This window comes from Erythrolamprus reginae, chromosome Z, assembly GCF_031021105.1.
Source record: "Erythrolamprus reginae isolate rEryReg1 chromosome Z, rEryReg1.hap1, whole genome shotgun sequence".
Taxonomy (NCBI): Eukaryota; Metazoa; Chordata; class Lepidosauria; order Squamata; family Dipsadidae; genus Erythrolamprus; species Erythrolamprus reginae.
Window position 1 is genome coordinate 140,681,043 of NC_091963.1, and position 142,821 is coordinate 140,823,863.

General features: G+C 40.0%; 4 protein-coding genes across 6 annotated transcripts; 1 reads left to right on the top strand and 3 right to left on the bottom strand.

Annotated features, from left to right (window-relative positions):
* Positions 1–6,198: 6,198 nt before the first annotated feature.
* On the top strand, positions 6,199–87,068 carry ADCY4 (adenylate cyclase 4). 3 transcript variants are annotated; one of them, XM_070727189.1, is made up of 26 exons: positions 6,199–6,316; positions 34,448–34,918; positions 39,346–39,543; positions 40,436–40,597; positions 41,369–41,518; positions 41,810–41,964; positions 42,351–42,462; positions 43,673–43,800; positions 50,363–50,521; positions 52,505–52,634; positions 53,824–54,006; positions 54,792–54,823; positions 56,191–56,277; positions 59,286–59,355; positions 60,040–60,137; positions 61,141–61,225; positions 62,981–63,118; positions 63,991–64,098; positions 64,394–64,419; positions 67,842–67,926; positions 70,348–70,506; positions 73,152–73,301; positions 74,934–75,041; positions 76,026–76,140; positions 79,411–79,535; positions 84,514–87,068. In XM_070727189.1, exons 2-26 carry the CDS (start codon positions 34,751–34,753, stop codon positions 84,664–84,666), a joined length of 3,084 nt encoding a protein of 1,027 aa, XP_070583290.1. In that variant the 5' UTR covers positions 6,199–6,316; positions 34,448–34,750; the 3' UTR covers positions 84,667–87,068. The 3 variants fall into 3 exon arrangements, with proteins under 3 accessions (XP_070583290.1, XP_070583289.1, XP_070583288.1); XM_070727187.1 differs by lacking the exon at positions 6,199–6,316 and adding an exon at positions 31,325–31,517 and having other exon boundaries at positions 64,235–64,419; positions 73,155–73,301; XM_070727188.1 differs by lacking the exons at positions 76,026–76,140; positions 79,411–79,535; positions 84,514–87,068 and adding an exon at positions 75,316–75,693 and having other exon boundaries at positions 64,235–64,419.
* A 1,197-nt stretch (positions 87,069–88,265) lies between these two features.
* LTB4R (leukotriene B4 receptor) lies at positions 88,266–104,373 on the bottom strand. Its single transcript, XM_070727200.1, has 2 exons — positions 104,268–104,373; positions 88,266–93,247 (listed from the first exon to the last, which is right to left on the bottom strand). The coding sequence occupies exon 2, from the start codon at positions 93,212–93,214 to the stop codon at positions 92,135–92,137; it is 1,080 nt and encodes a 359-aa protein (XP_070583301.1). The 5' UTR covers positions 93,215–93,247; positions 104,268–104,373; the 3' UTR covers positions 88,266–92,134.
* Positions 104,374–115,501: 11,128 nt separating this feature from the next.
* Positions 115,502–121,268, bottom strand: LTB4R2 (leukotriene B4 receptor 2). Its single transcript, XM_070727199.1, has 2 exons — positions 121,029–121,268; positions 115,502–118,176 (listed from the first exon to the last, which is right to left on the bottom strand). Coding segments are annotated over exons 1-2 (1,140 nt in total). The 5' UTR covers positions 121,031–121,268; the 3' UTR covers positions 115,502–117,038.
* A 6,780-nt stretch (positions 121,269–128,048) lies between these two features.
* On the bottom strand, positions 128,049–142,358 carry LOC139153374 (uncharacterized). Its single transcript, XM_070727201.1, has 6 exons — positions 142,222–142,358; positions 139,320–139,358; positions 137,417–137,716; positions 131,811–132,092; positions 130,773–130,869; positions 128,049–128,392 (listed from the first exon to the last, which is right to left on the bottom strand). Exons 1-6 carry the CDS (start codon positions 142,250–142,252, stop codon positions 128,359–128,361), a joined length of 783 nt encoding a protein of 260 aa, XP_070583302.1. The 5' UTR covers positions 142,253–142,358; the 3' UTR covers positions 128,049–128,358.
* Between the last annotated feature and the right edge of the window lie 463 nt (positions 142,359–142,821).

A 142,821-nucleotide genomic window follows, 5' to 3' on the forward strand; every position in this document is an offset into this window, starting at 1 on the left:
GAAGAGACAAAAAATTTCCGAACCCCAGGTTCATATCTCGGATTGTTCGTGTGGCGAGGGGTTCGTATCTCGAGGTACCACTGTATATGAAAGCATGAGGGATCATTAATGCTTTTTGAGCTTGGTTGTTTTCTTGTAGATGTTTCATTACCAATCTATGTAATATCATCACTCCAAAGCAAACTGAATTTGTCTCCCTGTGTCTGTGTTACTCAGGTACGCTTTTGAAAGAGTTGTGAGTTTTCACAGATTCTTCATACAGTCCAAAAATATACTGCTGTAGAAAGTTAGCAGCTACCCCTTTCCTAGAAGAATGAAATATTTTGAGAAATATTTAAAAGGCAGAATGTTATATTTCCTTGGAAACATGGTTTTTTTAGAGGCAGGAAGCAGACTCAATGTTAATAGTCCTCACCTTTCTTAATAGCCTTCAACAGATGTCAGCACTTAAGAGAGAAAAATATAGCTACCTCTATTCATAAGCAAATTCCCTGTAGCAAAGTCTGAACAAAGATAGGATTAGCCCTCAGCCACAATAAGAATTGCCCAACAAGCACCTTCATTGCATCAGCCAAACTTCAACCAAACCTAGGAGATGAGACAACCTACAGAACTATGACCCCTATAACCGAAAGTTCAGGTTCAAAGCTCAATAGCGGGTATAAAACCCCCTCACTCTCAACTCCTTGGGGTCAGCTGCCCAGGATCACCTATGTGGTTCTGCTTCAACATTAAACCATCTTTGCAACCAGTCCCCAGCCTCCATTTTGTCTCCCATACCTTTGTCCTGGTTTGCAACTGAACCAAATGAATTTCTTCCCACATAGATATTAAATATTCAACACAATGAGCCCATCTGCACATTATGTCATTAAAGCATCCGATTAAACTTTTGCCATGGAGAATTGTGAAGTTATTTTCTATGGTTAATGACTGCAATAAAATTAGTTGAATTTGAATTCATGCAGTTGTTAAATGAATCCCATTTCTCCCATTGACTTTATCTATTGAAAGCTGGCTGTGAAGATTATGACCACATCAGAAAATTAAAACTAGGGTTTGAGATTTTAGGCAGGAAAAGATCTTTGCCTTTGTGCTAATCCAACTTAGCCTTTGGTTCAACTGTACCTCTTCCAAATTGACACAGATCCTCATTTTATGCACTTGTCAAATTGGGTTTCTCCTTTTTCTAACTTGTATGTTCAGCTTCTCCAAAGACCCCTGTTTGTTCATGTTTCATGAAATACTCTAATCCGAAATGTATATTATTGTTTAATTGGCTATTAAACATTACATAAGTCAGATGGTGACAGCGAGATTCATTGAAATATATTTCAGAATTCCATTTGAAAATGTGTCATAAAATTTACTGAAATATACTTTAGAGTTGGGTTAGAAAGTATGATATAAAAGTTACTGAAATTTACTTCAGAGTTGGGTTTGAAATTGTGACATAAGATTAACTAAAATTTGGAGAAGGGTGTGACCAACGCCGCGGCACCATGGAGCTTTCCCTTGCTCCGTAGGGGAACTCTGATATCCCCATCATCTGGGGACCTGGTTTGTCTGGGGACCCTATAGTGGTGGGGAAAAAGAGGAGCATTGGCCAGTGGGATGGGAGAGGGTAGTAACACTCCCAGGGAACCAGCTCAAACTTGGCTGGTGGCGATGGAACAACTTTAAATGTTGACCTAGTAGTACTGGTCACTTTCGAAAGGATTTGAATTGTTAAATTGGAGTCATCTGGGAAGGAGAATCTAAAGCCAGATGTTGGAGAGGTGAAGAAATTGAGGCGGTTGAGTGATATTGCCAAAATAAAAGATAAGAAAAGCACTTTAACATTTCAAGGGAAACAAAAGGACTGGAAATTAAGGAGTGGCTAATTAGCATTTGGATACAATGGAATAACAAGATTAAAGGGATCTACAACTAAAGCCCAATTACTAAAGATTTGGGATTGTGTTTTACAAGGAGTTAAGAAGATGTAAAAGATTTGGAGGAAGCATAAGAAATTTGTATGATAAAATTTGCAGGAGATAAATTTGGAAATTGGACTTGATTTAAAAATCAATGGAAAGTTAAACAGAAAAGGCAGAGCTGGGAAGTCAGAACAGAAGATACCATCTGGTGGTTGGAAGAATTATTACAATGGTTAAATATTTATATGGATTTGCCCAGCTGCTGACCTTGAAAGATTTGAAAAACAGATTTAAGTTTGTTATTGTTTGAAAGAAAAATGGTTGGACTGTTTTGTATAAGAAGGAATTTGAATAGATATCAACAATAAAAGGAACAGAAGAACTTGGATCTTTAACTAACAAAAAGAAAATTTACAAATTATATAAAGGCTTTGGAATACATCTTTGTTAGCAGTTAGACATATTGTGAAACCTAGTGATTTGTGACTTTTAGGTAGGGTGGCAAGTGACTATTAAAAATTGATTAGATCTCTGAATGAAATTTGAAATTGGACTGATTCTGCCAAAGCTAAAAGCCTTTATTCCTTCTTTCTTCTTGGATCCAAGAGGTGTGATTTTAAAGTCATGGAGGAAATTACTATGAAGCGATTGTTGATTTTTGAAAAATAATTTCTTAATTATCTCAAATGATCTTTAGAATTGAAGTATTTGAGAAAGAAAAGAATGAAGCACATGTAGAAAAAATGGGGAAGACAACAGAAGAAGAAAAGAAGGCTGATGGAAATGACAATGAAAAGGGAAAGAATATTGATAATAAAATACTGATTAATGACTATGTTGATGAATATAATGAAACTTATAATGATTCCACAGGGGTTTACAGTGATAAAAGACAAAACGATAACAAAAATGACCATGTCTAAGCTGTTGATGATGATTTTGAGATGTACGAGTATAAGGTTATAAAAGATATGGAAAAAGTAGATATTTGGTAAATAGAGTCAAGAAGTAGAAACAGAATGTGAGGAAAGATAAATTTACAGAAAGCTGATTTAAGAAAGAGAAAAGGAGTGTGGGGAAAGAGAACATTCTGGTGTAAATGTAAAAGAAAGAAAGGGAAGAAGTTATGGAAATGGGGGTGGAGACAATATTTATATAAAAAGGAAATAGTTGAAAAATTTAAAAAAATGATGAGGGGTACTAGAAATTTTATAGAAATTGTATTTGTATATCCATTTATTAGAAATTGTTAGATTTAACTGTGCTAAGAATATTAATTGTTTAGAATCTGATATACATAATTAATACAATTATTTTATTAAAAGTTAAGAGCTTTATGTTTTGCTTAAATATGTTGATTTTATATATTAGTTGGATGAAATAACAATAGTGACAGATAATTTTTTTGACTTAACATAATCAGAGAGAGTGGAAATAGATTAAATGGAAAAAAGACATATTTTGATTGTTTATTATTCTATATATTTTCTACATATGACAATGGTTAAAATGTATTTGAAAAACCCATTAGGTAAAGATTTGAATAATTAAACAGCTTGGAATAATGTAAATAAAACAATGATGATTGATATGAGAGGTATTATGAGAACTTAAGAAAATTATACAAATGAAGTTGTGATTTTTATGGGGCATTTAGTTACGATAAAATAGGGGATAAGAAAAACATAGGATGAATAAAAAGAAAAAAGTGAGTAAGCAATATGGCTTAAAATTAAAAGGCATGAGAAATAATAATTGTTTTGATAAATTAAATATTTTTTGGAAATTAATTGGTGAGGGTCCCAGAAGACAAAATTAGATTTATTATTTTTTCTCTTTTTTTAGAAGCAGTACTATCTTAATAAAATATACCTAGAATAATGTATTATATATAAAGAATTTATGAATGATTGATTAAATGTACAACTATACACTTTATTATAATATTTCAATATTTTAAGGTATATTGATTTATGTATGGTGATAGAGAAAAAAAATTAAAAAATGGGGAAAAAAAGATTCACCAAAATTTACTTCAGAGATGGGTTTGAAAATATGATATGAGACCCTATTCAATTGTACAGTAAAATATTAAAACTTGGGAGTATTTGCTGAGACCAATGAGCAACAAATGTGCTTGTTAAATCACAGGTGACGATGAGGCATTCAGTAATAGCCGGTGTCCTCAGAACTCTCCAATTAAATAGTATTTTTAACGAATAAAATATAAATGCAAGATGCTGGGGATAAGACTGCCAAAACGTATGACAGTGAATTGATAAGATTTCAGTCATTTTAACAATGGACCAGTGTTACAGATTTCCAGAAGAGTACAACACATCACTGCTGGCCTATTGTGAAAGCGTGTAACTGTAGCAACCCATTTTCCTTAATCAAGAGAAAATTTTCTCTCAGTATGACACACAGCAGGTGGGTGGATAGTGGTCTCAGGCAAACATAGATTCGCAAAATGGAATCTCTACAGAGGGATTTATCAGAGATGAAATTCTACCAGTTCGGCTCAGTTTGGGAGTACAGATAGCAGCAGCAGCTGGTGGTTTGGAGAACTGGTAGTGGCGGCAGTGTGAGACTCCGCCCACCCACCCAGATGTCACCATTTTATTTTTTTAACCCTTTGCGCATGCGCAAAGCTTTCTGTACATGCACAGATGGTGAAAAAGCGTGCATGATGGTGGTGCATGCAAATCACAAGCACATGTGCAAATCATGAGCATGCATATGTATATCTCAAAATATGCATGTACACATAAATCATGCACTTCCAAACCAATAGGGAAGGTGAGTAGATTTCACCACTGGGATTTATGTATTTATTTGTTTAGTTCAGTAGTGGGTTCTAAAACCTATTTCTACTAGTTCTCCCACACTCTGTCTTCTCTGTGCAGAAGTGTCCCGGGCGGATGGGTGGAGCCTCCTGCCACCACTACTACCAATTCACAGAATTGGGCCAAACTGGGAGCAACTTGGTTTAGTCCCCAGTTCCACTTTATAGCCACCTATTTGACTCTGGGCGGTGCCATTGTCGGTTGGAATTGCAACTGAAAACACCCTTGCATTTCTGCAGAAAAATTTCAACTAGGTTAAAAATGCAGCTTGTGCAAACAATAACAACCCAGGAGTTGAATTTGGAAGTGAATATATAGATATTCAGAGTGGATTTGATATTTTTATCCTATGGTATTGAGTTCTTCCCAAGCACCTGGGGTAGTCAGATATGGATGTTTGATGGGGATATGATGGTTCATTGCACAGTCAGGCAGATGTTCAAATCAAATGTGGTATTTTTATCCATCTACCAAGTCCTTTTCAAAGATCTGGGACAGGCAGATGTCGATGTTTGATGCTGTTTGATGAAGTATCCTTGCAGAATGTAAGCTGTTTCAATTAAAGCTTACAATTGACCCGATGGTGAATTTGTCAGTCACTTAATTGCAAAAGGCAGCTTTGTTGGGGAGGAGAGGGCTGAGATTCTGAAAATATTTAGAATGTGCATTTAAATAGAACCAGTTTGATATTCAGGAAGGAAGTGAATCCTCGATAAAACAGATTTTCTTTAAAAACAAAGTTTATTATTTTAAATTAACTGCTAATGTGAAGAATCGCCAAGCAATGTTTTGCAACTGTGCAACGAGACACAAATGCCTACACAACTGAGGGGATGTGTAAAAGAAAGGCTGCTGGGGGCAATCCAGAAATCAGAAGGATTTGAAATCTGCTTTTTAGTGGGTCAGGGAAACAATAGGAAGGAAACCAGTTTGAATTGCCTGCTTGGTTTTTTTATGGGTCTGGCCACTGATAAGAGTCTGTCTGGGAAACGAGAATTATCCTACCTTTCTCTTTTATAGTTAGGGGCTGGTTCGTCTCCTTGTGTTTGGCTGGTAGATGGTGTGGGCCGATGTGTGGCATTAGTGCATAGCAGCACATATGTCATCTTTCCCCTCCAACCAAAGGCCTTACACACCAGATTTTAAGGCCCTGAGGAAGAGGAGGAAGGAACTGGAAAAAGCACTTGACTTCTGGAATGTCTACACCAGCCAAGACCCACAGCTTGGTCCTCCAGACAGGAAACTAGTCATTGTTTCAATGGCTTGACCCAGCTACTGGGGCAGCCAACAGCTTGCGCTGGGCTGGTCCACAGGAAGGAAACGTGGAGCCTTTTGTCTGGACTGTTCCAACAACAACACACCATGTGAAAGGGAGAGTTTTTATCACCTCCCTTCAGCCTTTCTGGTGGCGCACAGAAAAGAACGCTGGCAAATCAGTCATAACACGTGAACTTCCAGCCGAGAAATGAACTGTCTTGTGGGGAACGATTCATCAAGAAAGCTCCCCGTGCAGGAAACATCCACTTGAGGTGAAAGGGGTTTCCTTACAAGGTAATTGCTTTCTTTTATTTCCCTTTCCTCAGTCACGCATAGTCACTCTTTACTCTTCTAGAGACTCTGAAGAGAAATAGGTTTGGTTTAGGAATTTTATTTATTTATTTATTTCTTTATTTATTGGATTTGTATGCCGCCCCTCTCCAGAGACTCGTTCTGCAACCAAGCAGGGACTTGGATCTGTTTCTGATTTGTCCAGGGGGCTTTTTGTGGCTAAAGAGATATCAGTTGTTTGGTAGCTATAGCAAACATTTTTTTTCTATGGTTTTCTATTCTGGCTACAAATCTGACTTTGGAAATGAGAAAAGGAGAAAACCGGGGATGAAATCTACTACTTCCCTAGTGGTTCAGCTGCGCACCACTGTTGTATGCAGTTTTTCACTCACTGTACAGGTGCAGGAGGCTTTGTGCATGCTCAGAGGATTAAAAAAACAAAATGGTGATATGCAGATGGGTGGACAGGACTCCGCACTGCTGGTGCTACCAGTTCTCTGAACCACTAATGGCTGCCAGTACTGGTATTGTTTTGTTTTGTTTTGTTTTGTTTTGTTTTGTTTTGTTTTGTTTTGTTTTGTTTTGTTTTGTTTTGTTTTGTTTTGTTTTGTTTTGTTTTGTTTTGTTTTGTTTTGTTTTGTTTTGTTTTGTTTTGTTTTGTTTTGTTTTGTTTTGTTTTGTTTTGTTTTGTTTTGTTTTGTTTTGTTTTGTTTTGTTTATTTATTTTATTTATTTTATTTATTTTATTTATTTTATTTATTTTATTTATTTTATTTATTTTATTTATTTTATTTATTTTATTTATTTTATTTATTTTATTTATTTTATTTATTTTATTTATTTTATTTATTTTATTTATTTTATTTATTTCATTTCATTATTTCATTTCATTTCATTTCATTTCATTTCTATTTCATTTCTATTTCATTTCTATTTTATTTTATTTTATTTTATTTTATTTTATTTTATTTTATTTTATTTTATTTTATTTTATTTTATTTTATTTCATTTCATTTCATTTCATTTCATTTCATTTCATTTCATTTCATTTCATTTCATTTCATTTTATTTTATTTTATTTTATTTTATTTTTATGCTGCCCTTCTCCTTAGACTCAGGGCGGCTTACAACATGTTAGCAATAATATTGCTAACATGTTGTAAGCCGCCCTGAGTCTAAGGAGAAGGGCGGCATAAAAATTGAATAAATAAAATAAATAAATAAATGGCACTTTTTTAACAGAGCTAGGCTATTGCCCCCACAATCCGGGTCCTCATTTTACCCACCTCGGAAGGATGGAAGGCTGAGTCAACCTTGAGCCGGTGATGAGATTTGAACCGCTGACCTTCAGATCTACAAGTCAGCTTCAGTGGCCTGCAGTACAGCACTCTACCTGCTGCGCCACCCCGGCTGAATCCGGCCGAACTGACAGCATTTCTTCCCTGGAAAAAACTGATAATCATGGTGGGGGCTTTTGGAAAAGAAGGTATAGGCCTGAGAAAGACAAAATCAGGAGTAAGAATCTGAGAAAGACTCTGCTATGATTGAGTTTTTGTGGAAAGTGGGAAGAGAGGAATTTGGAGGCTTTCAAGGTTCAGTTTTTCTGCCCCAGGGCAGGTGAAGGACAATTCTGGAATCTGTGCCCTGCCTGTTTCTCAACCTTGTCTATTTTGAAAAGATGGAAAGTTGTCAACAGTACCACAATGTTCCAAGGGGAAGGTTCTCTTGTGGAAATTACTGGAACTACTGGAATGCAATGCTGTAGAACTAATATACTTGGACTTCAGAAAGGTTTTTGATAAAGTAGATCATAATCGCCTAATACACAAAGTAGAAAAAACTGGGTAGATTATAACAAATGTAGATGGATAAATAGTTGGTTGACCAACTGCACCCAACAAGTTGTCCTCAACAGCTCCAAATCCACATGGAAGGAAGTAGACAGTGAGATACCACAGGGTTCAGTCGTGGGCCTTGTGCTCTTCAATATTTTCATTAATGACCTAGATGAGGGAATGGAGTGGGGACTAATCAAATTGCAGATAACACCAAGCTGGCGGAGGTAGCCAACACCCTAGAGGATAGGCTCAAAATACAGAAAGACCTAGATAGATTATCATTGTGGGCCTATACTAACAAAATGCTGTTCAACATCAAGAAGAGCAAAGTCCTTCACCTGGGTAAAAAAAACCTAGACCCGCATACAAGCTGGGAGGAACCTCACTTAACATTAGTGATTGTGAAAGAGATCTCAGAGTCTTGGTGGATAATCAACTAAATATGAGCCAGCAGTGTGCAGCAGTAGCTAAAAATGCCAACACATTCTTAAGCTGCATCAACAGGGGGATACACTCCAAGACTTGGGAGGTATTAATACCACTCTATAATGCCCTAATCAGATCTTACCTGGAGTATTGCATTCAGTTCTGGTCACCACACTTCAAAAGAGACATAGAAACTCTGGAAAAAGTAGAGAATAGAGCAACCAAAATGATTAGAAACCAAGACATACAAAGAGAGGTTGCAGGAACAAGGCAAGGATAATCTAGTGAAGAGAAAAGCCAGGGGGGACATGATAGTGGTATACAGGTACTTAAGGGGTTGCCACAGAGAGGAGGGTGTCACAATATATTCCAGGGCACCAGTGGGCCAGACGAGGATGGAAGCTGACCAAGGAGAGATTCAACCTGGAAATAAGGAAGAACTTCCTGACCATCAGAGCGATCAACCAATGGAATAGCCTGCCAGCGGAGGTTGTGAACACCCCAACTCTTGACCCATTCAAGAGGAGATTGGACTGCCATCTGGCTGGGGAGGTGTAGGGTTTCCTGCTTGAGCAGGGGGTTGAACTTGATGACCTGCAAGGTCCCTTTCAACTCTAATAAATAAATAAACTTGAACTGGGGATCTATAGCATATGCCACTAGTGATTGACTTACAACTGTCCTGACTGTTTGAAGCACATTGAAAAAAAAAAAGTGCCTTATGACCATTTTTCACATTTAAGACCATTGCAGCATCTCCATGGTCACATGATCAAAATTCAGTTGCTTGACAGCTGGCATGTATTTATGATAGTTGCGGTGTCCTGTGCAGAGGGTGAAATGCTCTTGGTTTGCTCATGCCTATTGTTCATCAGAAAGCTGGTTGCAAAGGGAATGTGGGGCTCCACCACCCACCCGCACACCACCATTTGGGTTCTTTTATCTTCTGTGCATGCACAGAAGGCTTTGCGCATGTGAAAACGGTAAAAGAACACAAATGATAGTGCCCGGACAGGTGGACCGAGCCTCACACTCCCTTCGCAACCAGCTCTCCAACAACCGATAGGCATGAGCGAACCAGGAGCATTTCACCCCTGGTCCCAGGGCTATGTCATCTTCTTTTGCAGGATCTTCCAACAAGCAAAATCAATGGAGAAGTCAGAGTCCCTTAACTAACATGTTAGTAGCTTAACAACTACAGTGATTCAGTTAACAACTATGGCAAAAAAACAACCCCAAAGGGATGAACACTCACTGAATATCTGTCTTGTTTAGTAATGAAAATTCTGGGCTTGTTTGTGGTTGTAAGTCAAGAACTAACTATCTAAAATCCAGCATTTTGTTAGGGGGAAAGGGAACAGCGCAAATCCATTTCTTTCATATCAGTAAAATCACCCAAACTGGGGGTGTTGACACTAGAACAGCACAGACAAAGCCTGATCTCTGTTCCATTCCTTCTTGGCAGCTAGGCCAGCTGCTCAAAGTGTGTGTGTGTTTGTACACAAGCGCACATGTGTGCACATATGTATTTGTGAGATTTATTTTCTCAAGGAAAAGCCAGGAAAGAATGAGAGGAATTTCTGTCCAGGGAACAAGGAGGCTCTGAATTGCATCCAGGGAGGTAGGCGATAGTCAGGCACACAGAATGTGGGTAGCTGAAGCAAGAATAAGACTGAAGGCAACAAGATGCTTGTTATTTGTCCCTTTTTTTACTGAGCTTGCTGGGAGAAAAATGTGTAGCCTACAATTCGCACAGTGTTTCTTCCCTCGAACATGAAAAAAAATGTGGGCTGCCTTGGATTCCACTTACCTTCCCTACCAGTTCATATTGCATCATTACATCGTGCAAATGACCCTCTGCGTGTGCAGAGGGTTCTTTGCCACCCACTTTCGAGGAGTGGTGACCAGAGGATCAGTTTGGGGGCATCGCCAGCTGGCCATCACTGCCGGTTTGGTGAACAGGGACAAGTTCTGCCACTGGTTTGGGCAAACTATTTTGAAAAGGCAGCAGCAACCCACCACTGCTTTGTATTCAATGAGCCATTGGATGAAGGAGAGGTGGAGCTGGATAATTTGAATAGCATTTGGGGAGCAGAGAGCTTTCCATCTTGCTATGAGTACATTGCCTTCATTTATTTAGGGTTCCAAATTCATTCAGGGACCTCTCCAAAATGCAAATGGGGAGGTGAAAATAATGAGATTTGAAATGTGGTCTTTGATTTGAAATGTGGTTTGCAGCAGGGCAACCAGTGATGGCTCCTACAGGTACAGTCAGGTATGCAGAACCAGTAGAAAAAGTTTGGACAGGAGCACCGAACTGGTAGGAAATTTTTTAATTTTTTTTCCTTTCCCCCCCTTCTGGGCTATGGGTATGTTTTTCTTATGGCAGTAAATGAGGGTAGATGTGTATAATTTTAGAAGAGCTGTGCATGTATGCATGTGTGTACATACACATACAGTTTATATAGTAGATAATGTGCCTGTGTGTGATATGTATGTACACATATGGCATATATGCAGGGGTAGACAAAGAAATGGAAACACTTGACTTTTTGGCATCATAATGTTTGAACATGTTCAAATCAATCAAAACTTGACATATTTTAATGTTTTTTTTAAAAAAAGTCTGCTATGTGATTTTTTAAAAAACTACCTTTTTAAAAAGAGAAATTTAAGGAAATTGGTTATAACGTTCTCAAAATGACAGACCTCTCAGACTTTCAAAGAGGCCAAATTGTTGGTGCTCAAATGGCAGGCACTAGTGTAACAGAAAGTGCCTGAACATTTGGCGTTTCAAGAGGTAATGTCTCAAAAATAATGACTGCTTTTGAAAGAGAAGGGAAAACGTCCTCAGCCAAGCACAGGTCTGGTTGAAAGTCGAAGTTGCTTGAGAGAGACCGTCAAACTCTAAAGCTAATTGTTAGAGTGGATCGCAAGACCACAGCTCCTAAAATCACTGCAGAGCTCAATAGACACATACAGAACCCAGTTTCCACAAAAACTGTTTGAAGGGAGCTTCACAAATCTGGATTCCACAGAAGACCTGCAATTAGAAAACTTCTGCTCTCAAAGACAAATGTTTCAAAGCGTTTAGAGTGGTGTAGAAACCACCAGAAATGGTCCCTCGAGCGGTGGCAAAATGTGATTTTCTCTGATGAATCATCATTTACCCTTTTTCCGACCTCCGGCCGTGTTTACGTCTGGAGACAGCCAAAAGAATCATTTCATCCAGACTGCCTTCTCCCAACCATCAAACATGATGAGGGTTCAGTGATGATCTGGGGTGCTATTTCTTGGAAATCCGCTGGGCCAATGATTTCCTTTCATGGAAGAATTAATAGCCATCACTATTTAGGAATTTTGGCCGACCAAATTCATTCTATGGTTCAAGAACTGTTTCCAGAGGGGGATGCCATCAATAGAGTAAAAAGTGTTAAAGAATGGCATGAGGAATATTCTAATGAAGTTCAGCATCTCATCTGGCCACCAAAATCACCAGACCTCAACATTATTGAGCATTTATGGCCGATTTTAAAGATTGAAGTAAGAAGTCGATTTCCACCCCCATCATCTCTAAAAGAAGTGGAGGGTGCTTTCACTGAAGAATGGGCTAAAATTCCTTTGGAAAAATTCACAATTTGTATGAATCAATACCTCGGAGAATTGAGGCTGTATTTGCCACAAAAGGTGGACCAACACCATATTAAAAGATATTTTGATGATTTTTCAAGGTATTTCCATTTTTTTGTCCACCGCCTGTACATAGAATTAAATAGTGTATTTTGGATGTTCAGTAATAGTAAATAGACAGGGAAATTTTATTTCTTTGAGGCGAGGAGAGGCCAGGCACCCTAATTCTAACCCAAACTCTTGATGTGAGTGACGTCAGGTTGGCCACCTTTAAGCCAGTCACATGACCTATAAGCCACTCCCCAGTCACATGATCATCAAGCCACTCCCACAAGGTCACATGGCCGGCAAGCCACACCCACAAAATAAGCCATACTCGCAGTGTGGTAGTAAAAACTTTTGCAGCCCTTTACTGAGGGCAACATAAGTTTTCTGGTTTCTATAGGGGAGGGATTGTGACATTAACTATTCTGTGCAGGACATGATACTTTTACCTGGTTCTGGATTTGATTTAATTTAATTCCAAAGCACAGGTAGTCTTCAACTTATTACTATTCAATAAATTACCATTTGAAGTTACAATGCCATTGAAAAAAAGGAATTTATGACTGTTTTTCACCCTTACAACCACTGCAACATCCTCATGGTCACATGATCCAAATTCAGACACTTGGGAACTGGCATGTATTTATGATCATTGCATCCCAAGAGTCATGTGATCCCTTTTGGTGAACTTCTGAGAAGCAAAGTGAATGGGGAAGCCATATTCATTTACAGGTAGTCCTCAACTTTCAACCACAACTGAGCCTGAAATTTATGTTGCTAAGTGAGAAAATTGTTCAATGAGTTTTCTATCCTTTTTCTTGCCACATTTGTTAAGTGAATTACTGCAGTTGTTAAATTAGTAACATGTCTGTTAAGTGAATCTGGCTTCCCCATTGACTTTGCTTGCCAGAAAGTCACAAAAGGTGATCGCATGACCCTAGGACATTGCAACAATTATAAAAATGAGTCAGTTGTCAGGTGTCTGAAGGTACACTAGATGATCATGGGGGTGCTGCAAAAGTCATAAGTGGGGAAAAAACTCATGTCACTTTTTTTAATGCTGTTGTAACTTTGAACAATCACTAGGTGAACTGTTGTAAGTCGAGGACTACCAGTACTACCTTAGCAACTACAGTAATTTGCCTGTGGCAAAAAAAGCTTATAAAATAAGGCAAAACTCAGTTGACAACTATCTCGCTTAGCAACAAAGATTTAGGGCTCATCGTAAATCGAGGGTTGCTTGTACCTTATCTCAGAAAACAAAGCTTTGAAAGGGAATTGTGACTTAAATGCTTTCAACTCCAGGGAAATTCAGGAGGAGGGAGATCAAATCTAAGAGCAGCTCCCTCCAATCTTGCAGAATTACTTCTGAGTGAAGCACATGAACTTCAGATCAGGCAGTCAACTCTCTTCTTCCTGATCTATTTCCTTTCCTTCCTTTTTCTTTTTTAATTGAACAGACAAAATATCAAAAAAGGGGAGAAAAAAATAAACCACAGTTAAAAACAAAAGGGAAATAGAGATTATTTTTTCTCAGAATTTTGTTAAAGATTATATTACACAATTAAAATGACTACATAATGCAGAAATGTATTTTAAAATACTTTTTAAAATATTTTGTGTTTGCATATGTATGAGTCTAAGAGAGAGGGAAGAAAGAGAGAGGAAGAGATGGACAGATAGAGCCAGAAATGAAAGGGAGATGAAGTGGGAGAGAGAGGGAAGGAAAGAGAGAGAGATTTAAGAATAAATGCAATTATTTTAAACATCCTAATTCAATATTTCTAATCACAACACATGTACAGAACAAGGGGACAAATATTGAATGCTAGATAGCTAATAAGGGGAACCTGACTTCCATACACACACACATACACACACACACACACACACAGAGGTATAGATGTAAACAATATACATATAAATACACACACACGTATGTATATGTATATGTATATGTATATGTATATGTATATGTATATGTATATGTATATGTATATGTATATGTATATGTATATGTATATGTATATGTATATGTATATGTATATGTATATGATGTATATGTATATGTATATGATGTATATGTATATGTATATGTATATGTATATGTATATGTATATGTATATGTATATGTATATGTATATGTATATGTATATGTATATGTATATGTATATGTATATGTATATGTATATGTATATGTATATGTGTGGTCAGGTGGTAGCGAAAGCAAGTAGAATGCTTGGCTGCATAGCTAGAGGTATAACAAGCAGGAAGACGGAGATTGTGATCCCGCTGTATAGAGTGCTGGTGAGACCACATTTGGAGTACTGTGTTCAGTTCTGAAGACCTCACCTACAAAAAGATATTCAAGAAGATAAAAAAGATCAACATAATATTTAATATAATCTTAGTTCAAAAATTGATTAAGCTATGATTTGTTTTACTATGGCTTGTTGAATGAAGTACAACTGGCTGAAGTTTCCCAATGTAGTACTAAATAATGAATTATGATTTGTGAACCACAATGGCTGAAATCATACTGCCTTCTGAACCAAAATCAAATCCATGATGGTTTGGCAAGTTATTTCTGAAAGAAATTACAGAAGAAGGGATTGAGCCTGAAATTATAAAGTATGGTATCCTGTTTCCTCCCTAAATAAGATACCCCCTAATAATAACCTTTTTGAGTGCATGTCAATAAGGCCAAGTGCTTATTTCAGGGTTCACAAAATATAAGACAGGGTGGAACTCCAGCTTGAATATCAGAAGGTGAAACAAAGGGTAGCAATTTCTTTAAAGTTTGTATGCAACAAACAGTCTCCAGTTTCTAGGCATAGATCTTGTGTGCTGAACCCAGATATATCCTGTCTTAAACCTCAGTTCACCTTTACCTTAGTTTTCCTTTTAAGGAGCTCAAGAAGAATGTCAGCCTGTGCTTCCCATGACAGAACCAAGTTCAGACCTGCTCAGCCCCAGCAGAGTATTTGAATCATATGCCTTTTAGATATTGCCCTGGGAAGAAATCTCTTAACCGCATAGCTTGGTGGGTGCGTAGTTGTCATTGTTTCTCACTGAAACAATCTTTTAGCCTTCTGACATCCTGCTTGAAACTAGCCAAACCAGTTCTTCGGAACATCTTTAATTGATAGCCACTTCTTACTGCTGGGGCCAAAACAGGAGTGCAGGTCATGAAAGAGACATTGTGGGTCTTCTTTTTTTTTTTTTTTGCTCCTCTTTTATCTAAATCTGTTTGTACTATCTAGGAAGGATGACTCCAGGGCAAGAATCAAAAGAAGGAATGGAAGGAAAGCACACAGAAGAGATCTATCAATGATGTGACCACTATCTATCAGTGTTGATAATGAAGATGATAATGATCAAGTTTGTGAAATGTCTGCAGAAGAGATCTGCTCTTCTGCTCCTCCTACTGCAGACCTTTCACAAACTAGATAATTATCATCCTCATGAGGAAACAGGCCAAAGCGATATTCAAATGAAGCAAGTTTTAACACAAGGGAGTCAATGACCCATTCAAAAGTCCTTTTCTATTGTTCCAGGCACTTCAAGTTGAAGTGGAATAACATGCCTCACGGCAAAACTCATGGGGAGTTTAATTCCCACAATGGGAATATTGGGAACTTTGGAAACAGTCTAGGCATACAAATCCAATCAATCAATCAATCAATCAATCAATCAATATCCACAAAATTAGTGAAATAAACCATTTGCAACTTCAAGTGCAGAATGGAAATCACATTCTATGAATTAAAGGAAAGAAAACAATTTTTCCATTTCAATTTAAAAAGGCTCCCCATTTAGCTCCTAGACCAGTGGTGAAATTCAGCAAGTTTGGACAAGTTTTATAGAACTGGTGGTGGCAATTCTGCACAGTTTGGAGAACAGGAAAACAGCACCAATGACAGGTCTCACCCCACCCCTCCCATTCACTTTTTCTCTCCTCCTTCTTTGGTTCATACACAAACATGAGAAGGAGGTGAAAAGCAGCCAGGTTGAATGCTAGAAGACTTGGCTAAAATTTTCTATCACCTTTGTGAACGTGGCTTGGTGGGGTAGTGCCGCACCATCTTACTATGAGTGATGTCAAGTTGGCCACAGCCATTAAGTCATATGACCCCACTACCAAGCCATGCCCATCAAGCCACACCTATAGGACCAGTAGGGAAAACATTTGAATGTCTAAAGATTCCCATAAAACATGCAGGAATCTTAGGACAAATGAAGCTGGGAAAATGAAAAAAAAGGAAATGGAAAATTTTAAATTAAAGTACAAATTTCAGCTTTGGTATTTGAGAAAACTCCTGAGAAGGGTCTATGGCAATTCCCCACAGCCAACTCACCATAGCCACCCTGCCATGCCCAATTTGCCATGGACAACTCATCGTAGGATGAGAGTTACAGTAATATCATAGAAATTATAGAAAGGAGTCATTAAAGAAACGATACAAAAGGAGAAACAGAATGAAATGTGAATGACATTTTTTTAAAAAAATAATATTTGTTTTGAATAATTAAATTGAATTGTTAAACTGCCCCACAATCAGTTGTCCTGCAGCAAGTTGGTCATGGTGAGTTGTCCTGCGATGAGTTGGCCGTGGTGAGTCGGTGATAAAAAGTTGACTGTGGTGAATTGTTCTGTTCTGTCAGAGAATACTGTGGGCAGTCGTGTAAACAAACCAATATGTCATTGAAGATATCAATCCAGGGTTCATTCAAGGCTCAAATGACCAGGTTCAAATTCTTCTGCTTTAGATACATGGTGTGAAGATCTATCTCTTTGGAGAGGGCAGTAGTACTAGGAAAGGTGGAAAGAAAAGAAGAATAGGACTACCAGCGATAAGATTATTGGACTCAGTTACCGTTGTGATGAACTCATCATTGAGAGAATTGAAATAACATGCTAAGGATAGATTGTAATAGAGAGAATCTACAGCAGGAATGTCAAACTCGCATTATGGCATTGTCACATCATGTTTTGGTATTTTTCTCCCCGTTGCTAAACTGGACATAGGCGTGGACAGAACATGATACATCCATTTTGTGGCCCATGAGTTTGATAGCCCAGACCTACAATATCTTCATCAGGGGTGTCCAACTTGATTTCATTGATGGCTGCATCATGGTTGTGTTTGACCTCAAAGGTGTGTGTGTGTGTGTGTGTGTGTGTGTTGGCTGGGGGATGGGCATGGCCAGGCTCTTTCTTTCCACAGTTTTTTTTACTGTAACCATTTTCCTATCTCTTCTACCAGATGTTACTGGAAAACATTTATTTCTTATTCTTCATACTCCACTAAATTTATACCCTATTGTTTAATAGTAAATTGCTTTTCCAGGTAGAAAAGCTATTTATACTATTGTATTTTTATTATTCAGATAAATAACATGATAATACAAGATCTAATAGCAGAGGTAAATTTCCAGGATAGTAAATAGAAATAGCTGTCAATTGTAAATTTTTGATTGTACATTAAATTGGCCTACACTATGTAAAATCCACCATTAAACTGTGTATTAATTTAGGATGTTGCTTGTTTTCTATACAGATCAGGCCACATAAGGCCACATAATTGCAATCCAATCAATCCAGTCCTCCTAAAGCACTCTGCAGGCTGAATATAGGCCATACAGGGCATCTGCATGTCCTGTTTTTGGTCAACAGAGTGTGTCAGGAGGCAGGGAAGACTGAAAACAGGCAGCAGGGGGGGGGGGGCGCGTATGGGCCAGTCCTTTGATATTTCCAAGCCAGCCCTGAAGGACATATCTAAGAACCCTATAGGCCAGATGTGGCCCATGGGCCTTGGATTGGGCACCCCGATCTATCTTGAAAACACCAATTCACATAAAGAATTATATCAAATCACCAACATAATTAATGGAGGAGAGATTAAGTGAAGATTGATTTAATTTGGGGAATGGGGAGCATTGCTCTAAAAAGAAAACAGAACGGAGGTAAACATATCAGAGAGGAGGAGGTAGAAGAGTAAACCAAAAAGATCTTCTAGCAACTGGGTCATACTCCTTACAAACAAATTTCTGCTTAACTCTTCTCCCCAAGCAACCTAGAACTAAGGAGAAATTGCCTGACAGCTAGAACAATTAATCCAGATGTTATAAAAGCTCCAACACTGGAAGTATTTAAGAAGATGTTGGATAACCATTTGTCTAAAGTGGTATAGAGTTTCCTGCCCAAGCAGAGATTAGACTAAAAGTCCTCCAAAATCCCTTCCAACTCTGTTATTCTATTCTATTCTATTCTATTCTATTCTATTCTATTCCATTCCATTCCATTCCATTCCATTCCCTCCATCAGTGCTAATAATGAATATGATAATTATCTAGTTTGTGAAATGTCTGCAGAAGAGCTGAGCACCCAGGACTGCTCCTGAGCAGGAATACTTCAACCTTCCAGGTTTATTGGAAAGAGAGCTAGAGAAAATGACACATCCCAATCCAGAATTTCCTGGATGAGGAGATTCCCATCATCCGCTCAGCTTTGACTCCCCCATGGCCCATGTCTCAACAGGCCCAGAATGACTCCATGCTGACAGTGTAATTAGTCTTTTGGTCCTTGGCCAAGCTCTTAATAGAATTTGCTCAATGGTATGTTTATTGACTAGGCTGGACGTATATGTATAGACTTGTAGTGGAGAAAGGCAACATACTGAATGTGAGAAAGGACTTTGGGAATAGAAGAAAAACTTGGGAAATGGAAAGGAAATGAGCAAAATTCAATCTAGAAATATAGGTCCTTCCGTTGCAGTCAAGCAACAAAGCCATTCCACATTTCTGTCTGGGGCCATCTTAACATTTTGCTTTTCTTCAGAGGTGGGCTGCTGGCAGGACAGCATGGAACGTTGTTCCACTGGCAAAAACGGAGTTGCGCTCACATCTCCATCACCACCCACCATGCACGTGCCGTACATGCATCATGCATGCGACATTCGGCTTCTGCGCATGTGCAGAAGCCAAATCTCGCTGCCCCAGCCAGCAGTGGCAGCACCTACCGCTAGGTGGGGCCAGAGAGCAGAGCACTCATTTGGCGGGCGTAGGGCACCTCTGCCGCTGCTGCAGCTGGGGTCATTTGGAGAAGAAACTTGAGCTGCTCGGCACATTTCCTGGCTCAGGGCTGGCTCAGGTAGCAGACGCACCTGCTGCCCCAATGCAACCAGAGTGGGATCGGTGCGGCTCGAGCAGGCACAGCACTGGGTGCATCTCCTAGCTGAGCCAGCGCAAGAAGCAGCTCGGAGAGGTGGCCCCCAGCAGAAAAAATGCTCCAGGATGGGCCTGGAAAAGGAGCGTGGTGGGTGGCGGCCACCTCTCTGCGCTGCTTCTTGTGCTGGCTCAGCTAGGAGATGCGCCCAATGCTCTGCCTGCTCGAGCCCCATGGCTGCCAGCAAAGGCACTCCTTTGAGTCTCATGGCAGAGCTTCCAGAGGGAAGAAATCTGGGACTAAATGGGTGCCTTTGCCTTTGCTTTTTCCATCAGCCACAGTGCTGGGTTCTGGCAGCAGTCCATCCCACCCAGGAGTTGCCAGCGGGAAGAAATCGCCGCCACCACTGCAGCACAGGAACCCAGCCCCGTGGCTGCCGGCAAAGGCAAAGGCGCCCCGTTTAGTCCCAGATTTCTTCCTTCTGGCAGCTCCCCCACAGGACTAAACAGAGTGACTTTGCTGGCAGTCATGGGGCTGGGTTCCTGCACGGCAGTGGTGGCCATGGCAGCAGGGGTGGTCCATCCCTCCTGGGAGTTGCCAGCGGGAAGGAATCTTTTCCTTCCTGCAGGATTTCTTCCTGCTGGTAGATCCCGGGCAGAACAGCTTCATCCAGGACTCTGCGCATGCACAGGAAATTGAAGGGTGGGTGTCATATCTCAAAGGGAAGAGACCCTCACCCATTTTTATGTGTGCTGACTGGGTTATACAAAACTTGGGGGCGGCGGTATCCATCGTAGCTTCAAATGGTCACTAAGCAACCAGTCATTAAGCAAGAAGGTATAGAAAGCAACCCAAAAAGTAATTAAGAAGTAATCCAGCATGACAGATATTTAAGATCAAATACTTTGGCCACCAAATGAGAAGAAAGAAGTCATTGGAAAAGGCCTTGAAGTTAGGAAAGATTGAAGGTAAAAGGAGCAGGGGATCACAGAGGATGAGATGCAGCAGGCATGAATTTGGGCAAAGTCCAGGAGAAAGTGGAGGATAAGGGGCGCTGACATACTATGGTTCATGAGGTTGGGAAGAGTTGGACATGACCTAGTGACCAAACAACAACAAATCCCAGCATGAATTTGGCATCCAGTTACATTTTCAGCATCTGTTGCAGCTTCCCTTCTGTCATTCTGGTGTCTCTTAGATACTTTCAGATTACAACCTCTACAATTGCACATCTGGAGCAGTAGTGGGTTTCACTTAGTACCTTTGCAACTGGTTTGGAACTATGAACACATGTGTGGGCACACTTGCTTTGTTCACCCATGGCACGTCTGCACATGCATAGAACCTTCCATGGTGATGTCCAGGAGGATGCACGGAGCCTCCCACTACTGCTACCGGTTCGCCCAAACTGGGGCAAACTGGTAGCAACACACCAGTGATCAGAAGAGTACCAGGTTAGGGATGGATGACCTAAAGAACATAATTAATTAAATAACAAGATCAGATCTGGCAGAGCAATGGGCTCTAGATATTAATGAGGACAGAACAGAGGATGATTTTGATTGATACAAGATGCAAAGTATAATGTCAATGATGAAAGTTTGACTGTTCAGACTCCTGAACTTCTTGATGAAATGAAAGGATAATTAAATTCTTCTTAAATATAGCAATACTTCTGCAAAGACCTGGGAGTCATTCATACACCTCTTCTTCAGCTCTTTGAATAGGTAAGAAGGACAATTGGAGGTTTCCACTTTTTGATATCCAGCCCAACTATTGTTTTTTCTGATTGTTTCCTAACAAAGCGAAGGCTAAGATCCAGTTCAGACCCATCCCACCAAGGATGCTTTATATAAAACATAGAATCATAGACACACAGAATCATAGGGCTGGAAGCAGTGAAGGGTTACCAAATATTTACTACCACACTGTGGGCATGGCTTATGCAGGACGCCCTGCATTTTCTTTCAACATCTTTCAGTGCAAATTGGGTACTTTGAGGTGGAACTTCATTTTTGCTACCCCACTGCGTACCCCCCGTCCAGGCAAAAGCCCACTCCTGGCTGGAGTGGCTGTCTTCTAGTCCAACCCCCTACTCAAAACAGGAAATCTTATACGACTCTATTTTTGAAAACCTCCAGGAACAGAACAGAATAGAATAGAATAGGAATTGGGTAGTGTAGTGCAGGGGAAGGGAGGAGAGGAGAGAAGAAGAGAAGAAAAGAGAAGAGAATTCTTTATTGTCCAAGTATGGTTAGACACACAAGAAATTTGTCTTTGGTGCATAAGCTTGCAGCGTACATAAAAGATGTATCATAGTCATCGTAAAAAACATTCATCATGAATCATTAGATAAAACCAGAGCTGGACTTCAAAAATTTTAGCAAAAGGTTCTCTGCCTGGTTGTTGGGTGGGCATGGCCATGGTGGCTGTGGCCTAGTCAGCTTCAGTGTATGTGGGGGAGGGGTTGCCCTCCCAAGACTCCCAAGGTTTTTTTAGAGCCTCTGGGACGGTAAAAATGGACTCCCCAGGCTCTGTAGGCTCTCCGAGGCTGGAAACAGCCACGTTTCTGGCCTTCCCGAACTTTGGATAGGCCTGCTTTTTGACCTCCCTGAGCTTCCATTCATGCCCTGTACTTAGGTGCATCCAAAACAGGTTGTTTAGGGACACCTGGAAGGGAGGGGCAGGATGAGCAAGGCCAGCTAGGAGAAGGATTTGGGGATGCACATAATCTTAGCTAGAGGTTCTACCAAACCCCTGGGAACTCTCAGCAGCCCACCACTGGATACAACACTTAATGGTAGTCATATGATACTAAATAAACAATCAAAATCATACTGGGAAACTACACTAAATAAATATATGTACTTATTCAAAATGTTTATACACTCACCTCATTTTATCTATGTGACTCTGGATGGTTTGCAACAACAAAAAGTTAGGCTATGCCTAACTCTCTAAATTCACTTTTAGAACCAAAGGAGAGATTTGTGCAGTATCTCTCTGTGCATCAGCAGAATGTCTCCCCCACCACCACACACACACAATTGCTCAGAAGTTTCAAAGGAGGTTAGGAACAGATAAAGGAAGTTTATGAGCACAGGATAAACATGTGTCCTCTTCCTCTTTCAATTGGTCCTTTGCAGATTGGCAGTTTCAGTCTTAACAACCCAGAAGGATTGTCCAAAGATAACCCGGGTGGAAGAGAGGACTGCTGTTTTCTATAATGATTGAACTGGGAAAGGGAGGGGTAGGAAACACACCACTTCCTTCTTTTTCTCTGGTGGAGTAGGAAATTTGCCTAGCAAATGGTGGGGAGGGATATCTGGGAGGGTTAGTGCCTTTGCCACAACACCACATGAAGTCCCAAGTCTAAACTTAAAAAAAAGTCCCAAGTCTAAACCCTAAGCAAATGTTCAGTTGAACCCATACATTCAACCCTTTATAATGCTATTACTAGTCTAGGACTAGATCAATTTGTTACTGATAATACAGGACTCAACAATTGCCTAGACCTCATCTTCTGCAACAGTTTACACTCAATTTACAGATTACAAATCCTCATACTCTACATAAATGATCTTTGTAATCACATTAGAAGCAATTGTGTTCTCTTTCCTGATGACGTTAAACTATTTAATACCACCGACAACATTGCTATCCTTCAGAAGGATCTTGATCATTTAGCAGAATGGTCTAACAACTGGCAACTTCAAATCTCAACCAACAAATGCTCTGTCTTACACATTAGTAAAAAGAATCAGAATACTAAATACATACTTGGAAGTAATGAACTCGTAGCTGACCCCCACTCAATCAAACACTTTGGAGTACTCATATTCAATGACCTAAGTGCCAGAGCTCACTGTAACAACATTGCCAAAAAAGCACTAAGAGTTACAAACCTAATCTTATGTAACTTCTTCTCCAGAAACACTGAACTGCTATCCAGAAATACAAAACTTTTGTAAGACCAATATTTGAATACAACTCACCTGCATAGAACCCACATTGCATAACTGACATTGACAAAATTGAGGGAGTCCAGAAATACTTCACAAGAAGAGTCTTCACTCCTCTTCTCGAAACAAACTACCTTATTCCTCCAGACTTCAAATACTATGGTTAGACAATCTACAACTACGTCGTCTCCAAACTGATTTAATTGTTGTTCATAAGATCATACATCATAACGTCCTTCCTGTTAGTGACCACCTTCAACAACAACACAAGAGCACATAATAGATACAAACTAAATGTAAATGACTCCAAACATGACTGCAGAATATATGACTTCAGCAACAGAATGCTCAATACCTGGAACTCACTACCTGGACTCTGTTGTTTCTTCCCTTAACCTCAAAATCTTCAACCTTAAATTATCTACTGTTGACCTCTCCCCTTTTCTAAGAAGTCTGTAAGATGCATGCATAAGTGCACTATTGTGCCTACCGTCCCTGTCCTTCTGTCCTATTATCCTTTTTATCACTTCTTTATACCTTGTTATGTTAATGCAAACTATAATTCTATACTTGTTTGACAAATATAATAAATAAAATAAGTAAAGTCCAGATTCAAATCAGGTTGACCAAATGCAAAAAAACAATAGGTGGAGCACACAAATTTGGTTCCTTGTTATGCAAAACATATTTTTTCCCCTTTCAGGCTCAGTCTGAAGGCAGCTATTAGTGTAAAGTTGGACAGGAATGCTAGTAAGATTGATAGGCTATTTCTCTTGATGTTTTGAAAGAGAGTTTCAAGTTTCTTAGCCTCAGGATTGAAAAACAAAATAAGAAGGCAAAGAAATATCTTCCGTTTCTAAATTTAATTTGCACGTAGGTATAGTTGCCTTTTCTAGACAAAGGTCAGGAAACATGACTGTATGGGAGATGGAAATTACAGACCAGGTTGCCTTCGTGCCAGAGGTTTTAATGCCAGATCTCCTTAACCCAAGTCTAACATTCTTCTTGCATGCATATGTATCGGGTTAATGTTTCTTTTTCTTTCTTTCTTTTTTGGCTCTTGGCAACTATCTGGCCAAGTTCCTGCAGTTTTCTGGTCAAGGTTTTTCAGATATGGTTTTGTAGGAAGTTAGCACCCACCCCTCTCCTAGGAAAATGAAACATTCTGGGAAATATTAAAAAAGCAGAATATTATATTTCCCCCAACAAAGAAACATTTTTCTAAAGACAAACTCAGAGTCTTAGCTCCCTGCCCACACCCAGGAGATATTTTGATAACAGCCTATCTACAAGACAAAGACTGGACCAGCTTAGTTACAAAACGAAAGACATGACCTTCAGGATAGCTCTCACTCAAGATCCAAACCAGGACAAAGCCTTAAGACGTAATAGGAATTACCCAAAGCCTCTTAATTACATCATCACCCAGCAAGATTCAACCAGGCCTGGGACTCAAGACAACCTACAACATTATGCCCCCATGGCCCCATGGGAGTTTGACAACCAATCAGAATACATTTCTTTCACGCGAGCAGGAAGCAATTCAAAGCCCAAGAGAGGGTATAAATCTCTCTCCCTCTCTCACCCATGTGCTCATTTTGTCCAGGACTTCAAACTATGTGGTCATGTCTACCATTAAGCCACCTTTCCAAGTAGTCTCCATGTTTCCAGTGTCTTTCTCCCCACTTGGAACTGAACCCAGATGGACATTTATTCCAAACAATTTGCCACTGGCTCCTTTCTAGGGTGGAGAGTGAGTGAGTGACTGGCCCAAAATCACCCAGTTGTTTTTGTGCTTAAAGCACAAAGGATTAGAACTCAGGATCTCCCAGTTTCGAGCCTGGTGCCTTAACTGTTAGACCAAACTGACTCATTCTTCTTAACCTGTGTAATTTTTCTGCAGGATTTGTCTTTCCTTCCCTTTCTCGTAGGCCTCCTGGCTACTGAATGACATGTCTTGGATATGTGGCCATTTATAGTGATTCTTAATGTTGAATTTCTAAATCTTGATTGAATTTCAGGATTAGAACTGGAGACAAAACCCTTTTACAAACCAAATCCATGGAGCTTGGCACAAATCTAGCATCTTCTTGGAAAGTGGAGAAACTGCAAAAATCAGTGTGACATCCAACCGCTGTAAACAAAAGAAACAAAAGAAACCTTGGCAATGACTTTGGCACATTGGAGATCTTCTGTCGTTTGTACTCGGAATTAAATTGGGGGAGAATTTAATTTGCTTCACTTTTCTGTGAAGAAGGGATGACAAGCATGAAATGACTTTAGCCATCCAGCTCATTAGAGGCTCTAAATTTTTCAAGAAGTGGCTGTCTCCTTTTGGTCTCATTAGTTGCTTCTTCTTTAATGACTTCTAGCTGCTGACGCTCATACTATCTTCTCTGGACTGACCCTTTTCTTGCCAATGGATTCTCAGTTGAATTGCAGCCTATAATGATTTAGTAGCTGGTCTACATTTTGATTTTATTGACTGGAAAGAAGGCAGTAAGGTAGGAACTGCTGTCTTTCACATTTCACCTAAAAACAAACCAAGGTCCAAATAGGTCAAGAGGACTAGAATTCTGAGGAGAGGAGTTAGGAAGGGAAATTGCATCCCTCAATGAAATCATGTTTGACACCCTTGATGAAGATACTGTAGGTCAGGGTTATCAAACTTGTGGCCCGCAAGACAGATGTGTCATGTTCTGGTCATGCCTATGTCCAGTTCAGCAAAGGAAGGGAAAGTCCCAATACATGACGTAACAATGCCATAATGCGAGTTTGACACCCCTGCTGTAGGTTCTCTCTATTACAATACATTCTTACCATGTTATTTCAACTCTCTCAGTTATGAGCTCATCACAACTGAGTCTGTCCTATTCTTTTCTTTCCACCTTTCCTAGCACTACAGCCCTCCCCAGAGAGATAGATCTTCACATCATGTATCTGAAGTAGGAGAATTTGAACTTGGTCATTTGTGCCTTGAGTGAGAACTCTGAATTCATTTCTTCAATGACATATTGGTTTGTTTACATGACTGCCCACAGTATTCTCAGGAAGAACAGAACAATTCACCACAGTCAACTTTCTATCGCCAACTCACCATGGCCAACTCATTGCAGGACAACTCACCACGACCAACTTGCTGCAGGACAACTTGACTGTCCTGGTGGGGCAATTTAACAATTGCCCTTGACTGTGGGGCAATTTAATAATTCAATTTAATTATTCAAAATGAATATTTTTTTAAAAAAAAATGCCATTCACATTTAATAATTTTTCTATGATATTACTGTAACTCTCATCCTTCGGTGAGTTGTCCCTGGCAAATTGGGCATCGCAAGTTGTCCATGGCAGGTTGGCTATGGTAAGTTGATTCTGATAAGATTGGAGGAGATATGCCAAGGTCAGCAGAATTTTAATTTAATTTAATTTAATTTATTCGACTTCTATGCTGCCCAAACCCATAGGACTCAGAATAGCAGACTAGTAGAATAAGAGGGTTGGAAAGGACCTTGAAGGTCTTCTAGTCTGACCTCCTGTTCAGACAGGAAGCCCCATACCATTTCAAACCAATGGTTGTCCAATCTATTCTATTGTTGGAGCACCTACAACTTCTGGAGGCAAGTTGTTCCACTGATTAATTGTTCTACTGTCAGGAAATTCATCGTTAGTTCAACGTTGCTTCTTTTCTTGGTTGGTTTCCACCCATTCTTTTCCTGCCCTCAAGTGCTTTATAAAATAGATTGACTTCTTTCTGGCAGTCCCTTAGATTTTGGAACACTACTATCAAGTTGCCCCTAGACTTCTTTTCATTAAACTAGACATACCCATTTCCTGCAACCATTCTCCATATATTTTAGCCTCCAGCTCCCTAATCATCTTTGTTAAAGCAGATTTCACCTATAACATGTTAAAAAATGACACACTCATGAAAACCCTGTGATTGGTATCATCATGGGGCTTGAGGGCTGCCTTCACCACAAGCATGTCATCATTTTGGCATCGCTGCTACTGGTTGCAGATTACTCTGGCAACAATCTTGTTTAGAAAAATAAACACCAAACTCTCTTGATGCCTGTGTGCACCTATCTCATCCTCTACAGCCCTGGGAAAAAAATAAAACAAATAGAATTGATAAAAGTTGTATTGAACAAATAGACTTTAAATCTGAACAATGTCTTCCTAAAAATATCACACTTCCATGTTTAAATTTTTTTACTTATTAAAATTATATCCCGCCATTCTTTCAGCAGCTTAACCAGATGTATGCAGTAGTGTTTCTATTTCTCCCCACAAGAATCCTGTGAAGTAGATTTACTTGAGGGGGGGAAATGAAGCTGGGGAGGGGTAGGAGGGAGGGAGGGGAGAGAGGGATAAAGAGAGAGGAGAGAAAAGAGAGAGGGAGAGAGAGAGAAGAGGGAGAGCAGAGAGAGAGAATCTGTGTGGCTGACAATAAGAACTTAAGAACATAAAAAGAGCCACGCTGAATCAGGCCAAAGCCCATTGAGTCCAGCATTCTGTGTCACACAGTGGCCCACCAATTGTCCATGGGGATCTTGAGCAGAACAAAAAGGCAAAACCCTCCTTTTCCCTTGACCCCCAACAAATGGTACTCAAGGGGATCCTGCCAGCCTCAAGCAATATAGAGGTGGCACATGGACATCTGTTTCAATAACCACCAATACACTTGGCATCCATGAATCTGTCTAACCCTGCCTTGAAGCTATTAAGGCTGACAGCTGTCACGACCTCTTCTGGATGAAAAAATATTTCCCTTTATTTGTCCTCAATTTTCTACCTATGAACTTTAGGGAGTGCCCCCTCGTCCTAGTATTATGTGATAGAGAAAATAATTTTTCTCTATCCACCTTTTCTATCCCATGCATGATTTTATACACTTTGATCAAGTCACTACTTAAACATTGTCTTTCAAGGTTGAAGTTTTGACTGTAGCTTCGCTCTGGCCATTAGTATGAAAGAGGGATGATTGATTGCGTTTTATAGTGGGTTTTATTTATATTCCTAATGTTTTGATTTTATTTATTGTTACCATGTTTATTTCACCCTTGTAAGCCACCCTGAGTCTATGAGGAGAAGGGCGGCCTACAAATCTAATAAAATAAATAACTAAATAAATAAATTAATTAAAATGACATACTCTTGGAAGTACTTCAAAGACGTTTCAAATGCAAGCCTTTGGGAGAAATACATTCATTAGATGTATAAGTTCATTGGATCTCTCTGGATCGCTTCCTTCCATTTTATATGAAAATCCCTAAAGAGGAACTTGGAGAAGAAATATAGCAATTAGCAAAAGATGAATTAAGTCCCAGAACATAAAAGAAATTAGAAAGAAATTCAGAGTGATTCTGCCTCTTCTGTAAGGCTAAATTTTTGTTCCAGTATTACTTATGGAGTAGCCCTTCTTCATAAGGGCTACTTTGCAGGCCTGGTGCTGCCCTGAATCTACCTCACAAGGTTATCGCTCTTGGGGAGAAAATAAGGGGAGAAAGTACTATGGTAAAAGGGGAAAGACACTACTTGAAATCTGGTATGGCCAAGGATAACTTCAGTCTATCTTGTTCCTGAAGAAATGAAAAAACCTGTCAGGACCAGAGGCGAATTCCTCCCGGTTTGGATTGTTTCACCCAAACTAGTAGCAACCCACTGGTGAAGTTACGATGATGTCACGGAACCACTTGAGTCGGTGAAGTCCGTGGATGCCACCATCTTTTTTTAAAAAAATTGATTTTTTTTAAAAAAAAAAATTACTGTTTTTTTTTCTTTTCTTCAGAAGCTGAGTTCCTGGCACCTAAAATGTGTAGACATCTTGGTTTTGGATCTTTTTTTTGGGGGGGGGGCTTTTTTTTCAGTAGTATGCATGTGTGCGCTTTGCATGCGTGTGCCCATGAGACATAGTAATGTGTCATGGGAGGAAGTGAACTGGCAGTGATGTAAGTTAGAATCCACCCCCAGGACATATTTATGGAAAAGGACCTTTATTGGCTTATTTCTTTATATTCCTGTAAAATGCATGCATTTTCTAATGTGTGAAAAACAGCAAAATATTTGTTTGGGCATTTTTTTCCCTTTTTGCCTTCTATTGCTTATGGGGATGCAATGGTTCAGTGGCTAAGATCCTTCACTTGTCAATCAGAAAGGTTGGCAGTTCAGCAGTTCAAATTCCTAGCACCGCATAATGGAGTGAGCTCCCTTGGGGTGGGTTCCTCCCGGTTTGGACTGGTTCGCCCGAACCTGTAGTGACCTGCTGGTGATATCATGATGATGTCACCAAACCAGACCAGTCGCTTCCGGTCCGTGGGTGCTGCCATCATTTTTTTGAATTTTAAATTTTATTTTATATATTTTTTAAAAATCCTTCTGAGTATGTGCAGAAAGTGAGTTCCAGCACTTTGCATGCAGTCATCATCTTTTTTTTGTGGGGGGGGATTGTTTTTTAAGATTTTTGGTTACTGCACATGTGCGCAAGTGTGAAGCACGTGGGTCCATGAGGTGCACCCATGAGGCCTGCCCATGAGGCATGCCCACACAGCATGGGAGGGAGGAAACTGGTAGCAAGGTAAGTTGGACTCCACCCCTGGAGCTCCCATAGCTTGCCCCGTTTTCTGCCAGCCTAGCAGTTCAAAAGCCTGTAAGTAGAAAAATAAGGACTACTTTGATGGGAAGGTAACAGCATTACATGTGCCTTCGACGTTTAGTCATGTTGGCCAGATGATCATGGAGATGTCATCAGACAGCGTTGGCTCTTTGGCTTTGAAATAGAGATGATCACTGCCCCCTAGAGTTGGGAACAGCAAAAACATATTTTTGAGGGGAACCTTTAGCTTTATCTTATTGCTTATTAATAAGTGTTCTTTCTTGTCCATTTTATAAATTATCAAAGACACTTACAAAGTGGAAATCCATGTCTTTTTGGACAGAAAGGGAAGGAAACATTTGGCTTTCCAATCTTAAATATTGTACAGAAAAGACTACATAAAATACACTAGTACAGCCTTTGTACTAGTGTGTTGAAGTAAGAACATGTGAGAAAGAGAACATAATTTAGGTGTTATAGGTCCACCATGGGGGTCTTAGAAATCATATTGTGGACTAGACCAGATGAGACCTTAATTAGAATTTTCAGAAACTTTTCTCTTACTTTGTAGGGTTGTGGGAGGTTACAGCCCGGAAGGAAATTGACTGTGATAAAAAACATAATTTAAAATGTGTGCTTAATTAGCAACACAATTACATTTTCCAATTACAGTACATTTTTTCATTGTACAGCCACATACCTAACTAATAGTATTTCTGGAAATGGTAGATTCCTTCCTTCCTTCCTTCCTTCCTTCCTTCCTTCCTTCCTTCCTTCCTTCCTTCCTTCCTCCCTCCTTTCCTTCCCTCCCTCCCTCCTTCCTTCCTTCCCTCCCTCTCTCCTCCCTTCTCCCCTCTCTCTTAATTTAATGGTGGAGAAATAATGGGTAATAGACCTTGGATATGAATATTTTGCTCAAAATGATATCCTTCCCCCCTCCCTCCCACCACTCCACTCCCCTTCATTCTCCTTCTCTTCCCCCCTGCCTCCCTTTCTGCCCCCTTCCTCATTCCCTCTTAATTTAATTAAGGGGGGAAATGCATAATAGACATTGGATATGAAACTTTTGCTCAAAATGATTTCCTTCCTTCCCTCACTCCTTCCTTCCTTCCTTCCTTCCTTCCTCCCTCCCTCCCTCCCTCCCTCCCTCTAGCTCTCCTTCCCTCCCATGGACAAGAAGAAACTTGTGTTGAAAGATTTGTGCTGGAGCCTCTCCCTTTCTCCCACGCCAGCTGTGGTTGGAGAGGAAAAGGTTAACATTGGCAGGCACTCTTTCATCTCCGATTCAAACACTGGGCTGGGCTTTGGGGAAGGCAGAGTTCCTGTGAGGGCAGAAAGAGCCATGCTGAGTCAAAGAAGGATTCTGGCTGGCAGGCAGATGTGAGCATACCCTGAGATCAGGTGAAATGCTGAGAAATAAGTTTGGGCTTGGAAGATATTCCTTGTGGCAAGGAAGGGAGGAGAAGACTTTGCCTGTTCCATTCTAGTGATGAGTGATCAGGGAAGCTAACGAGGAAAGACGTACATTATATCCAATAAGGCAAGTATAGGCATGGGACTGGTTATGATATCTGTATTTGAGAGAGAGGGAACTTGTGATAAATTTTGTAATTTTGTGATAAATATGTGCTTACCAGAATGATAAATACTTTAATTTGGCTGAGTTTGTCTTGATCTTTAAAGGAATGAGAGGGACAAAAGTGCATTAGGTTTGGTCAGTCCAGCTAAATGTGTGGATATCTGAATTCAGATCAAGATTCAGAAATTAAGGGTCCCAGACAATCTATCATGTAAGAAGTTTTTAAAAGTTGTCTGTGTGTGAACTTCTCAGAGGAAGGTAGAAATAGAACTTCCCGATGACACAATTCTAGAAGTAGGAAAGGAAGAAACACATAAGATTCCTATTTTGGGGTGTGTTTATTTATTTCACCTATGCAACGATTATTTCCTTAGTATTGTTTTGTCCTTTTGTTTCTGGGCTATCTTTCTTCCTTCCTGATTTCCCTGATGATCTTCTCTGGAAATCTCTGGTAGGATTTTCTCCCTTCTTTGGTTGTCTTTCAATGATTTCTGTGTCTGGTTTAAAGTCAGCTTTCTGTCCATTCCAGTCTGAAGCGACTTTCCTACAGTGATCAGACTGGACGATCTCTTTGCCATTTTCATTCATGTAGTTTCAAGATTATATTCACCAAGGAATATTTTACACCCTTAAAGAAGGGTGTAAGAAGTTCTGTTAGAAATATTCAGTGAGGTTTTCTTAATCTTGGGGTGTTGTAATGTAGTTTCTAAAATGGAGAAAGGGGGCTTGATGCCCAAAACCAGAAGTGGAGACTTACTAGAAAGCTGTTAGATCTACCTGTCTGCTAGTTCATTTGGGTTTTATCACTCCTAAAGAGGAGGGCGGCGGGGGGGGGGGACGACAAACATTTCTAAAGCTGTTTTTCTGATGAAGAAAGCTGTAGCCTGCCAAACCTAATGCTTTTAAATAAATATGCTAGTTGGAAAAGGCCTCCCAGACTCCTGATTTTAATCCACTATGGACTAACACAACTATCTCATAATGTTCAAGGTGTCTTGCCACCTCCAAAGATATTCTTAAGAATGAAGGTCAAATCAAATCCCAGGAAAAAAAATCTGGGAGAGAGAGGGGGAGGGAGGGAGGGAGAGAGAGGGAGAGAGAAAGAGAGACAGAAAAGGAGAGACAAATAGAATGAGAGAGGAAGAATGAAAGATATAGAATGAGAGAGACAAAATGAGAGAGAAAAGGAGAGAGAGGGAGAGAATGGCAGAAAAAGAGTGAAAGCGAGAATGACAGAATGAGAGAGATATAGAATGAGAGAGAAACAGAAAGAGAGAGAATGAAAGGAATAAATGAGAGAGACAAAATGAGAGAGAATGAGAGAAATAGAATGAGAGTGAGAATGAGAGACAGAGAGAATAAGAGATAGCGAATGAGAGGGAGAATGAGAGAGAATGACTGAGATAAAATGAGAGCAAGAATGAGAGAGAGAGAGAAGATTGAGAGAGGTAGAGAGAGAGAAAGTTCTTGGATGCTGATACATTTCCCATGAAACATCACTTAGTGATGTTCAAGTGTGTTATGGGGCTGTTGTAGTTTAAATAAACCACAATTAAGCAATATGTAAATCCAGCCTAAACTTCCTCATATCAGCTGTGTGAAGCTTGATCCTGAATTGGCAGAAAGGTTTTTGGATGGTAGTAATGGCAAGCAATAAAGGCAAAAGGACAAGAAAACTTCAAAAGCACAGCTTGTGCTGCATAACAGCAAAAATATGCTAAACACGTACAATGCAAACACTATGGACCACAGTGAATTAACACCTACCATGAGATATAAACTGTAAGATTCATTCAAATTCTAGGAAATAAATCTGAGTGTTTAGATCAACTTTTAGACAAAGGAAGAATTTATTTTTATATATAGCTTTTTATTACGTATTTTTTTAAAAAAATTAAAAAGGAACAAAAGAAAAATAAATTAAATAAATTAAAGAGAAAGGCAAAAATACAAAAAAAGGAAGGGGAAAAAAAGAAAAAACAGAACAAAGGATTTATAAAGAATAGCAATAGCAACAGCATTTACACTTATACACCGCTTCATAGTGCTTTACAGCCCTCTCTAAGTGGTTTACATATTGCAATCTGGATCCTCATTTTACTGACCTTGGAAGGATGGAAGGCTGAGTCAACCTTGAGCCTACTGAGATCTGCCAAACTACTGACAGCCACTGATCAGCAAAAGTAGCTTGCAGTACTGCAAGACCTGATCTTCTTTATAGCAGTCCTCAACTTAGTGACCGTTCAAAGTTATAACAACACTGAAAAAGTGATTTAAGACCATTTTCACACGTACAACCATTGCAGTTTGTGATAAAAATTCAGATGCTTGGCAGTCGACTGACATTTATGATGGTTATAGTAACCTTTTGTGACCTTCTGAGAAGCAGACTCAATGGGGGAACCACTTAACAAGTGTGTTACTAAGTTAACAACTGCAGCAATTCACTTCAGAACTGTGACAAGAAAGGTCGTAAAATGGAGCAAAACCCACTTAATAAATATCTCAGAGAAATTTTGGGTCCAGAAATTTATGGCCATACAGTAAGTCAAGGATTACCTGTATAAATTTACCTCTTAATCTATGAAGGGGTCCCCAAAATTAGCAACTTTAAGACTTGTGGACTTCAATTCCCAGAATTCTGGGAGTTGAAGTCTACAAGTCTAAAAGTTGCTAAGCTTGAAAACTTCTCTTTACGTTTACAACATAACTTTCTTTTTTCTACAATCAATTCAATCTAATCGGCAGAACCGTAAATCATTTTTGTTTTCCTTTCAAGCAAGAGTCTATAAAGGGTTAGGTAAAGTAGAGCGCTTCAAAGGCAGTCTAAATTAATCTTTAAACACAATCTCTCTTTTCTTATCTAGTTCTTTCTGTTTTACATTTTCCAGCACTTGAAGCTACCAACCTGCATGAGATTTTGACTGAAAACTACTACGGAAATTACTGGTGTTTTGATTACCTTCTTATCATCTGGTTGAACTCCTCCTCCCTTTTGCTCAGTTGTGACTTTTCTCCTTCCTTGAAGAGTTCCTGTTTTCCCTGTTAACAGAAGCCATGGCTTGGAATGGATGTAGGAATTGTTCATACATGATGGGTCAAGAAGAGGATCCTTGTTCATCATTGTTAAATTTTGCAGTTGAGGAGTAAGTGAGATCTTCTCCAAAGTGGGTCTTCACCGGAGCCAGTGAACCATGCCCTGCCAGCGTCGACCAAGGGCAACCAGTGATACTCCCCGAGAAGACCTCTTCTATCAAACCTATTATTACTTGAGCCAACAGTACCCTCTGATTCTTCTTCTCTTGGTTATCGTGCTGAGCTTCTGTGTGGCTCTCATTGCTACTACCTTTTCCAGCGGTAGGGTAAGTTTGCAATGAAGAGGGGAGGAGACATGATAGTAGTGTTCCCATATGTAAGGTATTGCCATAAAGAGAGAGTCAAGCTATTCTCCAAAGCAAATGATGGTAGGTCAACAAGCAATGGGTGGAAATTAAGAGAGGAGAGAAGCAACTTAAAACTAGTGTTGGGCAAACCAAACTTGCAAAGTTTGGGTTCGTGCCGAACTTTGCAGTGTTTGGCATGCCGAACCTGAACCCGAACTTTTTTTAAAGTTTGGGTAAAGTTCGGGTTCGGCATTCGGCCGAACACCACGAAACTCCGCTGCCCGGGAGGAGAGTGGGGAATCCCATTGTGGAATTTCCCACCTCCTTTTGCTTGCGTCGCTGCAAGCAAAAGGAGGTGGGAAATCCCACCAGCGGATTCCAGGGGCAGGGCTTTGATGTCACGGAGACTACTTCCTGGCTGGCCAAAACAGGGAGGAAAGGCAGCAGTGTTTTGCGGTGTTCGGTTGAACGCCAAAACTGAACTTTACCTGAACTTTTTAAAAAAGTTTTTAAAAAGCGCAACTGAATTTGAAGCAGTTTACCTTCAGTTTGTATCTATTGTGTACTCTTTATTAGTGCGGTTGAAGCTGAAGTAGTCATTGACAGGAAGGACATTGTAGCAGATAATTTTGTGTACTATGCTTAAGTCAGACCAAAGGCAGTGTAATTCTAAGTTGTCTAGTCCCAAAATGGGTCCTTGGACATGGGTATCATATCTCTACTCAGTCTTCTTTTGTCCACATTGGATATTTCCAGTTCTTTCAGCCTACACTGTTGGAGGTTGTTCTAAAGTCCCTGTAGCATCTTTGTTGCTCTCCCCCAAACCCTTTTTAGAAATTTATTTATTTATTTTATTAAATTATTAATTTTATTAAATTTATATTCTGCCCAACTCCCAAAGGACTCTTGGTGGCTAAAATGTGGCCCTTGCTGGTGCTAAGTAGAGATGAATAATGTTTTCATATATATTTCATACAATACAGTCCAGAGCTACGATACCTTTTCTAGCAGCTCTTGATAAAGGCGGCAATGAGGGAAGTTTGCAAAACTATGATTGGGTAAGAGCCAGGTATCCAGTAGAATGGGAAAAAAACATCAACAGTCTGGTAGCACATTTTCATATTTTGTTAATTAGAAGAGGTGCTACCAGACTCCTTCTGATGTTTTTTAATCATTGTAGAGAAGTGATGGAGAGCTTATTTATTTATTTATTTATTTATTTATTTATTTATTCATTCATTCATTCATTCATTCATTCATTCATTCATTCATTCATTCATTTATTGGATTTGTATGCCGCCCCTCTCCATGGACTCGGGGCGGCTAACAACAGTGATAAAAACAGAATGTAAAAATCCAATACTAAAACAGCTAAAAACCCTTGTTATAAAACCAATCATACATACAAACATACCATGCATAAATTGTAGAAGCCTAGGGGGAAAGAATATCTTAGTTCCCCCATGCCTGACGGCAGAGGTGGGTTTTGAGGAGCTTACGAAAGGCAAGGAGGGTGGGGGCTATTCTAATCTCTGGGGGGAGTTGGTTCCAGAGGGCCGGCTCTTCCCCTGGGCCTCGCCAAATGACATTGTTTAGTTGACGGGACCCGGAGAAGGCCAACTCTGTGGGACTTAACTGGTTGCTGGGACTCGTGTGGCATGCATGTGACAGGTGGCTGTCCTAGCTCAGTTCCAGTCGTGTATGGGATGGCCAGTTGATTTTTGTCTCACTCTCCCCTCCCAGGAATCTCCACACAGCTCATTTTGGATGCCAGGTAACTTGAGGCCTCGCATGGAGTCTCAGGGAGGCCTCCCTGGGTAGTGACAGGGAGGCTGTTTTTGCCCTCCCCAGGCTTTTGCCCAGGCTTTTGCCCTCCCCAGGCTCCAGGAAAGCAAAAAATGGGCTTACCGGACCCACTGGAAGTCAGGAAATGGGCTGTTTCTGGCCTCCAGAGGCTTCAGGGAAGCCTGCTAGCCCCAAAGGAAGGGTAGGGGTCGGGCACACCTGCTTATTGGAGTGCGAGGGTTGCGCATGCATAAACAGAGGCAGGGGGGGTCACACATGCATGTGCAGGGTGGCAGGGTGCATTGAAATATGAGTATGGGCACACATACATGTGCTTTCGGCACTCAAGGGGAAAAAGGGTTGCCATCACTATTGTAGAGTAACACAATTGTTCTGCAATACTTTTAATACACAGGTGCCAAACCTGATTTCATTGAGGGCCACATCAGGATTGTGTTTCACTTCAGGGTGTGAGAGAGAGTGTGGGCAGCTGTGTTGGTCTCCTGCATGCAGCCCCCTGAGGCCCTGTTTTCACTGGCAGTGGGCTGCACTAGGCCATCGTGGCCAAAAATGGAGCTCAGGAAGGCTGCACGTGGGTGTCCCAAGCTCCATTTTTGCCAGCAGAGGCACCATAGGCTGGTCCTTTGTTGTTTCCAGGGTGGCCCCACAGGTCAGATTTAAGCATCCCGTGGGCCACATATGGCTCACAGGCCTTAAGTTTGACATCCTTGCTTTTATACAATGGTGTCATCAATTTAAGGATGATATTTCTTGTGAACTCTCACACTGACTAAAGGAAATATAAAAATGCCACATTTCCCCATCCAAGCCTCCTAATTTATCTACAAGAGTACCTATGTAACTTCATTCCAGTCTTCGGATCAGAATCCAGACTAAGATCGAGATAATGATTTCTTCCAGAATCCTTGGGATGTTCTCCCATCAGATTCTTGATAATTTTCCACCCAAAAAGGAGATCAGAGATCACATTGGAGAAAAGGGAGAGCTTCCTAGAAGAACTGAGTGAAAAGATGATTTCTTTGGGGAGATGTTGCAAAGATTCTTTCAAAGAGTATACCATCACCCCCCTCCCTCAGAGAAACATCCATCACAATTTACACCAGCCCCTCCTGATTAAATGCATTACATTATCTTTTAATTCATTTTAAATTTAATCAAATGAATGTCTTTGTTCTAAAAATATCTAATTTTCGAGACAATCTACACCACCTGGCATTCCTGTTGGAGAGATTTGGCTTTCAAGTAGAGGTGAAATGCTATCAGTTTGGACCAGTTTGCCCAAACTGGTAGTAAAAATGTTACTGGTTCAGGTAAACCAGTATATCTGATGATCAGCTGTGCTGTGTGATCTAGATTAGCTAGAAGACGGGATACCCTGCTTTGCAGCTAATCTAAATCACACAGCACAACTGATCCTCCCCCCACTGTTCTACCTTTGCAAACTCTGATGGCTTCAAAATGTTCATTTTTCATGGTAGTGCCTGTGGTGCGCATTCACATGTAGTGTACATATGTGTGCAAAGCATGCGTGAAGTGAAACAGTAGCAGGCTTTGAAAGATTTCACCCCACCTTCAAGTTTTATAAAAGCTTGCTGGGTTAAGCCCTCTGATGATTGATGGTTCTGATTGAAGTCCTGAAGAAAGGTTGTCAATTATTGGTCGCTGGAATGACATCTGGACATTTCAAGAGCCACAACTTCATTGCTCTGTGAAATATCATTTTGTTAAACCTTATAAAAAAACCCTTTATATTCATTGGACCATTAGTTCATGGATTGTTATAATTCACATGTGCTCTTTGTAGTCCCTGGTGAGGATCATCTCTGCCCATTATTTTAAGCCCTTGACAATTGCAATTGAACCTCAAATTGATGTTGCTAACTGAGAAGTTTGCTAAGTGAGCTTTGCCCCATTTTATGACTTTTCTTGCCATGTTTGTTAAGTGAATTGCTGCAATTGTTAAATTAGAAACATGGTTGTTAAGCCAGTCCTACTTCCCCATTGATTTTGCCTGTCAGAAGGTCACAAAAAGGGATCACATGACCCAAAGATGCTGTCATAGTCATAAGTACAAACCAGTTGCTAAGTATCCAAAAATGGTCATAAGTCACTTTTTTTCCAGTGCCGTTGTAACTTTGAACAATCACTTTTGAACAAACTGTTGTAAGTTGAGGACTGCCTGAAGGTATCAGTTTCTGAACTTCTGTTTAGTTTAGTTTACTTTGTCATTGCACCTCATACAACGAAATTAAATGCCACCTTCAGTGTACATTATACATTAAAAATCAAACAAAAACACATATCCTCCGCATTCTATACAATTGAATTGAAAACCCCTGATATTGCATTACTATTACAATATACAGTAGAATTCAATATAGTTATTGCTCTGGGATAGAAGGTGTTTTTCAACCTATTTGTTCTTGTTTTTATTGTCCTGTCCTGTAAATGGTAATAGTTTAAAAAAAGGTGCCCATGATAAAATGGATCTTTAAGAGTGTTTTGAACATTCAAGTATATGTTTCTTATTGAGCATAGTTCTACTTTCCAGTGGTTTTGCAACCAGGTTAACTGAGGTCCTTTTTTCCTCTCTTCTCTAGGATTTCTCCTCTAACTTGGCTTTCCTGGTTACGTTATTCGTCGCTCTGCTTATCTTCAGCCTCATCTTCATTTTTGTGTGCATGGAAAACATCTTCCAGAGATGCACCCGCCTCTTCTCAGCTGTCATTTGGACTTGTCTGATCACAATGGGCTATATATTTATCTTCGTAGGTGGAGTGGTTTGCGCTTGGGACCAGGTGAGGCACCAAGGTTGGATCATCTGCTGACTGGAAGATTTTTTTAAAAAAGGAGAATGAGGATTTACAGAAGAAAATGTTTTCACAATCTTGTTTAGGATCAAAGCCAATATACTGGACAATCCCAAGCAAAGGGATCTGTGAAATTTGTGCCATTACATAAGATATCTTGACATCATGATATAATATATGTGTTTTTCTATTTGCATCACAGTGAATGCAGGAAGTGATCAATCTAGAATAGAATAGAATAGAATAACAGAGTTGGAAGGGACCTTGGAGGTCTTCTAATCCAACCCCTTGCTAAGGCAGGAAACCCTACACCACTTGAGACAAATGGTTATCCAACATCTTCTTAAAAACTTCCAATGTTGGAGCATTCACAACTTCTGGAGGGAAGTTGTTCCACTGATGAATGGTTTTGTCAAGGAATTTCTCTTTAGTTCTAAGTTGCTTCTCTCCTGGATTAGTTTCTACCCACTGCTTCTTGTCCTGCCCTGAGGTGTTTTGGACAATAGCTTGACTCCTTCTTTGTGGCAGCTCCTGAGATATTGGAACACTGCTAACATGTCATCCCTACTCCTACTTTTCATCAAACTAGACAAACCCAATTCCAGCAATCATTCTGAATATGTTTTAGCAATAGCAATAGAAATAGCTCTTGGAATTAGATGCCGTTTCATAGTTCTTTTACAGCCCTCTCTAGGTGGTTTACAGAGTTACAAATTATTTAGGAAATTAGTGTTGTCCAAGAAGATTCAGTTCAGTTTGCTATTGTGTTCTAAGCTGGAATATTTGAGAAAAGACTTCAATTTGCATTTATTCTACTCATATGTCTAACTATGCTGACTTCCTATGGAAAGTTGACTGGCATGACATGTTTTTCTCCAAGGTTTCCTTCTTCCTCTTCATAATCTTCATTGTCTACACCATGTTACCTGTTGGCATGAAAGATGCAGTAGTTGCCGGTATAGTAGCTTCTCTCTCGCACATCATAGTTCTGAGTATCTATCTTTCAATGGGCCACAGTTCACATTCACAACTGGCTGTGCAGGTAAGTCTACCCATTGGATATAGGGATTATCTATGACATATCTTTTTAGACAGATGTCCCCCAATTTATTCCAGTTTTGTCTGTTTGCTTTATTTGTATTTCTTGGGTTCTGTCCAGGGGCTATCATCTTACTTTAGCTTCATCATTGGCCTCTTTGTCAGGTGTGATTTACCAAGTTTAAATCTCATATTGATCTTTGTGTTTCAATTGCATGGAAACTCAGAGAAATTTAACTGAAAAGAAGCACAGTAGCTCACATGCTTAGGATGCTGGGTTGACAATTTGCAAACCTGTGTTTGAAGGCCAAGTACTCATGTGTGATGGGGTGAGCTTCTGCCATTCGGTCCAGCTGCTGCTGACCTAGCAGTTCAAAATCATGCTAATATGAGTAGATAAATAAGTGCCACAGAAACGCTTCAATGCTTCTGACTTGGGAGTACAGTATCTAAATGAAGTTTGCTCTAACTTTTGGTACAACGATACCACAGTGCAGAAACATTCTAAATTCCCACAACCTTAACCAATTCATTTCCCAAGATTGTAATAATCCAGTCCTGGAGCCCATTTGGGGATGGTTAACCTGGTTCAAGGGTCACTTATTTGGGAAGAATTTTAAATTGTCCCAAGCCATTGTTTCTATTTGACAAATCACTGCTTAATCAATAGGATTTTTATGACATTAAACCAAGTGGGCCTCTCAGCAATTAAAGCCCATCCTACCTGCACTGCCATCTTCTCCTCAATCATAATTCACTTTTTGTCTGCTTCCAGCAACTGGCCAATCTAGTCATCTTTGTCTGTGGTAACTTGGTGGGTGCCTATCACAAGCATTTGATGGAGGTGGCCCTGGGCGAGACCTTCCATGAGACTTTTAACCTCATCCAATCTCGAGTTAAGCTGGAGTCAGAGAAGCGACACCAGGTAAGTGTGGAAGGCAATATGGAGAGAGAGAGACACACACAGAGGGAGACATGTTTACCTAGCTGTAATTACTCTTTTTGATCTTGAAAAAGCTAAGCAAGTTAGATAGAACTTTTTCCCATCTGAAGAAAGTCTCTGTCAAACAATGATTGAGAAATGTTCAAAATCTGAATGAATTGCAGTGTGAAAACAACTCAGCAGTGAGTGGTTTCATGCTCTCCCCACCTGAGATAAGTTCTACATAACTCATTCCATTGATGCTTTTTTCTCTCCCCATCTTCTTACTGCTAGGAACATTTGCTCCTTTCTATCCTTCCTGCTTACATTGCCTTGGAGATGAAGGCTGAGATCATCGAGCGGCTCCGGGATGGAGGCCAGCCCCAATGCCAGCATGAAAGTGCCAACAATTTCCACAACCTTTATGTCAAAAGGCATCAGAATGTCAGGTACTTGATTTGAAGGCATCTGCCATATGGAAGATTGCTTGGTGGGACTTTTGCGGTTGGAGGAAGAGAAAGGTGGCAAATTTGGAGGAGTTGCTGGTCCTTTCTATAGGGCAGGGATGTCAGACTCAATCTTATTGAAGGCTGCATTAGGACTGTGCTTGACCTCAGAAGGATGTGTGGCCATGGCCAACTTGATGCCACTCCCCAAACTGCTGGCATGTTTCCTCCTTGCATTGGGTAGACTTGGCCAAAGTCACTTATATTTTCCTGGCTGGCCCCTTACATTTTCCACATTTTGGGCCAAATATGGCCCATGGGCTTTATGTTTGACATGCCTGCTGTAGACAATGCTTTGAAGAATTTCCTTTGTCTATCTCCTCCCACAGCATCCTCTATGCAGATATTGTTGGCTTCACACTTTTGGCCAGTGAATGTTCTCCCAAAGAGCTGGTGTTGATGCTCAATGAACTCTTTGGCAAGTTTGATCAGATTGCCAAGGTATGTAATAGTTTCCCTCCAAATAATCAGGTAACCCACAAAGATTATGCATGCCTTGGTTATATTCTGTCTTGACTATCTTTGGAAAGTATCTGGAAGTGACAGTTGGTGCAACATAGGTCATTTCATTGGGATATCCTATTGACACCTTTCTTGATATCCTAAATAAGGACCTCATGGAGAGATAGGCGGTAATAAAAAAACTAAGTAAGTAAATAAGTACTTGCATTGCAAATTCTGTGCTGGACACCAGTGGTTTCCACAGAACAATTTCAAATATTGACTTTTTAAGCGGCGCCACGGTGGTGTCATGGTTAGAGTGCAGCATTGCTGGCTACTTCTGCTGATCACCAGCTGCCAGATCTCACCAAGCTCAAGCTTGACTTGGTCTTACATTCTTCTGAAGTCAATAAAATGAGGACTCAGATTATTGGGGGCAATATGCTGACTCTGTAAACTGCTTAGGGAGGGATGTAAAACAAGATGAAGTGGTATATAAGTTTAAGTGCTATTGCTAAGTGGCTTAGGATTATCTCTCATGTAACGAACCTGCCCGATCACTAAAAACTGCAAGAGAGGCTATTCTGTAGTTCTCCTCATTGTCGGAAGCTACAAACTACAGGAACCAGGAGCACTACTGAATTGACCCTGGGGACACTTCCAAGTGCTTCAACAGCCCTCTAAAAGGATGCAAATGACCAGCTATCTGCAAGGAATATAAATCCTTCCATTCCCCAGTATCCTGTCAGAGCTGAAGAAGCTTATTGGATGAGAAGTGAAACATCTTCAAAAGAAAGAACAAGAAAATCCAGTTGGCTCCTAACAATGCACCTTTGGGACCTTCTTCTAAAGCTTTGACAGAAAGGACCTCCATTATATCAAAGATTAGATTCAAAAAGAATGGAATGGAATGGAATAGAATAGAATTTTATTGTCCAAGTGTGATTGGAGACATAAGGAATTTGTTCTGGTGCCTATGCTCTCAGTGTACATAAAATTTGCAAATCTGTAGATGTGTCATTCCTGGCGGTCTTCAGGGCTAGACTATGATTAATTTTAATATGTACGTTATCTTCTTAGAGTCTATTTTCATTCTAAAAAAGTTGTTTGCTACCTTGAGTGGCCAATAAACCAAAAATGAATATTCCTCTTGCTTAAGTGACCAAATTGATGGCTTTAGAATGGAATTATATTTCTGTTCTCCCCCCAGGATAATGAATGCATGAGGATCAAGATTTTAGGGGATTGCTACTATTGTGTATCTGGATTACCTGTATCTTTGCCAAACCATGCTCTGAACTGCGTCAAGATGGGACTTGATATGTGTCGGTCCATCAAGTGAGTATGAGAATATCTCATATTGGTAACACTATTTTTAGGAAGGAGAAAATGTAGCTCTATTGGTCTAAGAGTTGGGGAGATTCAGCTTGAAATCTCCATCCCATAATAAATTAAGTTGGAGATATTGTTATTTTTAATTACCATATTGTGTAGATTATAAAACATAGTATATAAGACGCACCAAGATTTCAAAGAGGTAAGTAAGGGGGAAAAAAGTTTTGTCCTCTGCAAGCCTCCTAAACCCTAAATTCTACATAGTATATTTTCCAAATACACCTATAAGTGATCTCATTTATAACATAATAATAAATCCTAAAGAGTTTTTCATTTAAACTATTTCCATTTTCTCTAATCTTTAGAATCCACCTTTAAACTGGTAACTATAATAGATCGAAAAATTAATCTGTCACCATTATCAAATTTCCTTCTAATATATAATGTCAATCTGCATAAAAGAACAGAAAATTCTTCACTGTTAATTAAATAGTTATATTAAATAGTTATATTAATTATAAATATCAAATTCTAGATAGCAATGTCATCCCTATTCAATCAAGGAGATTAATTCCAAAAAATCTTCTAAAATCATTAAGAAGTTCTCTGAAAAATTCAATAATCTCTTTTTGGTCAATTCCCTCCATGCTTTTAAAATCACAGTCCTCGGTTCAAAAGGAAAGGAACAAAAAAAAGTCTTTTATTTTGGCAGAGTCTGTTGGTTATGACCTATAAAGCCCTTCATGGCACCGGACCAGATTAACTCAGGGACCGCCTTCTGCTGCACGAATCCCAGTGACCAGTTAGGTCCCACAGAGTGGGCCTTCTCCAGGTCCCGTCAAATAAATAATGCCAGTTGGCAGGACCCAGGTAAAGAGCCTTCTCTGTGGTGGCCCCGGCCCTCTGGAACCAACTCCCCCCAGAAATTAGAATTGCCCCCACCCTTCTTGCCTTTCGTAAGCTACTTAAAACCCACCTCTGCCGCCAGGCATGGGGGAATTGAGATACTCTTTCCCCCTAGGCCTTTACAATTTTATGCATGGTATGTCTGTATGCATGTTTGGTTTTTTATATTAATGAGTTTTTAATTGTTTTTATTATTGGATTATTATTGTATGCTGTCTTATTATTGCTGTTAGCCGCCCCGAGTCTCCGGAGAGGGGCAGCATACAAATACAATAAATAAATAAATAAATTACAGTTTTAGCTTTCTTTCAGAGTTGTCACCAGTCTGTTAGTCACTTATCACTAAATTTCCAATACAGCCTTCTGTAATTTATAAACTTCCTTGTTGATAATTAGAAGTCCAGATCATTCTGTTCCTTGTTATTCTTGATATATACAGTATTTAGTACATTCTTTTCTAGTAGAGTCCAGTTGTTTTTTCCAAACTATGACAAATTAGGAATCTGTTTTTAAAAAGCCTACGCTTTCTCGCTTTCTAATCTTTCAAGGACAGCAGCTGGTCAAGTAACCTTAACAATCTTCCACCATAGCAATTATTCCTCCAGCCACCAGATGGTATCCTCTGTTCTGCCCTCCAGCTCTGCCTTTCCTGTTTAATTTCCATATTATTTATTATTAATAATATTATACTAAGTCAAGCCCAATTTCCAAATTCCTTCAAAGGTTCAAAATCTTTAATTAATGGACTTTAGTTGTATAAGCCTTTTACTATTATTTTTATCTTGTATCCACATACCAGGACAGCTGCTCCTTAATTTCCAGTCCTTTTGTTCCCTCACTGTTTCAAAGTCTCTTTTAAACTCACCTTTGGCAAGATCACTCACCCGCCTCCATTTTTCTACATCTCCAGCACAAATCTTTAGTTTTCTATTCCCAGATGACTCCAGCCTCATGATACCAATCCTTGTGATGGTATCATGTGGCTAAGGATGATGAGAGTCATCTCCTGTCACTGCTGGCTGAAGAGCTGCTCCAGCTCCCTGGGGGGGCTTGCCACCCCTCCCAGTTCATAGGCATGTGCTCTCTTTCCCTCACCTCTCCTGGATGGTTCTGACCTAGTTCCGAAAGAACCAGTTCTCCAGACAGTGGGGATATCAGAGTTCCCCTACGGTGCGAGGGGAAACTCCATGGTGCCACGGCATTGGCCATGCCCCTTCAGCAATTACTTTTTCTAACGATGCTCTTAAGATCACTCCAAAGATTACTTGTGGCTGTTTCCTCAGAAGAAGCTGTTCATCCCACCCAGACATAAATGGAAGTCCTAAATTTTTAGGATTACCAGATAATATGTTTTTGAGGTTGAACTGGCATGTGGAAGGAATAGATCAGTGATGGCAAACCTTTTTTGGTTTGTGAGCCAAAAAGGGTATATGGGGAGATGCTATCATGCGTGATATGCCCATACCCCATCCCTCCCCCATTACCCTCCTTCCCTGAAGCGTCCAAATGACGAAAAGGCCAAATTCAGCTGACCAGAGTATGCATGCTGGAGCTGATTAGGGCAATCCCTTGTGTGTCCTCTGATACGTCTCCATGTACCATAGTTTCGCCATCATGGGAATAAATCATGAACTGCCATGCTGGTCCATGCTGGGTTGGTAGACTTGATTGCTGTTAATCTGGGGTATTCATCATGACCTGTTCACTTTGGGAGAATCCTTCGGGACTTCCCACGTTTAAAAAGAAAACCATTCAGGAAATAGACTAAAGCAAGTTGGCTTGGTGACATCAGCAAGTATTGGCAAAAGAAAGCTCAGATCCATATTGGTTGGAAACATGTGGAAGAGGCTCTCATCCCACAGTAGATGGGCAATGCAAGGGTGGGTTCCAGTGATCTTTGCCACCATTTCACATTGCGATGCTGCACTCAGGCAATTCTGTTTTTGCACATGCTTAGTAGCTATAATAAGCCCGAAACACAGCTGAGGAGCTGATCAGCTCCTCAGGGGATGGGGGATGGGCTGGAGGGCTCTTTTACAAGCTGAGCAGAGGAAAACAATAAACATTTCAGGGGGGGGAAATTCCCCTGAAAGATGGCAGTACCCACAGATCCATGACACCATTTTAACATAATCAGCTGATCACTACCAATTCGGGCAATCTTATCCAAACCGGCAGGAACTTACCTCTGAGGCAATGGCTAAAATAGCAATAGTACATAGACTTATATACTGCTTCATGGGGCTTTTACAGCCCTCTCAGAAGGATGGAAGGCACATAGATTAGGGAAGATAATTACACTGGGATTGGCAGTGGAATTTATAGATTAGGGAAGACTATCTAGATTAGGGAAGAATATTAATACACTAGCTTTTCTAATGGAAGATACCTTTTGCAAAAATAATGGAACAATATGATTTATATTGATTTTGATTTGTTAAAGCAGAAATGATATACTGATATAACAAAAGAAATGAATTCAGTACAAAATACATCTTAAAATTTCTAACAACCCTTCCTCCTATGTATAATGTATATTGACATTGTTATAATTAGATTAAGATATGATATGAATAGTGTTTCTTTTAAAGAGAAGTAAATTTGGATATTTCTTTTGTTAAGGGCAGCTACGATAAAATGGCTTTGTTTGTTTTTTAAATAAAAGCAGGAATGAGTTTAGTAAGAAGGCTAGAAATGGACTGAAACACGATGGCATAGTTATGAAAAACAGCAAATAGCCAAGAGAAATCTAGATAGCTATAACACTTTAAATGCAAGTGAAGGTGAAGAACAATACCCTAAATCCGGATGATAGTATATAGAAAGGAGGTAGCACAGAATGAATGATATATACCAGAATAAATTGGATAAATAATTAGAAAAAAAATGATTAATTTGACTAAGAATTTGGCATCTGATATTATATTGTATTTTATTTTAATTTGAGATATGTAAATTGGAATCTCTGTAAGGTGTGAAAAACAATAAAAAATGTATACCACCCCCACCCCCCCCACCAAAAAAGAAGAAGAAGAAGGATGGAAGGCCTTGAGCCTGTTGAGATGCGAACTGACAAATTGCAGTCAGCAGAATAGTCTAGGCCACCATGGCTCTTAAGAAGATAACAATGATAAGATACATATGTTGAGAGCCAGTTTGTTGTAGATGTTATGCCAGTGGCTTAGAAATGAGAAAAGTATATGCTCCGGTCTAATCAGCTGGGTAACCTTGGGTCGTCACTCATTCTCAGCCTTAGGAAGCAAGCAATGGCAAGCCACTTCTGAAATGTTGCCAAGGTGACTGCAGGCAGTTACTAGGAGTCAATGATGACTCACAGACACATATAGTTAAATTTTATTATATCTTACTTAAGACTTTCTGTTTCCAAGAAGGAGTATCGAAAATTGTACGTCATCACTTCCTTGGTTCCCGTTGCTGCTAATACTTGCAGAATACTATATCTCTGTCTCTATCTACTTTCCTGACTACTTATTATATTAGATCAATGTTTTTCTTTCCTTTTTTTTCTTTTTAATTTTATTTTACAAATATGACATACAAGACAAAAGAAAAAAACATACATAAAAACATATATATATATAACATTTGGGAAATGAAAGCTTCCCCACTTTTGTTTGGATATTTGATCAGAGAATTACACTTCTTTTACATATTAATTTTTGAATTTTTTAATTTGATGTGTTGCTTTGCATAAATTTTTATTTATTTATTTATTTTAGCCAATCATAAAATTTTGCCCATGTTTTATAGTAATCTGATTCTTCTTTTCCCTCTAATCTTTTGGATAGCCTGTCCATCTCCGCACAGTCTAGTATTTTTTTAATTATTATGTTTTTTCCCGGTATTTTATCTGTTTTCCACTGTTGGGCATATACTATTCTGGTAGCTGTTAGTATATGTATAACTAGGTATCTTACTTCTTTTTCTATTTTTTTATTAAAAATACCCAATAAATATAATTCTGGTTTTTTTCCGATTTCTTCATTTGCTATTTCTTTTAACCTATTTGTTATTTTATTCCAAAACTTTTTTGCCTGTGTGCATGTCCACCATTGGTGGTAGAATGTGCCTCTTTCTTTTTTACACTTCCAACATATTGGAGAGGTTTTTTGGAACATTTTTGCAAGTCTTTCTGGCGATAGGTGCCACCTGTAGAACATTTTTAATTGGTTTTCCTTGAATGCGGTCGATCAATGTTTTTCATAGCAACTTTATGATATATGGACTTTAGCTCCTGGAATTCCCCATTTGTCATACTGGGAAGTTCACACAGGTTTGGGGGGGGAAAAAAACACACGCACAAGATCTAGATCACAGGTCTCCAAACTTGGCAACTAGGATTTATGGACTTCAACTCCCAGAATTCCCCAGTCAGAAATTATGATGTCACTGCCAATTCCATGTTTTTATATACAGATAATCCAAGACTTCTGGTCACAATTAAACCCAAACTTCATATTCCTAAGCAAGGGATTTGCTAAGTCAGATTTGCCCCATTTTGTGAGGCTTCCTGTCAGAGCTGTTCACAGAGCTGAGAATCATTGCCGTTGCTAAGGTAATAGCATGCTTTTTAAGTGAATGTGGCTTCCCCATAAACTTTGCTGATCGGAAGGTTACAAAAGGTGATTGTGTGACCCCAAGACTCTGCAACTGTCATAAATATAAGTCAGGTACCAATCTAAATTTTGATCACGTGACCATGGGGATGCTGTAGCGATCCTAATTGTGAAAAATGGGTTGTAACATAAGTCACTTTTTTTCAGTGTAGTTTTTATTGTAACTTCAAATAGCCAATAAAATAACTGTTGTAAGACAAGGATTATCTATAACAGTAATAATTAGTAATAATTGTAGTTTGTAATTTATGATTAAGATTATGATCCATGACCTATTACTTGCTGCTTATATGCAAGCTGTGAACTCATGAACTGTTGACAAATTCCTTGTGTGTCCAATCACACCTGGCTAATAATGAATGCTGTTCTGCTCTGTTCCAGTCCAGTCTCCCTGTGTCCAGTATTTTACAAGTCCAATCCAGGCCAGGCCAATCCAGTCCAGTCCATCCCATCCCATCCCAGCCCAGCCCAGCCGATCCAATCCCAGCCCAGCCCAGCCCAGCCCAGCCCAGCCCAGCCCAGTCCAGCCCAGCCCAACCCAGTCTAATCTCTCCTCTCCTCTCCTCTCCTGTCCAGTCTCCCTGTGTCCAGTATTTTATAAATCCAATCCAGGCCAGGCCAATCCAGTTCAGCCCATCCCAGCCCAGCCCAGTCTAATCCTCTTCTCTTCTCTTCTCTTCTCTTCCCTTCTCTTCTCTTCTCTTCTCTTCTCTTCTCTTCTCTTCTCTTCCCTTCCCTTCCCTTCTCTTTTCTCCTCTCCTCTCCTCCTCTCCTTTTCTCTCCTCTCCTCTTCGTACAGAAGTAGTTTGCCATTGTTCTAATCTAAATTTATTTTCTGTGACTGGAGCTTACCCGCCAAAGCTAAATTTCCAAACAAATATTCCAACTCTGCTTAGTTTTTTTGGATATCAGCCTGCATTGGCTATCTAATGAGGCATGGATATATAAAGTTTTTTAGAAACTTGGCTCAGATTGCTTAATGAAATAGAACAACGCTATGTTACATTTCCCATCCCCCTCAGGAAACTGCGTGATGCCACCGGAGTCGACATCAATATGAGAGTTGGAGTCCATTCGGGAAATGTCCTGTGTGGGGTGATTGGTCTCCAAAAGTGGCAATATGATGTCTGGTCTGATGATGTGACATTAGCCAATCACATGGAGGCAGGAGGCGTGCCAGGGTGAGAGGAATCAGAGGGTGAGCTGTGCGCTCCCAAATACCACAGAGAGTGTTTATGTCTTTGGCTTAGCTTTGAGTGTGGACTCAGTCCCAGGTATTTGTGGGGAGGAGGAAAGGGAGAAAGTGACACCACAACACGACAGGTTTACCATGTGAATAACACAAATTGTGCACTGTATCTTACGATACACCGACAATCATTGTTAGTGGTGCTAAAATGAACAACTCTGATTTCACGTATCCATCCATAGTTTCTTAGGTCCTCAGCCCAATCTACCCTGCAGGGTTGTTTTGTTATGTGTGATTGTTTTGGAGAGTTTTCCTATGGAAGAATTCTTTCTCGAACACATGGTTTTTATGGACATTTTTAAAATAACATTCTTGGAAAGTTGACCCCACCTTGGGCTAAAAAGACCAATCCCGGTCTTTTCCTAGATACCAAGAGCTTGTTCATTTATTCATGTCAGAAGCATCATAATAAGGCATATTACATGACATAAAATGTAAAATATAAATACAAGATTAAAATATGTACAAATTAAACAGATCTTGCCCAGAAGCTATCAACATTAATTGTGTTCTGTCGCATTGCCATGATATCCTCTGGTATATACTGATTGGCAAATATATCTATATATTCTTGTCTGCATGTCACTGCAATCACAAATCACATGGGGGACATCAAAGGACCCTCCCCAAAGAATTCCAAGAGCTGGAAACAATCATATCCTACTCTTTCTTTCTTAATGCATTTGAACCCAAATATCTTCATCCAACTGCTTGGATAAATTTTCTCTCAGAGGGATCGTAAAATAACTGGCTTGAAATGGGGAAGTGAGGTGCTTCTTAACCACTGTTTTGTGAGAAAACTGAAGAAGCAGATGTAAAGGCTGTGTTGGGAATAAAATGAAAAGTATCCTGTTGTTTACGGTCTCCAAACTTCCCCCCAAAAAGGTGAGATGGAGCTGTAATGATAATCTCCATTCATCTCCTGGTACCATCTACTACCAGGGGTGGTGGTTATAATAAGGTCCTGATGAAAAAGAGTGAAGATAGATACAGTTGATGAGTGGATGGGACAAGTGGTAGTTTTCACTAACCTTAACTTACCTTCCCTAAATGTTTGCAAATGTGAGCCTACGCATATGTCACCTCTACACATGTGGCCAGCCACGAAAATGTGGTTAAATATGTCCACCCGCAGTCACTACCAGTTCAATTGAACTGGTCCAAACTGGCAGAATACCACCTCTAGATGGGACTCATCTGATTTTGGAGTAAATAACTAAATGGCCAGATTTAGGATTATTATTATTTATCCTCAGAACTCAAAAATATTAGATCATATTAAAAGACTATTGGTTGGTTGACTACTTTACTACCTTTGCTTATTTCACTATAACTGTCCCAATAAAATAAGCTTCTTTGTTTTATTTCAAAGGTATTTGTGCCTTTGCTAAAAGACAGTCTAGCAAAATGACTAAGAACTCTCCTGGTATTCCTCAGAATTCTGCTGAAATATATGGGCAGTTCTGCCCCCAAGAGGCAAAAAGAGAAATTGCACAAGCTAAGATGCAAATGCATAAAATATACTGTACCTGTAATATACAGAATAACAGAGCTGGAAGAGACCTTGGAGTTAATTCCTTCTGACAGGGATTTTATTTGGCAAGCAGATATGAGATTGATCCAACCAGATCTCTAGATTTAATCAGCTTCCCAATGTGGATCATTAGTTTGAAATGAATCTTGAATTAGCCATTACCCCACTGATCAGGTGGTTTGATGTTTATTTTCTTGAGTTCAGAAAAATAATAATATTTATTTTATTCTACTGGATAAATTAATTTTCTGAACTGGATGGACCTAATTCAAAGGTCTAGCCAAAGGTCAATCTATTTTGGTTTTGACCTTTAGTGACAAAATGAATTTTGAATAGTGAACAATAATTCATGATCTCATTACTACAACATTTCTCTTTCAGGAGAGTTCATATCACAGAGGCTACCTTGTCACACCTAGGTGGAATGTACACTGTGGAGGAAGTTTGCTGTGTGCGAGACTCTTACTTGAGGGAGAACCGTATCAAGACTTTCTTAGTTGTTGATCCCAGAGTAAGGAGCTTCCAAACAACTTTATAGCCCAATGGATTAATTATATGTTATGATAATTTATACTGTACTTGACAAGTGCATTGTTCATCCAGGTACTTCTCGAGTTGCAACCATTCCTTCAGTGACTGTTTGAAGTGGCACTGAAAAAAAGAGAGTCAATTTTTCACAATTTCAGTATCCTCCATGGTCACATGATCAAAATTCGAATGCTTAGCAACAGGATTGTATTTATGATTGTTGCACTATCCTGGCATTGGAAGGAATATCCATTTGGGTTCAGTTCCAAGCTGGGAAAAAGACACTGGAAACATGGAGGGTGAATGATAAGAGGGTTTAATGAAGCATAACCACATGAATTCTAAGCAGCTGACCCCATAGGTTGGAGAGTGAAGGGTATTTATACCTTCTCTTGGGCTTTGAAGTTGAGCTTCCTGTTCCTGTGCAAGAACATGTATTCTGTTGGCTGTTATAGGAATCATAGCTGGTTCTGTAGATTGTCCAAGCCAAGCTTGGTTGAAGCTTGGTCTGTTGATGCAATGGAGGGGCTTGTTGGGCAATTCCTATTATGGCTTAATGGCGTTTTCCTGATTTGAATCTAGTCTTAACACTCTGCCTTTGTTTCAAAATATCCTGTATTTAATGGATTTCTGCCCACAGTATCTGTTTGCTCCTCTTTTATGTCCTGGGGGGGGGGGGCAATAATCTCCAAGCCTTATTCCCGAGTAGCCCTTTTCCTCCATAACAGTTCTTGCCTTCTGGTAGTTCTGCACATGGGCACATTTGGTACAGGCTCCTCCTGTCCCTTTGTCTCACTTATGTCAGCCTCTGGAGGCTCTGGAGTCAGCATAGACCTCCCAGATGGCCTGGGCTGGAACTCTGCCTCTGACAAAGAGCCCTCTCCAGACTCCAGGATTGGCCCATGTTCCTCCACAGCCTTCTCGCTGTCCGACTCTTTTGCCAGCTCCACACATATTGAGCTCGGGGGTCAGTCATAAACTTCTTTATTTTGCACCAAAGTCAGATGAAGTTTTGGGGGAACTTTAATACCATCTCAGTGTTACAACCTTCCCTCATTCTGCCTGACTATAGCATGCAGAAATCCATTAAAAACTTGGATATGTTTTCACTAACAGGGTGAGATTTGCAACTCATGAGCCTTCCTTGCATTTCTGGCTTCTTTGATGTTTAGGCTGAAGAAGAAAGCTCTTGTGACATTCTCTCACCTGCACCAGGTGAGAGCTTCATGATGAGGGCTTCTGTCCGGATGACTCGTTACCTGGAATCATGGGGAGCTGCCAAACCCTTTGCCAACCTCAAACCTCTGGACAACTTGCCAGCAGAGCCTACAGGATTTGTTCGGAATAACCATTCGGTAGGTCTAGCAGGAGAAACAGTTCTTTTGGCTAACAAATCTGATCATTGTTCCATTCTCCGTAGCATGAAAGGAATAGCATAAAATGTAGGAGAACTTAATAGCAGTGGCACTTAGACTTATACACTGTTTTACAGTGCTTTACAGCCCACTCTAAATGGTTTACTGGAGCACTCCATCCTCCCATCCGCCACCCAGTACTTATAGAGGGACATCAGCTCAGACCACACCTTGTTCACCCGAGCACAAAGTCAAAAGCAACAGCCTGAAGATGACGAGTGGGACCTCATCAAACCATCGCCAGGATTCTATCAAACTTACATGGGAAAAGACCGAAATATGCCAAGACCTACATATACATGCCATGATATCCTCTGGTGTACACTGATGGGCAAATATAGCTATATGTTCTTGTCTGCATGTCACCACCAGATATATATTATATATATGTAACATGTTTTTGCTGAATTTAAAAATTAAGGGAGAGTAGGATAGATCTATTTCAGCTTTGTTCTGGCCTCATCAGCTATCCATACCCACAATTGGATTTGAACTAGCAGCCTTTGCCTTGTAAGGCAGCGAATTAACCTCTAGGCTATCCAACCCCTTCAGCTTTGTACCAGGGAAGTGTTAGGTGTTTTTCTGTCAAATTACATGGTATACCAAATTATGGGAAGAGCTTAATGCTTCCTTTTGCCTATACCCAATTGTTAACTATGTTCCAACATTATTGTAAGTGAAGAATGTCTATAATTCATTGAGTCTTCTTTTTTGTCTTTTTGCAGGATATCTCTTTGGGATCTTTGACCATGGAACGGTAATACGTAGTCTTGATTTTAAGCCAGACCTCTCCAGCCTGATGCCTTCCAGATAGATTGTATGATCACAAATAAACTTCTCTAGCAAATGCAATACATCTGGAAGACATCAAATTAGGGAAGATTGTTTTGTAGAGTGAAAGTTTTTTAAAAAAGGATGTAACCATTTTTTTCTTAAAAGAAAAAAACCCCATGGTTTTCTTTAAAAAAAGAAATTGAAGAAATCTTATGAAATCACACTCTTTTCATTTGTATTGGGGATCATGATACTAACAATGGGTAGATTCTAGAGATATACAAACTAGCAATCTCAGAGGTATGAATCTAACAGTGACACAATGGATAATGTGTAGGAGTTATAAAGGATTTTGTGGAACTGATAACAGGTATCTTGCAAGGCTCAGAAGTTGATAGGATACTCTATGTTTGCCTAACGCAAAAGTGCACACACATGCGCGCACACACAACACACACATCCATGAATATGGATATGAATGTGAATGTGAGTATGAGTACGAATACGAATATGCATATGCATATATGTATATGTAACATATTTTTGCTAATAATGAAAATGAAATATGTATATATATGAAAGTTCAGTGGCCAACAAGTTTGTTTCAGGGTGCAATCTGAGTTCTTCCTTCTGTGGTGTTTGTGTTTGTTTGTGTGTGTGTGTGTGTGTGTGTGTGTGTGCACATGGTGGGTCACTCCCTGTTCTGCCTGGTTCTGTGAACTGATACTACCTATGGCAGGAGGCTCCGCCCACCTGCCCAGAATGCTTTTGCACATGTGCAGAAGTGGCACATGTATGTGTAAGCACACATACAAACCAGTACCATAGGATTTTAGAACCTGCTACTTAGGGGTGGGTTCTAACTTACCTTGCTGCTGATTTGCTTCCTCCTGTGCCACATGAGCACACATGTGCATTGCGTAGTGCTGAAAACACAACTTCTGTGCATGAGCAGAAGCAAAAAAATTAACTTCAGCACATGCACAGAAGCAAAAAACAAGATGGTGTTGCCTATAGAGCCACCAAGATGATTTGGGGGCATGGCCAGCTACCATTGCTACTGGCTTGGAGAGCAGGGGGAAATTCCTGCTACTGGTTCTATGGAACTGGTCCGAACTGGCAGGAACCCACCTCTGCCAGTACTGGTGTATGTGTATATGCATACATGTATATATGTACTGTATGTGAGACAACTAATTTCTGCCTTGTCAAATGCAATACAGGGATACATATCATATTCCAAAGGATTCACTCTATTTAGAAACTCAATTTGAAGAAATTTACCTCTTGTACCTTGTTTGAATTACATTCGCTTGAGTAGCCTAGTTTCTTTTTCTTCTCCAATTTCAGGTGCCGTGCCCCCAGGAGTCCAGATGAAGACTTGGAAGGTGTGGATGAGAAGTTCTTCCAACTGATTGAACAGCTGAATTCCCAGAAGTGCGTTTTGGAGTCAATGAAAAGACAATCAAGGGGTTGGGTTGGTTGAGTGGAAATGAGATCAGGAGAAAGATCCCCCTTAGAGGTCCTTGGAGATGAAAAATGACTCAACTTCCCAACAGAGGTGTCATCTCCAGAACAAGTAGTACTGGAAGACATTGCGTTCTATGACACAAGCTCTACTCTTTCAACTTTGTGTGAAGAGGTGGAGTTTGCATCATGCACATTTCCTCATTCCCTTATCAGTTGCAATTGCTGATATTTCCCCTCTGTGCTTTAACTTCAAAACATTTTGGAAAGGGAACGCACGTTCTAGCAATGATTGTGCTAAATTTCAGACAGCGAATCTCCAAAACATCAAAACGGGGGATAGAAAATTTTGTGTGCTTGTTTACTTTCTTGGCAAGGCCTGGTTTTAAAGCAATCAAGGATTATCTTTAGTAAATAGGGATGAAAAAACAGGGAAGGACAAATGCTGTGGAGGGCAAGCTTCAAGAAAGCGACAGTTGATCTGTGGGTGTGACATTTAATATACTCGGAATCTGAGTGAGTTGGGACATCAAGAAATGTCCTATTGTTGAAAGCAAATGAAACAATACTCAGCAATAATGTTTCTCAATATCCTCAGCTCTATTTGTAGGCAGAGAAAATGGATGGCCCGTTTCTCTGATCTTTTTTTCAGGGTGGGAGATATCCTCACCCAGGGATGTCACACTCAAGGCCTGCAGGCTGGATATATTATAGAAACATAGAAACATAGAAACATAGAAGACTGACGGCAGAAAAAGACCTCTTGGTCCATCTAGTCTGCCCTTTTACTATTTCCTGTATTTTATCTTAGGATGGATATATGTTTATCCCAGGCATGTTTAAATTCAGTTACTGTGGATTTACCAACCACGTCTGCTGGAAGTTTGTTCCAAGGATCTACTACTCTTTCAGTAAAATAATATTTTCTCATGTTGCCTTTGATCTTTCCCCCAACTAACTTCAGATTGTGTCCCCTTGTTCTTGTGTTCACTTTCCTGTTAAAAACACTTCCCTCCTGAACCCTATTTAACCCTTTAACATATTTAAATGTTTCGATCATGTCCCCCCTTTTCCTTCTGTCTTCCAGACTATACAGATTGAGTTCATTCAGTCTTTCCTGATACGTTTTATACTTAAGACCTTCCACCATTCTTGTAGCCCGTCTTTGGACCCGTTCAGTTTTGTCAATATCTTTTTGTAGGTGAGGTCTCCAGAACTGAACACAGTACTCCAAATGTGGTCTCACCAGCGCTCTATATAAGGGGATCACAATCTCCCTCTTCCTGCTTGTTATACCCCTAGCTATGCAGCCAAGCATCCTACTTGCCTTTCCTACCGCCCGACCACACTGTTCACCCATTTTGAGACTGTCAGAAATCACTACCCCTAAATCCTTCTCTTCTGAAGTTTTTGCTAACACAGAACTGCCAATGAAATACTCAGATTTAGGATTCCTTTTCCCCAAGTGCATTATTATTATTATTATTATTATTATTATTATTATTATTATTATTATTATTATTACATCATCATCATTATTATTATTATTATTATTAATTAGATTTGTATGCCGCCCCTCTCCGAGGACTAAGGGCGGCTCACAACAACATAAACAGAGATTCTGGCCCATGGGACTGGCCCGGAAATAGCAAAGGACTGGTCCATGGTGACTCTGCCAGCCAAAACAAGATGCAGAGTGCTACATGCAGAAGTGGGTTCTATGGAACCAGTAGTAACTTGGCAGTCTGGGTCTCTGGAACAGGCATCTTGTTTTTTGCTTTTGTGCATGCATAGAAGCTGGGGGTTTTATGTCCTATGTCCAAGGACATAGATTTCCAGGAAGCAAAAATGCCCAGAAACTAGACAAAACACGTTAAGTATTGCCAGTTGTTTTGCCACCCAAACACAGGTGGCCTCTCTTATCACCTGTAATATTTCCTCAATTGGTCTCTTCGATGCATAAGTCTGTGACTGCGTGGGTCTAACACTTTTGAATTTTGTGATAAAGGACATTGTTTTGCATTTTCAAATGTGTGTGTGTCTGAAATTTGTACCCATGAATTTTGGGGACGCTTCTACCAGAGAGCCCAGCAGAACAATATTCATTTAGATTATTGTAAATTCTGTATTTCTGGATTGTCCTTCTTTCTTTAATTATTATTGATTATGGTTCTACTGAAATTAATTTAATGTTCACATGTGTTGAATTGTCCCATGGCATATTGGCCATGGTGAGTTAGCTTAGTGAATTGATCAAAGAAAGTTGGGCTAGCCGTGGTGAGTTGGCCATAATGAGTTGGGTGCAGTGAGTTGGCCAGGGTGGACCAAGATACAACAAATTTGACTGGGCAGCTATAGAAATTAAATAAATAAATAGTATCTATTTTGTGGATGTTTTTATTGTTTTACTGTATTTTAAATTATTTTACAGCTAGACCTTAGTTACAACCACAATTGAGCCCAACATTTTCGTTACTAAGTAAGGCAGTTATTGAGTGATTTTGCCCTATTTTATGATCTTTCTTGCCACAGTTGTTAAGTGAATCACTGCAGTTGTTAAATTACTAATGTGAGGGTTAAGGGAATTTGGCTTCCCCGTTGACTTTGCTTGTCAGATGGTCTCAAAAGTGGATCACATGTCCTCAGGATACTGCAAATGTCATAAATATGAATCAGTTGCCCAGTGTTTAAATTTTATCATATGATCATAGGGGATGCTATAACCATTTTAAGTGTGAAAAATTATCAGAAGTCACATTTTTCAGTTCAGTAAATGAAGTGTTGCTTAGACTTGTAAGCTGCCAAGAGTCACTTGGTTGAGTTGGGTGGCTTTAGAAACTGAACGGTTGGTTGGTTGGATGGATGGATGGATGGATGGATGGACAGATGGACGGATGGATGGACAGATGGACGGACGGATGTGGTCATGGCAATTGGTGGAAATCTCATTCTAGATATTTTTATTCTCTTTTGTGTAGGCAATGGAAGAAATCTGAAGATTTCAACTGCATCACATTGTACTTCAAGCAGGAATCTCTGGAGAAGGAGGTAAACTATAGAAGATTAGGATATGATTATATCTTTCTTTTAAAAACACATTTTATTATATTCTTATGCAAGAAGCATAGTACATTATACTATTTTGATACAGTGGTGTTTCTGCTGTATTGGACTGGATATTATTTTAACACTTTGTTTAGATTTATACCATTTAAAAAGTTATTAAATCAGTATTAACGGTGATTTAAAATGTTGATATTGAGAACCAAATGTAAGCAGGAATTAACATGAAATAAATAATCTGGTAGAGAGGAGAGATCCTACTGCAAAGGCATTTCTCACAGTGATCTAGAACCAATGTTTCTATTTACTGATTACAAGTAGTCCTTGACTTACAACGGTACATTTAGTGACCATTTGAATTTACAATGGCACTGACAAATGTGATCATTTTTCACACTTATGCACATTGTGGCATCCCCATGGATACGAATGCTTGACAATTGGTTCATATTTATGATGGTTGCAGTGTCCTGGAGACATTATTTAACAATGGCATTACTCATTTAGAACTGTAATAATTCACTTAATAAATGTGGCAAGTAAAGTCGTAAAATAGGGATCAAACTCAATCAATTTCTCACTTAGCAACATAAATTTTGGGCTCCATTGTGACCATAAGTCGAGGACTACATGTATAATTTTTTTTCAATGTTCCTCTCTTTTTTTCAGTACCGGCTTTCGCCACTACCATCTTTTAATTACTATACGGCCTGCAGTTTCCTGGTCTTTGTTTGCAACTTTCTCATCCAGATCCTTGTTGTTTATAAGTAAGGAGGAATTGAGCGATATGGGAGGGTTAGTTAATCCAAATAGGACCAGCCCAAACTAGGAGTCATTTTACCAGTTGAGATATGAATACCCTCCTTAAAATGTGTGCATGCTAAGCAGCATGCTTGTTTAGGAGTGCAACTCTAAAGCCAAAGCCTTAAAAAGTTCCATAATGTTATTTGGATTACAATTCTCAGAATCCTCTAGCCAGCAAGGTACCGATATAGATTAACAGAGTTGGAAATGACATTGTAGGTCATCTAGTCCAACCCCCTGCCCAAGCAGACCCTACACTATTTCTGATAGATGGCAATCCAGTATCTTCTTGAAAGCTTCTAGCGATGAAGCTCTCACAACTTCTGAAGGCAGTTGTTCCACTGGTTGATTGTTCTCACTGTCAGAAAATTTCTCCTTATTTCCAGATTGAATTTCTCCTTGATCAATCCCATCCATTATTCTTTGTCTGGCCTTCAGGTGCCTTGGAAAATAGCTTGACTCTGATGACCTCTGTGACAGCCCCTCAACTATTGGAACACTGCCATAATGTCTTTCATGATCCTTCACTTCACTAGACTAACCATGCCAAGTTCCTACACACGCTCTTCATATGTTTTAGCCTCCAGCCCCTCAAGGGTATAGAAATACTTTTAACTCCGCTTTTGTAGTGGACACCAACTTGGAGATGTTTGGAGCAGAACATGGGGACTGAAATGAATAGTAGGTTTGTGATAAGTCATGCTGGGAGAAAATAATCAAAGACCGCTTTCCACTTTAAGATCTATCTGGCAACTGATAAATGGGACTGAAAATGAATGGGTTTCTAGCTCTCAAGGATGCTCATGAATCAAATGCTTGATTCTAGCAAGACTTGAACCAGCATAAAATATGAGGAGGTCATTATTTTAGTGTGTGGTTTTTCTTCAAGATCAATATATACAAAAATAAACCTTGAATTACACAAACGCCAGCCAACTTGATTCCTCATTTATTCTTTCCATCCAGAACAAAAGCATTGGGGATCTCCTATGGAATTTCTTTCTTCCTGTTTCTTCTCCTTCTTCTCACCTGCTTTGCTGGCCACTTAGCGGTAAGTCTCTTGAGGGAATACTTCAGAGGAGAAACCTCATGGCATCATCAGGCAACAGGCAGAACCATTGTAGTTTTGTAGTCCATTGCAATTTTATAGTTTTTAGGTCATGGCTTCTGCAGACAAATTTAAAAGATGCCCATATTCTTGGGACTGGCTGGAAGCTGTGCCTAGGGTTGGATTTTGAAGTTGAAATTCCCATGTGGAGCAAGATCATTTTTGAGAAGTATCAAAAGTATTTAAGTTCTCTTAGGTTTTCCCTCTTGGACTCAGCATAGCCAAGAAGTTGTGAGCACATTTTAAAATGAGAGACGTGAGTGAAGAAGGGAGTCATCTCTTCCTTACAATCCATATTAAAAATACAACCAGGATGACATATGGCTTTGGGTACTCAACTCGTACTTAGGAGAAGTAGGTTACAAAATCCCCACCTAGATGTTACAACTTCTTCTTGTGCGAAAACCATCATCACCAGACATTAGTGATCATGTAGGCGATCCTATGTTTATTAACCGCCACACAAAAAAAGTGCAGCTGAGTTTTGTCCAAATTAGTCCCTTAGATTTTGAAGTCATGATGTTCTTCAGCCTGGACCTTGTTTGCTTTCAATCTTTCCCTGGAGGGTTAAGTGAAGCATGGCATATTTTTCCGGGTGTCGCATCACATGTCTGAAATATTCTAAGTTTTGCTTTTTAATGGTTTTGATGATTTGTCTTGGTTTTCCCAAAGGACTTATCAACTATTACATGTTACATAATCATACCTAATTGTCTAAATGCCTACACAAAACTGTTATAAGGACACAGTTTACCAAAGTGGACAAAATGCCCTCACATAATTGGGTCCAAGGGAAGGAATAGATATAGGCAGTCACAATTCTGTATATTAATTTATTGTATTTTTGTCTTTGTGTTGTTGATTTTTATTATATTGATGTGTACCAATAAAGGATAATATTTGTAGTTCAGGGGTCCTTGATGGTCTCTGAGCATGGTTATTTTCTGCTAATCTAGACTAGAACTGGTGATGTTATTTAGTTTGGCTAATGAAATATTTGCAAGAAAACAACCAAGCTGACAGAGTACCAGAGTACTGATGGATTACTTTTAATGTGAACTCTATTTTATTCTATATTCTATATTTTATATTTTGTGTTTTATATTTTATATTTTATAGTTTATATTTTATAGTTTATATTTTATATTTTATATTTTATAGTTTATAGTTTATAGTTTATAGTTTATAGTTTATAGTTTATAGTTTATAGTTTATAGTTTATATTATTTTATATTATTTTATATTATTTTATATTATTTTATATTATTTTATATTATTTTATATTATTTTATATTATTTTATATTATTTTATATATTTTATATATTTTATATTTTATATTTTATATTTTATATTTTATATTTTATATTTTATATTTTATATTTTATATTTTATATTTTATATTTTATATTTTATATTTTATATTTTATATTTTATATTTTATATTTTATATTTATTTATTATAATATATTTTATATTATTTTATTTTTTATTTAAGGTAAAATACAGTTCCCATTCACCAACAAATAAGAACAGTATAAACCAACTTGGCTTTTTTTCTGTTGGGAACTCTTATTGTTATTTTTAAATAGACTTTTCAATGTCAGGAAAAGATTGTTGGGGCAGGAAGAGAAAGGAATGCAATATTTTGGTGCTATGGAGCTTATATCATTTTTGTTTTTGTTTTTTGCTGAACACAGAAATGTTTCCTGAAAGGTCCCAAGATCTTGTATTGGGTTCCATCCATCTTGGCCAAGGTTTGCACTCAACCATGGCTACGTGTCTCCTTGGGCATCATCACCATTCTTGTGGTTCTCACAATGTCAGTGTTGAACTTGGTATGTTGCTAGCGAATGGGAAGGAGAGAGAAATAAAATATATGGGAGAAGAGGAAGAGTATAGGTTCAAGATACCTGAGGGTGAAGGTTTGTTTTCCGATCTTGAGGGTTGGTTTCCAAACATTTCATTACCAGGCTAGGTAATGTCTTCAGTGGAGTTTAGGGGCTGAAGATTTTACCTAGCCTGGTAATGAAACATTCAGAAATCAATCAACAAATCAGAGAACAAACTTCCACCCTGTTCCCAGTATAACCTATATTTCTGGGATCTTCTGTAAGTCTTCTATCTAAGGATCACTCTGTCTAACTTTGTTTCAGCCAATTTTGCTAGATGTGCAATCAATTCAATTTTAATGGGGATAAACGTATTAGCAATAGCACTTAGACTTCTATACTGTTTCACAGGGCTTTTACAGCCCTCTCTATTCAGCCCATTGGCCCCAACAATCTGGGTCCTCATTTCACCCACCTTGGAAAGATGGATCAGGCACCTTAAGACTGGTGAGATTCGAACTGCCAAATTGCAGTCAACTGCAGTCAGCAGAAGTAGCCTGCAGTACTGCATTCTAACCACTATGCCAATGTGGCTCCATGGTTCCTATCTGGCCTTTGTTCCAGTAATCTGAATATAAACATTACTGCAAGGGTTCAGGATGGAGGAATTTGAGTAACCTCCAATGCTCCTTCTCTGGCCATTTATAGAGGCCACTGTGATATATCACTTTTACCAAAGGGATGCTATTCCTGAGAAATATGCAGAGTCACTGCAAATGGCCAAATTGAAATAATGCATTTCTTCTGCTATCTAGTCCAGATCAGGATAATTTCTATCCCCTCTTCCCTTCTAATGTGTTCTTAATTCTGTTTCCTAGTTTTTTATGCCAGAAACCTCATGCTTTGTGAAGCTTGACAATTCTACCTTATTAAGCATGAATACGATACAGGAATCCCCTAGGTTTAACTGCCTCTTCACTGTGCCGGTAATGTTGAGCTCTTGAATTAATTCTCTTTTCCTTTTCTTTTGATTAATGGACTTATCAATCTCACCAATAGCTTCTCTCATTCTCTCTCTCTCTCTTTCTCTCACCCTCTCTCCCTCCCTCCTCCCACCTCCAGTATTATATCTACTGCTGTGTCCTGGGATTCCTTTCCTGTTCTCTTTTTCTCCACATGAACTTCGAGCTCAAGTTGATCATGCTGATACTTTGCCTTGTTGTGTACAATGTGTTGTTCCTTCACACCCATTCCTGGCTCTCTGATAACTATGTCTCTCAGCTCTACCCTAATCAAACTGCATCCAGGTAATTAGCCCTCATGGAATTCTTCCAGAATAAAAGCAGAAGTGAAGACTACTGGTTATCCTTTGTTAGTATCCTTTCCTACTTTCTGGATTGGCTGGGTCCGATTTTAAAATAAAATAGACGTATAGCCTCATGCTATTAAAGATTACAATGGAATAGATAGCACATTATTGATTTATGTTGTTCATAAAATTGCAGAATATACGTGTGCATGTGTATGTGTGTGCGTGCGCACACACATGGTGATGTTGTAAAAAAACTGAACTGAAACAAGCAAGGAAGCCCCCCCTCCCCCCCCCCCAAAAAAAAAGATATGGAAACATATATGAAACCAACACAGCAGAAGTGGCTTGGTAACCTGGCCCTCAGTTATAGAAAATGGAGAAGTAAAATGACTTCTGCAGAATGGACTATGTAAATGAAGGCATTCACAAGAATCACAAATCACAGCAAGATAATTAAGCAAAGATTTATAACTCACAGCCCGTTGAAAACCCAGCTACCAAAACAGCAAGAGAACATATGAAGTTTCATTTGTGTATGCATTGGATTTTGGTTATTTGTACGAAAACATTTCTTCCACCACCATTGAAACCACCAAAGCCTTGGCTGCCCCCACCGGATTAAGAATCAGAAAGGTTGGGAACCCCTGCTCTAGGAAATCCTGTACTGAAGGGGAAATTGACCTAGATTATTTTTATGGTACCTCCCAAGAGTATAATTCTATGATTCTCTGACTACAGGAGAATCAGATGACTATGCAATATTATGTGGTTGGATGGTAATTTTAAATAGTAATAATAATGGAATGGGGCATTGTTGATGAAACCTTTTGGCACTGAATGGCAAAATGGGAGTGCATGGTGCATGCAAGAGAGCACCAGAAACTGGAAGAGCAACTCCTGGTGCACACAGTTGGGAGCACCGGAAGCCAAAAGAGCAGTTCCCTGGCATGCATGTGCATGCCAGGAAGCTGAGTTTCCGGATTCCAGCATGCAGATGCATGTTGGTCACCTAGTCTTCTAGAGTGCATGCGTGCATGAAGACTCGCTTCCATGCATGCAAAGACCAGCTGGCCAGAACACTGGAACTCAGAAGAGGAACAGGCGACGGCTAACGGTGCCCGGAGAGATGGCTCTGCATGCCACTTCTGTGCCAAAGGTTCGCCATTACAGGAATAGGATATAGAAAGAGACAATGCAGACAGGGCCATGTTAATGCTTTTAAAAAGGAAAACTACTACTACTACTATGTTACTACTACTACTACTACTACTACTACTACTACTACTGGAAAGTAGAAAGAGAAGGTGTTTTTTTTTTTTTACTAACATCTTTCATTTGACTTAGGTTTTTCTCATCAAATTCAAAAAACTGAATAGGGAGCAATACCTGATGAAGTGTACAAGGCCATTGGAGCTGTGAGTTCCGCCACCTGTTTACTGGATCCGTGTCCATTCTGGCTGGTCTCGGCCAGCAGGGAGGTGACATGGAGCTGGGTCCAGGAGATTGTCAACACTTCTTTGGGGAGAGGGTCCTTTCCGGCTCCATACAAGGAGGCACTTGTGCGCCCCCTCCTCAAGAAGCCTTCCCTGGACCCAGCCGTACTCAATAACTATCATCCAGTCTCCAACCTTCCCTTTATGGGGAAGGTTGTTGAGAAGGTGGTGGCACTCCAGCAGTCCTTGGAAGAAGCCGATTATCTAGGCCCTCAACAGTCGGGTTTCAGGCCCGGTTACAGCATGGAAACTGCTTTGGTCGCGTTGATGGATGATTTCTGGCGGGCCCGGGACAGGGTTTATCATCTGTCCTGGTGCTTCTTGACCTCTCAGCGGCTTTCGATACCATTGACCATGGTATCCTTCTGCGCTGGCTGGAGGGGTAGGGAGTGGAAAGCACTGTTCTTCAATGGTTCTCCTCCTACCTCTCCGGTCAGTCGCAGTCGGTGTTAGTGGGGGGGGGTCAGAGCTCGACCTCTAGGTCTCTCCCTTGTGGGGTGCCTCAGGAGTCAGTCCTCTCCCCCCTGCTATTTAATATCTACATGAAACCACTGGGTGAGATCATCCAAGGGCATGGGGTGAGGTATCATCAGTATGCCAATGATACCCAGCTGTACATCTCCACCCCATGTCCAGTCAACGAAGCAGTGGAAGTGATGTGCCGGTGTCTGGAGGATGTTGGGGTCTGGATGGGTGTCAACAGACTCAAACTCAACCCTGATAAGACGGAGTGGCTATGGGTTTTGCCTCCCAAGGACAATTCTATCTGTCCGTCCATCACTCTAGGGGGGAATGATTGACCCCCTAAGAGAGGATCCACAACTTGGGTGTCCTCCTCGATCCACAGCTTACATTAGAGAAGCATCTTTCAGTTGTGGCGAGGGGGGCGTTTGCCCAGGTTCTCCTGGTGCACCAGTTGCGGCCCAACTTGGACTGGGAGTCACTGCTCACAGTCACTCATGCCCTCATCACCTCGAGGTTCGACTACTGTAATGCTCTCTACATGGGGCTATCTTTGAAGAGTGTTCCGAAACTTCAGATTGTGCAGAATGCAGCTGCGAGAGCAATCTTGGGCTTCCCTAGGTATGCCCATGTTACACCAAGACTCCGCAGTCTGCATTGGTTGCCGATCAGTTTCCGGTCACAATTCAAAGTTTTGGTTATGACCTATAAAGCCCCTCATGGCCCCGGACCAGAATATCTGCGAGACCACCTTCTGCCGCTCGAATCCCAGCAGCCAGTTAGGTCCCACAGAGTGGGCCTTCTCTGGGTCCTGTCGACTAAACAATGTTGGTTGGTGGGACCCAGGGGAAGAGCCTTCTCTGTGGTGGCCCCGGCCTTCTGGAACCAGCCCCCCCCAGAGATTAGGTTTGCCCCCACCCTCCTTGCCTTTTGTAAACTTCTTAAAACCTACCTCTGCCATGAGGCATGGGGGAAATGAGACATCTCCCCTTGCCTATGTAGTTTTATGTATGGTATGTTTGTGTGTATGCTTTTTAAATAATGGAGTTTTTTTAGGCTTTTAATGTTAAATTGTTATTTTAGACTTTTAATATTAGATTTGTTATTGTATATTGTTTTATCACTGTTGTGAGCCGCCCCGAGTCTGCGGAGAGAGGCGGCATACAAATCTAATAAATGATAATGATAATGATAATGATGATAATAATAATAATGATAATAATAATAATGATAATAATAATAATAATAATAATAATAATAATAATAATAATAATTAACACAGAATTCATTTGAATAAAGACCCAGTCCATTTAGAAATGACTTCCTGTTACTTTTGCAATGGTCAAAAGTAGGAGGCAAGGAGGCAATTGCTTTGGTAATTCCAGCTGAACATATTGTGCTCCAGAAGATCATTTTAGAGGAATAGATAGGAATGATGTTCTCTGTAATTCCATTCTTTCAGACCTGCAGTGCTGAAGGAACCCAAGGTGATGGGAGCATTCTCATTCTTCATTTTCTTCTTCACCCTCTTAGGTCTGGCTAGACAGGTGAGTTCCCTAAAGTTCCCACTTTAATTCAGCTTGTGAAAGCTATGTTTTGGGTTCTTGTCTTTCAGTGCTCTCCATCTCTCATAAGCTTGGGGTTGGTGACAATACCCACCCTGTCCCATTTCTCATCTGTAATAGAGAAAAACTTCTTGGTAGGACCAACGCAAGTATAGGATTGTAACATAAGCTTCAGTTTTGGTGTCAAACCTATAGTTGTGTTGGTCCTACCCAGAGATGGGTTCCTTATGATTCGGATCAGTTCTATAGAACCAGTAGTAACTTGGTGGATTGGTCACTAGAACTGGCGGTGATCCAGGCCTGCCACAAACTTGAGCTGGTTCTGTCAGTGGCATCACCATCTTGTTTTTTGCTTCTGCGGGTGTGCAGAAGCTTTTTTTAAAAAGTATTGTGCATGTATGCAACCAGCACACAATGCCCACGCATCCACACGGCCCTGAGCTAACTGGCACCAATACAAACTGGAAACCACCTCTGTTCTTACCAGGAAGTTCTCCTCTATGACAGATAAGAAATGAGGCAGATACTGTATTGCACTCACAAAATGCACCTTGGGGAAGTTGGTTTTTGGGTGAAATTGAAAGACAAATTTCCCATCACTCTTTCAAAGTCACCTCTTCACATCCTTTCCGCTTTTGTGGTTTGAGGCTTTGAAAATCTTTACTAATGTTTGTCCACAGGCATTCAGAAAGCTGTTTCATGTGGCTGTGTGTTTTACAGGAATCTGGCTTTGTTCCCCTTATTGTGAATGAGAGAGTTTTCACGCAGTCAAGAATTGATTTGATGAAAAATAGAGCATGGTAGAAATTTTTTTTCCAGATATAATCATGCGTAAGAACTAGTTTGTCAAAATACAGGGTTCTTAAGGTGGTTTTTTTTCCAGGAACCTAGTTTGGTTCATTATTGATTCTTTTTCTTTGTAATTGCTTTACTACTTAATAAAAACCACAAATTTACAACATAATACAATACAATACAATACAATACAATATACAGTGATACCTTGTCTTACAAACTTAATTGGTTCCGGGACGAGGTTCTTAAGGTGAAAGGTTTGTAAGACGAAACAATGTTTTCCATAGGAATCAATGGAAAAGCGATTAATGCATGCAAGCCCAAAATTTACCCTTTTTGCCAGCCGAAGCGCCCGTTTTTGTGCTGCTGGGAATCCCCTGAGGCTCCCCTCCATGGGAAACCCCACCTCCGGACTTCCGTTGCCAGCAAAGCGTCTGTTTTTGCGCTGCTTGGATTTCCCTGCTGGGATTCCCCTGCAGCATCACAAAAATACGGAAGTCCAGAGGTGGGGTTTCCCATAGAGGGGAGCCTCAGGAGATTCTCAACAGCGCAAAACGGGTGCTTCGCTGGCAATGGAAGTCCGGAGGCGGGGCATCCTAGTGGCGGCGGTGGGTTTGTAAGGTGAAAATAGTTTGTAAGAAGAGGCAAAAAAATCTTAAACCCCGGGTTTGTATCTCAAAAAGTTTGTATGACGAGGCGTTTGTAAGATGAGGTATCACTGTATAATAAAATAAAATAAAATGCTATGTTCTGCCATGCCATGCCATGCCATACCATACTATACCAATCAGAGTTGGACTCATGGTGGTGGAATTAAATTTTTTAAAATACTGGTTCTATGGACATGGCTTGATGGGCATGGCAGGGGAAGGATACTGTAAAATGTCGATTCCCTTCCCACTCCAGGGAGAGGGTACTGCCAAATCCTCATTTCCTCCTGATCAGCTGGGCCTCAGGAGGCAGAGAATAGATGGGAGTGGAACCACTCAGAGGTGGTATTTACTGGTTCTCCAAAGTATTCAAAATTTCCGCTATGGTTTCCAGAACTGGTCACAACCTGCTACAGCCACCTCTGCCTTGGAGGTCTTGTAATCCAACCCCCCTGATTAGGCAGGAAACCCTACATTACTTCAGACAAATTTAAAATTTCCAGTGTTGGAGCATTCACAACTTCTGAAGGCAAGCTGTTCCACGGATTAATTTTTCTAACAGTCAGGAAATTGTTCCTGTTTTAAGTTGCTTCTCTCCTTATTTAGTTTCCACTTATTGCTTCTTGTTCTACCTTCAGGTGCTTTGGATAATTTCTTGCCTCCTCTTTCTATGTGGAAACCCTTTAGATATTGGAACCTGAAATCATGTCTCCCCTAATCCTTCTTTTCATTAAACTGGTTACTGCAACCATTCCTCATATGTTTTAGCCTTGTATACCACCTTCACAGTACACATCATATTGATATGATCATATCTTATTCTGCATGCTTCTTCTGAGATGTTGTCTATGGTTAAGGCACCAGGTTTAAAATCTGTTAACTCTAAATCTTGAGCTAAAAATATTGCTTTGCAAAAAGGGAAGGTCCTCATTGCAAAACTGAATCTTTTTTTCCCCAGAATGAGTATTACTGCCGTTTAGATTTTCTCTGGAAGAAGAAGTTCAAGAAAGAACGTGAAGAGATTGAAACCATGGAGAATCTCAACCGTGTCCTGTTGGAAAATGTTCTCCCTGCTGATGTAGCTCAGCAGTTCATTCGCCAGATCCGGCGCAATACGGTGAGCCTTGAGGATTTCTATTTCACTGAAGATTCCAGAAAAAGAGGTGAAGCCAAACCATACTAATTTTACTTAGCAACCACATTTTGGGCATGCAGTGTCTAAAAGATTCACCATCACTGATCTAGTTATACTAGCAGGCTTGGAGATGTCTGAGGACAGGTGAACATTATTATTATTAACAACCCCTTTTCTATTATTCTCTTTTCCTATTTTATTTCTGCTTTTATAGGTTTTAATATTTTTAATTTTCAGCTGCCACCTTACACTTTGGTTGTGTGTGTCATTATCTTACAGTGACAATCTACCATAAATTCTAGGGAGGGAGGATGCTTGGAGGAAAATGAAAGTACTGTAGTTCTGTATCTTTCTGAGATGCTGCTTCAAGGTCATCTGACTCAGAGAAGAACGTAGTTGCATACAGTTGCATGCCAACCTACGTTTGAAGTTGCCATTCTGAAAACAACTCCTTACCCGAACCTGATTTGTTGTGATAGAGTCAGGCATGCGAGGCAGTTAAGGTTGAAAAGTTGAACTTAGGGATTTTCAGTTGATTTTCAGTTCTGGCTATATACTACTGCAATGTGATTGATTTCTAATAAAACTATTCAACAAATGGAGCCAAGGATCTGTTCTGATTTAGGCTTCACCCCTTGTCCCCAAAAATCCCTTTTTTAGTTGGCCAATGTGAATTACTAGCATCCACAGCCAGCAAAGTCCCAGTAAACAGTTTCAAGGGTGAATTGCAAACACCGATCTTATCAGTCCTTGCATAGTTGCCAGGCCTGTAGCTTCTTAACACTGAGGTGAAGATTGTCTCAGATAAGCAAATCTTCAAACAAATGAACTAATTGTCTCCTGCAAATGCTACTCCCCTTTCACTCCTATTTATTTCTTATGGGAGGAACCATTCAACATCCCCTTTTGTTTTTACTCCCAAGCTAACCTCTGTTTCTTAATCATTACCTTCTCCTGGTAGTTCTGTGTATAGACACATTGGGAACAGGCTCCAGCTGTTCTTCAGCCCCATTTATTACTGACTCCGAAGGTAGCTGGTAACTGTTGGATGACCCTGGCCCTATCTCTGCCTCCAGTGCAGAACACTCATCAGAGGACTCCAGGATTGGCCCATATTCCTTTCCCACTCCCTCACTGTCCGAGTGTACCACCAGCTCTGCTGGTAGCTGGAGGGCCATAACAACATCATTTTTATTTAGAGGTTAACGTATTGGCAGGTCTGACATTAATAATTATTAGATAATGAATTTAGGTAATATGGTTATTACATTGATTTACTTCTCATATCAAAACAGCTCTGGGCAGCTTAAAGCACTAAAACATTAAAATTTTAATATTTCTAAAATGTTAAAAATGGAAATCCCAATCAAAATAAAAGTATAGTTAAAAGACAGGGAGGAAGGGGACAGGATGAGAAAGGGCAGGAGTTGTTTATAGTGATGGTTGTGATTGTTTTGTAATTGTTTACAAAACATTTGTATTGTTTATTGCTTATTGCTTTATATAATTAATTGTTTTATGGGATTGTTGCTTGCTGCCCGGGGTCACATTCCATGAGGTGGGCAGCTTTATAAATTTGGTAATGAAATAAAATAAAATAATGGAAAACTTGTTGGTGTGCTTCTGCTTGGGATTTTCATTACCTTAACTCACAAAAGCTTCTTGAAATTCTAGGCTGCCATGACAATCATGAGACTTATGGTGCAAAACATCAAACCTTAGCATGTATTAATAGGCATGCCCCCACTTTGATTTGGGAGTAGGAAAACTATATCCAAAGAGCTAGATCTGTTGTAGCTGTGTTGCAATGGTTAAGCTACTCTTTCTGATCTTCCAGAGAGAGGACAAGAATTTGAAGATTTGTCTATTTGTCTGTCCATCCACACATCCATCCACCCATCTGCCCATCCATCCATTCATCCACCCATCCATATCTATCATCTATTTCTCTATCATGTATCTCTCTATCATCCATCCATCCAGTGATGGGCTCATACAGGTACAGTCAGGAATACAGTACCGGTAGCAAAATTTGGAGCTCAACCTCAGAGCACTCAATTTGCAATGAAAGATGTTGAAACAAAATGCATAAGCCACGCCCACAGTGTGGTAGTAAAAATTTTGGTAGCCCATCCCTGCATCCACCCACCCACCCACCCACCAATTCATCCACCAATTCATTGCTACTCACTCTGAATAAGTTTTTTTTAAGCCCTAACCAGGGGATAAAATAATGTACTGAAGCTGACTAGACTGAGGACATTATCCAGATGAACACTGGGTAAGCAGATTTTCCCCTGCCCCTATTTTTGTCCCCCAAAACTAAGGTGCATCTTATAATCTGGTGTGTCTTATACTTTGAAAAATATGACAGATAGATAGATAGATAGATAGATAGATAGATAGATAGATGATAGATAGATAGATAGATAGATAGATAGATAGATAGATAGATAGATAGATAGATAGATAGATATCATCTATTTGCCATGCATCTCATGAAGAAATAACTCTGGGCGAATGCCAATATAATATTTTCCTATCCCTCTGTAGAGTTTGATTATCTTTGGTGTTGAGGTTTAAGGGTTATGATTGCAGAATTTAATGACCCAGTCTTTGTCTGTCAGCAGGATCTTTACCACCAGTCTTATGATTGTGTCTGTGTTCTCTTCGCTTCAATTCCGGATTTCAAAGAATTTTATACTGAATCCAATGTTAATCATGAAGGACTTGAATGCCTCCGACTGCTCAACGAGATCATTGCTGACTTTGATGAGGTATGGGTATATATATGTATAGCAGCTGTAAGTAAATGCATGCACCTACGTATATCTTCTCATTCTTTCATGTCTCTCGTTGTACATAATATGTGTATGTGTGTACATCTACCTTATATGCATTACAAATATTATATATTTGCAGAATTTTTATATTACTTCCCTATTATTCTTACAAGTATTCATACTCTTAAAAATCCAATAAAAAGTTTTTTAAAAACTCAAACTGAAGAAAACAGAATATATAAAATGCATCTTACTTAAGCAGAAATTTCATACAAAATGCAATAAATAACAGAGATAGATAGAGAAGGTGAGATAGATTTATGAACAAGCAAAATAATATGTTTATTCCATTACATCCATCAACAATGATCTCAATTAAATTTTTACTCCAGTTCACATAAAAACTGTTTGAATGGTTTAAGTTTAATAGATTCACTCTTCTTTACACTGGCCTCTTCCTCTCATGACATAGAGAAATCCCCATAATCAGTTACAGTAATTGTGCATAAAGGAAAATCGGATTTATGTGTGATGTAATCTAAGCCAATAGATTTCATGACACTTTTGTTTATTTCCAGGAAGTAGAATGTTTAAATCAATCAATCAATCAATCAATCAATCAATCATACCTAAAGTATAAAACAGCAGCCAATCAAAGCTAGCAGCCAATAATTATTGAAAGTACAAGTACCCCACCTTTCGGTTCATCAAAGATCAAAGATTTGGGAGGGGTTCAGGATGAAAAGCTGGCTGGAACTACATCAATTCCAGGCTGGAATTTGAAGGGAGGGATTATTGGAATGTGGACAGGGATATATTTTCTTTATTGTGATATTTTTTGGCTTGGATTTAAACTATAATTTCTAACTGTTTCCTATTACAAAATGGTAGTAACTATGTTCCAGCAGTGTTGATCAAGGGAAGTTCTAAAGTTCTCAAAAATATGTCTTTTAATTCCAGATTAAAATAATAAAATGTAGGATAGTGATGGGATTTGAGGAATCTATGATCTGGAGAAAATGTTAGCATAATACTAGGTTAGGAAGTAGAAACACCCCATGAGATTATACTATTCCGATTAGCATTAAATAACTAGGATTTATTTAAGGAGGTGGTATTCAGCCAGTTCAGCCCGGTTTAGCCAAACCAATTGTTAACTTTGTGTGTTGTTCAGAGAACTGGCTGATCTCACCAATGGCTGGCCCTGCCTTTGATATTATTTATAGAAAGCTAAAATCACCATGGATGAGATCTAGTTGAATAATCTCTATGCTTGTAAAACTGTAGTTTGTGGGATCTTTAGTGCTCCCTGAAGCTGATGGTTTTCGTGAATATGTTTCATTACCAACAAAGCTTAATAATATTAGAAGGGAGTAGGAGTTTGTTACAATAAATTGCATGACATTTATTATAGATACTTGTAATTTCAGTCTCAGAATTGTAAGAGCCATCCAAGCCTGGAAAGGACATATGCCTGATTGTATCACCGTCATACTTCAGATTCATAGTGCATCTGACTAAACATCTTTCAGAGAAAAATGCTAAACTAGATAAATGATTAATATGCAAAACTTTCTTAGCATCTGAACTATCGGAATAAACAATTTCCTGTCTTTCTTTTCATAGCTGCTTCTGAAACCCAAATTCAGTGGGGTTGAGAAGATCAAAACCATTGGAAGCACTTATATGGCAGCTACTGGCTTAAATGTAGCAGCTGGCCCAGATAACCAACAGGTAATTTCTTCATTCAGGATGAATGTACTCATCCCGAATCTACCACCAGGAATAAGATTTTATGTTGTTTCCACATTAGCATCTTCAAGGCCATAGTTTTGGTGCTTGTTATTTTATATATATATATATTTGTTTTCGTAGATTTTCACGGGTACAGGTATGACGGTCTTGGTATATTCGGGTTTCTTCCCGTGTAGAATTTGGAAATTTCTGGTAACGTTTCAACGAGGTCCCACTCATCATCTTCAGGCTGGTGTTTCTGTCTTTGTTCTAGGGCGAACACAGCAGAACACACATTGCAAAACAATCAAGTAGCCTGCAAGCTCCAACTTCTCAGGATATCACACCTAATCAACAACTATTAACTAATCAGCATACCTCAGCTACATCAACGACCCCAGGTGCTACCCCACTGACTCACCAGGAAGTTTCTACACAGCAGGCAATTGCTGAGCCATCAAACCTCACCCAGCCACCAGTATTTATAGAAGGGAGGCAGCTCAGTTCTCGCTGTGTTCGCCCTAGAACAAGGACAGGATCTTTTAATTTTGGAATGGTTCCCTAATTTTGCCCTTCAGGATCCTGGGAAAGTATATATGCACATGAATGGAATATGTATGATAAAGAACCTGTAGGGGTCGGAGGGAATGACCCTGAGGAAAAGGAGAAAGAAACACTACCAAAGCAAGGATTAAATATTTTAGATCTTGCAATATGGTAGAATTTAGAAACTGGAAGGTCTCTACTTTGATACTGTGTTGTCTAATATTACAAGAGGTGGAAGTATGGGAGGATTTCTCCTAAAGACTACCACCATTTCTACAGTTTTGAGTGTGTTTAGTTCCAGATTTTTCCGGTGACACCACAAGGTTAGTTGTTCAATAGTTGTTCAATATTATTTAACTGTGTGAATCTTTGTCTCTGTGTTGTTGTTGTTGTTACATTTTCTATTTATTGGTTTATGTTCATGGATAATTTGTGCAGGACACTGAGCGGAGCTACACCCACCTGGGAACCATGGTGGAGTTTGCCATGGCTTTGGTAGCCAAGTTGGACATTATCAACAAACATTCATTCAACTCTTTCAAACTCCGTGTGGGTGAGTGTTAATAAACTGAGCATGAACTAAGAAAAAAATTCTTTTTGTATAAACATACTTTGGGTGTGAATTCACAATACTATGAAAACAGGAATTATATTTTTGGACAAAAAGGGGAAGCTGGTGTGAAAATCAAATTATTTTTCTTCTGGAGCTGAGCTATAAGACATGTTGGCGGGTTCAGCTTATGGTCACTCACTCATGTACTTACAGGAAAATGGCCACATTCAAATAGCTTTCAACTGAACACTGAGACATAAACAATGTCTGAAAAGAAAGCAACCAAGCTCAGAGAGTATCAAGGAAGGACCCCATAGTCCTCTCCTCCTCCTCCAAATCTCACTCTCTTATCCCTGATGACATTACCTAGTTGGTTCATGAAACATCTGCAAGGAAACAACCAGTTTTAGAGAGCACCAAGGACTCCACAGTTCTCCTCCTTCTCCTCCCTCCTTCTCCTCCTCCTCCCCTCCCCCCTCCAATCCCACTCCCTTCTAACACTGATGACATTATCTAGTTGGTTCATGAAATGCCTACAAGAAAACAACCAAGCTCAGAGAGTATCAAGGAAGGACCCCATAGTTCTCCTCTTCCTCCTGCTCCAAACCTTACTTCCTTCTAACACTCATGACATTACCTAGTTGGTTCATGAAATGCCTACAATAAAACAACCAAGCTCAGAGAGCAACCAAACTTAGGAAAGACCCCATAGTTCTCCTCCTCCTCCTCCTCCTCTTCCTCCTCCTCTTCCTCCTCCTCCAATCCCATTCCCTTCTAACACTGATGACATTACCTAGTTGGTTCATGAAATACATGGAGATCCAGGGAATTTAAAATAACATCAATTTTTTACCGATTATAAAATATCTTTACTTCCTCTTACACACACCTTTCCATTCACACTTATCTAATGTCCTCAACCGGGCTGCCAGAGCACTAGCCAGAGGGACGGAAGCTGTCCAGTCATCCAAAAATGACTCAAAAAGTTTGTTTCCTAGTACAATTAGATAGCTTGTTAGTAATCTTGACTATTACTAAGTGTGGTATCATTTTATGCTTGATGAATATACCATATTTTTCGGAGTAAAAGGCACACAGTTTTTCTCCCTAAAAGAGACTGATCATTTGGGTGTGTCTTATTCTCTGAATGTAGCTTCTTTTTAAAGCCCTTAGCTCTAACAATCTTCCCAGCTCTTACCTTGCAGGCTCTTTCATTATTTCTCTCTGCGAAGAGAGCCCTAAGTCTCTGCTGGGGTTTTTCATTGCTCTAACCTGCTCTGAATAAGTTTCTTTCCAGTCCTAACCAGGTGCTAACAACTGCCTATACCCCATTATCTTTCTCGGAGACCTTAACCTACCACACATTAACTGGTCCTTAAATGAATGCAGCACAGAACCCATCCATTCTACTATATATAATACCGTCACCTATCTGGGACTCGACCAACTAGTAACTAACAATACTAGACTTGATAACTGTCTGGATCTCATCTTCTGCAACAGCAAAAGTGCAATATATGGCTTACAAATAACAGAATCATTTTCCAATAGTGACCACAGCATGATAAACTTCAGTCTCAACCTAAGCCATACTATGATCCACCAAAATAATACAACACCAAAATTCAATTTCAAAAAAGCGAACTACGAACTCATTGAAGCCCACCTCTCAACATTAAACTGGAAAACTCTATTCTCTGAATGCTACACTACTGATGACCACTACAACACATTCCTACTCGAAATGAAAATTATCATCAGACTTCATGTACGTCTAACATGTACCATAAACAAAAAAAATAACCTCCCCATCTCAATAAGAAAATTACAAACAAGAAAAAAATATCTCTGGAGGAAAAACAAAAAAGGAAAATTTTCCAACTTCAAAAGCCGTTATAAAAGCATTTGCAATCAAATAAAAGCAGAATGCCTGAACTACTACAGCAAACAAGAGGAAAACTCCTACACAACAAATCTAATAGAGCTTTCTCCAACTTTGTCAGCAATAAACTCAAAAACTCTAGACCTATCCCACCTCTCAAAGGACCCAACAACAAAGAATACCACGATGATTCATCCAAAGCCAACCTCCTCAACTCTTTCTTTGGCTCTGTCTTTGTTAACAGCAATGGCTCATCCCCCAATTTCATCAATTGCAACTCAAACTCCCTCAACGACCTAACCCAAGTAGACTTCACTGAAGACCGAGTTGAAAAAGCATTACATGACCTTAAACCTTCTCTATCAGTTGGACCAGACTAGCAAAACAAACTAAAAGCAAAACAAAAAGAGAAATGTTTCCCCTTGTGCATTTTAAGCATGCAAGAAGGAACAGAAAAGGAGAAAAGGAAAGAGGGAAATCAAAGAAAAGAAAGATGGAAAGAGAGCAAGGAAGGAAAAGGGAAGTCCTACCTTGACATTTGGCCACCATAGGTGTCCCAGACACAAGTAACATTGAGCTGGCCATGCCCACCATCACCATGCCCACCCCTGGCCATGCCAATTTTGGCACTCCAAGGTCAAACAGGACCCTGATGTGGCCCTCAATGAAATTGAGTTTGACATTCTGCTGTAGAGGAACTTCTTCCTCAAAGCCTAGAAAAGGCATTGTTAAATATGATATGGATGAAGGCTTCACTAAGGTCTGCATTGAAACAGGAAAAAATACAGGGTTCAAAGTAATTGGTCCAAATGAAAGGCAGGAGAATAGAGCAGCTCAGTGGAAGAGCTGCCTGACAGCTACCTTTAAAAGAGGGTGCTGCCAAACAGCCAATATAGAGATGTAACAAGACTTGAATAAAGAGCTGAAGTCATGAAGCTAGACATTCAACCTAGCATGAAATCTACTTATATTGCTAAACAGTTTGGAAGTACACCACCATTGTATGCACTTTTTCATCCCCTGCACATGGACATATGCAGAGGGTTAAAAAAAAGAAAACGATGTTGTCTGGGTGGGTGGCAGACCCTCGAATGGCTGCTGCTATGGGTTCTCCAAACTACCAGCAGCCGCCACAACTAGTAGGCCCAAACCAGTAGCATTTCACCCAATTTAACCCTAACTTAACAGTTACAAAGGTTAGGTTCTTGAATAAGTATTTGGATTGATGGTGTGCATTCATTTTAGGAAATGTAGTAATGAAGGAGGTAGCAACAGGAATGTGAGAAGGGAGTTGATCATGAAGAACTTGTATGAACTTTTGATCTAACATGACTTATATCCTTGCTTAATTCAATTGACGGCCAGTGAAACTCTGGAAATTTTTGCAGGTATAAACCATGGACCAGTTGTGGCCGGTGTCATTGGAGCTCAGAAACCCCAATATGATATTTGGGGAAATACTGTGAATGTGGCCAGTCGAATGGAGAGCACAGGAGTTCTGGGGAAAATACAGGTAGATACAAAGTCTTTCTGTACGGTCTCCTTTTCTGTGTTTTGGGGAAATACTGTGAATGTGGCCAGTCGAATGGAGAGCACAGGAGTTCTGGGGAAAATACAGGTAGATACAAAGTCTTTCTGTACGGTCTCCTTTTCTGTGTTTTAGAACTCCTGATTCTATTGTTGTGACCGTTCAACAGATTTAAATGAAATATAATTATAGTAAATGTAGCCAGAGTTGGAAGTTACTGAAAGGAACGTCTAGCATGGTTCTTCCTCCTAATAGTAATATGGAAATGTAGCATCCTTTCCTTTGTTCCTGGAATTCATCCTTCAAAAGAAGGGAGATGAAGATCTACATATGTTTATACTCAAAGACATCTGGCTGAACTCTGCTGGAGGCTGGCTGCCAGGCTATTGAAAATGTCTATCTTTTTCAGTGAATTTATGATAGGAAAATTATCTTGTTCTTCTTATCTCTATTGCTTTGTTTAAAAAATGTGATGGTAGTATTTTTTTTAATCATCTTTTTGAGGAATTTATCCATTAATCTATTTTTTATGCTCTCTGAACATACGTGCAAATGTTTCGTTACCCAACTAAGCTAACATCAGTTCTACACTCCAAGAGAATTAAATACAGTACTTCAGAGTTCAAAACTAAATTATTGATATACAGTGTTCCCTCGATTTTCGCGGGTTCGAACTTCGCGGAACATCTATACCACGGTTTTTCAAAAATATTAATTAAAAAATACTTCGCAGTTTTCCCCCCTATACCACGGTTTTTCCCACCCGATGACATCAATATGTCATTGCCAAATTTTTGTCTGCCTTTAAAAAACATTTTTTAAAGTAAACTTTAATAAATAAACAAATGGTGAGTAATAATCTAAATGGTTTTAAAGGAATGGGAAATGGTAATTTAGGGGTTTAAAGTGTTAAGGGAAGGCTTGGGATACTGTTCATAGCCAAAAATAGTGTATTTACTTCCGCATTTCTACTTCGTGGAAATTCGACTTTCGCGGGCGGTCTCGGAACGCATCCCCCACAAAAATCAAGGGAACACTGTACTGTTTTATTATATCTTTTTTATATGTACATTTTTTCTAGTGGCTTCCACAGAACATTATCCTAGATATGCATTTTTGTGCAATCCCCCCCCCCCCCCACACACAATATGTTTGTCTGATATGAGGCTTTCCACTAAAGGGAATATTTTCTGTAGTGTTTTTGCTCTATGGATATTTTTTGTATGACATTTGCTCTTTTTCATTTTATTTATTTATGAATCAAATTTATACGGCTGCGCATTGCACAGAAAACAACTCTGGGTGACGTACAATGCAGTTGTACTTTCAGTTCAAGGTTATGGAGCTGAATGCCAATAGACTCCAGGAATGTTGTGCCTTATGGCTGATTGCCTCAAGGCCGACTACTCCATTAGAGAAAATAATCTATACCAGTCATGCTAATGAAGAGTCACCCACCCACATATCACGTAGTGTGGCCTTCATTCATGTTGGCTGTAGCTCAGCAAATCAAAGCTGTTGTCATTTCCTTGCCATCATTTCACATTCTACAGAATAACCTAGATGAAAGGTCTTCAAACTTGGCAAATGCTGCTGGCTGAGGAATTCTGGGTGATAAAGTCCACATTTTTTTCTTTCCCCCCGCTAGTTAACATACATTTATTTGCCAGTGTACATATACTACCCATTATATTTTCCTGTACAAAATACAAACGTCCGCAATTCTTAAAGTTGCCAAATTAGAGGCCCCCGAACTACATTTACTGTAGTCAGGGGGCACATGTGGATGTTCACCATCCACATGCCTGCAAGTGATATATGCAAATATAATACCACAAAAAGGTCCACTTTTTAATTCACCCACCTCCCAAAAACCCAGATACATCTTCTGCAGAATCAATATATGTTTTCTTTCCTATCTTCTGCAGCAGGGGTGGGCAATTAATTGTGCCATGGGGCCACATGAGAAATTGGGATGGTTTTAGAGGGCCGGACCCTGGCCTGACCTAAACACCCAGACCCACACTACAGATCCCTAATTGTTTGCTTTACGGCAACACGGTGCACCACAGTCACTGCGCTGGAGTGTTTGCGTGGTTTCTGTACTTGGCTGCTCTCGGTAGGTGGTCAGGGTCTGCTCCAATGCAAGGATGAAAGAGCTCACCGCGTCTGCTGGGACTCCTCCAGTTCCTGCCTTCCTCATGATTCATCAGGAAAGCAGGAACCGGAGGAGTCCTGGCAGACGCGGTGAGCTCTTTCATCCTCGCACTGGAGCGGACCCCGACCTCCGCGGACTAGTCACAGATAGTGGGTGAGCCAGTCACAGACAGCAGGTGGGCCAGATGCAGCCCGCAGGCTTCCCCTTGCCCAGGTCTGTTCTACAGGAAGTGTTAAAAGAAAGTCTTTGCCTGAAGTGCATTAGAAATTATTATTAGTAATTGTACCAGTGTATCTAACACCTCCAAATTCAATGCTACTGTTACATCCTCAGATTGAAGCACGTAGGCTTCAGTCAGGTCCTCCATTCTGGAAGGAAAATACTTGCTGCTGATTGGCTAGACTGTCTGGCAGCTCCCTATAAAAGGGCTGGTTATCAGACAGAGCCTTTGCTGGGTTGTAAATAGTTGCCAAATAAAGAGCTGTTGTTTTGAAGCCACTTCGACCTGCCTCTTCCATTCACCCTATCTAACAGCTTTCCCCTTAGCTTTTTTCATTCGAGTCTAATTGAAACCAACAACAATATATTTAATATCTTTCTCATTCCTTGGTTGCCTTTGAAACCACAGTACAGCCATAATCAATAGGGGCAAAATATTCAGAGATATATTAAGCTCTGGAGGTGATTTTCCATTTTTCATTCTACTGTATCTTTAATGACTATGTTGCTGTAATTCAGGAGGGTGGGATCAGAAGGATTCTGGAGATTGCAAAAAGAGGAAGGAATTATTCCACGTATGGCACTGAAGCTAATAATTATTTACACCGTTTCACCCGATCATAACAAATCAATTTAATTTCTATGTTAGTCAGCTGCTTAATCTGGTTGAAACCAACCCGACTAAGAGAACAGCTTTGTGGACAGCATGGTGAGCCCATTTTCTTTTTTTTCTGTTGAGGCATTTCATTTGAAAATTTATGGAGACTCCCAATCATCCAGATCAGGTTTGTCCCAAATATGCTTCCTCCCCATAAAAAAGGTAATTGGACTTTCTTTTTGTTGTTATTGTTTTCCTGAAAACATTTTGCTTCTCATCCAAGAAGCAAAATGTTTTCAAAGAATAATAAAACAAAATCCAATTGCTTTTTGAAAAAAAGTATCTTTTTTTCCAAAGTATCTTCTCCCATTAATAAAAAATTAAACCATTCATTTGGAAAGGAATAGTAATAAATAAGTTAAAATTGGTAATGAGAGAGGACAAAAATAATTGTATAGCTTTATCTAAAATGGTTAAATCAGTGATGGCGAACCATTTTCCCCTCAGGTGCTGAAAGAATGTGTGTGCATACTATCGTATACGCGTGAGTGTCCACACCATAATTCAATGCCTTGGGAGAGCGAAAAGAGCTCCCCTCCTGAGGCCCTCTGGAGTCCAGAAATGCCTGTTTTCCAACTTCTGGTGGCTCCAGTAGGCTCGTGTTTCACCCTCCCCAGGCTCCAAAGGCTTCCCTGGAGTCAGGGGAGGGTAAAAACGCCCCCCCCCCCCAGGGGCTCTCTGGAAGCCAAAAACACCCTCCCAGAGCCTCTGTGCAAGCCAAAAATCAGCTGGCCAGCACATACATGCACATTGGAACTGAGCTACGGCAATGTCTCACATGCCAGCACATATGGCTATGCGTGCCACCTGTGGCATCCGAGCCATAGATTCGCCATCACATGGCAACTGGACCAAAGTTTATGAAACTGATTCATTTCATTACTCATCCAAGTAACATCTTCAGTCAAAATTTTAAAAAAATTAAGTTAGGCAGAGTCAAAGAGTCCGTGGAATGTACTAATTCAGGGATATCAAACTCGATTTTTTAAAAATAATTTTTATTGTTTTTCTTCACAATACATCCATACATATACCTTAATTCTTAACAAAATACACATAATTATACATTGCTATTTAATATAACATACACCCATATTTTAATTTGCACCTTTTATACTTAATTACCCACTTATTTTCCCCTTTATATCATATCACTCCCCTCCTCTCCCTTTCTTTCCTCTACCTTCTTTCTCCTTCTCTCCCACTTTCCTACTTCCCTCCTCTCCCCTTTTCCCCTTCCTTCTCTACTTCCTTTTCTCCCCCTTAACCTTTCTCCAATTTTATCTATTCACAATCCAATTTATAATTAACACACAGGTAATTTATGTCCCTAATCCCATTTAATTATCGGTGCTTCTCTTAATCTCCTTTCCCTCCCTCCCCAATATCCACATCTATGCTTATTTCTTAAATTTTCTTAGATATATTAACAACAGTCTTAATGTTGCTCCTCAACTATCTAATTTTATCACCTGGATCTACCACTTTCAATTTTCTTCCAATTTAATCAATATTACTTATTTTCTATACATATTCATTTTCTAACCAATTATAAATCCCCCCCATACATTATAATATTCAGAATCTCCCTTATCTTTAATTTTCATTGTCAATCTATTCATTTCTGCACAATCCAATTTCTTTTATCACCTCCCTTTCAAAAGGGGCTTTTGTTGCTTTCCATTTTTACACAAATGCAAACCTAGCCACCTTCCCGAGCTCTGTTTTTGCTGGTAGGTCCAGTCCTTTGCTGTTTCCAGGCATTCTGAAGGGCAGATCTGACCCATGGGCCTTGAGTTTGACACCTCTGTACTAACTCTTGCCATACAAACTGCAGGGGTTTCTCCCCAAAATGTATTGCTGAAGACTCAGTGATTTAGCTGTAGCTATATCAACCACCTTTAAATATACCTTCTTTCTTCTTCTAGGTTACAGAAGAAACGGCTAAAGCTTTGGAGACATTAGGCTACACTTGCTCCCTTCGTGGGGTTATCAAGGTCAAAGGCAAAGGTGAACTAAGAACTTACTTTGTCTGCACAGAAACAGCCCGTTCTTGTTCCCAAGCACCAATGTTGAGTTAAATCTAATGCAATGAAACTGAGACTCTCGAGAGTGTGAATTCTTGGTGAATTCCTCCTGGTACCCGTGGGACAGGAGGTGGCTTATTTTAACAGAACTTTCTGGTTCTGTTGGAAGAGGCACTTACCATGCAAATTGAGAAAGGCAGAGCCCAAGGAAGTCCCATTTTGTCTTCTATGAGGAAACTTCCAGTTCCATCACCACAGCAGACCCATGTTGGACTGTAATTGCAAGTGAGCAGAAGCAAGCCACTAAGAGTGTTTGGTGATCCTCTTGAGAAGACAAGTTAGAACTTTCTCCTGATTTGAAGAAAGAAAGCTGTAATTCGTCTGTCAATTTGGAGGCAAAGGATCCTTCTTTGAGGATCTTCAGTGTTCTACATGTTTACCAATCTGCAGTGCTTGATGATGGCTTGTTCACAACCTCCTTTCAATCTGATCTGTACTGGTATTACCAATTCCCAACCATCATATCCAGAAGAGCTTTGAACTCAATCCACTCTCCAACAGAATTGAAGATTGGCTTCATAGAGCCATTTGAGTGCATGACATTATGGGTTGTGCAGGTATTTCAACAGGCAGGTCACTTTTAAGGATAATTTGAGAATAAGGGCAATAGAGAAGTTATTATTCTAGTAGTATAACTGGGGTATTCTCTAGTTGCAAAGAGTTGGTTGAGTATTGACTCAGATATATCTGATGGAAGTAGATTGACAACAGAAAATGCTACCACTTCCTGCCATTCTTTCTAGGTCAATTTCCTGCTTGGTGCCCCAGCAACACTTCTTCTTTTTTTTGTGGTTTGTGTGTTTTGCAATGCTGGCATATGGTTGCCTGGCCAAGTTTTAAAGCAGGTTCATGTGGTTAAAGGAGCATAACAACTAAGGGGATCTCCTTGCTCCCTTCTCCCCTTCTCTTTCTTCTCCTTTCTTGTTTCAGAACAAAAGAATAAATGGAACCCTGGAGATCTTCTAGTCCAACACCCTGCTCAGGCAGAGTATTGGAAACATATACCATTTCAGATTCTTCTTAAAAATTTCCACTGTTGGAGCACCCACAACTTCTGGAAGCAAGCTGTTCCATTAATTAATTGTTATAACCTTCAAAAAAATTATCTTGGGTTCTAGGTTGGTTCTCTCCTTGATTAGTTTCTATCCATTCAGTCTCGCCCTGCCTTCAGCTGCTTTGGAGAATAAATTGACTCCCTCTTCTTTGTGGCAACCCCTGAGATATTGCAACTTAGCTATTGTCACTCCTCCCTCTCTCCCACCCTCTTTCTCCTTTCTCAGTCACTTTTTGAACTAAATGTAGAGTTGGGGGAGAGGGAGACGCAAATGTGTTTTAAACAATTGCAGCATAAACTTTACACACACATAAAAAGTGAGTATATGGCACTGAGATTTAATGTCTGCATTGTGGTTTTAAGCAGGAATGGAAAATCCATGACCTTCCAAATGCTAATCTATAACTTCCAGCATCCCTTAGCTCAGAGATCTTCAAACTTGGCAATTTTAAGACTTCTGGAGTTCAGTTCCCAGAATCCTCCAGCCAGCACAGCATCTGGAGAATTCTGGAAGTTGAAGTCCACAAGTCTTAAAGTTGCCAAGTTTGGGGACCCCTGCTTATCTAATGCTAAAAGGAAAACTTAGGAAAAACATTGCTAAACAGTTGAAGGCTGTGACAGTCAACATTTCCTCCTTAAAACAGTGATTCTCAACCTGGGGCCCCTTTGGGGTTTGAATAAACATTTCACAGGGGTTGCCTAAGACCATGGAAAAAAGACAAATTTCCCATGGTGTTAGGAACTAAAGCTTCTATTCTGGCACCTTGGAACATATTCTTCCAATCCAATCAATCAGGCGTTTTCAATAGGGGTATCCCTCTGACCTTCCTGCCAATCAGTTTAAAGCACTGTTGGGAGAATTGGCACTAGACTTATAGTTGGGGAACGATACAACATGAGGAATGGTATTAAGGGGTCGCAGCATTAGAAAGGTTGAGAACCACTGCCTTAAAGTATTATATTTAATAGATGAGGTCTTTTCTGAGGATTAAAAATCCCCTATTTCTGCCACATGGTTGAGTTCGTGAATTGCGCTGGCGTTGACCTGAATACAACAGGAGCAACTTCTTCCTGAAATCTCCGTAGCTGAGATTTCCAGTAATTTACAATGAGTAAAAGAAAAGAAAAAAACTTGAAATCTCTTGTCAGTTTTCCAGGAAATGTGTTATGGGGTGTCTTTTGCTGATGTAAAAGGAGACCTTGCCAGAAAAAAGTCTCTCTAATCCAGTTCTGTGTGCTCCAACCCCTCTCTATCTCATACTGTGTGTGTGTGTCCTCTTTACAACCAAAGCTGGCATATTTAAATTCTTGCGAAATAAAATAAACAGTATTATCTATTTTATTTGTACATCTTAAGGACTTATTTGGTTAGTTTTGTGTCGCCTGTTTTGTGTCACCTGGTTTTTTTGTTAACATTTACAGAGTTGCAGGCCTTTCTCCTAAGAACTACAGTTCTTGGCCAGTTTTTTTATTGGTGGGAGTATAAAAGCTTTGCTTTTACCAGAAAAAGAGAAGAGCTCTTAAATGTTGCCTTAAAGAGTTACAAATGAGTTATAAGAGAACCTGAAAGTTGCCAAATGAAACATGTTATTTATTTAGACATTTTATATAGCTGCCTACTTGATCACAGTGACAAGCAATAAAAAACACAGTATAGAAAATAAAAATAATAAAACAATAAGCCATCAACCCAACCAGGTGACAATACAGTCAAATGAGCCGTTTGATGGACTCCATCTCGCTCTGGGTTCCCAGGCCTGCTGGCAAAACCAGGTCTGCAGGGCTTTACAAAAGAGTGTCAAAGTGGGGGCCAATCTAATTTCTGAAGGGATGAGATTCCAAAGAGAGGAAGCCACCACAGAGAAGGCTCTTCTTCTGGGTCCCACCAGATGTACTTCCTTAGGGGACAGGACCCACAACATTCCTTGCCTCCCTGCTCTAGAGGTTTAGGTCAGAAATGGGTTCCTGCCAGTTCAGACCAGCTCTATAGAACAGGTAGCAGGAATTTTCCCCCGCTCGCTGAACTGGCAGCAATAGTGGGATGAGCATACCCCAAAACTGGCTCTCTTGGTGGCACCATAGATGCTGCCATCTTGTTTTTCACTTCTGCACATGTGCAGAAGCTGTTTTTTGTTTCTGTGCATGCGCAGCTCAGTTATTAACACTGTGCATGTATGCACACACACACAAAGCAGGCACTTGATGCATGGGAAGAAGAGAACTGGAAGCAAGGTAAGTTAGAACCTATCCTGGTTCAGCTGAATGTGATCAGATAACTTATTCCCAAGCCATGAAGAGCTCTAAAAGTAACAACCAGCACCTTGAATTGCACGCAGAAGCAAATTGGCCATTGTACCTCTCACTGGAGAAGTGACACACATGCATGCTGAACTCTGCACAAAACGATGCAGGCCACTGTATTTCAATTCCTGAAAAGCAACTCTGCATTCAATAAAACTGTGAAGAATGGGTTTGTCCACTTTGCAAGAATCTGTCATCGCTTCCACTCAGTCATCTAGCAAATACAGAATCCTGGCCATTTGTTTTGCCAATAATATACTTTACTGACACTGAAATAGTTACAGAAGTAGCGCAAAGCAAATCTGAGGTTTTCCTGTGCAAACAACACAAAGGAAAAGTCCCCTCTCTTTTCTTCCCCTGCCCCACCCCCAGAAGTTATCTGCAAATTTTCAACCACATTCCTGCATATTGTTTAGGGAACAGGTGCTCATTTCCAAGTTCCCCATCTCTGCATATCCTTAGTTGATCTTTGCTGGCTTCTGACAGGGTTCACCTGGGTTTCCATCCCTCCCTCCTTCTTGACATTCCAATCTCTCCCCATCCACATTTTGCACTAATGTCAGGCTATCAGCTGATGACATTTGGATAGATGAGATGCAACCAGATGCCCGACCGGCGGCTTAAACCGCTGGCCGAAATTGCCCCCAGAGCAGGGAGACGCTGCTGGCAGCTCCACAGGGCCCCGAACTTCCAGTTTCCAGTGAAACCGGAAGTTCGGCTTTTGGCAGTGTGCCAAAGAGGTGCGCTGCCTCCTGGATGCAAGGGGAGGTCCTAGATCACCCTATTTAAGGGCGATCTGAACTGGACCTCCCCCTTGCTGGGTTGCCTCCGAAAGTGAACACCTGCCCGTCCTCCGCGATTAGCAGTGTATCTCTAGGAGGTCGCTTCGGGGCCAAATAGGAATTTTTTGCGGCCTCCCCTTTAGAGGCGGCCGTTTTTTCACCTATTCCACACTGAGGGAATGGATGGAATGGTTAGGGGGTGCGGCGCACATAGATTTTAGAATAGGCCTCCCTTTGGTCACTGGGGTTGGCAGGTTAGGGGCGGAAATGGACAGTAGAAGCGACTGAGCATGCTCCTTTGGGCATCTTTTTAAAGGGTGATGGACCACCTCTCTCCAGGAACAACGTCGGGGATTGGAGAGAGGAGGCCCATGGGACTCACCGGATCCAATTTCCCTTGCAGATGGGAGGGTGAGATCCTTCCACACGACAAAAGGGATGTGGCTTGGATCCAGGTGAAGGTGGCTACCTTCACCTGGTTCAGCAAGGAGTTATGCCCAATGTTGCCAAGGAAGATTCTGGCAGGAAGTTCCGCCCCGTGAGTTTTGGCCTCTGCAGGTCCTTCGTTATAGTTGAATTTAAATATTTAAATTTATGTATTTAAAGTTACGTTATTTAAATTTAAATGACCCTTTATTTAATCCATACAATGTCTCAGCGTCTTTACTCAGCTTCCGTGGCAATGAAGGGCTACCAAAATTTTTACTACCACACTGTGGGCGTGGTTTATGCAGGACGCCCTGTATTTTCTTTCATCATCTTTCAGTGCAAGTTGGGTGTTCTAGGGTGGATCTCCATTTTTGCTACCCCACTGCATTCTCCCACCCCCTCATCCGGGCAGCAACCCACCCCTGGATGCAGCCATGGCAGAATCTCCTCTTGCTTCTTATCAGAAAATTAATTCTGCTGCATCAGGCTTCAAACAGAGGTGAGATCATGATGGAATTCCTAGCAGGAATTCCCCCCCCTCCGCCCACTTACCAAACCGACAGAGATAGCTGGCTGGCCATGTCCATGAACCTGCTCTCATCATGCTTTTCACTTCCACACATGCTCAGAAGTAAGGAGAAATTTCCTGACAGTTAAATCAATTAATCAATAAAAACAGCTTGCCTCCAGAATAGGGGTAGGATCCCGTGAGTTCAGACCAGATCACCAAAAATGTTAGCGACCCACTGGTGAGGTGATGATGGCATCAGGTTCGGTCGGCGTTGGTCCGTGGGTGCCGCCATCTTTTGGGGTGAATTTTTGGTGATTTTTCTCCTCTTTCGCTTCTTGGAAAAGAGCCCTCCCACCCTCCTCTAGGTTAATAGTGACCTTTATTTCTTCACTTGAAGCATAGCTGATCAGCTCCTCAGCTGTGTTTCAAGATGAATCCTGCTATTCAGCATGCGTGGAAGAGAACTTGCATGAGATGTATGGGCGCAAATGGAATGGGTTCGCATGCATGAAAAGTCTTGATGCAAACTGGTGGGAAAGGTAAGTGGAACCCATCCCTGTTCCAGATGTTGTGGGTGTTCCAACACTGGAAGTTTTTAAGATGATGTTGGATAACCATTTGTTTGAAGTGGTGCAGGGTTTCCTGCCTAAGCAGTGGTTGGGTTAGAAGATCTCCAAGGTCCCTTCCAATTCTGTTATTCTATTCTATTGTGTTCTGTTCTGCTCTGCTCTACTATTCTATTCTTTAAGTAAATCTGGCTTCCTAATTGACTTTGCTGGTCAGAAGGTCATAAAAGGGGATCATAAGCATGCCCTTTTCTTGCAACCATCATAAACACAAATCAGTTGCCAAGCATTTGAATTTTGATCATGAGACTATTTGGATGCTGCAATGGTTGTGAGTGTGAAAAACGGTCCCTTTTTTCAGTGCTATTTGAATTTTAAATGGTCACCAAATGAACTGTTATAAGTCAAAGACTACCTGAAATTTGAAAGAAATATGTTTTCCAGTACACAAGAAAGGAAAGATGGGCCCTAACTGCAACTCTTGAATGCAGCCATGCCTTTTCCAATGTATCTATCACAAGATTCTGTGGAAAGACACGGCTGTTTTCAAGAGTCGTTTTTGGTATCTTTTTGGTATTCTGAAATACCATGTTTGTGAAATCAAAATACTATTCCAATCTCAAAAGCATCACTGGCCTCCTTGAAGGGCTAAATAGTCTAATTATTTCGATTCAGGAAGTCAGGGCTGTCTCAAAGCTTGCTGCCAGCTTGGCAGACAAAGCTGGTAAGGTTTATCACATTTAAGGCTTTTTAAAGAGACAGCATCCTCACATCCCCTTCCTTAGCTTGCATCCATTCATTTAGCAACCAAATCTGGTCTCAATTGTGGTTGTAAGTTGAGGACATCTCTGGAGACAGAGATAGATAAATGATGGATGATAGATAGATGATAGATAGATAGATAGATAGATAGATAGATAGATAGATAGATAGATAGATAAGCAAGAGAGAGAGAGAGGAGAGAGAAAGATGAAATAACAAGATTCAGAGCAACAAAACACTTCAATAATACTAACAAAAATATTAACAAAAGTAGATAAATAAATGATGAAAAGAGGGAAGGTTTCAAGAGGGAATACCAACGGTAAACAAAGCATTAAGTATATTTTTTCATGTGTCAAGATAATTGCAAATTAATGCATAAAAACAGGGAGGGAAGTGTTCCACAAAATTTGTGCCAATTGATTTGAAAGTAAAGAAAAGATGAAACCAAGGGCTTATGTTTGTTTAAAAGTAAAATTGGACAAACCCCCTCACTGATTTTTAGATGTAGAATTAGGATGGGGACAAACTGGAATGCAAGTTTCATGGTCTCTAAAGGCTAGTGGCCAGTGTGGAAATAGGGTCATGAGGGCATGTAACTTACGTGAGCTCAGTTCTGACTGCATCGGAGTATTGCCGAAATGTTGCTCCTAATAAATTACTATATTTCTTTTGGGGTTTGGCTCATGGCTCATGAATTAATTAGGGCATCTTTCGGAAACTTCACAGTTAGCACCTAATGAACACAAAGTCATCGATTCATCTTTTCACATGTTCAGAGAGGTTTTCATTGTTCTTGCAAAATCCTTGGAAATCCTTCCTAAACATAATATTATAATATAACAACATATTAAAAAAATCCCCAAACCCTTCCTATTTAGTCCCTGAAATTCCTTACCAATGAATGCAAGCCATGTTGTAGAATGAAATGAGTAAGAAATGAAACTGCCTACCTCGTACAAAATATAATTGAGTAAGAAATAACATTTCTATAGTACTTCAGAAGACCTTAAAAAAATGATAACAAAATTCTGAATGTGCACTCTTGTCCATAGTTTCAAGTTGATGGGAGCAGCTTCAAGCCTTTTTCAACTTCCTGAGTTGCGTTACTATCTGTACGGTTAGTAGACATAGTTAATGACTCAGGTTTCTGATCATTTAAGGGTTCTCTCTTGACATCTCTGTCCCGAATGGTACCGTGCTTTGCGCTGGACACCTCTGAGGCTGTTCCTTCAAAGAGTTTGGCCATGAAACCAAAACCAGATGATCGAATGAAGTGACCTCCACTAAAAGTATAAAGGATGGGGTTGACACTGCTGCTAAAGAAGGCAAGAGCCACCAAAATGGGCCTAGCCATCCTCCCTACTTTTTTAACTTTTGGTGAGTTGCTCAACAGACCTATCACATCTAAAAGATTGACAATATGGTAAGGAAGCCAGAAAAGAGAGAAAGCGATCACAATGAGGCTAATGAGTCGGCTGGTCCGGCGTTTTTGACGGAAACGGGTCTCCTTGAGTCGTTGGCTAATCATCCCATAGCTGTAGACAACAATGGCAAAAGGCAGCAGAAACCCAGTAATGGTTTCAAAGAGGTTGTGGAAGACCAAATCCTTGTCTTTTTGGTGACACAACATGCAATATGCTGTGTTGTTATAAGTAACTACTTTTCGGTAGAGAAGAGAAGGCGCCGCTAAGAAAAGGCTCATCACCCAAATCGCAAACACCAAAAGTCGGATGGTACGTCTTGTACGGATTTTCTGTGAAACAAAAGGTTTGGAAACAGCCAGGCAGCGGTCAAGACTCATGAGACCAATGAGGTAAACACTGGCATACATGCTGACCCCACAGATGTAGTAGCAGATTTGGCAGATAGCCTGACCCATTTCCCATTTCTTGACGCTAAGGAATCGCAGGAACAGAGGGGCTGTGAGGAGCACCGCCAGGTCAGCGATGGCTAAATGAAGAATGAGGAGGCAAGTGACCGTCCGCTTGCGCACCCTGCAGATGGCTGTCCACACTACAAAGGCATTGCCAGGAAATCCCAAGATGAAGGCAAGAGTCAGCACCCCTATGCCTATTGATGCTCCTGCCAGAGGCTTGGTAGACGTACTGTTTTGGTTTTCAATACAATTAGCCATAGTCCCGTTGGAGGTCAGAAGGTGGAGTAGGCACTGTGAAAAAAGAGAAGAGAAGCAGAAAACATTGTTAGAATCAGAGGTGGGTTTCCAGATGTTCTGACCAGTTCTGGAGAACCAGTAGTGAAACTTTTGAGTAGTTCAGAGAACTGGTAAATACCAATTCTAACTGCCCCTGCCCCCATCTATTCTCTGCCTCCTGAGTCCCAGCTGATCCGGAGGAAATGAGGGTTTTGCAGTAATCTTCCCCTGGAGTGGGGTGGAAATAGAGATTTTACAGTATCCTTCTTCTGCCTTTCTCACCAAGCCACACCCACCAAGCTACATCCACAGAGCCGGTAATAAAAAAAAGTGAATCCCACCACTGGTAACTTAGAATCCTAGATGCTGCTCTTTCCTTCCATATTAAAAGCCTCATAGTTCTTTGCTTGTCTACAACTGGCTGTAAATCAGTCCCCTCCTATGATAATTTTTGGGCTTTCCATCCAAGAACATTCAAAAGAAGCCTGTGTTGGGAGTATTGCCAGCTGACCTAATGAAGTGTCAGAACTTAACTAGAGGAAAAACTGGGAAAAGAAACAAAACCATCCCACTTCAGAAATTAAGGCTCCTTTTTTCGTGTGTGTGTGTTTCTACTTACCTTCACTACCAGTTCGGGGTTGCCCTGGAAGTGCACACTTTACAGTGGCAAGGGAATGGGGATTTTGCAGTATCCTTCTTCTGAAATGAGGAAGGAATGGGGATTTTGCAGTAACCTTCCCCTGCCATGCCCACCAAGCCACGCCCACAGAACCACCAGGCAAAAATTTTGAATTTCACCCATGGGTGTCCCCTCATCCACCCACCTCATCCCAGCCTACTGTTCCAGCTTCAGTACTGAATACTGAATGATACATAATTGTTTTACTCAACACTTCTAATTTAACTGGTTTTGATCTTTTTGTATGATACTGCAGCCTGTTCTTTGTTCCTGTCATACTCTATCAGAAGATTCTCCCTATGGGTAGACTTCCCACCCAAGTTGAAGTGTAGAGTTTAGATGATAAACAGTGTCACCCAAACTCACTGTGACCTAAAAGTACACAAATATCTAGTTCCCCTATGCTTGTGGAGCAATTTCCTTTGCCGTTGTTACACAAACTGTGGGGCAACAATTTAATGATGTGGAAATAATGGGAAGTAGACTTTGGATATGAAATCGCTTCTTTCTTTCTTTCTTTCTTTCTTTCTAATATATTTTATTAATTTTTTGCCTTTTACATATCGTAACATTTCTTTTAGCTGATGTACGACCTTTTATGTACATCATTATTATATTTATACAATTTATATATCATCCTACAATATTTTCTCATTCTATATCTTCATCTCACAATTTCTCTTCAATTTTCTATCATTGGTCCGTTTATACCATTTTTCCCATGTTTCATGAGTCTTTTTATCCTCTAAGATCTATAATTAATTTGTCCATTTCTGTGCAATGAAAAATCTTCTTCATTATCAAGCTTTTGGTGGGTAAATTAGGGTTCCTTCAGCATTATGTGTATGCAAGCCTAGCAGCTATAGTAATGTGCAAAATCAAATACTTGATGCTTTTATCGTATTGCCTTTTAAATATGCCCAATAAAAAAAGTTCTGGAGTGAACTCTATTGTTCCTGTTATTTCCTGTAACCAGTTGTATATCTTTGTCCAATATTTCTTTGCTTCAGGACATGACCATGTGTAAAAGAAGGTGCCTTGCTCTTTTTTGCATTTCTAACAGATCAAATTTAAATTACAATTTCTTTCTTTCTTTCTTTCTTTCTTTCTTTCTTTCTATCTATCTTTCCTTCCTTCCTTCCTTCCTTCTTCCCTCCCTCCCTCTCTCCCTTTCTCTCTTTCTTTCATTCCTTTCCTTACATGAAGCTGATAAATCCAAGTGGAAGGAAATGTTATAGTTTTGTGTGATTTCCAGAAAAAAAAGATGATGCATCTTTTCCTTTCAGTCAGGAAATTCATTTTTTTAAGGTGCAATTTTTTGGTTAGCGCCTTATTGCAGTTTAACGTTGATGGAACAAATTGTTCTCGAGTTACATAACCCAGTGATAAGCAACAACTCATCTGCATATATCTTGACAACTATTGGACAATTATCATCAGTGAAAGGATACTAAAAATTGTGCCTCTTTGTTGGCAATCAATGGAATACAAAATCTTCATAACCATAGTGTGAGAGTACCCTTCATTGGTCCTCTGCCAGAAACTTTGCTACTCCTATGCTTATTTGCTTAGATTATGTTGGCTGAGGAATTTTGGGAGTTGAACTCTATTCGTCTTAAAGTTGTGGAGAAACAGAAGTTAGCTTATTTTAATTAGGTAAATTTTGAATGGTAGCATAGCAGTGATACATTGCTGCCAGTTTGGATCAGTACTTTAGAACTGGTAGCAGAAATTTACCACTGCTCACCAAACTGGGTGTCCTCCTGGACCCACAGCTGAGTTTTGGTCATCATATTTTGGCTGGGGTCAGGGTGACCTTCACCCAGGTTCACCTGGTACACCAGTTGTGGCCCTACTTGGACCAGGAGGCTCTCCGCACAGTCACTCAGGCCCTCATCACCTCCCGTCTTGATTATTGCTATTCGCTCTACATGGGGCTACCCTTGAAATGTGTTTGAAGACTGCAAATAGTCCAGAATGCAGCCACAAGAGCTGTTACAGGTGTACCTCGGTACACCCATATAACACCTTTGCTCTGCGAACTGCACTGGTTTCCTATTAGTCTCCAGGTACAATTCAAGATGTTGGTTATTACTTATAAAGCCCTACATGGCTCATGGCCAGACTATTTATGGGACTGTCTCCTGCCACATACCTCCCAGAGACCAATAAGAACTCACAGAGTTGGCCTCCTCTGGGTCCCGTTGACTAAGCAATGCAGGTTGGCGGGGCCACGGAGGAGAGCCACCCCGGCTCTATGGAACCAACTTCCCCCCGATATCCATACTGCTCCCACCCTGCTGACCTTTTGCAAAGCTACGAAGATCTGGCTTTGCCGATAGGCCTAGGGGCCATAAATTCACAGCTTGATGGCCAACTGTAAGAATGGTATTTATGTATATGAGTGTGTTTTTCTTTTTTATATAATAACTTTTTAATTAGTTTTTTAGTTCATTATGTTTTAGTCTCAGGTAACTCAGGTAATTCGACTTCTTTTACTTTTTTGTATTTATTATTATATTTGTACCGCTGTTGTAAGCTGCCCTAAGTTCTTCGGGATTGGGCAGCATAGAAGTTAAATAAATAAATGAATGAACGAACGAACAAACCAACAAACAAACAACATAAATATAAATGAATGAATGAATGAATGAATGAATGAATGAATGAATGAATGAATAAATAAATAAATAAACTGGCAGCAATGACCAGCAGCCCAGGCTACTGAACTGGTCCTCCGGTCACTGGGGCTTGCAAAAAAAAACCCAACCCACAGAATGCTCAAATGCTTCTACGCATGAACAGAAGGTCATTTCCAGGTGTTCTGTGTGACATAACAGAGCATGTTTTTCTAGGTAAAAAACACACTTCTGTTGTGATGCGAACAAGTAAGGAAGGCAAGTGCCCTGTGGCACAATGCTAACCTTCAGTATAACTTTTCTTTACAAAATGTCTGTGATGCTCCAAGAGCACCAAGAAAAGCTCTACTCTACTGTTCATTTAAGAATGTGTCCACTTGCTCCAGAATAAAACGGGGTAAACAATATTCTGAAGGACCAGATACCAGTGACAGAAAACTAGTTTCACTTCTGTCATCCCATCTGCAGTGATGGGCTACTACGGGTACGGTCAGGTACGCAGAACCGGTAGAAAAATGTTGGGTTTTTTTTCTTTTTTCCCCTTCTGGGCTCTGTTTTTTTTTTCCTATCGCAGTAAATGAATGTGTATAATTTTAGAAGAGCTGTGCGTATGTATGTATGTATCTCTCTCTCTCTCTCTCTCTCTGTGTACATACACATATAGTTTATGTAGTAGATAATATATATTTTTGTGTGCCTGTGTGTAATATATATGTAAACATATGGCATATATACATAGAATTAAATAGTATATTTTGGATGTTCAGTAATAGTAAATCAATAGGGAAATTATTCCTCTTTGAGGCAAGAAGAGGACAGGCATCCTAACCCTAACCAAACCCTTGAGGTGAGTGGCATCAAGTTGGCTACCTTTAAACCAGTCACGTGACCTTTAAGCCACCCCTCCGGACACATGATCATCAAGCCACTCCTACCTGGTCACATGGCGGACAAGCCACACTCACAAAATAAGTCACACCCACAGTGTGGTTGTAAAACTTTTTGCAGCCCTCCACTGGTCATCTGGTAGGGCTGTCCTTTTGAAACAGCAGCCACCAAGAAGTTTTCATCACTGCTTTTGACCAAGTAAGTATTTAAGTTTGTGACTTGAGTGACCTACCAGTTAAAACTGCTGCAGTTCAAATGCTCAATTTTAATGGCCTAATGTCTGTGGAGATTCTCAGTCATCCAGATCATGGTTATCCCAAAGGTGCTTCCCCCCCCCCTCTCTCAAAAGGCAACTGGAGTTTCTGGTTTTTCTTTGAAGATGTTTCACTTCCCATCCAAGAGGTTTCTTCTACTTTGACTGGATGGTAGGTGGTGGAAGGATTTATACTCCTTGCAGACAGCTGGCCATTTGCATTCTTTTAGTGAGTTGTTAAGGCCACCTGGAAGTTTATTTATCTCCCCAGAGTCACCTGAGAGGTGCAAATATTATGGACATTGATAGGGGTGTGCTGGATCCAAATAAAACCCCTAGTGACCTTAATAAATTGCTAAAAAGAATGCAAATGACCAGGTGTCTTCAAGGAGTATAGATCCTTCCATCCCCTGCCATCCAGTCAGAACTGAAGAAGCTTCTTGAATGAGAAGCAAAATGTCTTCAAAGGAAAACCAGAAAGTCCATTTGGCTCTTAAAAAGAACATGTTTGAAATTTTTATGGCCTACATTTCTTCACAGTTACTGATCTATTGGGCAAGAAAAGGGCATTATTTGAGTTAATTCAACTTCCTGTATTTTCACAATCTTCACTTGCTCCCCTGAGAATTAGAGGAAGCTAACCACCTATTTCCAAGGGGTGTGTGGCTTTTCAATATGTTCCCCCCCCCCATACACAGCACACAGTTGTTGAAAACTGAGAACATAAAGTTGGAAGGGACCTTGGAGGTCTTCTAGTCCAACCTCCCTGCTCAAGGAGAGATTCTATACCATTTCAGACAAATTGTTGTCCAGTCTCTTTTTGAAAGCCTCCAGTGATGGAGCATCCATAACTTCTGAACACAAGCTTTTCCATTGCTTGATTGTTCTAACTGTTAGATGCTTGGGAAAACTATATTTGCCCTCTCAGAGACTTGATAAAAGCCTCTGGAGCCCAGGAAGGGCAAAAATGCCTCCCCAGGGTGTAGGAGGGTGACTACAGAGAACCCCTTGCTAAATTTTTTGAGGCCCACCCCTGCCCACCCCTGTTTCTCTCCTCGATTCGTTTCTATCCATTCCCCTCATTTATTGGAACACTCCTATCAGGTCATCTCTAGTCTTCATTTTCACTAGATTAGGCATAACAATAACTGTTCTTTGTATGTTTTAGCTGCAGTCATCTAATCATCCTTGTTGCTCTTCTCTTTCCAGAGTCTCAACATCTTTTTTATATTGTGCTGAGTGGGAATTCTCTACTGGGTGCAGAATTCCAAATGTGGTCTTACTAAGGCTTTGTAAAACTTTGTGTGATCTTGATTCTATCCCTCTATTAATAGGAGTAGAATAGCATTGGCTTTTTGGCTGCTGTCAAAAAAGCTAATATTTTCTTTTCTTTCTTTTTTCCGTAAAACCTCTTGGTTTTTTTTTCTTTCTAGAAATGTAATCCTAGATTTGAAGAGCCCTTAAGGATCCTTGATATTTGATTCACAACGTTTGTTACTTTTCTGATGGCGCTAAAGGAAAAACCAAAGATTCCTCACACTTATGACTATTGCAGTGTACCTATTGATGTATCATCACAAGTAAGGCACTTGGTAACAAAATATATATTTTATTACCATTGCGGTGTCCCAAGATCATGTATTATTTACAACCATCTCTTCAGGCTTCCAACAAGCAAAGTCAATGGGGAGAGCTGGTTCATTAAAAAGCTGCATGACTCTCTTAATGGTAAAAAAAGATTGTATGGTCACAAAATGATACATTTAATGACCGCATAACATAGCAATAGAGGTTCTGGTCCCAAAGTGACTATAAATTAAGAATTAATTGTATCTCCAAGTTTTCTGAATCATATTACTGCAGAAGAATTGCCAACAACGTGTTACACAAACTTAGACCAGAATGTGCAAGGTTTCAAACAGACAGCAAACATTTGGTGCTCTTAAGTTCCTTAAATTCTGTCATCTTTTATTTAAAGGAAAGAAAATGAAAAATATTGCTAATGCTTACACTGACCAAATTTTCCTTCTTCCTTTCCTTCTTTCTTCTCTTCCTCCTTTTCCTTCCCTTCCCTCTTCCCTTTATTTATTTATTCATTCAATTTTTTATTTATTTATTCAATTTTTATGCCACCCTTTTTGTTAGACTCAGGGCGGCTTACAACATGTTAGTAATAGCACTTTTTAAACAGAGCCAGTCTATTGCCCCCACAATCCGGGTCCTCATTTTACCCACCTCGGAAGGATGGAAGGCTGAGTCAACCTTGAGCCTGTGATGAGATTTGAACCGCTGACCTTCAGATCTACAGTCAGCTTCAGTGGCCTGCAGTACAGCACTCTACCTGCTGCGCCATCCCTTCCCTCTTCCCTTCCCTTCCCTTCCATTCACCTGTCTGCCTGCTTGCCTACCTGCATAACCCTTTGAAGCAGTAGTGGGTTTCACTTATCTTTGCTACCTGTTCAGGAATGAGAGCGTGAGGAAACACATGTATGCTTCATGCATATATAATGCTTCTGTGCATGTGCAGAAGCTTCTGCACATGCACAGAGCATTTTTTGATGATGTCCAGGTGGGTGGGTGGAGCCTCCTATCGAAGTTACTACAGGTTTGCTGTACCAGGTTGAACTGATAGTAAGCCACCACTGCTTTGAAGGCATGAATCAAAAACAGGATGATTAGGGCCAATGTGCATCCAATCCTTTCAGTCAATGCCCATCATGCAGGAAAGGTGAAGTTATAAAGTAATAACAACATGTTGTGTGATTTAGTAATATACAGGTAGTCTTCGACTTACAACAGTTCATTTAGTGACAACATTACAACGGTGCTGAACAAAAAGTTATATCAAGGATATATTGATCTGTGTTATTGGCTGAACAACCACCACTGCCATATATATTCTGTTTGAAGTTTGGTATTCTATCATTGGCTGTAAGACCAGTGTGGAATGCTAATACTTATGACCATTTTTCACACTTACAATTGTTGCAGCATCCCTGTAGTCAAAATCCAGATGCTTGGCAACCGGCTCATATTTATGATGATTGTAGTGTCCTTGGGGACTCCTGATCCCCTTTTGCAACCTTCTGACTAGCAAGGTCAATGAGGAATCCAAATTCACATAACTACCATGTTACTAATCCTAACAATTGCAGGGATTCACTAATCAATGGTGGCAAGAAAAGCCATAAAATGGGGCCAAACTCACTTAACCAAAGTTTCAGAAGAAAATACGGACAATGATAAAGTTACAAAAGAATATTTTTTGATATAAATGGATGCTTTTGAAGTTAATGATTATTTGAATTATTATATTGGGGATTACATTGGGAAAGGGAAACAAAGATAGATTGGGGAAAACAGAATGTATAAAGATGGAGCGTCAATTAAACAGTACTTGTGGAAAAAAATAAAATAGGGTATGATTACTAAATTGAGATTTATATTTTAAAAGACTTTAAAATATACAAATAGGGTAAGATTATGATGATTACCTATTGGGATGAATAATGGAAATAGAAAGTAGTGATGACCACATTGGGTTTATAGTGAATATATTGATGATGATGAATATACTGAGATACAGTGAAAAGAAAATAAATAGAATGAGAAATGTTGTTTATACTGGGTTTACAATAGAAAATACAATTAGATTAAGGCATGAGGATTACACTGGGCTCACAATAAAAATGAAAAGAGTAGGGCATGATGATTACACTGGGTTTACAATGAAAAATATAAATAGAGTAGGGCACAATAATTACACTGTTTTTACAGTGAAAATGAATAGACTAAGGCCTGATGGCTTGGCTTACAGTGGAAAATAAAAATAGAATAAGGTACTATAATGAAATCATGAGAAAACAAATAGAATGGTGATATGATGGGGATATATTTGTTAATTTTTGTTATTGACTCTGAGTCTCTAGAGAGGAGCGGCATAAAAATCTAATAAATTAAATTAAATTAAAATTAAATTAAATTAAAGTGAATTCTTATTAATTAATCTGACTGATACCCAAATATGATATGTTAATTAACAATTTTTTTTTAAGATTGTCATGTTATACTTGGATATCTTTGATGTGAGAAGGGTAGACATAATAAAATGAACAAGTAATGAAAGAAATTAAGTTGATTTATGCCCTTGAAATTGATATAGCTTTGACTTTTCCCCAGTATTGTTATAGCTATGGTTAGATATAATGTAGGATTTAGTTAATATGAATGGATAGTTAATGTTTGAAGATAAGTAATTTGTTTTTTTCCTTTTTAGCAGGCAATTATTATAAAATAAGAAATATACATGAAACAAATAAATAAGAATGTATGGATTGAAGCACTATGTCTTAAATGTATTAGATGAGAGAAAGGATCTTACAGAATGTATTAGCTAATAGCATCTTAAATTTGAATAAGGAAATAGATTTTTTTTTGTAATCTTGGTGATAAAATCAAAAGGAGGCAGCATTTGATAGATGATGAATACCGAATGTAAATTGATATTAATTATTGCATTGTATTGTATTGAAGATATGATATTGCATGGTTGTATGAGTGAGAAATAAAATACCCCTAAAAAGAAATTTTGAATTCAATCGTCGTCATAAACCAAACATAACCTGTTACTTCATGTTACATCGCCCTACTTTTTCCCTGGTTAATAGGATAGATAGGAGCAGTGATGGGGTAACAAAAATTTTACTACCACATTGTGGGTATGACATGCATTTTGTTTCAACATCTTTCAGTGCAAATGTATTTATTTGTTTGTTTGTTTGTTTGTTTGTTTATTTATTTATTTATTTATTAGATTTCTATGTCGCCCCTCTCGAGACAACTCAGGGCGCCGTACAATAATTAGGTGTTCTGGGGTGGAGCTGCATTTTTGCTACCCCACTGTGTCCTCCCCCCACCATTATACGCATTCAACCTCATTTACTGTGATAGGAGAAACATACCTAGAGCCCAGAAGGGGGGAAAAATAAATAAAATTTTGCTACCGGTACTGCATACCTGACCGTACCCATAGGAGCCCACCACTGGATAGGAGCCTTCTTTTTCAAGGAGGAGGAAGAGGAGAAGAGAAGAAGAAGAAGAAGAAGAAGAAGAAGAAGAAGAAGAAGAAGAAGAAGAAGAAGAAGAAGAAGAAAGACAGATTGTAAAATGGAATCTTAGAATGAAGAAAAGGAACAGATTACAAGAATAGAATAGAATAGAATAGAACAGAACAGAACAGAACAGAACAGAACAGAATAGAATAGAATGGAATGGAATGGAATGGAATTCTTTATTGGCCAAGTGTGATTGGACACACAAGGAATTTGTACAGTGTACATAAAATAAAAGATACAATACAATAACAATAACAATCTCTGTTGCTTAATAATGGCAAATTCTGTACTTGGTGTTTCAATTTGTAGAACAGAATTGGTCCTAGTTAGTGTCAAGCATGTTAAGAGAACAAGATTATTTTTTGGCTGATCAGTGAAAGGAAAATATCTTTTCTAAGATTATGGTTTGTAGAATTTGCACTCTTTTCTCCAAAATCAACAATCAAAATTTGAAGACCAATTTCTCTCTCATGCCCATTTATGCAGATTAAACAGATTATCCCCACAAAGAAAGTCAAACCAGAACAAAAATAGCACAAAGATCAGTTTTGCGAACCGTGTTATTCTGACATTATTATTGTATGCAAAGAAAGCATCCATTTTCCAGCAAATTGGAAGAATCTTTCTAACATCTTCTCAAAGATGGAGATCACCCCAGGAAAGAGAAAAAGAAATATATCTCTTTACATTGAACCCCTAAGAAATGTTGTCTCTCATCCTTTCTACATTAGAGAGCTAACAAACATATTCTTTTCCTTTCAAATATAACAACAACAACAACAACAACAACAACAACAAATACACAGCTGAGGTCACCAGCTGAGCACATTGTGAAGCCATGAGGTCAAAGCCATCTTAATCTCCCCATTTGTTTCTTTCAAAATCTCAGCTCTAAGAACTTGGCCTTGGAAATGTGGAAGCAGTGGCAAATTGCAGTGGACTAAACAGATCAAAGTTTTCCTTGCTAAGTAATTCACTTGGACTTTCACTATTGCCCTGGATGGATTTATCTCATAAATTTGTCATGGGGTCAAATGAGAGAAGTCACAGACCTTTTCTGGGCAACCTGTGAAATATAGACTATAAACACTACTATGGTTTATTCATACCCCAGCACTTCTCCCGAGGAGCGTTGTCCCTTCAGATTAACAAGAGTTGGAAGGGACCTTGCAGGTCATCTAGTCCAACCCCCCTGCCAAGCAGGAGATCCTAACATCTGCTTCTACCTAGGATTGAACCCACAATCTCTTGATTGTGAAGAAAGAGCTCTACCTCTAGGCCACACCAGATTTTGTTCCTTGTCAATCCCACCCGTCTTCCAACAAATACTTCTTCAATTAAGCTTGGCTAAGCAGCCTTCTCTTTCTGGGATTTCCTTCTTGAACTCCCAACCAGAAACTCGGTGCACAATCCAGCTCATCACACAATTTCTTTATACTGAGATAAGAATAGCATTGCTTACCCTTCAATTTTCTTTCTCAGTATTTCTTTCAAGCTCTTGCTTTTGTCTCGAGACCAGCCTCTCTCTTTGTCTTGTCCTTATGGAAGGTTTCTCTCTCTCTCCCCCCTTTTTCTTTGCTCAATCTCTTTTTTTGGTCATAGCACCTTCCACTAACTCAAAAAGGAAGTGATAGGCAACTTGCAGAAAAATTGAGTAAGAGATTTTTAAAAAAAAAAATGATGAGTTATTGTAGACACAGTCAGCTATTAGGGTTGATTTTGTTTGTGTGTATATGAGTGTGTGTATGTGTGTTTGTGCATGAGTGAGTTTGATTGATCATGTTGTCTTCTTTCTTGTCCCTTTTGGCTTCTGGATTTCATGAACTCAAGCTAACTGGGTTTCCCACCCTTTCCCCCCACTATTTTTTAAAACTCTTAACATTGATACAGAGTGTACCATTGTACAAATACATATCCCTAGAGATTTCCTTCCCTCTTTAAAAATTGACATCAACACTACTCTGCTTTCATGGAGAAAATCTATCTTTGTAGCCTCTGGGAATCTAAAAGAGATAATCAATCAATTTCTCGGTGCTTGTTTTATTGTTATGGTTCAAATGTTAAGACTGGATTGGACATTTTTATCCACCTATCAAGTCCTTTCCAAGGACCAGAAATAAGCACAATGGATTCCAAAGGTGCTTTTTCAGGAGGGAACTGGACTTTCTTGTTATTTCTTTTGAAGATGTTTTGCTTCTCATCTAAGAAGCTTCTTCAGCTCTGATAGGATAGTTGAGAATGGAAGGATTTGTATTCCTTGCAGAGAGTTGGTCCTTTGCATCCTTAGGAGGTCTTTGAAGCACTTGGAGGTCACCTGAATAGTGTTCCTGGTTCCTGTAGTCTGCAAATTTTCCCTAAAAATCCATTCAAGGGTGCTTTTTCTGGGGGCAATGGAACCTCTTGTTGCCTCCAGAGGCCAGTTGCTGCTCCCAAAAAAGCACCCTTGGGACAGCAATGACTTGGATGACTGAGAATCCCTAAAGACATTTAGGGAGATGTAGATGTTTGAAGATGTTAGAGGTAGCCTTACAGAATATAAGGTGTTCCGAGTAAAGCTGCCTTTAGCAATTGATTCATGGTGAATTTGACAGTGCTGACTGTGTTTAAGGCCCTCTTCTGGTTGGCTTGATCTTTAATAACAGATCATTGTTTCTTTTTGTTTGTTTGTTTGTTTTGTTTTTTGTCATCAACTTGCAACAGTTTATTTAATGACTGCTCAAAGTTATAACAACACTGAAAAAAAGTGACTTATGACCATTTTTCACACTTACAACCAGGGGTAGGTAGAAGGCAGGATGGGGTGGAAGACAGTTCCACCGGTGGAAATGAAGATGTGCCTGCAGCTCCAGCTAATCGGCGACTGTCACTTCCTAGATTACTGGTCTCATCTCGGCTCTCCCTTTTTCCCCTTCTGCTGCTGCTGTGTCTGTGCTCCTTGCTTTTTTCCTCTTTCCTCCTTCCTGGCCTCCAACGAGCTTCCCTCTCTCCTGCCCAGCTCCCCTCCAGGCTCCCACAGCCATCTACCACCTGAGGTGCAAGAAGAAGGCGTGGGTGGAAGCAGCGCTGGCAGCATTTATGCTTCTGGCAGCACCCATTCACCTAGCTACCCAGCCTGAGGCTGGGGGCAACCGAGGAAGGAGAGCGCAGGAAACGCGAAGCAAATTGACACCCCAGTAAGTGACACCGGTAAGATTGTAAGTCGAGGACTTAACAGTTCGCTTGAACAATGATGATCATTCAAGCCACTCCCACCTGTTCACATGGCTGGCAAGCCACTTCTACCCAGTGACATGACTATTAAGCCACACCCACAGAATAAGCCATACCCACAGTGTGGCGGTAAAATTTTTGACTGCCCCTTACTGCTTACAACTATTGCAGCATCCCCAGGGTCACATTTCCAAAATTCAGATGCTTGGCAACTGGTTCATAGTTATGACAATTCATAGCATCATGTGATCTCCTTTTGCAACCTGTAAATCTGGGAGTCAATTTGCAATTGACTCATGGTGAATTTGACACTGCTGACTGTGTTTAAATGGCCCTCTTCTTGTTGAGCTTGATCTTTAATAATAGATCATTAGGGTTTTTGTTATTGTTGTTATCTTTGTATGTATACAGACAGTCATCAACCTTGAACATTTTATTTAGTGATCGTTCAAAATTATAACAACACTGAAAAAAGTGAATCATGACCGTTTTTCACACTTATAACTACTGCAGCATCCCCATGGTCACATTATCAAAACTCAGATGCTTGGCAACTGATTCATACTTACGACAGTTCATGGCGTCATGTGATCTCCTTTCGCAACCCTGTAAATCTGGGAATCCAGATTCACTTAGCAACCATGTTACTAACTTAACAAATGCAATGATTCACTTAACAACTGTGGTAAGAAAAATTGCAAAATGGGGCAAAACACACTTAACAAATGTTTCACTTAACATAAATTTTGGGCTCAGTTGTGGTCTTATTTGCAATGGGTAAACACTTTTTCTTCCATTAGTTCTGCAGTTACTAGCCCGGGTTGCTAGCCCATTTTTCACCAGATATCCAGCAACTCCAACTCCTACCATGGTCCTTGTTGATCCAGGTGAGGACCAAACCAGTGTGAGCTTTTGTAATTTATGTCTCACCATATTTTTTATAGTAGAGACACTCTTTGTCTGATAGCTCTGATGAGACATATCAAGTATAGTTGAACATTTGAACATCTGGGAAAGTTCTCACTTTCCCACTATCATGCCAAAGTAGTGTCTCACATCATCATCATCATCATCATCAATCATCACACAGTCAGCCAGTTGTTCAGACTGGGTTTGACATTTTTGTCTACCTATCTTTACCAAAGAGCTAGGAAAAGCAAATCTGGTCATTTGACTGCATTACATATATCATTGCAGAATGACGATATTATTATTATTATTATTATTATTATTATTATTATTATTATTATTATTATTGTTGTTGTTGTTGTCATCGTCGTCGTCATCGTTGTTGTTGTTATTTTTGTTGCTGTTATTGTTGTTGTTATTGTTATTTTTGTTGTTGTTGTTACTGTTGTTGTTGGTGGTGGTAGTACCACCATATTTTATTATATGGTATTACCATATTTTTTGGAATATAACATGCACCTTTCCCCCTCTAAAAAAGGCTAAAAACACTCTGAATGTAGCTTTTACTAAGCTTTTTTCCAGCCCTAATGAAGTGCTATGGAATGAGGCAATCTACCCTGCTTTGCTAGCTAAGTGATCTTTCCGGTGCCTGTTTTTTTCACTGTTGCTCCCTACGTCAATCAGCTGGGCTACAGGGTTTTAGAAGCCTTTTTCCCACCCTAACAAGGTGCTAATGAATGAAGTGATCTTCTGTGCTTTGCTAGCTAAGCTATTTTCCCTTTGCCTGATTTTCTCATTGTTTCTCTCTAAAGAGAGAGAGAGAGAAGGGAAGTGTTTTAGAAACTATTTTTCATCCCCAAACAGGGAATTAAAAGACTCAAAACTAGCGGACTCAAAACTAGCAAACTAAAGTTGGTGAAGCTGACCAGACTAGAGACTAGCCAGATAAATCCCTGGTATGCAGATTATTTTCCCTATTTTCCTCCCCCAAAACCAAGGTGACAAATGGCAGTTCAGTCTCTTCTTGAAAGCCTCCAGTGATGAAGCTCCCACAATTTCTGAAGACAGCATCTGTTTATAGTTTTTAAGATACCACTTATAATATATGTTTCTTAACTCTTGAAAGAGTTCTCTAATGCTTTCAACAATGCTTTTCTTCTTAAAAAGTTCCAGTGATGGAGCATCCACAACTTCTGGAGGCAAGTCATTCTACCAATCAATTATTCTGTTAGGAAATTTATTCATCTTCAAGGTTGCTTCTCTCCTTGGTTAGATTCCATCCATTTCTTTTTGTCCTGCCTTGCAGAGCCAGGTTTTAATGGCTTTCCAGAAGGCCAAAAAGTGTGGGAAGACCTTACTTCAGGCAGCTTGATATTCCAAAAAGCAGGGGCCACAGCAAAAAGCCCCTTCTTCTATTTTTGACCTAATCAACAGCAATGTCACTCCGAGCGAGGGTATGACTCGTTCGGGGCACCATCGCCGCATGCGCTGAGAAATGCCTGCAGCATGGGAGAGCAGAAAGCAGGCCACATGCCCATAGCTCAGGTTTGCCACTGCTGTTGCCATCAGCTGCTGTTCTAGGTGCCGTAGCGAGATTCAGCTGCTGTGCATGTGCAGCAGCCAAAATCTTCATGGACGTCCTTCTGGCAGTGAGATATCAGTAAAAAATCTGACATGCTCAGAAGCAAAGAAACTGGGGATTTTTACCAGAATTGTGCCGGTTGCGTGTGCAGAGTGCATGCACAGCCAGCGGCAATGGAGCTGTGTGCCCCCATACAGGGCCCACCCCTCATCATAGGGAACTATGAGGTAGGAGGCTCTTCCATAAATAGTCTGATCCTAAACCGTGTAGGGCTTTAAAGATAATAACCAACGCCTTGAAGTGCACTCAGAAGCCAACTGGCAACTACTGAAGTCCGTAGAGAGTTGGAGTAATATCAGTGTTTTTTGGTACACGCAGCTGCATTTTGAACCAGCTGGAGTTTCTGAATGATTTTCAAAGGTAGCCCCACATCTCAAAGCATGAGATGATGAAGGTATGAGTGATTTTACGAAGAGCCTCCTGGTCTAGGTAGGGTCGCAACTGGTGCACAGGACATACTTGTGCAAAGGCCCCTCTAGTCACAGGTGAGAGATGTTGATCTAGCCTCAGCTGTGGATTTAGGTGGACCCCAACTTGCGAACCCTGTCTGAGGGGGTTATTCCCCCCCCAGCATGCTGATGCCATTGGCAGTGCAACAGTTCCTAAGATTATTATTTTTTATTATTTATTAGATTTGTATGCCACCCCTCTCCGGAGACTCGGAACAGCTCACAACAAAAACAACAATGTGACAAATCCAATATATTAAAAGACATCTAAAAACCCATTATTAAAACCATGCAACACAATCATATCCACCTCTGCCGTCAGGCATGGGGGAATTGAGATCCTCTTTCCCCCTAGGCCTTTACAATTCTATGTATGGTATGTATGTATGTATGTATGTTTGGTTTCTATATTAATGGGTTTTTAATCATTTTTAGTATTAGATTACTATTGTACACTGTTTTATTATTGCTGTTAGCCGCCCCGAGTCTCCGGAGAGGGGCGGCATACAAATCCAATAAATAAATAAACAAACAAACGAACAAACGAACAAACAAACAAACAAACAAACAAACAAACAAACAATACAAGCCCAGGGTTTTTTTAATTCCCCTATGCCTGATGACATAGGTGGGTCTTCAATAGCTTACGAAAGGCAAGGAGGGTGGGGACAGTTCTGATCTCTGGGGGGAGTTGATTCCAGAGGGCCGGGGCCACCACAGAGAAGGCTCTTGCTCTGGGGCCTACCAGATGATACTGTCTGATGATATGGCTCCATGCCATGTAGGGCTTGCCTTCATAAGTTGTAGATGTCTCATCACTGGAGGTTTTTTAAAGAAAAGACAGGGCAGCCATTTGTCTCAAATAGGGTCTCCTGCTTGAGCAAGAGGTTGTACTAGAAGACCTTCAAGATCTCCAAGACCCCTCTTCCAGCTTTATTCTGATTGATTGCCTAGCTCCCTCTACTGGTATTCTGTCACATATTAGCTGACTCATTTCCTGTCCTTGCATTGGTTAGCCACGCCAATCTCTTGCATTGGTTAGCCACATTGAACTTTCACAAAGAGTTTTACAGCAATTCAAGCCTTCACGGGATCTGTGGTGGGTGTGTGGAGGTGTAGACACTGTCGAAATAGCCAAGGAGAGTACAGAAACACCACAGAAAATGAAATGTAACGAAAGTTGTGAACTTCCCCTTTAAGTGAAAATTCATGGCTGGCTGGGAAAAAAGAAACCAACCAACAACCAACCAACAAACAAACAGACAAACAGACAAGTAAAACCAAATCAGAAAATGGGGAAAATAGAATTTTCTTCCAAATGCATCTGCTTAACACCTAATGGGGTCAGAATGAGGGCAGAAAAACTTTTTTTTGTCATCCCCCTTTTAAAAAACAAGTTTTTCTTCTTGTATTTCTCAACCAGCATTGCATAGGTATATTAGAATAGGGTTTTGCATTGATAGTCTGTGGGAAGAAATATCCATCTGGTTCAGTTCCAAGCTGGGAGAAAGACACTGGAAACATGGAGGCTGATTGGAAAGATGGTTTATTGATGAAGCAGAACCACATGGATTTGTGGTTCTGGATAGCTGACAAAATGGAGTTGAGAGTAGAGAATTTTATATCTTCTTTGGGTTTTGCACTTGAACTCCCTGTTCCAGTGCAAGGTATTCTATTGGCTTTTGTCAGATTCCCATGGGGTCATAGCTGGCTCTATAGGCAAAAGAGAATATGTAAATCCTAAGAGCTAATTTGGTCAGCCTCTGACTTGTTGTTTATCTGAGTTCCCAAGTAAAGTTTGGACTTGCTCTGGGACAGTGGAATGAAAGGGTGTTTGAAAGGGTGTTGGGCAATTTCTATTGTGTCTTAATGGCTTTCATCTGTTCTGCCCAGCTACGAATGTAGCAAAAACATAGATTGTTTGAACTTATTTTAATCAATAACCGACTACTAATAACTGTCTTAGTAGAGGTCACACACAAATCGCAAAGCAGTATTTTCTTACAAAAGCCCAACTGTGAATTAGTTGTCATTAACAATTGGCATAAGTTCAGAAAGTCTTAAATCATAGAATAGCAATTAGTCTTTGATAGCTCACAAAGTTTGGCAAAATGCTTAGAAGTTGTCTTCAATAAACAAACCCAAGCAGATAAGCAGGGCAGAGATTTTCCAGACACGAGGCACCTCGACAAACACACAAATTTCAAATGTTGTTTCCTACAGAGATTCAACTGCCTCTGTTTTCCTTAAGCAGATTCTGGGAGTGGCCACTTAGTGCCAAGTCTTACTCCTGAGGAGATCTCCTCTGGAGTAATCACCCCTGTCTTTTGGCAGTTCTGCATGCTCATGCATTAAGAACAGGAGAAGCCTCTTCTTCCTCATCACTGCTATGAGGTGCTGGAGATTCTGAAGGTCCTGACTGAATTTCTGCCTCTGGCACCAGGTCCCCATTAGCCTCCTCACTGTCTGACTTGGGTGCCAACTGCACAGGTCATTGGCACATCACCAAGTCGGTGCTCTCTTTATCAGGATTTGCTATCAGCTGCATCTCTTAAGTGCTCATATCTGCTGTGGACTGTTAAGGAAAGGGGGGTGCTTTCTGTCTCTACAAAACCTGTTTCTCAATTTCTCCCTTTGGAGAAATATAATATTCTGATTATTATTGTTGTTGTTGGTGGTGGTGGTTTTCAAATCTTTTCTTTTAAAATAACAGTAACAATATATCTCTTGAGCATTTCTACACTGTCACAGCATTCAACTTTTGTTAAGGCATTGATGATTACATTTTATCTTAATTCATTCATTGTATTTACATTTACATATTTACATAGTTACAATTTTCTATGCTTTTTTAGCTTTCCCCTTTTCTCTTTTTAAGTCTAATTCACTGATACCATTTTTATCATGTGTTGTAATAATTTGAGTGGTTTTGTCCCCATAAATCTTTTGTGAGTTCATCCATTTCAGCACAGTCATAATTTATTATTTATTTATTTATTTTATATATATATATATATATATAATGGTCTTGGTATATTCGGGTTTCTTCCTGTGTAGGATTTTGAAATTTCTGGCGACGTTTCAACGAGGTCTCACTTGTCATCTTCAGGCTGGTGTTTCTGTCCTTGTTCAAAGGTGAACACTGTGAGACCTGAGCTGCCTTCCTTCTATAAATACTGGTGGCTGGGTGTGGTCTGATGGCTCAGCATACCTCAGCTACATCAACAACCCCAGATGTTACCCCACTGACTCACCAGGAAGTTTCTACACAACAGGCAATTGCTGAGCCATCAGACCACACCTAGCCACCAGTATTTATAGAAGGAAGGCAGCTCAGGTCTCGCAGTGTTCGCCTTAGAACAAGGACAGAAACACCAGCCTGAAGATGACGAGTGAGACCTCGTTGAAATGTCGCCAGAAATTTCAAAATCTGACTATAGTTGTTTTCAAGTATTCCTAAGAGATGGAGCTCTGGTATGAATTATATTGTTACTTTACTTATTTCCTGGAGTCATTTATGTATTTTGGACAATATCTTCTTGCTTCGGGACATAACCACCAGATATGAAAGAAGATGCCTTATGTTTTTTTTTACTTTTCCAACAAACTGAGTTCAAATTTGGGTAGATTTTAGCTAATCTAACTGGAGCTAAGTGCTATCGACAACACATTTTATAATCATTTTTCTTTATATGACGCCTATTTCGTTAATTTAAGATTTTTGTTCCATACTTGTTTCCAGTCTGCCAAGAGAATATTATGTCCTATATTTTGTGCCCATGCAATCATGGGTCCCTTAAATATATCTTCCATTCTTTCAAATTGTCACTAGATAATTATAGGATTTGGAGATAATTTTATTTTCTGGGCCTGTCAATAATTTGTCTAGTGTTTTTAGTTCTGTTTCAGTTCTATTTTCTTCCTTGTCTTTTTTGTATCAGGACTGAATTTGTGCATATGGCCACCAATCAATATTTATATTTTGTTTAGCTACTTCTTCTCTACTTTTTATTTTTCCGAGTCTATCCAAGATATCTTTATATTTAATCATTTTGCTACTATCTAACATCTTTGCTAGTGTTGGGCGAACCAAACTCGCACAATTCGGGTCCGTACTGAATTTTGTGATGTTCGGTATGCCGAACCCAAACCCGAATTTTTTTTTTAATCCATGCTGAAGTTCGGGGTTTGGGTTTGACATTCCCTCAAATACCGCAAAACGCTGCCACCCAGGAGGAGAGTGGGGAATCCCATCGTGGCATTCCCCACCTTCTTTTGCTTGCCGCGCTGCAAGCAAAAGTAGCTGGGAAACCCCACGATGGAATTCCGGGGGTGGAGTTTTGATGTCACATATACTTCTTCCTGATCTCCCTTTACTTGCTTGGAAGAGAGGCCAGAAACATAGCTAATTCTATAGTGTAATGGTTAGCACGTGTGACTTTGAATCTAGCGATTGGGGTTCAAATCTCGGTGGAACCACCTTTTTGTAATTTTTAAATTTTTATTTATTTATTTATTTATTATTAGTATTAGTATTATTAGTATCATCATCATCATCATCATCATCATCATCATCATCATGCTTCTTTATATAATAAAAGGGGTTTGGGTCCTTTTAATCCTTTCTTAGTGGGAAAAAGACCCTCCAGCTCTTGGGGGGCAAAAGGGAATCTTCCCGATGTGCCCATGGAAATAATTAATAAATGATGATGATGATGATGATGATAAATAAAAAAATAAAATTTATAAAATTAAAAATGATCATCATCATTATTTATTATTTCCATGGGCACATCAGGAAGGTTCCCTTTTGCCCCCCAAGAGCTGGAGGGTCTTTTTAATGATTTCTTTTTTTCCCATTAAGAAAGGATTAAAAGGACCCAAACCCCTTTTATTATATAAAGAAGCATGATGATGATGATGATGATATTAATAATACTAATACTACTAATAATAAATTAAAAAAATTAAAAATTAAAAATGGTGGTTCCACCGGGATTTGAACCCCAATCGCTAGATTCAAAGTCGAGAGAGCTAACCCTTACACTATAGAATTGGCTATGTTTCCAGCTTCTCTTCCAAGCAAGTAAAGGGAGGTCCTTTCAGCAAAAGGAGCTGGGAAATCCCACAATTTTGACATCACGGAGTGTTCGGGTTCAGGTTCAGGTTTGGTGACATCACCCGAATATTTTGTAAAGTCCGCCCGAATCTGCCGAACCCAAATTTCGTCGGGTTCACCCATCGCTAACCTTTGGGTATATGATTACTTCCATTGTGGACAGCCAATTTGGAATTTTGATATAATGTTTTTTCTTTATCGTGATTAATGCATCTGCAATGATAGGTTTATGGAAGTATTTAGGAATTTTATCTTTACTCAATACAAGGAGTGCCATCCAGTAGGTAAGTTGTGGAATTCTACAGACAAAATGTGACTGTTGTTTAAGTTGACCCAGTCCCTTATCCATGTTGCATGAGCCGAGGTGGCGCAGCAGGTAGAGTGCAGTACTACAGGCCACTAAACCTGACTGTAGATCTGTAGGTCAGTGGTTCAAATCTCATCACCGGCTCAAGGTTGACTTAGCCTTCCATCCTTCCTAGGTGGGTAAAATCAGGACCCTGGTTGTGGGGGCAATATGCTGGCTCTGTTAAAAATGCTATTGCTAACATATTGCAAGCCGCCCTGAGTCTAAGGAGAAGGGCGGCATAAAAAAAAATGAATGAATAAATAAATAAATAAATAAATTTATTTTCCAGTCAGGGAGTCCAAGGCCACCTCTACTCTTACTATCTTGTAGGTCTATTCTTTTGATTCTTGGTTTTTTATTTTGCTAAATAATATTCTGCTCTTTTAATATTTCCCAAAACATTTCATTCTTCTAGGAGGGATATATGCTGACTTTCTACAAGTCCAATTAATTTAGGGCAGTGTCCTTCATCTATAGCTTGCTGGGGAATTCTGAGAGTGGAATTTAAAGTCCTAAAGTTGCCAAAGTTAAGAAACACTGTATGTTGATAGTTATACCTTTGTAAGACTGTAATTGAAAACCACACAGTCAATATTTCAGTAACTCACAAACACGGATAGAAAAGTATTTTCCTCTGTTGCTACTGTACCTGTGTTGGAGGAGGCCAAGGGAGAAATGTGGAATGCATCCTATTCAGAAGAACTATGTCATCATCGTCACCATCCTCACCCTCCTCATCCCACAATGAGATGAACCACATTGTGTTTCTGCCATGAAGCACCCACACAAGGAAGAGATCTTGTTTTATCTTGTCTGGGCCTATTTTTAACAGGCCTTTCAGACAAATATCCTCCCCATAAAAATTGGCTGAATACTTTTTTAAAAAATGCAGATCTCCTTCCTGTCTAAAAAAAGCATATTTTTCACCGATAGGCATGCTAAATTTCAGTTATCTGAATTTTCCCATCGGCTTTGTCAATAAAAGGACACAGGGACATAAATGGAACACACACAATCATTTGTATATAATAACTAGTTTAATATTGTAAACAACCCAGGACAAATATTTTTGGCCTATGCACATATGCACTGGGGGTTTTCAACCTCAATTCCTGCATTCCTACTGGCTGCTGTAGTATACACAGAGAAGTTGTCTGAAGTAAAAAGAGATTCTCCTTTTGGTTTTTATCCTCCTCCTCCCCCCTTCCTCCTATCTTAAAAAAGACCAAATGCATTTCTCTGCTTTTAGGAAATGTGTATGTTGGAGGAATTATGCCTGCAAGCAGATAATGAAAGAATTTACTGCAGAAATTCTCCTGATTCCTTTTAGTTTATCAGAAGACAGATTGCAAATATTCCATGGTGAAAACTTAATATGTTCTTTTATCATAAACCCATAGAGCCAGATTCATGTTTATGTGCTTGTGTGAGAATCAGTTTGTTCAACTAGTTTCTGTCAATAATTTTTCCCTTTTTCACTTAATTTTAAGATATTTGAGAAATTATATTTATTTTTTTCCTCATCCAAATATTCCTTGTAAATAACCCAGTGAAGGGTTACTAAAAGTTTTATTACCACACTGTGGGCATGGCTTATGCTGAATTTTCTTTCTACATCTTTCAGTGCAAATTGGGTGCTCTGGGGTGGAGCTCCATTTTTGCTACCCCACTCCATTCTCCCTCCGTCAGGGCAGTAGTCCACCTCTGAAAAAACCTATAAGTTATTTTGAAGGAGAGAGGGAGGGAGGGAGGAAGGGAGGCAGACTACTCAGGGTAAAATGCTCCCGGTTCAGACTAGTTTGAGTATATCTATAGAAGCAGGAGGTGGTAGCAATGGCAGCACGAGTTTCCACCCATCTGTCTGGATATCACTATTTAATTTTTTAACCCTCTGTGCATGCAAAAAGCCTTCTGCACATGCGCAGAGGGTGAAAAAGCTTGTGTGATGATGGTGTGCATGTAAGTGAAGTGTGCATGAATGTAGAAAATGTGTCTGTGCGTGCACAAAATGTGCACTTCCAAACCAGTAGGGAAAGTAAAAAGATTTCACCATTGAGGCTACTGGCATACAAACATTCATGAACAATTTATTTACTAACAGATAAACAGCCTGTACGTGCTCAAAATCAACCACAGATCTTTGCTCTTTTCATGAGTCAGCCTAAAGCCTAACTATGAAAATAAAATTTAAAAAGAAAAACCCTGTTTCTTCAAATGGATGTGGCAAGAAGAGACAATACAGTCATGAAAAAACAGGGAAGCAAAGAAATAAACAACACTGCCATTAACCTAGATACAGAGGAGAAAGGTGGAAGAGAGAGAATTACGTATGTCATGTAGTGTAGAAATGTTACTGACACTTTTCTCTGAATCTCGGTTTTGCACAGAGAGCAGGCAAGTAACAGAGCTGGAATCCATATTTCACAGGCAAATAGCTTCAGTCTTTACTTTGTAAGACCTCTGTATGAAATATTGAAGAACTACCCAATCAGTGTTGGGTGGAGGAACTGGTTCTGCCCAAGGCAGTTTTGGAAATTCTTGTGTAGTGATTCAGTCTAGGAAATGTTATGTGTTGTGCCATCGGTCAGCCTACAATCTGTGTCCTTGCTGACCCTATCACAATTGCCCAATAATTGTTGGTCCAGGTTCACAGATGCCCCAACGCCTGGTGTTAAGTCTTTATCCAAATTCTTTTGAGATTGAGACCTCCGTCCGAGCCCCTCGGATGCTCCCTCAAAGAACTGGGCAATGAAATTGGCACCCGAAGTCTTAATGAGATTCCCAGCGGCAAAAACATAGAGCACAGGGTTAATACTGCTACTCAAAAAGGCTAAGGCTGTGGCTCCTGCTCGCCCATTCTTCCAGGCCTGTCCCAGTCGTTCTGCTGTTTTACCTGAGGTTAGATTGGAAGCCACCTGTATCATGTTGATGATGTGGTATGGCATCCATAGGACAGCAAAACAGATCACAATGGCCACAATCAATTTCTCAGTCCGAGCCCCTTTTCTCTTCCGTACCCCCCTGAGGCGGACAAGAATGGCAGAATAGCAGCCAACAATAATGGTGAATGGAATCACAAAGGCCACCACTGTCTCCATAGTGAAATGGAAGATGGTCAGGCTCTTCCTGGAGTGGCAAGGCTCACAAATGCGATATTTTAGTGAGGGTTCCTGCAAGACGTGGCGGAAAAAGAAAGCTGGCAGAGACAATAAAATGGCCCCCATCCAAATCCCTATCAAGATCTTGACTACCAGGTTCTTCTTCCGGATGGCTTGGGAATAATAGGGCTGGTTGACTGCCAAGCAGCGATCTGCGCTCATGAGGGTGATGATGAAGATGCTAGCGAACATGTTGATGCAACACAGATAATACACCCCTTTGCAAATGGCCCAGCCAAACAGCCAGTCCTTGAAGATAAGGAAGAGGACAAAGAAGGGTGTCAGGAGAAGAACTACTCCATCTGCCACTGCCAAGTTTACGACCAGAAGGCAGGTGACTGAGCGATGGCTTGGCTTCATTTTCCAAAGGATGCTCCAAATCACAAAGAAGTTCCCAGGTAGCCCAATCAGGGCAGCCAGGAGGAGAAACACAATGCCAGTGAGGCTGGAGGTTGAGGAGCTCACAAGGGTGCGGTTTCCTGATGTGAGCAGGCAATCATTGGTAGTAGCATTCAGCAAATGGAATGAGGGTGCCCTGTTAAGAAGGAAGCCATGGAGAAGTTTGAGATGTCAAGAGATGGATTATGCTTACACCTCACCCACTACCAAAACTTAATTTTGTTCAACATACTGCTTCATAGCACTACCAATAGCACTTAGACTTATATACTGCTTCATAGTGGTATATAAGTCTAAGTGCTATTGCTAATAGAAATCCAATAAATAAATAATGCTAGGAAGCCCCCTCTATGTGGTTTATATAGCATATTGCCCCCCAAAAGCTCGTTTCTCATTTTACCAGACAGATGGAATGTTGAGTCAATTATGAGCTGGCCAGGATTGAACTCTGGGCAGCGGGAAGAATTAGCCTGCAATACTTTATTTTAACCACTGTGCTAACATGACTCCCCTATTTGCAATAAGCCAGAGGTGGCCTTGAAATTATTGGTCCCACAAGATCTAATCTCTGGGACATGTTGGGCATATTCTTTTCTCATTCTATTTGCTTTTCTGATTGTGCTACCTCTCATATTGGCTTCCTTACCCAAATGGGTGGTCTCTGGTTGCTTCTTGAATTTTGCTTTGATAACAAATGTACTTTTTTTTTTCAAGAGATTTTTCTGTTTTTCTTTGAAAATGTTTTGCTTCTCATCCAAGAAACTTCTTCAGCCGCTGGGATGAGAAGCAAAACATCAGGAACGACCTTCCAGCAGAGGTTGTGAACACCCCAACTCCAGACATTTTCAAGAGGAGATTGAACTGCCATCTGGCTGGGGAGGTATAGGATTTTCTGCTTGAGCAGGGGGTTGGACTTGATGACTTGCAGGGTCCCTTTCAACTCTAAATGAATGAATGAATGAATGAATGAATGAATCAATCAATCAATCAATCAATCAATCAATCAATCAATCAATCTTCCAAGAAAAAACAGAAAGTTTAGTTGCCCCTCGAAAAAGCACCTTTGGGACAACCATCCCTAGATTACTAAGAATCTCCATAGACACTAAATATACTGTATTGTACATCCGATATGTAAGACAAAGGTAGTATATCATAAATGTTATTGAAATGTGGTAAATAATTAACTATATGTAAGTATATTCAACTCCGAAAACCAACTTCTGATAAGAAAGGGGCTGTATATAACCCTTATATATGTTTTGTGTTTGTTTGTAATTTGTATTGTCTTATCATTAATTATTTTTTATTAAATTAGAGAGAGAGAGAGAGAGAGAGAGAGAGAGAATTTCCATAGACATTTCCCTCCGTGCTTTTACCATTTTAGGGCAGTCTAGGGGTTCAGCAGTTAAGACACTAGGCTTGTCGTATGGAAAGATGGCGGCCCAGGTTCAAGACCCAAGCATCACGAGACAGGATGAGCTCCTGTCCTCACCCGACTCCTTTGAAAGTGTGCAAAAATGAGCAGATAAATAGGTATCACTACAGTGGGACGGTAACACCTCCCCATGATGTCATGGTGGTCACATGACCATAGAAAGTGTCTTCGGACAGTGCTGGCTCAATGGCCTTGAAACTGAGCTAGGCATCTCCCCTTATAGTCAGCAACGACTAGTGGAGTAAAATTTGCAGGGACTCCTTTTTTTAGCTTTTAAAAAAATTCTGGCTATTGCATATCCAGTAGCCATGAGTTTCAGTGCCTCAGAAAATTCTGTATGACTAATTAAGGAGAATTTGTATTTGTAGTTGGCATTGAAATGAAGGATACTTGGTGTTCTCTGAGCCTGGTAATTTTCTTGCAGACGTTTCATTATCCAAATTGAATAACATCATCAGTGCTAGTGCTAGAGATTGTTGACGGGTAGTCATAGATAGTGACTAGCACTGCTGATGTTACATCATTTGGGTAATAAAATATCTGCAACAAAACAACCAAGCTCAGAGAACACCAAGGTATGGTGCAAGGCAATAGGGGTTCTATTTTATCTTGCTTGTTTCTCTGCCAATCATTTGCATTTGACCGCTGTGAAGTTCACTGACTAAGAAAAACACCTCTATTTTTATTGTCTTTGTCTATTTCCTTCCCTATCTGAATAACATTTTAAGCCATGGCAAACCTCCTTTCTGAAATCTCTTTAGTGTTCCCACGTACCAAGGAAGCTCCAACAATTTTTTAATGTTTGATTTTCCTTTTGAAATAAAACAATCAAAACCCACTACAGTGTTCCACTACTTTAGTATGTGTTAAGAAGAAAAGTCTTTACTAAACCTGGTTATTTTATTTTCAAATTCTTTTCTCCTAATACCTGAATTTTCCATTGCAGTAAAATATAGGTCTATATCTTTCTGTGGCACTCAATTGAAATGCACAAATAAACAATAATGCTAAACAGAATCTGGAGGGGGGAATCTTTCTTTCTTTCTTTCTTTCTTTCTTTCCTTCTTTCCTTCCCTTTTCTTTTCTTTTTCTCTCTCTTTCTCCTTCCTTCCTTCCTTCCTTCCTTCCTTTCTCCCTCCCTCCCTCCCTCTCTCCCTCCCACATGGAATTTTGGTTTAATCCTTTGCATGCCATTATCATATCAGTATCTATAAATTAAGATGAATTGTGACTGTTTGGATAGCAGCATACATAAATATTGTTCTGCATTCTTTTCATACATTTCTGTTAATTCCTCTCATTTCCAAATTCCCAAGCAGAATGATTCAAGGAATCCCCCAAATATTTCATACAATGTGACGGCTTCTTTACCTGCCTCACTTCCCTTCTTTTTCTCTTGCTTGATCTGGGCCTCAAGTGCCACCTACAATCCGCCCCGAGTCTTAGCCGCCCCGAGTCTTCGGAGAGGGGGGGCATACAAATCTAAGTAATAAATAAATAAATAAATAAATAAATAAATCCTTTCCCCAAAGTTAAAAAAAATTACTTACATGGGGAATAGCCATCCACTTCAGATCACAGATGGACCGGCGTCTCCTGCCTTCGCTGGATTAACAGTGTCTTCATAACCAGTACTTTTTTCATGCAAAGGTTGCTTCTCTTACTGCTCTTCCTTTGCTTGTCTAGACTAGAAGCTGGAATGAGATTGAGTAATGGAAGAGCAGGGGAGTGTCAGGGAGGCTGGCTCAGTCTGCCGGCACAAACTCACAGCCTTGGATTTTCCAGGCAACCTCCAAGTTGGGACTTGCCAAAGGAAAGAAGACCACACCCCTGGCTTTTCTTCCTCCAACAAGTCCCAACTTGGAAGTTGTGCCTACAATATATGTATCCTTCTTTTTCTTTTCATTGTCCTTCCTTTCCCTTTCAGCCTTAGCCTTCTGCTCAGCTGTCAACCATCCCTTCCTGTGTCATTCCTTCATTCTCAGAGATCTCCCTCTGCCTTGCTTCAGAAGGAAGGGACTCAAACCACATTAGCATTATCTGGGGGAAGCTGAAAAACCAAACCCCATCAAGCAGACAGGCAAACATTTATCTGTCCTTCCCTCTCTGTGCAGTTTACATGATGTACTGGGTGAGTTTAGCTAAATGTTTTTATGTATTATTTTACTACCAGTACCACTATCAATATCGCTACCGATATACTGTACTATTTTTTAAATGCCTTATAGATACAGTGACCATACATTATTTATTACCCATATTTTTTGGAGTATAAGACACATATTAGTTTTTTTGGGGAGGAAAATAAGAAAAAAAAATCTGCCACTGCCTGCCAGCATGCACTGGTATTCATTTGGCTAGCATCCTTGCAGCAAACAGCACATTATCACAGTCTGATTCAGCACGAGCAGCTATTTGGTGATTGGATTGGCCTCCCAGAATACCATCAACCAGCTGTTCCAGACTGGGAAAATCACCACAGCCCATCGCCGTCTCAGTGTGTTGTGTTTTTGGCTTCAATGCATCACATTTCTGGCCTCTGCATTTTTTTTTTTGGTGATGCGCAGAGGCCAAAAATGGGGCATGTGGAGGCCAAAAGTGCAACACAGAGAAGTCAAAAATGCAACATGGGGAGGTGACAATTGCTGGCAATGGGCTGTGGTGATCCCTGCAGCCTGGAACGGGTCTAAAGGGGAGCATGTGGAGGCTGAAAACATGATGCACAGAGGCTGAAAATACCCAAAGGGCAGGGGTTGGTAAGTGGGCAGGGTTTCAGCAACATTCGAGAGGGGAGTAAGTCTTATACTCAAAAAAGTATGGAAATACAGTGATACCTTGTCTTACAAACTTAATTGGTTCCGGGACAAGGTTCTTAAGGTGAAAAGTTTGTAAGACGAAACAATGTTTCCCATAGGAATCAATGGCAAAGCGATTAATGTGTGCAAGGCCAAAATTCACCCCTTTTGCCAGCCTAAGCGTCCGTTTTTGGGCTGCTGGGATTTCCCTGAGGCTCCCCTCCATGGGAAACCCCACATCCGGACTTCCGTGTTTTTGAGATGCTGCAATTTCACTGAGGCTCCCCTCGCTGGGAAACCCCACCTCCAGACTTCCATTGCCAGCGAAGCGCCCATTTTCGCGCTGCTGTGATTCCTCTGCTGTGATTCCCCTGCAGCATCACAAAAACACGGAAGTCCGGAGGTGGGGTTTCCCATGGAGGGGAGCCTCAGGGGAATCCCAGCAGCACAAAAACGGGTGCTTCGCTGGCAACGGAAGTCCGGAGGCAGGGCATCCCAGCTGCGGCGGTGGGTTTGTAAGGTGAAAATAGTTTGTAAGAAGAGGCAAAAAAAAATTTAAATCCCGGGTTTGTTTCTCGAAAAGTTTGTATGACGAGGCGTTTGTAAGATGAGGCATCACTGTACAGACAGTCTTTTATTTCAGAAAGTTGTCCTATTATTTTACCTCACTTTTGTCTTTTAATGTGACTTACGGCCATAACTGAACCCCAAAGTTTTGTTGCAATGTGAGACATTTATTAAGTGTTTTTTGTCTCGTGTTGCAACCTTTCTTGCCACTGTTGTAAAGGGAACCACTGAAGTTGTTAAGTGAATCAATGCAGCTGTTAAATTAATAATACAGTTGTTGAGTAAATTCCCCATTGACTTTGCCTGAAGTTGCAAAAGGGGAACACATGGCCCAGGGAAACTGCAACCATCATAATCATGAGTCCATTGCAAAGCTTCTGAATTTTGATAATGTGACCATGAGGTTGTAAGTGTGAAAAACAGTCCTAAGTTGCTTTTTGCAAAGCCTTTATAACTTCAATGGTCACTAAATGAGCTGTTGCAAGTCAAGGACTGCCTATATTTGGATCATTAAACTTTTAATGTACAAGTGGTTCCACTTTATGCAAAGTGTTTCCCATTTATGTGAAAAGTACAAAAATGGAGTTGCCTTTTAAAAATAAGATATACTGTTTGATTTTAGATACTTAAAAAAAATATATATGCGCCTTTTTCTTGGTTTTGTTCTTGAATTTTACTTTGCGGAGCAAAATTATAAACATAAACCTTTTTTAACCCTGCTGTTCTGTTCGAAAAAAGTTCCTAATGTTATGTTCCCGGGTCACCCTGACCCGGACCGAAAACTCTTCATTTGCAGTGCTTATGTTTGGTCTTTTTGAAAGCTTTTTTCACCTGGAAACATGTTTGAACATTTCTGCATACAATGGAATGAAAATTGAACTGAAAAAATTAATCCTTATTGGTTTATTTTGCACATAAATGTGCCTCCCCCCCCGTTTTTGTGAAAGTTTTTTCAATTTATGGATAGTTTTGCTTGCAAAATCCATTCTATTTTACTAAAGTTGGTGTGGGATTGGTAGCTTGAACATTTCTGCACACAATGATATGAAAATTGAACTGAGAAAATTAATCCTTATTGGTTTATTTTGCTCATAAATGGGCCCCCATGCTTATACTCAAATAGGCTTATACTCGAGTAGGCTTATACTCGAGTATAAAATGATATGGTCTTATATTCAAAAATAAACCAATAAGAATCATTTTTTTTCAGTTCATTTCTATTTTTCTTATGTTTAGGATTGTTCAATTTAGTACAGTATATCAAAACTTTTGAGTTTATTGATAATTTTGCCTGCAAAATGCATTCTATTTTACTATTCTATTTTGGTGTGGGATTGGTAGCTTGAACCTTTCTGAACATAATGATATGAAAATTAAACTGAAAAAATGATCCTTATTGGTTTATTTTGCTCATAAATGGGCCCCCATGCTTATACTCAAATAGGCTTATACTCGAGTAGGCTTATACTCGAGTATAAAACAATAAACCAATAAGAGTCATTTTTTTCAGTTCATTTATATTTTTCTTATGTTCAGGATTGTTCAATTTAGTATATCAAACCTTTTGGGGGAAAATTCCTTAGGGATTTGTAGCCTTAAAAAATATAAATTGACACGAAATTCAAAAAGGATGGGGGGAGGGGCTTTTTGATCAAAATAAAAATATAAGTCTCAATTTTTCCAGTTCAATTTTCATATCATTATGTTCATAAATGTTCAAACTAGTTTTCCAGTGGAAAAAGTTTTCAAAAAGACCAAATTCAAGTACCTAAAAAAAATCATTTTGATCCGGGTCTATATGACCCGAACAGAGTAAATGTGACTTTTTTTTTGCCAAGAAAAAAATTTTTCCCCCACCCCCACAAATATTTTTTTGATGATCAGCATTGTTAAATTGAGTAAATGAATGCGTAAGATTTTAAAGAATATTTCGGATTTGGAGCATAAAAAAATAAAAAGTGAAAATTGTTGCAAGCAGCCAGGGGGGGGGGAGGCCTTATTTCTGATGTTAAAAAAACAGTAAGAATCATTTTTTTCAGTTCCTTTATATTTTTCTTATATTCAGAAATGTTCAAGGTACCATTCCCACACCAACTCCAGTAAAATAGACTGCATTTTGCAAGCAAAACTATCCATAAATTGAAAAAACTTTCACAAAAACGGGGGGGGAGGCACATTTATGGGCAAAATAAACCAATAAGGATTAATTTTTTCAGTTCAATTTTCATTCCATTGTGTGAAGAAATGTTCAGACTACTTTCCAAGTGAAAAAAGCTTTCAAAAAGACCAAACATAAGCACTGCAAATGAAGAGTTTTCGGTCCGGGTCAGGGTGACCCGGGAACATAACATTAGGGAGTTTTTTTTTTTCAGCAAGAAAGAAACCTCCCACCCCCCCAAAAAAATTCTCATAGAGAGAACCCCTGAAATGATGAAAAGTCATGAAATTTCAAGTTTCAGATATGCAGGGAAAATTTTTTACAGGGTCTCAAACCTTGATTTCGGGTCTCACAGACCCGAACAGAACAGCAGGGTTAACTCTTATGAGCTTCTTCCAGATTTTCCCCTTTTTCAGATTTGAAAAAAATACTAATAGTATTAAGACATCCCATGGATATGTCTGTATGCCATTATGAGCAGGAGGGAAATGCTACCAGTTCAGTCCAGTTCGGGAATACTGGTAGTGACAATTGCTGGTGGTTTGGAGAACTGTAGTAGTGGCAGCGTAAGGCTTCCCCAAGCCACCTGGACCATTTTCTTGTTTTTAACCCTCTGCACATGTGCAAAGTCTTCTGTGCATGCAGACAGGATGAAAAGCATGTGTGATAGTGGCGTATGCATGAAACACAAACCGTGTGCTTCTGAACCAGCAAGGAAGATAAGTAGATTTCACAGCTGATGAAGAGGTTGACTTGTCTTGCACAACAAAAAGCTTAAACGAAGTGGATAATCTAATAATTGAGGGTCAGTTGAAGATTTGAAGTACCCTTAAAATCCAGACTAACTCTGCTTTTTTTTGAAGGGGGGGAAAAAGCATATTTGGTCTTATTTTGAGGTGAATAAGAGAAAGCATGTGAGGTGTAAATAGACCTATCAATAAAAGAAGAGAAAAGGATATAAAGAAAAGGAAAAGCCTTCTCCCTTTTGCAGTATCAGAATTCAGAAGAGAGTAGAACTGCAAAGGACCCTGGAGGTCTTCTAGTCCAACCCTCTGCTCAAACAGGAGGCCCTATATCAGCTTTGCTTCCATGTCAGATATAGCAATGTTTTCCCATTCTCCTCAGCAACACAACAACACAGGCAAGTCACACAGAAAAAAAATGTAGGCCTTAGCTGCCAACAGCTTCCCACTCTTGTGCTAAGTCATTGTTTGCTTAATCCAACATTTCTCAACCTTGGCAACTTTAAGATGAGTGGATTTCAACTCCCAGAATTCCCCAGCCAGCATGTTTACCAAGTCACAATATATAGGTTTATCAAATTATTCTAGGTCAAAATAAGAAAAAGGAAAGGGAAGGAAAGGGAAAGAGAGGGGTGAAGAGGGGAGGGGAGGAGGAGAGTAGAGGAGAGACGAGGAGTGGAGAGGAGTAGAGAGGAGTGGAGAGGAGGGCTTGAGAGAAGAGAAGAGGGGGGGAAAGGGGAGGAGAGGAGAGGAAATAGGAGGGAGAGGGAGAGGAGGAAAGGAGAGGAGGAGGGGAGGGGAGAGGAGATGGAGAGGAGGGGAGGGGAGGAGTAGAGACAAGAGGAGGGGAGAGGAGGGGAGAGGAGGGGAGGAGGGGAGGAGGGGAAGGGAGAGGGGGTGGAGGGGTGGGGAGGGGAAAGGGGGAGGAGAGGAGGAAGGAACAGGAGAGGGAAGGGGAGGGGAGGAGAAGAGAGGAAGGGAAAAGAGAGAAGGGGTGTAGGAGGAGGGGAGGGGGGAAATGAGGGGGAGAAAAGAGAGTGGGAGAGGAGGGGTGGAGAGGAGAGGAAAGGAAAGGAGAATAAAACATTGTAAATTAATAAAAGATTGAAATATATAACATTGTTTATATCTATTATATACTAATAAGAGGGAACATTAAGCATGCAGGTAGGCACGGTGGTGCACTTATGCACACCCCTTACTGACTTCTTAGGAATTTGGTGAGGTCAACATTGGACAGTCTAAGAGTAAAATTTTGGGGATTTGGTGATGAAACTACAGAATCACATAGTTGTCAAGTCGAAGCCATCGTTCTGAGTTAGAGACTTTGGCCTGCCATAAGAAGAATAGTACTGTGGGAATTGGGAAGGATGGTTGCACGAGAAGGAAAAATACTAGCCACAACCACAACAAATTCTTTCCAGAATATTCAAGGTCATCCTTTGTTCGGCACCAACAGAAGTACAGGGGAGGACTGTGGAAGTTTAGAGAACAGAGCGGTCTACATGATGAACTTATGGGTGTAGGAATGAAGGATGAACCTGGGTAGGGAACTGCAGGAAAAGTTAGTATCTGTTTGACCACAGTTTGTATCCCACATGGCTTCGTTAATAAATTAGAACTTGGAAGAAGGCCAAGGCTTGGACTTTTAATTTATTTCTCAGATGTTTTGTTTATGAATAGATTGACCCAATTCTTCTGAATGGATATAATATCTCCATTCCTAAAGATGATTCTCTTTTGCTTGAAACTGGTTTATTATGATAGAAAGACTGGTGCTTCTTTCTGCCCTTAAGAACATGCATAAGTGGATCAGCTTGCCTACCGTCCCCTGTCCTTAATTTTCTCTCTTACTAGTGTCATGTATATAAATATTGTTACATCTTTGTATATTACCGATACTTACTTGACAAAATAAATAAATAAATAAAAATGTTTCTCCATTCCTCCTTTGGGGAAATATTCTATGCTGCCTCTTTTAATATTAAGAATAAATGATACTTTAATCTGGAGAAGGAATGGGTTTCCTACACTGGGATCATATTATTGTCATTTGCGTGTCTGCTTGTGATCACCTGACTGCATGGAAGACCAACAGAACTTTGAATCTAGGTGGTAAGTAACCTCTAGGAGGTATGTCAATTGGTTGTAAAGTGATTGGTGATAATTCGAGGACTTCCAGTTAGATGCACATTGTCCATTTCGTTCTGGAATTTTTCTAAAATAGGTATTTCGTGTCTTGATCACATTCACCACACTAGAGAATTTTTTTTAAAAAACAACACATCAAACAGGAAGACACTGATATGGGAAAATCCTGGTTTATTTAAAACAGAAGAAGAAGAAGCAACAGTCACAAGAGCAACTGCAACAGCAGCAGCAATTTGCAAAAGTCAAAATTTCTTGCGTTTTTGAGAAACGCCAAACTGCAGGTAAATGTCCGCTGAAAAGGCAGGGCTGCAGAAATATCATATTTGGGGGATTAATTAAAGGAAGACAGGCATTGTATTTTCTCAGTGGCTTAAGTTTGCATCTAATATATTGGCCGAATCATCTGGTGAAGACCATCAATTCAACTGCTTTTCAACCAAAGAGAAGCTTATGAAGTAGACTACGGTTAGGTGGTTCTTTCGGTCTTCTGAAGAAGAGATCTGAAATATATATACATATATATTAAAAATAGCCAGATTAGATTTAGTAAGGTGACCAATTGTCTTCCTTTAGGGAGGACAGTCCTTTTGCAGGTTCTGTCCTTCCTCAAAAAGTGTCCTCCTTTTCAATATTTTAAAACTATTCTCTTAATCTCTGTATTCAGAGATGCCGTGCCGAACTGTTATGCATCATGTGATGGTATAGTTCGGAAAGATGTGATTATAAAACACATGCGCAGGGCACAGGATAACTTCACGTATCTCGCACTTATCTCCCACCATTGCCTCTATATTATACTTCGTGTTTACTTCTAACATAAATACGAAATTATTTTTTTCTCAGTGACTATTATACTTGGGTAAGTACAATTCACAATCACATTGTATTAATTCATTAATTCAATTTTATACAACCCTGTTTTCAACACAAGTGTAAAATAATTTACATATAGATTTAGTAAAGTTTTATCGCTTTTGTTATTAAAGTTTTAGTTTTAATTATTAATTTTATTTATTCATAAATTTTTCATTTATTTACATTGCACTTTTTTCTTTGGTCATTCTTTTCATTGTAAAAAATTGGTCACCTTAAATTTAGTCCATTTAAGGAAGCAAAATAATGATCAGAAAATGCTTTGGAGGTATCCGTCTGGTTTAGATAAATACAGACAATACATAATAGAATAATTGGGGCAGGCGTGGGGACAGTAGCAAGCTGCTGGGGTTCATGGGGGTTCAGGAGAACTTCTAGCTAAGATTCTGTGAAGTTGAAATCACACTCCTGGCTGGCCCTGCCCATCCCTCCCAGGAGTCCCCACTTGGCCGATTTTGGATACAGGTAAGTGCAGGGCATGCACAGAGGCTTGGAGAGGACAAAAAACAGGCCTACTGGAAATTCGGGAAGGCCCGAAATGGGCCTGCTTGAGGAAAGCCTCTGGAAAATGGTCCCCTCACCATGGCCATGCACACCTAGCAACTGGGCAGTGAACGCCTTGCTAAAAATTGTGAAGCCCACCCCTGGGTTAGGAACATTCTTGCATCAGCCTGTGGAAAGTTCAAAGGCCAGGTTTGAAGGGACCATGATTTCCTGTCTCTTGTATATTATCTGATAAGTGGATTATCCAAGATAAACGATCCCTGAACATGGAAGATTTATAGAGGCCCTCAACTCCAAGGTTGTAGTAGACAGCAAGAAGTCAGGATATAGTTCAAAAGCATAGGTAGTCCTTAGGGGCGCAACTGAGCTCAAAATTTCGGTTGCTAAGTGAGATATTTGTTAAGTGAGCTTTGTCTCATTTTATGACCTTTCTTACCACAGTTGTTAAATGAATTGCCACAGTTAAATCAGTGACACGATTGTTAAGGGAGTCTGACTTCCCCATTGGCTTTGCTTGTCAGAAGGTCGCAAATGTGATCTCATGACCAAAGGACACTGCAACTGTCATAAGTATGAGCCTGTTGACAAATGTCTGATTTTTGATCATGCGATCATGGCCATAAAATGTGAAAAGCAGTCATGAGTTGCTTTCTTCAGTGTTGTTGTAACATTTACTGAACGGTCACTAAATGAACTGTCATATGTTGAGAGCTACCAATACTGCAAATTTATTCCATGCTATGGATACACAAGAACCTGAACCACTAATGGTCAAGGTGAATTGGCACTAGATATCAATGGATTTCAACGGAGGCTGGATTTAGGTATCTTACAGAGTCACTGAGACGCCAAACTAATTATGCCTTTGACCCTGCCCTCAGGCTCAGTTTAGTCATCTCCTACATTCCCCAATTTTAAACTTTGTTCAAAGAAGCAGACTGCTGACAGAGGTCCTTCTCCTCCTTCCCAACACCTCTAGAGAGCCTATTATGATTAAGGGCATCTTTGCAAAGATTGGCATGTTCCAAAAAAGGTGAAAAAACCCAGGGAAGATACAGGTGAAACTATGAAAAAATAAATTTGATCGAAATAAATTAAATGTGTTTCCTGAGATCACTTTCTCCATCCAGGATAGTCTCCACCAATAGTTGAAACATGCCAATCTTTGCCAAGGTCAAATTTAGCGCTTGAATCAAGAAACACCTGGTTTAAGTCCTAAATGAGTCAAAATTGGCCTTTCAGGTGTTGTCCTATAGTTCCCATCATCCTTAGCTACACGTCATAATGGTATAATGGGCACTAGAGCCCTTCTTTGTTGGGAAGAACACTTTGAAGAAGATTGAGATGACTATTATAGAGATAAAATGAGATTTCTATGCTTGTTTCTTCTTGGCTATGTAAATTCTTCCTTTGTCAGTTTATCTTCTCAAAGGTGTGGGAGTAATGAAATTACTAAACCTCTGAAGAGATTATCATTCAACCAATGCCTCCAGTCTGTCTTACCTGTTTCTTAAAGAAATACAATAGGAGATTAGGAAGATGAGACCATTGATGGTGAAGAAACTCCCACCGACAGCCAACAATCTAACCCATCTGACACCTAAACCAGAAGAGAGAAAAGAAATGCTGATTGTTTTCTGTTAACACAAACTTACCACATCCTTCACTTCTTTTAATAAACAAGTCAAATATTTCTTATTCAGAGATTAGATTAGACTGATTCTTTTTGGCTTTTCTAACAAAAAATGCTTATTCATCATTCAAAAAACAGCTTTGGCAAGCTCTGTGGTTTCTCTATAATTTTTTAATCTCATTAGCAATCTATGATCTTCTCTTACACCTTCTTTCTGGGCCATCTTTTCAGCAGCATTTTCCAAATTTTAAGAGGCAATTGGACTTTCTTGGTCTTTCCTTGAAGGTGTTTCGCTTCTCATCCAAAAACCTTCTTCAGAAAAGAATTTGTTCAGAACTGAAGAAGCGTCTTGGATGAAAAGTGACTGTAAAAAATATGACTTCAGTAACCGAGTTGTCGAAGTGTGGAACTCATTACCAGACTCCATAGTGTCATCCCCAAACCCCCAACACTTTACCCTTAGATTATCCACAGTTGACCTATCCAGATTCCTAAGAGGTCAGTAAGGGGTGCGTACAAGTGCACTAGAGTGCCTTCCGTCCCCTGTCCTATTGCTCTCCTATATCTCCTATACCTTTCTTCTATTCCTATATCTCTTCTTCTATTCTTTCATTGATATATTCTATTCCTATATCTTCTCTTCTCTTCTTTCTTAGATATATTTTACTTTGAGTATATCCTCTATAAACTTCATCATGTATTTTACTATGTGTATACCCACTAAAACCTTCATTGTGTATTGGACAAAATAAACAAATAAAATAAAAATAAATTAATTAAAAAACCAAGGAAGTATCAACTGCCTCTTGAAATAAGCACCTTTGGGACAACTATGACCTGGATGACTGAGAATCTCCATAGATATTCACCAGCCTGTTGGAATAAAAAAAGAACAGAAACAACATTACCTAACATGTCAATAGAGATTGTTTTGCTGCTGCTGGAAAGCACATGTCTTCCATGGAGGTACTGAACATAGGCACACTTGATGGTCTCCAGTTCCAGGCCTGTCACATTAGTTAGGTTGTATGTGTAGGAGTTGATGGTAGCCATGACCAAGAAAGCCATTTTGTTTGCAATGAAGTGAAACTGCCTGATTTCATTAGCTTCAGGTGGAGCTGTGCATTCCATTCTGATGGAGTTTCCAGACTCAAAAAAACTGTAATTCAGAGATGGAGCTGATGGGGCTGCTGAAAAAAAAGAAATAACACATGTTCAGCTCTGTCTTCTTTTTTGCTTGCTTTTCAGCTTCTACTCAAGGACAAATAAGGAACACTGAACATAGAATAATAGAGTCAGAAGGGATCTTGGAGGTCTTCTAGTCTGATCCCCAGCTCAAGCAAGAGTTCCTATACCAGTGATGGTGAAACTTTTTTGGTTTGTGTGCCAAAAGGGCATGTGTGCATGTGCTAGCACTCCCTTCCCTCCCCACATGTGCACCCCAAGACTGCCCATGCACATGCGCACAACCCCCCCCCCCCATCCCTGCACATGCACACAGGCCTCACTGAAGTCTAGGATGGTGAAAACATGGCCAAACGGGCAATTTCAGAAAAATGAAATTGGAAGTCCATTTTTGACATAAGCAAAGCCTCCAGATGATGAAAAATAGCAAAAAGGGGAAACTGAAAGTCCATTTTCTGAACTTCTGGTTTGCCTGTTATGCTGTTTTTCGCACTCTGGGGTTTTGGGAAGCCTCCTAGAGTGCAAAAAACAGCAAAATGGGCAAACCACAAGTCTGTTTTTCAAAACTTCTAGTTTGCCTGTTGGGTGTTTTTTTGCACTGTGGGGCATCAAGGAAACTTCCCTGAAGCCTCCAGAGGGTGAAACAGCCTTCCCCAAGACTGCAAATCAGCTGACTACTGTGTGTAGGCACACTGAAGTTGACATAAGCCAAAGCCTCACTTGCCCGGCATGCCACCTGTAGCACAGCTGCCATAGGTTCTCCATCATGGTCCTGTATCATTTCTGACAAATGGCTGTCCAGTGTTCAGATATTTGAGGAGCTTTTACAAAGACGAGTGGGTCAAACTATTTTCCAAAGCACCAGAATGCAAGACAAGAAATAAAGGATGGAAATTAACCAAGCAGAGAAGGACCTAGAACTTGCATGATTTTTGACATCAAAAAGTCCATCAGCCTTATTTTAATACTTCCCCACCCCCACCCCCAGGATGGAGCACCATTGGTTTATTGCTCTCAGAGTTATAAAATATCTCTTTAGTACAGTGCTTCTCAATAAACATTTCGCTCCACCCCCCCCCCCCCAACTTCCGATCTGGATGGAATTTTAGTGTTAATATTTATTATTTTACTTATTATAAGCTGCAAGCAAACTATTGACTGGAGAAGGATGCACTGCCCACTAACCTGGGAGTAAGTCCCACAGAACTCAATGGAGCCTGTTTTCGGTTAAGGGAATCAATTGAAAGGGACCACGCATATTCATTGGGGTCACATGCGCCCCCTGGCATTGCTCCATCCCCTCCCAGGGAGGCCTGCCCCACTATTTGAGAAGTACTGCTTTAGTACTAGGTTACTCCTCTCCTTGGGTAATGTTCAGCCATCATGTCTTGCGTTCTGGTGCTTTGGAAAATAGTTTATCCCCTTCACCTTTGTAAGGTAAAAGTAAATGTTTCTGTTGCGCATATGTATTAGACTAGAAGACTCTAGGGGGCGGTACTCATTTCTATTTCAAAGCTGAAGAGCCAGTGCTGTCCAAAGATGTTCCCATGGTCATGTGGCTGCCATGACTAAATGCCAAAGATGCATGGAACTTTCTTACCTTCCAACCAAAGGTGGTTCCCATTTTTCTACCTGCATTTTTACGTGCTTTTGAACTGCTAGGTTATCAGAATCTGGGACAAGTAACGGGACCTAGGGTTTCAAACCACTGAATTTCCGACCTACAACAAATTTATTTCATCTTTGTAGGAACCCCTCAAATATTGGAACATTGCTATATGTTTTCCTTTATGAGAGGAATGAGATATCCATTTTTAGTCTCAATTTTAGTACAGCTTCTCTCTGATCTTATATTTGCTCATCCACCTGGGTCCTCAAATATTAATAACAACAACAGCAACAACAACAACAACAACAACAACAGAGTTGGGAGGCGCCATTGAGGTCTTCTAGTCCAACCCCCTACTTAGGCAGGAAACCTACCCTACAATTGACATGCAAAAACACAAACGCAGGTTATGAAACATGCCATAGTTACATAGAATGCTAATTGGTTATATTTAAGCAACCTTGCAGCCATCTATCTTGCAGCTATCTATCTATCATCTATCTTTCATCTATCATCAATATCAAATCCCTTCCCAGCTGCAGGATTCCTTGGCTGTGTTTCCCCCCCAAGTACTAAGCTCAACCAGGTCACCTTTCCCTAGATTTTTTTAAAATGTAAGAATGAGCATTAAGAAAAGTCAATTGAGAGGGTGATTGGGAAACAGTAGATTAGTAAAGGGGGGAGGGATGGAATGTCTGTCTGACATAGGTTAGTGTTGGGCTGCCATCTGGTGTTCAGAATGTGCTACATCTATGTCTTGTACAGCACAGGTTTCCTCTCATAACACACACACACAGAGAGAGAGAGAGAGAGAGAGAGAGAGAGAGAGAGAGAGAGAGAGAGAGAGAGAATCTCAACATCTTTCTGCATAGTGGCAACCACAACTGAATGCAGTATTCCAAATATGGCCTTACCAAGGCCTTATAAAGTGGTACTAACATTTCATGTGATCTTGATTCTATCCCTCTGTTAATGCAGCCTAAAACTGTGTTGGATTTTTTGGCAACTGCTGCACACTGCTGGCTCGTATTTAAATGGTTGTCCACTGGGACTCCAAGATCCTTCTCACATTTACTACTGTTGAGCAATGTACTTCATATACTGAACCTGTGCATTCTGTTTTTCTTGCCTAAATGTAGAACTTTACTTTTTTCACCTTTGAATTTCATTTTGTTAGATAGCGCCCATTGTTCAAGTTTGTCAAGATCCTTCTGTATTTTGCACCTATCTTCTGGAGTGTTGGCTACTACTGCCAGTTTGGTGTCATCTGCAAATTTGATAAGTTCCCCATCTATCGTCTCGTCCAAGTAATTTATTTGCAGATTCTTACTGTTTGCTGGAACTCCACCTTAGTTATGTGTCCCTCTTTCCATTTTTTTTGTATTTGACTTTTTTTTCCTTTTAGAGTGGGTGTGACGTCTTTGTTTAGCCATGCTGGTTTCTTGTTAGATTTCCTGTTTTTCTTTTTCATAGGGATTGTGTTATTTTGGGCTTTTATGATTGTGTTTTTCAAGGCCTCCCAAGCTTCCTGTGTGGATTTATCCTTTAGGACTTCCATCCAGGGGATCTTTCCCAGGTTATCTCTAAGTTTGTTGAAGTCTGCTTTTCTGAAGTCTGGAACTTTAGTGATGTTGGGACAGAGAGGCTTTATCTTATCCGCAATATTTCCAAGCTAGATAAGGTTTATATAAAAAATAAGTGACTCTAAACTTTCCCCAAACTTTTTATTAAATAAACTTGTTTGTCATTTTAAATTATGCTGCAGCAAAGTTGTTTAACCAAATGGTTGCTGTTAGCTATGTTCTTGGGCCCAATTGGTTTTGAATTTCTTAAGAATTCTTAAGAAATTCTTAAGAAACAAGTTATGCTTTTACCATTTCACAAACTGTCCTGGGAAACTTCCCTTTTGAAAAGCTGAACTTTTAAATGAACTGACCGTCAGGTTTTAAGAAGAAAGTGGTCACTTCCTTGCCCCAATTTTCATCCTGTACCACTAGATACACTAGACAGACTAGACAGACAGACAGACAGACAAGACAGATAGACAGACAGGCAGACAGAGAGATAGATGATAGAGATAGGTAGATAGGTAGAAAGGGATAGATAGATAGATAGATAGATAGATAGATAGATAGATAGATAGATAGATAGATGATAGATAAGTAGGTAGGTAGGTAGGTAGGTAGAGATAGATAGATAGATACATAGATAGATGGATGGATGGATAGATGGATGGATGGATGATGGATGGATAGAAGGATATATATATGGCCCTGAGTTGGGCCGAGAGGCAAAAAAGGAGCTGTGATGTTCCTTCAATATACCAGGGTGATTCGACACAAAAAGTAACCCTTCCCTGGTACAGAGCTGAAAGGATTGGATACTGTAGCCTAGAGGTTAATTCTCTGCCTTACAAGGCAAAGGTTGCAGGTTCAAGTCCCAGTGAGGGTATGGCTAGCCGATGAGGCCAAAATAAGGCCGAAATAGATCTATCCTAGTCTCCCTTAATTTTCAAATTCAGCAAAAACATGTGACATATAGATAGACAGACAGACAGACAGACAGACAGACAGACAGACAGACAGACAGACAGACAGATAGATAGATAGAGTGAATGAGTGTGTGAGTGTGTGTGTGAGTGAGTGAGCGAGCATTGGGCTGCCTCCGGTATGCCTGGGATCGACGAACCAGCAGCAGAAAAAGCAATATGTGTACATCCGCATATCCCTGCCATGCGCACATTCACCCCTGCACACCCCTGCACAATAATTTGCTTTGGTGCATGTGCGGAAGCAAAGAAATTGGCAAAAATTGCTGAAATCTCACACGAGGATGCTTGCATGTGTGAGATTTTGGCGATTATCAGTCTGTAATTGCTGAAATCTCACGCATGCAAGCATCCTGAGATTTTGGCGATTTTCACCAATTTCTTTGCTTCCGCGCATGCATGGAAGCATATTCTCGCATGGGGTGCATGCACCTGACACTGCCTGACCATCACACATGCTGGCCTCTGGGACTGATCTTGTAGGAAAAGATAGGTGTGGCCCTTCAGTGGATGGATGCATGGACACATAATGTACTCCCTGTTAGCGACTACTTCACCTTTAAACAACAACAACACAAGAGTATGCAATAGATACAAACTAAATGTAAATTGCTCCAAAGTAGACTATTGAAAATACAATTTCAGCAATAGAATGGTCAATGCCTGGAATTCACTACCAGACTCTGTTGTTTCTTCCCCCAATCGCAAAATCTTCAACCTTACATTATCTACAATAGTCCTCTCCCTTTTTCTAAGAGGTCTGTAAGGGGCATGCATAAGTGCACCTTTGAGCCTACTGTTCCTGTCCTAATGTCTTTTTTATCTTTTCTATCTCTATATTATGTTAAACATACTACAATACAATACTATATTTGTATGACAACCAGAGAGAGAGATAGGCAGATAGATAGATAGATAGATAGATAGATAGATAGATAGATAGATAGATAGATAGATAGATAGATAGATAGATAGATAGGCAGGCAGGCAGGCAGGCAGGCAGGCAGGCAGGCAGGCAGGCAGGCAGGCAGGCAGTTCATTTCCTGGACTACAATAAGGGGGCATAACACTATACTGTAGCTCCTTAAATTTCTTAGCTGATTTTGTGGAAATAGGAGAGCTGACTTCACAGAGGCTTCCCTATGTTCTACAGGACTATAAACAAGATTTACCATTCACGTGGATGCTGCTGATGTGACTTTGGTCTGACCGAACCTCCCTGCCTGATTCTTTCAGCCAATAAGCACAGCTGTAATTTCCGGTGTTGTTCCTTTGTGCCTGAAAATCCATCGTGCCACTACCTCTGTAAACATTTGGGACTTTTTGAACGATCTGCTTTCCATCTCCTTGGAAGAATTGGTAACCTTCCACTGTGAAGTTCTGAAAAGTTGAGCAGTTCAACCTGATGTTCTCTCCTTCATAATATTCCTGGTACTCAGGCTGCACAAAAAGCGTGGGACGAGTGAGAGGCTCTGCAATTAAACACAAATCAATTAAATACATCAAAATGAGACAGGTACATGTGGCAGATGGTTGGTTTAGTCAAAGGTGGAGACAACCTCAAAGCCAGCTTCAAAATCCAGGCTGAGACTCAATCCAACTAGAAATTATATTTTTATATTTATACATACATCATGTGACAGCAACATGACACCGTGAATTTGACAACCCTGCCATATACCATTTCTGATAAATGGTAGTTCAGTCTCTTCTTTAAAGTTTCCAATGATGAAGTTCCCACAACTTATGAAGGTTCTGTTTCATTGGTTAACAGAAAATTTCTCCTTATTTCCAGGTTGAATCTCTCATTGATCAGTTTCCTGCAGTATACAGGTCCTCAATGGAAGGCAGGTTGGCAGTAATTGTTTTTTCTGCAGTTCTGATTTAAATCCATGTCTGTCTTGTTGGGTTATAGAAGTGCAGATGACAGACTCAAAAATTCCTCTGTGCAATTGTATCAGCAGCTCCTTGGGCAGTTTGCGCTTTTAGAGTTGATGTAGAAAGAACATTCTTTGTTGTGCTTTTTTTAAAATGATATTTTTGACCTAAGGTGTCTATCTTGAAATATGATCCATCTTATGAAAGATTTGACTGTATCTGTCTGGTAAAAAAAATATATAGGTCCTTTAAGGAGTTGCCAGCAAGGTCTCCATGAGGTTTGATTTCAATTCTAAACATTCATTTTTTTCAATATTTTTAGTCTGAGATGAGTCACTATGAAGTGGTTTGTTTATTTATTTATTTGTTTGTTTGTTTGACTTCTATGATGCCCTTCTCAACTGACTCAGGGAAATGTTAACATAATTAGGAAATGGCTGGATTCATGTGTGCTTGTGCATGTATTAAAGCTGTTTGTATTTAGAAAAGAGGAAGGAGTTCTCAATCACGCATTGAGATATCTTTTTATATATAGTGGAAAGAATGAACTTTTTCTCCACGTTTAATTAACTATAGCAATTGTGTGTTGCTGATCCTGGAACAGGGAAGGTGATTTTCAGAAGATTATAAGCTAACAAGTACAGATAAAATGAGAGAGAGAGAGATCAAGAGCACATCTTCAGAAATTACAAGAATTGAAGATGGAAGGAGTAAAAAAATAATAATAGAGATTTGTTGCATATGACAAGATTCTTATCATTAACTCAAGAACATTTTGGTGAACAAATGTTTCCTCTTCCCCCCTCAGCTCTAGCAGAAGGGAGCTGTTTGTAAAAAAGCTTTTGCAAGTGTGACTGAGTTAAAGCAGAAAAGAAAAAGTCAACACTCCTTACTTCCATTGATGAAAAAAACCAGATCATCAGTTCTGGAAAAGGCTTGGTTTCTGTTTCTTTATATTGCAGACATAGAGATAGAGGAACCAACGATGGGTGTTTCACTTTTGAAGATCACAAGTTGGTTGGTTTGGTTTTTCCCATCATGATACATGAAACACATACCAGATGTTGCTATTGCTTGTCCACACAAACTCTGGTTCCATGTCAATAGGACGGATGGATGGAAGGAAGGAAGGAGGGAGGGAGGGCAGGAAGGAAGGAAGGAAGGCATTGAAGGAAGGAAGGAAATTTGAAATGTTACCTGCAGATGAGGATACCTGGAGCATAACATGAAGCAAAGCTGCAAAAGAATAATAAATATCTAAGAATTATTTTCATGAAGCATTACCAGAATTTCACTGACATACATAGGCGTTCTTTATACATCTAATTAGAAATACTTTCTTAGTAATGTAATTGTTTATTTTTTAAAAAAATAATATTAATATATTAATATACAGCGATCCCTCGATTTTTGCGAACTCGTTCTTCGCGAAATGCTATATCGCGATTTTTCCACCCGATGACGTCACTCTCTTCCTTCCTTTCTCATCTTTCTTTCTCTCTCTCTTTCTCTATCTTGCTTCTTCCTCTCTCACACTCTCTTCCTCCCTCTCTCATCTCTTTCTTTCCTTTTCTCTCTTTCTCTATCTCTCCCCCTCTTGCTGGCGGGCGGCGGGTGGTGGGCGGGCGAGCGGGGGCATCAGCAAGGAGCCGGGGTTTCCCCTTTGCGTGGGCAGCGGGGAAACCCCGATCTTCGTCTGCTCGCTGCTGCTGCAGCAGCAGCGAGCAGACGAAGATCCGGGTTTCCCCGCCGCCCACGCAAAGGGGAAAGCTCGATTCAGCTCCTCGCTGCTGCCGCCCAGCAGATCAGCTGCTGGGCGGCCGCAGCAGCAGCGAGCAGACGAAGATCCGGGTTTCCCCGCCGCCCACGCAAAGGGGAAAGCCCGATTCGGCTCCTCGCTGCTGCCGCCGGGCAGATCAGCAGCTGGGCGGCCGCAGCAGCAGCGAGCAGACGAAGATCCGGGTTTCCCCGCCGCCCACGCAAAGGGGAAAGCCCGATTCGGCTCCTCGCTGCCGCCGCCGAGCAGATCAGCTGCTGGGCGGCCGCAGCAGCAGCGAGCAGATGAAGATCCGGGTTTCCCCGCCGCCCACGCAAACTCCACCATCTGCGCATGCATGGCCATGGGAAAAGGGCACGCATGCGCAGATGGTGTTTTTACTTCCACAACCCTACATCGTGAAAAATCGATTATCGCGAGGGGTCTTGGAACGGCACCCTCGCGATAATCGAGGGATCACTGTACATTGGTACCTCTACTAAGAATGCCTCTACTTAAGAACCTGGTCACGGAACGAATTAAGTTCTTAATTAGAGGTACCACTGTACTGCAACTAATTAAGAAACCTAGATATCCATTCCAAGGTATGTACAAATTCACTTCAAATATAACAATTGTCACCATATGTTAAAAAGAAAAGAAGAGGGAAGAAAACTAGAGGTTTGCTAATTATCTTATAAATAGAACAACTTTGGATTGCTCAAAGACCCATTGGTTAAAAAAAACAAATTGAATCATACCAACCCAGCCCTCCTGATGATAATGATGATGGAAAATAATAATAATAATAAATTTATTGTCATTGTCAAAACAACGAATTGTCATTGGCAATGAAAGTCGTGTGACACCCAGAGACCAGTCCCACCATACATAAAATTAGAATAGGTAAATTTAAAAATACAATAAAAATAGAATTAAAAAATAGAATAAAATGTCTCACCCACTACAAATTCCCCACCCTAAACCACTCAACCATCTACATGACAAACTGAGTAATATTGTACATATATATCAACAGTCCATTGCTGCAAAGCAGTAGCCAAATTCAAAACATATTTTTTCCTCTGTGCAGTGTGCTTAGAATTGCAGCTTTCCTTTGAAGCTGTAATGTATTTATTTAAAGATACTATAAGATCCAGCCTCTCCTCCTTATTCAATGAAGTAAACACTCTTGAATATTGGCACCTTTTATTGAACAAAAGTGATAGCAGGACGAAATTGAAACAGGCTCCGAAGGCTCAAAGGCCATACAGTTAGAATAAAAGGAATTAGAAACCCCTCTCAACAGTGTGGGATCAGCCAATCTGCCAGTGTGAAGGTGTTATCCCACCGACTGCTCTGAGAAAGTGATAAGGGAACTTTCTCAGGGTCATCCTCTACTGGCTTTCAAATGATACAACCAGTGAAGGGCTGCTCATGTTATTTCTTACTAGGGTACCCTCCGAGACCATTGCGGGCGTGTGCAGGCCCATCAGGTGTGCGTGTACCAGTCGGCACAAGAAGTTGGCTTCTGGCACATGCACAGCAAGAGAAATTTTGCACGAGGATGTGCGTGTGAGCAAGATTTTGGCAATTTTCGCTGATACTTTTGCTTTCACGCATGCATGGAAACCAAATCTTGGGGGGGGGGGCATGCACCTGTGCATGCATCCCAGAATTTCCTACTGGGACAGACCATCTGATCGAGCTGGCTGCTGTCCACCACTGGATAATAATAATTAATAATAATTTATTAGATTTGTATGCCGCCTCTCTCCGCAGACTCGGGGTCGATACAACCCATATGGCCCTCCCTCCCTTTACATTCCCCCAAAGATGAGAAAAGGATGCCCAATCACCATATTAAAGGTCAATCAATGGGCTACAGAATACAGGGTACATAAGGGAGAAAATAATAAAATATAAATGTAAACATGGGTCTCCCCACTTCCCCTGAAGGATGGCAGATCCACGGATCTGACAGATACATCATATAGGATTATCATATGTTACATATTTCATATTATCCTGGGTATCAAAGAGAAACTAATCTGCTTACTGCTGTTAGCAAGATTGTAACATGAGGTGCTTTGAAATTCCATAGTCGATCAATATTTAATCTAAAGAAAATTCACCCATGTAAGCATCAAAGCTAAATCACAAAGGCCTTTTAAATTTCTTTTGCTCATGAAATGGTACCTAAGATGCATTGTTATATGCAATTTTAAATTTTTGGCAAGCAAAAGTTTTCATTTTAATAAGAATGGTGTGAGAGCAGAATTTTTTTAAAAAACAGTAAATGTTAGAGCAAAGAAGAAGAATTTTGAGAAAAAGTCAACTCACTTAGCATGGGGACCAGGCCAAAGGCATCCATATTGAGTGAGATCAATCTTCTTTCAAATTTTGATTTGAAAATTATGATCCCTCAGAAATTACTGTTCTTCAAAAGCTATGCTTGACTTCTAAAATGAACCTTCTCCTTTGAAGCAGATTGTCTAAATGCCTTCAATAGGAAGTCCACAGAGTTATCAAGGGAAGCCCACACTTGCACAATCATTCTGCCGAAAAATGCTAGACTTGACAGAAACTCAGTTGTAGATCCATAGAACATTGTTTCAAGAACCAGAAAGCTCAAATTAGAGACATCAGTGGGCATATTGCATTGCTTATCTTATCGACAATCTGTTTTTGTTCTTATTGTTGTTATGTCCTTTCTGTCCTCACCCAACCAGAAGAAGTTGCACAATTATATCTGTGTTTGATATAATAATAGATGCTGATTTAGAGTACATCAGAACAATAAATGCCAGACCAAGGTCCACCTGAAAGAGCACTGTGATGGGTAGTTGAGATGACCTGAAGGGTCCTGAACATGATATACCCCAGAAACCTTTGCTGTAGGAATCATACCCCCAAGTTATTTTTATCAGCTGTTCTCAACAG

Bases quoted from the DNA above. Each gene is read 5' to 3' on its own strand.
- LOC139153374 (XM_070727201.1), bottom strand. From the start codon at position 142,252: ATGGATGCCTTTGGCCTGGTCCCCATGCTAA. The intron at 137,717-139,319 runs GTAACATTTCAA...GTTTAATTGCAG, and splicing joins CCAGGTATCCTCATCTGCAG to AGCCTCTCACTCGTCCCACG. The intron at 130,870-131,810 runs GTAATGTTGTTT...CTTCTGGTTTAG, and splicing joins AATCTCTATTGACATGTTAG to GTGTCAGATGGGTTAGATTG.
- ADCY4 (XM_070727187.1), top strand. From the start codon at position 34,751: ATGCCCTGCCAGCGTCGACCAAGGGCAACCAGTGATACTCCCCGAGAA. The intron at 34,919-39,345 runs GTAAGTTTGCAA...TCTCTTCTCTAG, and splicing joins CTACCTTTTCCAGCGGTAGG to GATTTCTCCTCTAACTTGGC. The intron at 42,463-43,672 runs GTATGTAATAGT...TTCTCCCCCCAG, and splicing joins AGTTTGATCAGATTGCCAAG to GATAATGAATGCATGAGGAT.
- LTB4R (XM_070727200.1), bottom strand. From the start codon at position 93,214: ATGGCTAATTGTATTGAAAACCAAAACAGTACGTCTACCAAGCCTCTG.